A 144,179-nucleotide genomic window follows, 5' to 3' on the forward strand; every position below is an offset into this window, starting at 1 on the left:
AACTTTTATTTCATCTAACTGTTGCCCTACCGGCCTTTTGGCCGTTGTTTGTGACTGTTCCGGTTTCACCCATCGTCCGCAATACCATCTACTGACCGGGAACTTTTCCTCTCCCCGCTGTTATTTAGATCTTTATGCATGAAATATACGGCTGCCGAACTTCTTCAACTGCGAGGTTCTCCCGCCTCGCAGGAATGGCCATCTGGGTTATCGAGGCCGGCCTTAACGAGGGTCTTGGGACCCGGAGAGGTGGCATCGAGGAAGAAGAATTTATGGGGTTTTGTACATAGGTTTTTAATAAGGGTTTTTAAAGGGGAGGAAAGTGACGGAGGGAGATCCCGTCGGGAGGGTTGGTTCAGTCCCAGTCCCAGTTCACGGCGTTTTCATCTGGTCCGAGGGAGGGGTGAGGTTCGTTCCAGAATTGGAAGTTGGTTCCATCTGTACGGTAAGTGGGAGGGGCAGATATGGCGGAAGCAAGGGGCCGTGTCGTTCGTTGGGAGCACGTGTTCGCTGTTTAAAAGCGATCGTGTGCTCCGCCCCTAGTCTTTCCCGTTCCCGGAAGGTCAGGATCCTCAGAGCCGGGCCTCCGGTTGATGTTGTGCAATGCCGGTCCGTGGTTAACAAGGCCCCTGATTTGCGATCTTATCCAGGGGAATCCACGGACTTTATGGGCATTACGGAGACCTGGTTGGGTGCAGAAGGGGTGCCCTAGTTGAACTGTGCCCGCCAGGTTTCGAGCATTCCATCAGCCAAGGGCCCAGGGTAGGGGTGGAGGGGTGGCGGTTGTAATGAGAGAGGGTCTAGAGCCGAGAGAGACCACTGTTCCTCAGATAGCCGGCTGTGAATCCCTTCTTGTGAAGTGGGGCCATAAGAATCAGATGGGTTTGTTGATCGCGTACCTGGCTCCTTGCTACGTGACTACAGCCCTGCCTGAGCTACTGGAGGTGCTTGCCAGGGTGGCTGTTGAGATCCCCAGACTTTTGGTCATGGGCGATTTCAATCTGCCATCGGCTGGCTTGTCATCAACAGTGGTTCAGGAGTTCCAGGCTTCCATGACGGCCTTGGACCTGATTCAAGTAACTGATGGCCCTACTCACACGGGGGGATCTGCGCTGGATCTGATTTATATCTCTGGACAGTGGTTTAATGATCTGGTAGTAAGAGATTTAGTGACAATACCGGTGTCATGGTCAGATCATTTTCTCCTCCGCCTAGACTTTCAGACCGCTACTCACCACTGCAGGGAGACGGAGCCAATGCGTTGGTTCCGTCCCAGGCGCCTGATGGACCCTGAGAGGTTCCAGACGGGGCTTGGGCCGTTCCCTGAGGATCTTCCCCATGGCACGACTGAAGACCTAGCCGCGGCCGGGGAACAGGCCGCGGCTGGGGCTTTGGACCGTGTCGTGCCTTTGCGGCCTCTGACCCGGCGCAGATCTCGATTAGCTCCTTGGTTCTCTGAGGAGCTGAGAGAGATGAAACGCCGGAGAAGACGCCTAGAGAGCACCTGGAGGTCCAGCCGCTCCGAAGCTGATCGGACACTAGTTAGGTCTTTTTCAAAGACCTACCTAGTGGCACTGAGGGTGGCGAGGCGCCTCACTTGTGGGGTGCCGCGGGGTCGATTCTCTCGCCTCCTCCCCCATTGCGCCGGCAGATACCCGCCCGGCCGCCCTGTTTCGGGTGACCCGTTCCCTTCTTCACCAGGGGGGACGGGATGACCCCTTACAGGGACGTGCCGAGGAGTTTAGTGGTTATCTATACGATAAAATCGCTCAGCTTCGGGATAGCTTGGACCAAGATTGCGATGATCCAGATGAGATGACTGAGGCTCGTCTTGTTGATGTGGTTTGGGATGAGTTTGATTCTGTGGCTCCCGAGGACATGGACAGGTTGCTGGGGAGGCTGCATGCCACTACATGTTTACTGGACCCGTGCCTCCTGGCTGGTGCTGGCCACTCAGGATGTGACACGAGGCTGGCTCCGGGTATTATAAATGCTTCTTTGATGGAGGGTCTTTCCGCTGCCTTGAAAGAGGCGGTGGTGAGACCCTCCTCAAGAAGCCTTCCTGGACCCAGCTATTTTGGGTAATTATCGTCAGTCTCCAACCTTCGCTTTGTGGCGAAGGTTGTAGAGAGTGTGGTGGCACGGCAGTTCCCTCAGTACCTGGAGGAAGCTGTCTATCTAGACCCGTTCCAGTCCGGCTTCCGGCCCGGTTATAGCACGGAGACAGCTTTGGTCGCGTTGGTGGATGACCTCTGGAGGGCCAGGGATAGGGGTTGTTCCTCTGCCCTGGTCCTGTTGGATCTCTCATCGGCTTTTGATACCATCGACCATGGTATCCTGCTGCGCCGGTTGGAGGGGTTGGGAGTGGGAGGCACCGTTTATCGGTGGTTCTCCTCCTACCTCTCCGACCGGTCGCAGTCGGGGTTGGCAGGGGGGCAGGGGTCGGCCGCGGGCGCCTCACTTGTGGGGTGCCGCAGGGGTCGATTCTCTCGCCTCTCCTGTTCAACATCTACATGAAGCCGTTGGGCGAGGTCATCAGTGGCTTTGGGGTGAGTTATCATCTGTACGCTGATGATACTCAGCTGTACTTTTCCACCCCAGGCCACCCCAGCGAAGCTGTCGAAGTGCTGTCCCGTTGTTTGGAGGCCGTACGGGTCTGGATGGGGAGAAACAGACTCAGACTCAATCCATCCAAGACGGAGTGGCTGTGGATGCCGGCATCCCGGTACAGTCAGCTGCAACCGCGGCTGACTGTTGGGGGCGAGTCACTGGCCCCAACGGAAAGAGTGCGCAACTTGGGCGTTCTCCTGGATGAACGGCTGTCGTTTGAAGATCACTTGACGGCCGTCTCCAGGAGAGCTTTTTACCAGGTTCGCCTGGTCCGCCAGTTGCGCCCCTTTCTTGACCGGGATGCCTTATGCACGGTCACTCATGCTCTCGTCACTTCTCGACTGGATTATTGCAATGCTCTACATGGGGCTACCTTTGAAGTGTACCCGGAGACTGCAGTTAGTCCAGAATGCAGCTGCGCGGGTGATTGAGGGAGCACCGCGTTGCTCCCGGGTAACACCTCTCCTGCGCAGTCTGCACTGGCTACCTGTGGTCTTCCGGGTGCGCTTCAAGGTTTTGGTTACCACCTTCAAAGCGCTCCATGGCTTAGGGCCCGGGTACTTACGGGACCGCCTGCTGTTTCCACATGCCTCCCACCGACCCGTACGCCTCACAGAGAGGGTCTTCTCAGGTGCCGTCCGCCAAGCAGTGTCGGCTGGCGGCCCCAGGGAAGGTCCTTCTCTGTGGGAGCACCTACTCTGGAACGAACTTCCCCGGTTTACGCCAATTGCCTGACCTTCGGACCTTCCGCCGGGAACTGAAAACTTATTTATTTATACAAGCAGGACTGGCCTGACTTTTTAAATTCTAAATTTAAATTTTAAACTTTTAATGGTAATTTTATTGGGTATTTTTATGGTCATCGACGGTTTTAATCTGGCCTTTCATTGAATAAGCTTTTTAATGGTTATTTTAATATGTATATTTATTGTTTTAAATGAAGGCTGTACACCGCCCTGAGTCCTTCGGGAGAAGGGCGGTATAGAAGTTTGATAAATAAAATAAAATAAATAATAAATAAATGAAGGAATGGTCCCTTTAAAAATGGAGTCATCTAGAGAACTCTTCAGTTCTGTGGAGCCCTGGACCTGGTCACATAACTGGGTACTGAGGGCTTGTCAGAATATCAAAAGGGAAGGGGCCAAACTAATTTTGGCCAGAAGGATGTTCCATAAGGCAGATGTCAAAGCAGAGAAGCACATCTCCAGGGACCCACTAAATGTAGACCCCTAGCTGTTAGTACCCAGGCAAGCGTGCCTTCTCTGCACAAGCTGATGGAGTAGTAGGCTGATGTAAATGGGGAGAAGCATTCCCTATGGCAGCCTCAGTATATACTATAGCTCAAAACAATTATTTGTATTTTCTACTCAAAGGATGACTTTTATCCACAGGGCCATGGGGGCCCAATCATGCATGTTATTTTCTCTCAGTGAGCAGACATTAGATAGCCAACTGCGATAGGAGTGAGGAGGTTCTCTGGCTTATTTTTCCAATGTTATTTTGTTCTGTTTCTTTAGCTAGCTCTTGAGACCATCAGTCCTTGGAGTTGAATGGGCAGACTCAAATGTATGCATGCATTGGAAGGAGCCTTCTCAAGTCCTAATCATCCCCAAGTGTAAAGCACTGTATAGTTAGGAAGCAAGGTCAGCAAAGGTTAAGAGGATTCATGGAGAAAAGTGCCTTTCATGAAGAATTGCAAATGTTTATTTAAAAAAAAAAGTCTTTAGAAAGTCAAGATCTTGAAAGAAGCCCTATGCTCAAATTTTGAAACCAATTAGTCTGCCTCATCCACATATGTGCCATGGACGTATGCCCTCTTGTCTTTGTTAAAGGCAGAAAGTCAAGCACTAATGCTCCATTGTGTACTTGAATAGAGCTGAAATATGCAAGGCAAGAGAATGAAATGATTTGGGGGTTATCTAGGAAATGCATGCTTCAAAGGAACCTGTATGGCAGAAGAAAAATAAGAAAAAGATGACTAACCAACTATTTAAAATATGTCATTATGTTTGTATAGTAGAATAGCACAGTATCATAATTAGTCAGGCTATATGGTTTGTTTTAAATTATATAGGTTAATGATATTGCTGTGGGTGCTAATTTTCCCAATTTCTCAAAGCTGGATAAATAGACAAATGAATGGTTAGATGGATGGACAGATAGATATTCAGGTAAGGGAAGTCATATGCAAGGTAGCATTTTAGGTCCCACACTTTTTTTGCTCTATATCAGTGGTAGTCAACCTGGTCCCTACCGCCCACTAGTGGGCGTTCCAGCTTTCATGGTGGGCGGTAGGGGTTTTGTCCGATACTGAAGCACTTTCCTTTTTTTTAATTTAATTGACTTTTAAAAAAAAATTCATAGCATTATTTAAAAACATTTTTATTAGGTTTTCATAAAATTCCCCATGACAATTTAAATTTCTGAAAATATACTATTTGTATTACCCGCGCATAAGTTTAGTTCACGTTACGTAAGTGAAACTAAATGGCGCTATAGTGCGACCGCAAACAAAAGAGCCTCGTCTCAGAATAGCTCGCGCATCTCCCCCCACACCACCCAGCTGTAACAGACAAGCAGAGCTGGTAGCTGGTGCCCCCCCCAACCCAATCCACGATGCATGAGAGGCATGCGCAGACAACGATACACAGCGCATTACTGTGGAACCGGTGGGCGGTTAGAAAATTTTACTACTAACAGAGATACAAAAGTGGGTGGTAGGTATAAAAAGGTTGACTACCCCTGCTCTATATCAATGATTTATGTGATCAACTTAAAAGCAGTTGTGTTCTTTTTTCTGATGACATCAAATTATTCAATTCTACAAATAATTCTGTTGTTTTGCAAAATGATCTCAACTATGTGTCTGAATGGTCATCTATTTGGCAACTTCAAATTTCGATTAATAAATGCTCTGTCTTACATATTGGTAAACTTAATCAGAATGTCAAGTATAAGCTAGGTGGCATTGATCTAGCAGATGACCCTCACTTTGTTAAGGACCTAAGTGTACTTAACTCTGACGATTTATGCTCACTGTAACAGCGTTACTAAAAAGCATTAAGAGTTGTAAACTTAATTTTGCGAAGTTTTTTTTTCTGGAAACATTGCATTGCTAATTAGAGCTTATAAAACTTATGCTAGACCAATTTTAGAGTATTGTTCAACTGTTTGGAATCCCCACCCCTGACATCAGTACAATCGAGTAGGTTCAGTAGTACTTCACAGGAAAAGTCTTGCACTCTTCTGTATGTAATAAAATTCCTTATGCTACTATGCTCGAAAATCTTGGTTTGGATAACTTAGAACTGTGTCACTTGCAGTCAGACCTGGGTATTGCATATAAAATTATCCGTAGTAATGTTTTACCTGTAAATGACTTTTTCTGTTCTAATTGCAATAATACTTGAGTTTAAAACCACTTTAAACTCAATGTAGATCATTCTAAACTTGACTGTAAAAAATATGATTTTTATAATAGAGTTGTCAAAGTCTGGAATGCCCTATCTGATTCAGCTGTCTCAGCTACAAATTTTCAGTTTCAGTCACAAATTGACTTCCGTGGACCTCACTTCATACTTAAGTGGTCAGTAGAGGGGGCGTGCATAAGTTCGCTAACATGCCTATCATCCCTGTAGGAATAGTGTGTGCATATGTAGATGATGTACATGTAGATGTAGATGTACTGTAGATATGTATGTATATATGTATGTACAACTAGACACAAGAACAGTTTTTTCCCGAAGGCCATCACTCTGCTAAACAATTAATTCCCTCAACATTGTCAAACTATTTACTAAATCTGCACTACTATTAATCTTCTCATCGTTCCCATCACCAATCTCTTTCCACTTATGACTGTATGACTGTAACTTTGTTGCTGGCAGTCCTTATGATTTATATTGATATATTGACCATCAATTGTGTTGTAAATGTTGTACCTTGATGGACGTATCTTTTGTTTTATGTACACTGAGAGCATATGCACCAAGACAAATTCCTTGTGTGTCCAATCACACTTGGCCAATAAAAAATTCTATTCTATTCTATTCTATTCTATTCTATTCTATTCTATTCTATTCTATTCTATTCTATTCTATTCTATGTCTGTCTGTCTGTCTGTCTGTCTGTCTGTCTGTCTGTCTGTCTATCTATCTATCTATCTATATATCTATCTATCTATCTATCTATCTATCTATCTATCTATCTATCCCTCTGCAGGAATATTTTTGTCTATAATTTATTCAGGATTGTGATAAAGAGTTCAACTGAGACATGGCCTTGTTTCTTAGCTGTTGTTACTCCAAGCATTGGTCACAGTTGATCATGGAGACCCTACTCTTCTTGCAATAAACCTTTATAGGAGGCTAAACAAAAAGACAATTACCCATCAAAGACCACCCACAGAGTCAAAGCTGGGCAGAGATTATGAAATAAATCTCCATGGCTCATGTTCAGCAGCAAATCTATGCAAAAAAAAATCTCACTTTCTTGAATAGAAAGGCTACCCTGAATTTTTGTCAGTGAAATGTTTTCAGGGTAAAAAAAATAGAGTGAAGAAGAGGACTTTTGTAGAAGAAAACAAAATTCAAAATTGCATGCTTTTTTCATATGCTATTTGCTCTGCCTCTTTTTTCTTGATTTACAGTACTAAAAACATTTTTAAAAAGATAAAAAGAAACTTTTTTAAGAGTTTATTGCTTTTAACTTTTTTTTAAAGGCAGTTCTAGCCATCGTAATTCTCATGTGGGCTCTGTAACTGGCAGCACACCTTCATAGTGATCACAACAGTTATTTAATCATTTATTAGATTTCTATATTGCCTTTTTCCAGGAACACAAGAGGTCATACACAGTAAGCTACTTCCTCCTCCAATTTTTTCTCTGCAACTTCAACCCTCTGAGGAAAGTTGGACTAAGAAAAAATAACAAGCCCAAAGCCAAGTCAGCATTCAGGATTGAGCCTGGAGCGGATTTAAACCTGGATCTGACCAGTTAGAGGCCATGCAACAAGAGAGAGCTAATGTTTATTGCCCTCCCTCTGAATAATGATTGTTGCTATAATTTTCCTAAATAAGTAATAGAATAATTTTTGGGGAGATGACTTCTAGGAAACCTTTTTTTTTTTCACCAAAGCATTCTCTTTTTGGGGGGAAATTTGGTGATCTCTGAGCTTGGTTGTTATCTTGCGCATATTTCATTAACAACTAGGGCCGTGATGTGTATACAGTACTTTCCCCAGGTTTTTTGCTGTAACTTTTTGTTGTGAATGCTTTCCTTCCCCAGACTTTCTTTCCCCAGACTTCCTTTCCTATTTTCCATTTCCTCCTTTGCCTGTTCATATATCTGGTAATCTTACTTTTGTATACTAACTAGCAGTCAAAAGACTTCATGAAAAGACTTTATACTGAAAGGAGGGAAGGAGAGTTATTAAGTTTGAATTCCTGATTCTTTTGAAGACAGAATGGCAGCTAAACCTTTAAAGCCTTCTGGAAGAAGGGGATCTGAACCAAGTCTTGAGGAAATATTGAAAGAACAATTAAAACTTTCTGAAGATAGGCAAAAAGAGATGATGGAGAATTTTAATGCAAAAATAAGAGAAGATATTCTTATGGCAGTTCAAGGACTGAGTAAAAAAATTGAAGGATTGGAAGTGGAAATGCAACAGATCTCTCAGTCAAATAAGCATTTAGAAGACAAAATGAAAGGTGTTCAGAAAAAGTGGATCAAAATGAAGATCAGGTTGTGATATTACAATATAAACTTATGGAAGGAGCTCTTAGAATTCGTGGTATGCAAGAAGAGCGTGAGAAGACTTAAGAAAAATTATATCAGAAGCATTGGCTGAATTTATTGAAGTGGACCCCCAAGAGGTAGCTTACCAAATTGATAAAATATATAGAGTTAATTCTTGGATTGCAAGACAGAGAAAGCTTCCTTGGGACATTGTGATTTATTTTGTGAAAAGGACTATGAGAAATCAAATTCTGCAAGTTTCATATCAGACAACTTTAAAAATTGGAGAACAGGAGTTGAAGGTGTTGAAAGAGATTCCTTCAAAGATGTTAAGAGACAGGAAGGAATTTGCTTTTTTTACACAAGAACTTAAAAAACATCAGATTCAATTCAGATGGGAGGTGCCAGTTGGACTGACACTATTCTATCAAGGAAGGAGATATAGAATTGACACTGTTTTAAAGGCAAAGGATTTTCTTTCTACAGTTTTGAAAGTCGAAATAGAAGTGATAGAAAAACTTCAAGAGACTCAAGAAGGCGTGGTGATCCAAGAGCCTTTATTGCTGCCAGTATTAGAGGAACCACAAGAGCAAAGGGTGACAAGAGGAGCCCTTAAGCGTAAAGAAGAGCAACAGTCTCAAAGTAAAAGTCAGGATCCCATTATGGAAGCTGTGGGAGGAGCTAGACGGAAGATACCGGAGGAGGAGCTTCCGTTGTCTGCTTCAAAGCTTCAGGAGGCCAGTAATGGCAAATAGAATCTTGTCATGGAATGTTAATGGCTTGAATTCAGCTCAGAAAAGAAGGAAAATATTTCACTACTTGAAACAATTTAAAAATGATGTGATTTGTTTGCAAGAGACACATATAAAATTATCAGACCAAAAATATTTAATTAATTCAAAATTGGGTAACCATTTTGTTGCATCAGCTTTGGAAAAGAAGCATGGAATTGTTGTATATATCAGGAAGGATATACCAGCTAAGCTAATTGAGGCAGATATTCAAGGAAGATTTATTGCTATTGAACTGGTGATAGATGCAAAAAAGACTTTGTTGATAGGTATTTATGCACCTAATCAGCAACAAGAAAAGTTTTACAAAATGTTACATGAGAGGTTGACCCTCTGGGATTATAGTTCGTTTATTTTATTAGGAGACTGGAATGGAGTAATTGATACAAGAAGGATAAGAGAACCTCCTCCAAGAAGATACCTATACATGCAAAATTACCAAAATCCTTTTTTGAAATGATGGAAGACTTTGAGTTTAGAGATATATGGAGGTTACGGAATCCAGATGAGAGAGATTTTACTTTTTTTTCTGATAGGCATCAATCTTTTTCACGCATTGATTTTATTTTAATTTCTAATGACTTGCTTTCTAGGGTGAAGAAAACGAAGATATTTCCGAGGTGTTTAACTGACCATAGCCCAGTATGGATGGAATTATTACAAGGGAAAAAAGGTGGTAGAACATGGAGGTTGAATGAAAATCTGTTTAGATATGAGGATAATGTAACTTATTGTAAGAAACAGTTAAAAGAATTTTTTGATTTTAATATGTACAAAGGGACACCTATAGGAACTGTGTGGGAAGCGAGCAAAGCGTTTATTAGAGGGATATTGATTTACTTGGACAATAGGCAAAGGAACAATAAACAAAGGCAGCGTAGATATTTGGAAGAAGAAATTCAAAGGAAGCAACAGTTATTAATTCAAAACCCACAAGATCACAAACTTAAAGAGGCTATAAAAATATTACAGAGTCAATTTAATATGTTAATGGCAGACCAGGTGGCAACGAATATACAATATGCTAAACATAATACCTTTTGTAATGCAAATAAACCTGGGAGATGGTTGGCATATAATTTAAGGAAGAAACAGAAAGCACGTGTCATACAAAAAATAGAATATAAAGGTAAAGAGATATACCAACAGGATAAAATTAAAAGGCATTCTCAGAATTTTATACTGCACTATATGCAAAAGACAAAATATTGAATAGGGACATTTATGATTATTTGAAAGATTATAAGGTTAATATTCTAACATTAGAACAGAGGAGGAGCTGAATCGGCCGATAGCTACTGGAGAAATAGTGGAGGCAATTAAACAATTAAAATGGGAAAACCCTGGTACAGATGGTCTTACAGCAACTTATTATAAAAACACAGGATGAAATATTAGGCCCACTTAAAGAATTATTTAATCAGATACAATTAGGGTGGAATACCCCGTCATGGAAAACATCTTTTATTTCACTGATACCAAAGAGGAGCAAGACTGCTCTAAACCTGGTAACTATAGGCCGATTTCACTTTTAAATAATGATTATAAGATTTTTGTAAAAATAATAGCAAATAGATTAATGTTAGTTTTACAACAAAGAATTCATACTGATCAATCTGGTTTTATAAAAGGGAGGCAGATGAGGAATAATGTTAGACAGATTATTAATATATTGGAATATTTGGAAAAGAAGAATACTTCAGCGGCACTTATTTTTTTGGATGCAGAGAAAGCCTTTGATCGATTGCATTGGGATTTTTTATTTAAATTAATAGAGAAAATGCAATTTGGAGACTGTTTTATTAGAATAATTAAAGCGATTTATGGAGAGCAAACAGCACAGATTATAGTAAATGGTAGTTTGACAGAAGTTATTAAGATTGCGAAAGGAACAAGACAGGGATGTCCCTTATCACCATTATTGTTTGTTTTGACTCTGGAACCATTATTAGATAAAATACGAGAATTAATGAAAATAGAGGAATTAAGATTAGACAATATGAGTACAAAGTTAGAGCTTTTGCAGATGATGTAGTGGTTACGTTAACTAATCCTATAAATTCAAGTAGATTTTTGTTGGAAGTAATTGATAAATATGGAAAGGTATCAGGATTTAAAATAAATCAGAATAAAACAAAAGTGATAATTAAAAATATGTCTATACAACAGAAACAAAAACTAGAGGAAATGACAGGATTTGAGGTAGTAAAAAGGTTAATATTTAGGGTCTATATTAGCTCATCGAACAAGAAACTTTATAAGAATAATTATGACTTGCTATGGCAAAAGTTCAGAATGATATGAATGGCTGGAAGAAATTGCAGTTATCCCTATTGGGAAGGATTGCTATTAAAATGAATGTGTTACCTAGATTTTTGTTTCTGTTCCAGATGATACCAATAATTAAAAAGGATAAAAATTTGGAAGATTGGCAGATTGGGATTAATAAATTTATATGGCAGGGTAAAAGGCGAGGTTAAAATGAAAATAATACAGGACTCACGGGAAAGAGGTGGTTTAAGAATGCCTAACTTTAAACTATATTATGAAGCAGTAGCCCTTTCAGTAATAAGTGACTGGTTTAACTTAACAGAGGAAAGAATTTTGAATATAGAAGGTTATGACTTGTTATATGGATGGCATGCGTACTTATTTTATGAAAAAAGTGGATAGGGCTTTTAAGAATCATGTGTTGAGAAGTGCTCTTTTGGTCTGGAAAAATATTCCTATAAATTAGAATACAAGATTCCTATATGGGCGAGCCCTAGACATGCAATAGAGAATATAAATATAGAACAGAAACAGGAAATGATTACTTATAAAGAACTTTTGTATGCTGAAGGAGGTAGATTGCAATTAAAATCATTACAGGTATTAAATGAAGAAGGGAGGAATTATACTTGGTTTCAATATGGGCAAATAAGTGCTAGATGGAAAGAAGATCAAAAAATTGGTATAATGCAAAGGGAGGAAAATTTAATAAAGCAAATTAGAAATCAGACCCAGGAGCATATAAAGAGATTGTATAATGTGTTGCTTGAAATAGATTCGGAAAAGGATTTGGTAAAGGATTGTATGATAAAATGGGCACAGAATATTCAGGAACCAATAATGTTGGAAACATGGGAGAAAATTTGGGTTAGAAATGTTAAGTTTACACAAGCACAGAATTTAAGGAAAATTTTTATAAGATGTTTTATAGATGGCACTTAGATCCCAAAAAATTATCATGTATGTATCCTAATATCCAAGCGAAATGTTGGAGGTGTGATTGTGATGATGCTACATATTTTCATATTTGGTGGACTTGCAAGAAAATTAAGGTCTTTTGGATAAGAATTTGGTGGATTATTCAAAATGTACTGAAGAAGAAGATAAAGTTCCTGCCACAATTTTTCCTTTTGGGAATTATAACGGATTGTACAGGGATTGAGACTAAATTGATTCTGAATTTAATAACAGCAGCAAGACTGTTGATTGGACAATACTGGAAGAAAGAAGAGATACCTACAATAGAAGAATGGATATTGAAAGTTATTAATTTGGCTGAGATGGCTAAAATCTCAGCGCTTTTAAAAGACAATACGCAGGAAAGATATTTAATTGAATGGAAAAAATGGATTGATTATCTACAAAACAGATATCAGATTAAGAAATATCAGATTGCCTTTGAATAATTAGAAAGTTATTTTATGTAATGGGGAGGGGGTTGGGAGACGAAAAGCTTTGGATGTGGTTATTTGGATTGGAAGGGAAAATTTTATTCTATGTTTGGTTTATGTATAACTTTACCTTGTGATTGACCCGGGAAGCCGGGGGGTGGGGGAGGGAGGGGGGTGTTTTGTTTTTTTTTTGGGAGGGAGGGGGAAAAAAGGGGGAAAAATGTTTTTGTTTTTTTTAAAACTCTTTCAATAAAAAAAAAAAAAAAAAGACTTCATGAAAACTTTTTAATGGCATAACATGCAGACAAATTTAACCATAGTTTCAACTAGGAAATTGTTAACATCCTAGATCCAACTAGGTCCAAAAATGCTAGAGAATTCTTGGCACCCTGGCATTCAGATAAATCAGTCAGATAAATCAGTCATCAGCAGGCACACAGAGATAAACAACATTTACATGCCATCAAAAGAGACAGCTGAAAAGCTAAAAGACCAAAACACCTTCAAAACTTCATTCTAGGCAATACATTTATTTTTATCATGGAAATTCTCCTCAACAATAATTGCAATTTCTCGGATCCTAGCATATCCTTGAAATCAGAGATAAACTATTGTAAATTTACACTTTACACTCCTGCTATCCAATTAGAAAACTTAATGTAAAAAACTTTTTGTGTAAATGCATTACTTGAAGAACACAAGTGTGGGAATAAAAATACAGCAATCTTGCTACTCCCAAATTCCCTTGTTCCCATCACAATCTGCAAGGTGAATGCAAGGAACTACAGATCATTTTTGCTGCAATACTCACAAATGTGTCATGCAATGCATGATGAGTAAAAATGCCATTTTTCTCTCAAATTAACACCTTACTCTTGATCTGAATGTGCCACACATCCATGTAAAAATTTTGTACCAGTCATTTATGTTTCATTAGATCCCTCTAAATATGTTTTGTTCTGGAGGTAGCTCTGGGTTCAAGAACCTTTTGTGGGTCCATGACTGTCTTCTAGGGAAGCTATTGGTGCATATGAATTGTGAACTCAGAGGAGCAAACATTCTATAAGACCGTGATGGCAAACCTATGGCATGCGTGCCACAGGTGGCACACATAAGCCTCTCTGCAGGCACGCGAGCCCTCGCCCCAGCTGAGCTGTATATACATCCAACAGAAATAGGAAGTGCCTCACAGGAGCAGAGAGAGGTATTTATTTATTTATTTTATTAGATTTTTATACCGCCCTTCTCCCGAAGGACTCAGGGCGGTATACAGCCAAATAATAAAACCACACAATATACACATTAAAACAGAAACTTAAAACCAAGCATATTACATAAATGGCCGAAATTTAAAACAATCAATTTAAAACCCTAAAATTCATAAATAACCCCAATAAAATTTAATAAAACTTTTAAGCCAGTCCCGCTTGAATAAATAAATGCGTTTTTCAGCTCACGGCGAAAGGTCCGAAGATCAGGCAATTGGCGTAAACCAGGTAAATCCTAGAGAGGCAGGAAATGCATCACTGAACAATGGAGGTGAATGCTAGAGAGGAATAAAGCTGCATACAAGGCAGACATAACACCTGTAAAAGCGTAGGCATTCAGGGGGAGGGAGGAGCACGGGGGGTGCAGTGCACCCCATCCCCTGTTTTTGATCCCAGGAGGCTTCAGGGAGGGGCGCAGGAGGATCATGCGCGCATGCAGGGGTGCGGGAGGAGCTGGCATGGGGATGGCGTGCACATGCGCAGGGGGGTGTCATGCACGCATTGTATTATGGGTGTGGGCACACACACGCACGCTGTCATGCATACGCATGCAATTTCGGCATGCAAGGATAAAAAAGTTAGCCATCACTGCTATAGGATAACTAACCAGAGCTTCAGTAGTGCATTAAAGCTGGAATTTGAGACCAGAAACAAAGAAACCACAAGCCTGTGTGTCCCGAATTAGTATCCAGAGGACAAAGAGAGATAAAAGACACAAAGAAATGGGGTCAACACTGCTATGGATATCCTTTTTTTCCCTATTATTTTGAAAAACATGTTACCTCAAGAAGAACCCAGGCAGGCAGGAACATGGATATTTGTATTGTTAACTTTTAAAGAATGTTATTCTTTTCTGTTAAAATAAATGGATGGTAAGTTTAACATCAGGGCAGAAGAAACAAGTTATAGTTTATTCTTGTGGTCATGGTAGCATAGTGATTTAAATATATCTATATATTTGCCTTCACCCTTTCCAAAGAGGGAGAGAGGTGATGAATACATTTGTGTTAGTTTGTTTTTATATAATATAATAGGAATACATCTATAAAGGAGGGTTAATGGAGGAAAGCTAAATGCTATTGTATACACAAGTTTGTGTAAATGGTCCCCCCCGCAACTGTAAAACCATTAACTCCATAATCTCTAGCATCATCATTGGAACCATGGAGTGGATTATATATTTACAGGAGGGGGGGGGGACAATGCTAAAAAGGGAGGTGTCAATAATTCATTGCTTAAAAAGAGAATGGACTGATTTCCCAACATAATTCGTTCATTCTTCAGTTTACAGTACTGTCTTTTTCTAAAACGGGTGAGAGTCGTGCCCTTTATAAAATGCTTCAGTTGGGGTTTAATTTCTGGTTAAACATTTGTTGCTTTCTCTTTCTTCTTCTTTAATATAAGCCGTGACATCTTAGACAGCAGCACTAAGCTTGTTGGCTTATTCTAAATGTGCCTGAGGCAGAAATTTGTCAGCTGTTTCAGAAGCATCATGGAAATCAATACACCCTGGAATAAATGGGGTTGACGCCTCTTCTTGAAGCCTTATTGGCGGTTGGTGAATGTAAATAAGTCTTGATTTCGCAAAACTGTAAAATAATCATCCTGCAAATAAGCACTGTTGGAGTTGATAGAAGAATAAGCTCCGACCATTGATAGTTTACCCACAAAGGGAGAGTTCAAAGCCAGTCTCAAGAACCTATTTGTGTTGAGCTGACTGCTGGTTTTAAGTATGTGTTTGCTCTTTTCTTTTTTCTTTTTCCCCTGCAGACCAAAACATACCTGATGTCTGAGAAGGCTATGCTTGCTTTTGCTGATTAAAGTTAACGAGAAGCTACATATGCACATGGTTAGGTCTAATAAGATTGATTTATGTGGTGCCTCTCTTTGTCCTGATCAAGGTTGGTCATCAAAATAAAAATGCTTATGACATTGCCTCTGTCAAGTAGTTTTGCCTGAATTTTAAATAATTTTTAAAGTCAAGAAATTGTTTTTTGGTTTGTTTTTTTTTAAAAGGCAGAGTCACACATTTTACCACTCTATCCCAAACAGCTTTGCTGAAATGCTGAAGTCAGACATTACCCCTGTTGCAGGGATGCAACAAGGGTGGGTTCCAAATCCCATCACTACCGGTTTGCTCATACGCGCACGTGTGCTCATGCACACTCACAGCACTTCTGTGCATGCGCAGAAGCATTCCAGGCAGGTGGTCGGAGCCTCCCGCTGCTGCTGCTACCGGTTCGCCTAATCCAGTGTGAACCGATAGCAACCCACCACTGGGGGTGTGTGTGTAGCAAGTAGCTTCCCAAAGTAGCTTACACTTCATTTTCTGTTCTTCTTAGTGTTTTTCATGGGTCAGCTGGCAAGTAGAGCCAGAGGCAATGGACTCCTTCCACTCCTGTCAACCTGCTCCCGTGATCAATGACCTCTCTTTTACTGAGTTTGCATACATGGTTTCGGGAGCTCCCTCTCTCCAGCCGTCATAGACAAGAAGCTGAACATTTAGGGATGCTTACATGCATGCATACTTTTGTGTCGTTCTAAAGGTGAAAAATGTGAAACCCCAACAAAGTATGAGCCAGACCAACAGGCTTTGCCTGCCTTGAAAGTCTGACCTGCCGACATGCAGACATTCCTCTAGATTATGTTCTATTTCCAGGTAGCAAATTGTTTTGGATCATTGTCATGCGTAGAAATGCTCAGAAGGGTTGTTTGTGTTTTGTCTAGGATTGTGGGATGATGGATGTCAGTACTCTGCTTTTAGCAACCACAGCCATTCTTTACCCCCTAGATTTAATTGTCTTAATGCTCCCTCCTTTATTTGCCCTGTTGAACCACACAGCTACTATGGTTTCTTCTTGCCCTTTACTGCTCCCTGTTCTATGATTCGTTTTGCATCACTGTTGTATACTGCTGCAGTCTTGTTCCTTCAGACATTTTGATTTGTCCCTTCATTGGCTCTAATGGTTGAGCGTTGTAGTCCAAAATATTTGGGTTGAGACAAAACAACCAGCACCAAAACAAAAATCCTGACTATGAGGAAAACTCTTCTGCCGGTGTAGGCTTATATTTGGAATTCCTGTATACATAATACTTATGAATGGAAGAGTATAAAATAGAGCCAAACACAGTTAATTGGAGAAAAAGCATCATTTTCTATTTTTGTGGGGGAAAGGATGGTATCTATTTAAAAGGAAAACCATCCAATACATCTCTATAACCCTTCCTGCGCCTTTTACCTGTTTCTTTGGGGGCCCTCTAATCTGTCAACCACAAATCTCAGCCTTTAGCTCATCATTGCACCTTTAGCTCAAGTTTCTTTTTTTAAACTCCTGGTGGCTGCCTGGTCTAGTCCCTTCAGTCTTCTTTTTTCAGAAGTGGTTTGCCCTTGCCTCCTTCCCTCTTTCTCCTTAGGCATGAAAGCTGGCTTTATGCCTAAGACATGACAAGAACTGACATTCTCTTAAATGTTTAGCTTGGTGCCTTAAGCACCACACCAACCAGCTCTCCATAATTATATAGCTATGGTTTAATCTGGAGCAAACATATTGTAGATATAGGTATGGAAATTGGCAGCTGATGCAAAATTAAAAGGAGTCCCTAGGAATGAAACCCTAAGGGTAGATGCAGAATCACAAATCACTCTTCAAATCTCTATTAACTCCCATCTTCCTTGTGGTTAATTCCTTGGTGTTGCAATTAGCAGGCTGCCATGTTAAGAAAACACAAAGTTGGGGAAGGGGAGATGTGGCCAATCTATAAGGTCTGTATACTTCAGCCCTTCATTAGCCAAATGTATGAGTCTCTTCCTTATCCAAATGGGCCCCCAATTTGATTTTATGTAGCCAATGTGCACAATAGCCAGATGGAGTAGAAGGTACAGTTAGCATTTCCCAAAGCCTTTTCAAATAAAAAGCTAACATTCCTGCATCTTTGTTTCCATAATGCATTCTCTCCCTCCCACCCACCCCCAATCCATAAATCAGCTGATAATTGGGGTCTGTGAATGCATTAATATTCATAGTCAGGCCTGAGCCTTCTCTGGAGACCATCATCATTAACAACCAGAAGCAAGCAACTGGTGAAGTTCTGACAGGTAATATTGGTCACAAGAAGAAACATCTGTGCCATTTTTAATTTGCTTGACAGAGTTCCCTTGGAACTAGCTCCTGAATGTTTTCTAAGCCAAGCGGCTCTCATTTCAAACCTTAAGTATACCATCTTCCTCCTTCCCTCCCATGGCACGATGTGGAAAAAAATAATAATTATAAATACTTCCTGGTGAATATACATAAACAAATGCACGTGCAGCACTGAAGAAAGAAAAATACACACTGAATTAATATACATTATGTGACTGTAATAACCTAGGACTCAATCAACTATCAATAAGACCGAGTTATTTTTATTACTGACCATCATTTCTTCTTTCCAATGTTTGCGTCCTCTATCTTTCTCTATTTTTCTAGGGTTTTTTCCCCCCAGCTCCTCCTTCTTCCACTGTCATGAGAATCAAATATAGCTATCCAATTTGTTCTAGAGAACGGTTGCCCAATCTCAGAATCAGCAGTTTCATAGCTGGGGTGGGGATGGGTTTTCTTCTGGGTCCAATTTTGTTATCTGCAGGCTAAGAAGCTTTGATGATACAGCGTGCCTTTCAGATGAACCTTTTAGACTGATTCACAAACTGCAACCTCTGCAGACCGAGGTTGTTAGCTTCCTCATTAGATTACTGCAGTGTGCTTTATTAGTGGAGCTGCCTTTGAAGATGGTTCAGAAAATGACATTTGTGCAGAAGAAAAGGTTCTTGCTGGGCTTTATAGTCATCTAAATCATGTCTTGGTTGCCTCTGGAAGACTTTCATTTGCAGTTCTATCCATTCTGAATCCATGTTGGGAGAGGGGGGAAGCACTTAAACTGGACCAACAGGGCTCTTGAAGTTGCCCATCATTAAGTGAGAGTAGAACAGACACATTGCCCAGTTGATCATAGTCTTCCTCCTATGGAGAGATGTATTATCTATCTCTTTCATTATAGTTGGCACTAGGCTCACCTTTTTGTGAAATTATGCATTCTTCTTCTGAGAGAAGTTTGCATTTACCTTAATTACAAATCATTTGAACTTGGCTTTTTTTGGGGGGGGGAGGGGAATAAGTCTGCCAGTTTGAGAGAAATGTCCATGGGATATTTCTTTGTGGGACAATTCACCACAGGGTTTTATCAGCCTGGCTGAACGTTGCTGGACACAGAGCAGAATAGTGCAAGTTCAGAGATATTTGATTTTGCAGATGTACTATAAAGAACAGAGTGACAGGCAAAGGTGCCAGCATGAACTTGCTGAGGCTATGTCATGGGGATCCATGAGAATGACTTAATTTTGTCACTGGCCTTTTAAAAATGAGGATTGATACACTACTCGACAGGAAAGATTGCCCCCCACTCATAGTCCTGAGTTACTAGTGTATTTTCAGCTATCTTATAACAAGCTAATGATTTACTAAACCAATTGTGGCATGCTGCTCTCATTGAGCCCCTAAGACAGGGGTCTCCAACCTTGGCAACTTTAAGACTTGTGGACTTCAACTCCCAGAATTCCTCAGCCAGTAAAGCTGCTGCTCTAAGATATCTTCCCTTCAACAGGAACCTGGTTTTCTAGTAACAGCTAGGAAAGTAATACCTAGCAAAGGTCAGGCCTACAGCCTTTAATTGGCAGAGCTGGTTGAGTGGATTTTCACAGGTTCTGACATGGCATGAAGACAACTTCCTTTGAGCCTTCCTTGAAAGAATAAGCACTATTCTTTCCTATCCAAGGATAAAAACAAGAAGTGAATTAATTGGTTGGATAACATGTTTCAGCTTTATTCTTTGATCAAACTTAAATTGTACAATTTGTGGTTGTTAATATCGCCCCACCAATACAATCTCATTTTATTTGGAAGAACTTATCCCTCTCCATGCATTTGCTTGAATGCCTGAGGACTTGACATTAGATAGATCTCAGTGTCCAATTAGCAAATCCAAAATAAGGAAACACCCCCGGGAGAATTGAATTCCAAAAAGTAAAACTTTATTGGATACACCATGTTGGTCCTGAAGAAACAAAACCAGCTTTGGCTTCCTGCACAAATACTTGCCCTGTTAAACAATATTTTCTCCTTCTCCCCATTCCTGGTTGATCACATTGTCCAATTATGAGATGGTCTTTTGTTATGAGAACAGTCCATTTCTTTCTCAAGTGCCTGCAGTGAATGACCTTGCTGGCTCCATGCTCTCACAATCTCTGCTTACATTCTCCGTGTTTCCCTCCCTCCATTTCATTGGCAAGCTGAAAAACATTAGGTTTGAAAGAAGCAAAACAGTTCAGTCTTGACACCCAGGGCTTCACATGTTGGTCCTATACATAGATGGTCGTATCCAGTGGTGGGTTTCAATTTTTTTTACTACTGGTGGGTATGGCTTGATAGGCATGGCAGGGGAAGGATACTGTAAAATCTCCATTCCCACCCCAATCCAGGAGAAGGTTACTGCAAAATCTCCATTTCCTCCTGATCATTTGGGATATGGGAGGCAGAAAATAGATGGGGGTGGGGCCAGTCAGAATTTTTACTACTGGTAATTCAAACTAGTTAAAATTTTCACTACCGGTTCTCCAGAACTGGTCAGAATCTACTGAAACCAATCTCTGGTGTTATCTCCATATCATTGGATCTTGTGCACTCTGTCCTTCCCCAACCTTATAGAGAAATTAGAAGGAGAACTATGCTTGTCCTATTTTCCTGAAGTCAAGCACAATTCATCGTTCTGGTCTTCCCTGGAATGTTCTGCCATACTTTGGGAAAATGAAAGAACATATATATAATCAGAAACGGTTAAAGAAGGATCCAGAACGCTCTATACAGTGCATGACTTAACGTCTATTAGGTTAAGGTTCGGAGTCAGAGTCTCCCTGTGATGCTGCTAGCCTCTCACTTCAAACATCTAATGAAAAGCCCATCATTTCTGAAAGTTGCATTGTGGAACTGCTGAAGAATTCAAGGTTGTGTGTAAAACTCTTCTTACTATTAGGAGTGTTGTGATTTGGAAATTATACTTTATTGACACAAAATTATAGCCATATGACTCTGCTACCATATATTCAGTTTTCGCAATTATTATTAACATCTCGTTCATTTGATTAGCTGATACATGTTTACATTACCTATTTCTGGTCTGGGTAACATTTTCTTCCTAATTCAATATCAGCTTCAGCATAAACTATTCCCTTCTGTATTTTTCTTTTCCTATCTTCTAGTGCAGTGCAGTGTTTTCAAATTTGGCATGTTGCTGAGGAATTCTGGGTGTTAAAGCCCACACATCTTAAATAGCCAATGTTGAAAAACATTGTCCTAGAGTCTAGGAAAAAAGTGCTGTTAGTTTAGGAAGCCCAATCAGGAACCTTCCCTGAATAATACTATTGGCTCAAGGTTGACTCAACCTTCCATCCTTCCGAGGTCAGTAAAATGAGGACCCAGATTGTTGGGGGCAATCTGCTGACTCTGTAAACCGCTTAGAGAGGGCTATAAAGCACTGTGAAGCAGTATATAAGTCTAAGTGCTATTGCTATTGAAAAATCAGCAACTTCATTAAAACACTGAAAAGTTTATTTTGTGATGTTCTAATCCTTGGAGGTCATAAATGAGCTCAAGGGTTTCAAACCAGTTAAGCCTTTCCCCTAATCTGAATAATGTGTGGTGTTTTAACAGTAAAGAAGCTGGGCATTTTCTGATATTTCAGCTCTTCCTCCTCATGAGATTAACTCAAGGGTTTCATTAAAATGCAGTCCAGATATATTCCAATTAAATGGAAAAGAGGGAAATGAAACAGTGAATCTCTGAAGCATTAGGAATCTAACTCAACAAATAGTTAACAATGCCTTCAATGATTTATGTTGTTGTTACAGTTAAACATTAAAATTATTTTTAACTTCTATCTCTTGGAAGATTTTGATTGGAATGGATGAAATATTAGAAGTCCTGGATACACTTCTACGACCAAACCTCATTATAGGCTGACAATGCTAACTCTAGAAACAGTGGTAGGCAATTTGTGGGCTACAGGCTGGAGAACCTGCATTTCCTAACCCCATAAAATCATTTTGTAGAAGTCCACCGAATTTGCAACACTGAAAGCAGCATCTGCAAGGAAGAATCAAAATCAGCAAGTTGATGGTTGGAGGGTCACCATGGACTCCCACTGTAATATGTATTGACATATGTACAAAAGGCTGATACCACAACAACTCTCTTGTCAATTTTAACTCCTCATCCCCTGCAACACCATTGACCTGCAATTATTTGGACATTTTTCTGATGAAATGAAGGTTAATGTAAAAACTATTCTTTCTTTTTCAAAAAACAACAACAAACATTAACCAATAAACACATATGCCTATACACATCAAAGTTCCAAGTAACACCCCCAACGAAAGAAGACTCCGAGGCTAGAATTTCCTCAAAGTTCCATTTTATCAGAGATGTTGTATTGGCACATCTGGGAAAACCCAAATCTGAAAGTTTCCAGGTTTTCCCCACCCAAAAGAAAGTACAAGTCCCTTCCCCTGCACCCACATGTCCATCACACGGTCCAATCAATGCACTATCCCAACTGGAGATGCCTCCCAGTCACACCACTCCAGGTACAGGGCTGAATGTCCTTGACTCTCAGAGAAAAGAATGTTATTATGGCTAGATATCTCCCCAACTCCATACAATCCGCCCTCCCAGTTTCCCACAACACTAAATGTGGCAGCCCTGAAGATCCAAAGTAAAAGATGGCTTCCAAGTTTCAGGACTGACAATACAAAGTACTGGTGCAACAACATCACCCCCATGCCTTCTGCAGTCCTCAGGGGCCAAAAATAATTAGGTAGAAAAAATGTGCAGCCCATAATAAGAAAACCCTTCCTACTCTTGTTCACTCAGTTGATAACAATAATCTCTAATGCAAAATTGTCCTTCTTGTATTGTTCATCTGAATTAAAAAGTAATTCATCTTACTTTTTAAAATATATTTGCAGTACAGTGCTTACTGCTAAATGAGATAAATTTTTGCAGACCTATATTTGTTAGGTTTTATCAACTTGTAGGAAAAAATATAACATTTTTGAGTTTTTCCCTTTCTTTTACATACTAGTAAATATAATTACTTTAATTATTTTTCTGAATTGTTTGTTTGTTTTTATTTCCAAAGAAGCTGGAGTTTGAGGACATTTTTGTATTTCATTTTTCTTTCTATCTTTATATGTGTCTGCCCTGGCAAAGACATCCTATTTCCAAGTGGTATTCTGATCCATAATCCTCTTTAGAATCAGTGCCCGGCATTCCAAATAATGGAACAAATGAGTCATAAAGAAAGGCTAACATTTCTTAAAGCAAACAAAAGTGCTACACAGTATATTCCTCCCTTCCACCCTCCCTCACAGGTGAATCACTCTCTAGAGAAATACCTACCACTCTTTGTGATGAACATACACATAGCTGTTCTCATCCTCCATTCCGTTTCTTGGCCCTTGCCAGTTGGATCATCTTCACAATATTGTCTGTGGAAGAAACAGAGAGGTGGAAACAAAATTTGCCTAAAAAGATAATTAGGGGCCTGGAGGCTAAAACATATAAAGAACGGTTGCAGGAACTGGGTATGCCTAGTTTAATGAAAAGAAGGGCTAGGGGAGACATGATAGCAGTGTTCCAATATCTCAGGGGTTGCCACAAAGAAGAGGGAGTCAAACTATTCTCCAAAGCACCTGAGGGTAGAACAAGAAGCAATGGATGGAATCAAGGAGAGAAGCAACTTAGAACTAAGGAGAAATTTCCTGACAAAACAATTAATTAGTTCTGTCTCAACAATTAATGCTGGAGCATCCACAACTTGCCTCTAGAAGTTGTGGATGCTCCAACACTGGAAGTTTTTAAGAAGAGATTGGACAACCATCTGTCTGAAATGGTATAGGGTTTCCTGCCCTAAGCAGGGGGTTGGATTAGAAGACTTCTAAGGTCCCTTTCAACTCTGCTATTCTATTCTATTCTATTCTATTCTATTCTATTCTATTCTATTCTATTCTATTCTATTCTATTCTATTTTACTGGAATTGTGTGTGCTGATATACAAGAGAGGTGATGCACTTTCCAGAATGGATAGCCAGGTCAATCTGTTGCACCCAACTCAATGCAAGAAGCTAGGAATCTTTATGCATTATGGCTCATATTCTCATGGACCAACAGTTTGCTTCCAGAAGAAATCACTTTCTCTATTCTTACGGGGTATTTTGCGTGAAGGTAGACAGTCTAGGGCTCTGCAAAACTACGTATCACCCATCTAAAACAGCTTCAAGCACTGTACCAGGGATGTCTCCGCGGGATGATTAAAACATCAGGATGGAAGCTGTGATAGTGAGATCAAAAGTCTTCCTGTTTTTTATCTGCACCTTGATTTTGTTTTGGGTGTTTTTTTTAAAATCATCCCTTGCAGACACTCTTGCACTGCACAATCCTTACCTTTGAAGAGCAATGTGAAACTGCTGCATTGTTTTGCTTGCTCTTCTGACTCCCTCTGGCCCATCCAGCAGAGAGAGAGAGAGGGTGGGGGGGAGAAAGCTTCTGCACAGCAACTGAAAAGGCACACAAGCATTTTCTGGGGCTTCTAGAAAACACTTTGAACTACATTTGAACACATTCCCAAACCTAAATCCCACCCAACTATCCCCTTTTATAGGATCCTTTAAATTGCTTTCAAGTATGGACTTTCACAATTGTTGCCTTACAAATGAGCTGGATTATAACTCCTATCATCCACAGGTAGCAGTAACAAATAGTATTCTTTTAAAGCCCTTCATGGTTTGGGGCTAGCTTATTTGAATTACAAGTTAACGTAATACATTTGAATTAATTGCATCTACCTGACCCACCAGATTGGACAGGCAGGGTATGTTACAGATCCCCTTTATCAAGGAGATTCATCTACTGCAGTGATGGCTAACCTTTTCCGAACCGAGTGCCCAAAGCGCGTGCACACACGGTCAAATGCGTGTGCATGTGCCAGAACCCCCAAAATACAATGTGCACGTGGCCCCTGGGCATGGGCCTTGCCCCTGTGCATACGCATGCACCCTCACACGCGCCCCACTCCCACACATGCACACCCACATGAACCCCACCCCCACGCATGAACCTTGCCCCTGTGGCCCCCACACATGCCCCACCCCCGCACATGTGTGGCAGAGACCCAAAGACCATCTGGCCGGTGGGAGGTGTGCACACATGTGCGGCGGAGCTGAATTGGGGTGATGGCTCGCATGAATCCATAGGTTCTCCATCATGGATCTAGTGGGACTAGGAAGGGCCTTTTCTGTGGTGGCTCCTTCCCTGTGGGCCATCATCTCCATGGATATAAGACTGGGCCTCATCTTGCGACTCTTCCAAAGATCCTGAAGATATGGTTTTGCCAATGTAGTAGGTCTGGGGAGCCCAGGTTGATATGGAGCCAATCAAGTAGTTTGTTTGAATGTTGTCACTAGTAGAGTAGGGATCTACTGGGTTTAGTATTGGGGGTTTTATTACTGCCAGCCTCCCAGAGTCATCATGGCTGAGTTGGGTGGTCATGTATTTTCTTTAATAAATAAAATTAAAAAATCCCAACTCATTTGGGAACCGTGAGGCTAGGGAGAGGAACAATTAACTTCAGCAAGTTTGTGCCATTTGGCACCCATTGCCAAATTTATCAGTTTTGGAATGGGGTGCAGTGGTTAGTATGCAGTACTGCAGGTTACTTCTGCTAACTGCCAGCTGTCTGCAGTTTGGCAGTTCGAATCTCACCAGGCTCAAGGTTGACTCAGCCTTCCATCCTTCCGAGGTTGGTAAAATGAGGACCCAGATTGTCGGGAGCAATGTGCTGACTCTGTAAACCGCTTAGAGAGGGCTGTAAAGCACTGTGAAGAGGTATATAAATCTAAGTGCTATTGCTATTCACCATTAGTGATGTGATATGTGCAGGGGATACAATTTGGAGTCTTAAATGTAGGAGAGAGGGCAGTGAATCTCTTTCAGAATGGGTAAATCCCTTCTGCGATATTCCATTCTTACCACAGACAGTCTATGAATATTATCTGATTGGTCTGTGCGAAGCATTTGATGGAAGCCGAGTACTTAACCTTTGCACAGTTAGGTTGTTATATAAGAATAGAATGCAGGTATAGGAACTGATAGTTTAATTCATGAGGGTTCAAATTTTAAATATAAAATGACTCTTCTCGTGTTTCCATGAGCAGTTAGAAATTTATGGCTTGCTTGGCAGATATTACACATGGGTCTACCGAATGCTGCTCAAGGCTTATCAATTTAACCCTAAACTAATCTATTAATAATGATTATATTCTGTGATTTGAACAAGCAGAAGAAGCCTTTATCCTGCATTCAGACAACATTATTGTTGCCAAACTATGAGTGGCTGGTAAAAGTCACATCTATCCAGATGTTTATGGTGGCATAAAGAGCATTTTCACTTCACTTTTATCATTTAATCATCTTTAAAATTGGATTTGTGAGCAAATTCAGTTGCTGTACTTTGAAAAAAAATAACACCTTTCCTCCTCATTTTTAACTGGTATCTTCCAGTTTAGGAAAATGAGCTCAGACAGAAGTAGTCAGAAGTACTCAAACACTACCTAATCTATAACCTAAACCACAAATATCTGCCAACCAACCAAACAACGTAGCCATACTCGTAAAAGATACCATCGAGAGAGAACAAAAACATCAAAATGCTATATTATTTGGATTAGATAACACCAGTGAACCAGATATCACTAAGGTTCATAACATCATTAAAAATTATAATTCACCCACCATCTCCCCTGATGAAATAATCGAAGTCTCCAGAGATGGACCAGAATACAAAAACAGTGATAGCTCAGTGGCGCCTAGATTCTGTAGAGTCATCTGCATAAATGGGACCAGCAAACAAAACTTCATTTATGCTATAAACTCAATTGCCAGAATCAACCCCATTCACAGCAAACTTCGATCATGGCCTGATCTATCATTTCTGCAACGGATCCGCTCCCGCGAACTCCGCACAGAACTCAAACAACAGCAAGACAAAGGTGAATCCAACTTATACATTGACTACCGTGCTGACTCCATTAAAAGAAAAACCTATAATCAATTGCCCAACACCCAACCACCCATCACCCAAAACATCCAACCATCCATCGTACAGAACTTTCAACCAGCCGTCATCCAAAACTAGATATGCACAGCCCTTATTTCCTCTATACCAGCCACTACAGAACTTAAATGCAAACTAATAAATGCAAGAAGAATTGTAAACAAAATGCCTGAATTTCTCCTCTTGTTAAATACTGGTATATTCAACATTATATTTGTATGCGAAACATGGCTGAACTCATCCCTCCCAGATTCCATCATTTCAGACAGAGAATATCATGTTTTCCAGTCCGATCGCAAAACCCGCAGAGGAGGTGGAGTGGCTATCTTTTACAAAAAGTCACTGAATCTAAAAAATATTCAAGTTGCCCATAAACTCACTCTTCCAGAAACTATTGTCTGTGAACTGTCCCTTAACATCACACTTTGCTTCTTGCTATGCTACAGAGCCCCCGACTACAACATTGCACATTTGAATATGTTAACCACACTACTAACATGGGCTGCTTCTTGCCCTTATCCTCTCATCTTCCTGGGTGACCTCAACCTTCCTCTTCTTAATTGGATAACAAACGAATGTACAACTGAACCCATCCATACTACCCTGTACAATACTGTTACAAATCTAGGTCTTGATCAACTAGTAACTAACAATACAAGACTCAACAACTGCCTTGACTTAATCTTCTGCAATAACGCAAACTCAATTTATGGACTACAAATAAAATAGAATAGAATAGATTTTTTTTTTATTGGCCAAGTGTGATTGGACACACAAGGAATTTGTCTTGGTGCATATGCTCTCAGTGTACATAAAAGAAAAGATACGTTCATCAAAGTACAACATTTACAACACAATTGATGGTCAATATATCAATATAAATCATAAGGATTGCCAGCAACAAGTTATAGTCATACAGTCATAAGTGGAAAGAGATTGGTGATGGGAACTATGAGACGATTAATAGTAGTGCAGATTCAGTAAATAGTTTGACAGTGTTGATGGAATTATTTGTTTAGCAGAATGATGGCCTTCGGGAAAAAACTGTTCTTGTATCTAGTTGTTCTGGTGTGCAGTGCTCTATAGCGTCGTTTTGAGGGTAGTAGTTGAAACAGTTTATGTCCAGGATGCAAGGGGTCTGTAAATATTTTCACGGCCCTCTTCTTGATTCGTGCAGTATACAGGTCCTCAATGGAAGGCAGGTTGGTAGCAATTATTTTTTCTGCAGTTCTAATTATCCTCTGAAGTCTGTATTTTTCTTGTTGGGTTGCAGAACCGAACCAGACAGTTATAGAGGTGCAAATGACAGACTCAATAATTCCTCTTTTCCAACAGTGACCCTTTTCCAACAGTGACCACAGCATGATAGACTTTTGTCTCAATATACGCCCTTACAATAATCTCCATAATAATGGTTTAGCAAACTACAATTTCAAAAAAGCCAACTATGATCTTATAGACACCGACCTCTCATCTCTTGACTGGCAAATTCTATTCTCTAACTGTATCACTCTGAAGACCACTATAGCGTTTTCCTACTTGAAGTCAATAGAGTCATTAAATTATACGTACCACAAGCCACCACCAAAATCAGGAAAAACAAATTACCCATTTCAATAAAAAAGCTCCAATCCAAAAAAAAATCTTTCTGGCAAAAAAACAAAACTGGCTATGTAGCCAACTTTAAAAACCGCTACAAAAATATATGCCACCAAATAGACTGAATGCACTAATTACCACATCAAACAAGAAGAAGACCTTCTGCGCACAAAATCCAATCGCGCTTTCTATAATTTTGTAAACAACAAACTTAAAGACTCGAGATCCATCCCACCCCTAAAAGGATCTAACGGTAAAGAATGTAATGATGAAACAGTTAAAGCAAACCTCTTTAACAAATTCTTCGGCTCAGTCTTTGTTAACAGTAATGGCTCATACCCAATATTCCCCAGTCGTACCAACAATGAGTATGACGATCTAACACAAATTGATTTCACAGAAGATAATGTTGAAAAGGCCCTTCGCAGACTGAAACCATCTCTATCTATTGGACCTGATGGTCTATGTGCATACTTCTTAAAAAAGCTTTCCACTGTTATAGCAAAACCCCTAAGCATAATCTTTGAAAAATCTTTCAGGACCAGCTCCCTTCCCAAACTATGGTCACTAGCCACGGTCATCCCTGTCTTCAAAAAAGGAGACCCCAGCCTAGTTGAAAATTACAGACCAATTTCTTTATGCTGTGTCACTTGCAAAGTAATGAAATCAATCATCAACCAATCCATCACCCTCCACCTTGAAACAAACAACCTACTCTCTAATAAACAATTTGGTTTCAGAAAAAAATTATCCTGTAATTTACAACTTCTTCACTGCAAAAACATATGGACTCCAAATCTTGATCAAGGCAAAGCAATAGATGCAATTTACATAGACTTCTGTAAAGCTTTAGACTCAGTGGTACATGACAAACTTCTTCTAAAAGTAAAATCCTATGGCATCTCCGGACCCCTCCATAATTGGATAACAGCGTTCCTGTCAAACAGACAACAGGTAGTCAAAATAGGCAGTGTCCTATCAAATCCCGCTCCTGTCAATAGCGGTGTCCCCCAAGGCAGCGTTCTAGGACCAACACTCTTCATATTATACATTAACGACCTCTGTGACCATATTATAAGTAATTGTGTTCTCTTCGCCGATGATATTAAACTATTTAACACTACCAACAATACGGCTACCCTTCAAAATGACCTTGACTTTGTGTCGGAATGGTCAAAAATTTGGCAACTCCAAATCTCAACCAGCAAATGCTCTGTCTTACACATTGGAAAAAAGAATCAGAATACTAAATACAAGCTTGATGGACATTACCTTGTAGATGACCCTCACCCCGTCAAAGACCTTGGAGTTTTCATATCAAACGATCTAAGTGCCAAAGCCCACTGCAACTACATCACCAAAAAGGCTTTAAGAGTTGTAAACTTAATCTTGCATAGCTTCTTCTCCAGAAAGATTACACTACTAACCAGAGCATACAAAACATTTGCTAGACCAATTCTCTATTACAGCTAGCCTGTCTGGAACCCACACCTCATTTCGGACATTAATACAATTGAGCGTGTCCAGAAATATTTTACAAGAAGAGTTCTCCACTCCTCTGATCACAACAAAATACCCAGACTTGAAATTCTGGGTTTAGAAAATTTAGAACTCCGTTGCCTTTGGCATGACCTGAGTATAATTCATAAAATCATCTGCTACAATGTCCTTCCTGTTGAAGATTATTTCAGCTTCAATCGCAACAATACACAAGTACACAATAGATTTAAACTTAATGTGAACCGCTTCAATCTTGATTGTAGAAAATATGACTTCAGTAACAGAGTTGTTAATGCCTGGAATGCACTGCCAGCCTCTGTGGTATCTTCCCAAAATCCCCAAAGCTTTAATCAAAGACTATCTACTATTGACCTTACCCCATTCCTAAGAGGTCTGTAAGAGGCGTGCATAAGAGCACCAGCATGCCTACCGTTCTTGTCCTGATGTTCCCTTTGATTGTATCCAATTCATATGGTTATTTCATGCTTATACTTATATATACTGTTGTGTTTGACAAATAAATAAATAAACAAACAAACAAACAAACAAACAAACAAATAGTAAAATAGTAGGATAACAGATACATGTAGAATTATGCCTCAGTGAGTTTAATGGAACTTCCTTCCAAATAAGCAGATGTTGTACTTCAAATTGAGGAGTTTTATAAAAAGAATATCTGCTTTATTAGAATTATTATTATAACTAATTATAACTATTATTAGTCAAATGTGTTTCTCACGAAATGGTATTATTGCTATTTTTGTTAATGACATCAATCAGGTGGTGGATTTGCATAATGCAACCTGTCATTTATTTCAAGTAGAGTTCTGCCTATTAGAAAGCAAAGGCATATGATTTCATAATGAAGTCAAATAATTTCAAACAATTTAAATAATAAAGTCAAATGGAACATAATTATGTATAATCAAACAGGATGAAAAGAGGAGCCAGATGGAAACTGGTATCTGGGCTGCAACTTGACTTCAGGAGAGAAGGAAGGGAAGAGGCCGAGATGACATCTGTAATTGCCACCACTGCCGATCTGAAAGGCAATTTCGCAGGGTCAAAGGACACTTTGTTTCCCTCGGACCTTTTGGAAATAAAGCCGAACAGTCTGGCCAGGCACACTGACAGGGGTGTAATCCATTTGTTTTCCCCATAGGGCAATCATTCAATCAAGACTTCATGAAGCCAGACTCAGCCATAATATTAGCCCCTCACCCTTATTTGTAGATAACATCTGATGGGAACCTGGCTGCCATAGTAACTAAGGGAATACAAATTAAATATGGTCTTATCAGAGCTTTTCCTTTTCCTAACAATGTCTTAAATGATTATGTTTTGCACTGATGTCTTCTCTCTCATTTCACAGTAGGATAAGTGGCCAGGTTTGTACCACTGGATTTCTACCTTCAGTAAAATTAAGCTCTTTGTGTCCTAGACCATCCGTCTGGTCAACTCACAAGATTCGGTTTTCCCACCATGTACATGTATACATCCAAAGTGGACCGCGTTGTTTTTCTGTGTCACATAATATATGTGGGTATATACATAATTTTGTATTTATTTATTTATTTTGTTATGTTCATGTAGTGTATATTGGAGCTGGTGATCCTTTGAGAGCTGTATGCAACAAAATTTCATTTTAATGTATGCTGCTTAGTGTACCTTCAAAGTGACAATAAAGTTATTGTTCCCTTCCCTTCCACTCCATTCCACTCCACTCCACTCCACTCCACTCCACTCCACTCCACTCCATTCCATTCCATTCCATTCCATTCCATTCCATTCCATTCCTACAATTCTATTCTGTTTGTGATATATACTGTATGTTTGTTTGGTTGTTTGGCTTGATACTTTTCAGTAAAACAGTCAGACAATTCAGTGTCAGAAGTTGATCTTCCGAATACAACAAGTGAAACAATTCCTTTAGTTATTTATTTGAATAACAACAACAACAACTTGAATCTGGTGAACAAAGCCTGAACTGCCATATACAAAATTGCTGTACCACACCAATATTCTACAGATAGTATTTATTTAATACCCACTCATTCCATGAATGTTGAAAGCCACCATGTTGCTGAACAAGGGGTACATATGATGAGTCCTCCTAGTTATAGCAATTGTAATGTCCCTGTAATCATATAATCACAATTCAGACTCTTGGCAACCAATTTACAATTATGATATCGCAGTAGTGATATGATTGACATTTGCAACCCTCACTGCCAGCTTCCGACTAGCAGAGTCATTGGGGAAGCCGGCGGGAGGTTGCAAATGGTGATGCAGATGGGATTTGCTTAATGGAGGCAGCTGGGACTTCTGGAGCTTCAATTATAAATTGGCAGTCATGTTCATACCTTACAGCTGCCTCGCTTAGCAATGGAATTCTCTGTCCCAATTACTATCGGTAAGCAAGGACTACCTGCATTATCATGTTTCTTCAGACATGGCTTAAATAAAGAACAACGTTCTTCTTGACATTCTCAAATCCAGATTCTACATTCCACAATCAAGACACATTAAAATCCAAATGATTTCTGTCATGAAAGAAAAAGTTGTATGCACATAAACACACATACGCATAAAAAGGAAATATATGTCTAACACTTTGTTCCATTTTTTGGGGAAAAGATGAAACATACAATCTTTTAAAAAGATATAGATTGATCAAATGTATCTTGAGAATGTACAGCTTAATATTATGTCTGATTATTCATTTATTGCAAGAGGAGGGGGAGGAGGTAGTTTCCATTTCCAGCAAATAGAGAACAGTATTTCTTATTGCTTATTGCAAAATTTCTCAATGAGTATCACAGAATGAATGTGTGGCTTTTGTTAAAAGAATATAATTAAATGGTTTAACTACAATAGGAAATTGGCCAAATATTTGTAATATAGATTTATTTTAAAAAAGAATCAATTCAGCAGTAGAACACATACATGGTATAGAAAAGTTTCCAAGATCAAGTACACCTCAGAAAATATTCAGTCTGAAGTCTTGGAAAATCACTGCCATTGAGCACAAATGAGGATCCAACTCATGGATGATGCCCATCAAGGGTTACAGATGTTGCAAGTGATATAGAGACAAGATGTTGGTGCCATTTCTGAACAGGAGAAGAAAGTTCCAGGGGTTTTGAATCTGCCTATTTAGTTCAATAAACTAAAACCAAGCCTATTGCAGAGCAGATGATGGCTTTTTATATAAATCACCACAAGTGATTTATAGCATTTGCTTATAAGGAGAGTTTTATCTGAAGGAAATGGCCAGAGTTGCTACAATACCTGAAACGTACTTACCATGAACCAAAAAAAAAGAACCTGATCATTGTGAGCTAGTATTTCATTCCATGGAAATGGTTTTTATTGTTGATTTACATCTTGTTTGTTCAGTAAATATGAGCAAAGACAAAAGGAGTATATTGCCAAACATGGAGGTTCTATAATCTTTTCATTTCATTAGAAATAAAGAAAAGAGACAAGAAAATAGAATGTAAATAGAACACAGTGAAGTATGAAGTGATCAGGTTAATGCAAACAGTGTTTCCACATTTAAAATTGACACACGCCACTGATTAAAACTAAAAATTCATTTCTAAACCTATTTACTTGGAATCCAACCCAATTAATTTTAATACTGCTTCCTTCAGAGCATATAAAACCATAATCTAACACACCCTCATCTTAAAAAAAAAATAAAGTTAAAGTTGCACTACGTAATATAATGCTTCTCAATACATCAAAATGGATTGAAAAGTTTCATATTTATGTCGGGCATCTCAATTTGAACAATATATTTCAAAATGGGATATGCAGCAGCTACTCATACTGACCAGATCAGGAAATAAGCATGTTTTAACCCAAATTAAGCAGTTCTGATTCTGACTGATTCTATCTCCATGGAACAGTACTCTATAGGTAGTCATGGACTTACATTCACAATTGAGCACAAAATTTATGTTGCTAAGTGAGAAATTTGTTAAGTGAGTTTTGCCCCATTTTACGGTTTTTCTTGGCACATTGTTTACTGAATCACTGCAGTTGTTAAATCAGTAATACTAACGGTTGGTTTCCCCATTGAGTTTGTTTGTCAGAAAGTTGAAAAAGCTGATAACATGAACCCGGGAAGGTGGAACCGTCATAAATGTGAGTCAGTTGTCAAACATCTGAATCTAAATCATGTGACCATGGGAACATTGCAACAGTCATAAGTGTGGAAAATGATCACAGGTAACTTTTTCCAGTGTCTCATTGTAACTTTGCACGGTCACTAAATGAATTATTGTAAGTCAATTACTTGCACTAATACAGTTCACAAATGACTTCAGTCTCTGGCTATCTTCAGCGATATTGACTAAAAATCCAAAATCAATAATAACTTTTAATTTACTTTAATAATGTAAATTCAGAACAAACACAACTGTCTACTGTATTATTCAGGCATGCTGAATTCATTGGAAATTGAATGGAAATTCCTCCTGTAGCAATCAAGCCTCAGCCATTCTATTACATGAAAATGACATTACTCATGGAGCCTGTGGGTTAGATTTAGAGGGCGACACTATTCTATTAATGCCCTAAGATAGTTAATGAAGAATTCATTAGAGGACTATAACCTTGAGGCCTTTTTCATTAAAGAAGATGGAGGTTTTCCAATCAATTATATTTTGCTAATTAGTATTGTATCTGAAAAATGGCTATGTTTATGGGCCTAATGCAGTAAATCCCACAGGCCGGCAATTTGCAAATTGAGAATAAACAGCAGCATTTTCTTCTTTATTATACTTTCAGTATTTTTGCTTCAAAAACATCCGCCTCTGCAACATACCAAAATAATGCCAAAATTATAGTACAGCCACTAGGATTTCATAATGCGAGCTGTGCAGTTGCCTATTTGTTGTCTGATGAAAATCATAAATCACAGCATTTGCATGATGTCATCCTTACACACTGCTTATCATTTGCTCCCCACCCCAAATTTACTGACTGATGGAAATCTATGTTACAGACAGTGTTGTAACCTTAAGAAACATGCTCACTGAAGTACCTCATAACAACAAAATTGTTGGAAGAAATTTAAAAGCAAATGATTAGATGGAATCTCTGAGAAAGATTCAAGTAATTCAAAGCAGGTTATAACTGATCAGTGATAAATCACTGAATCACTAGTTAGTGAGGAGTTGATCAGGCTAGTTTTCCTAAGTTCTGTTAAAAAAAAAAAAGAATAACAGAACCAAAGATCCAACATTAAGCACCCAAAAGAAAAAGCAACACCTCCTATAAATTCTGAGAATAAGCATAGTTTCATATAGCACATGACAATATAATAAGATATACAACAGAAGCCAAATATACACCCATTGACTAAGACACTCTTTCCAACTTGGGTGCTTTCCAGATACATTGAAGCTGAACTTGCAGAATTCCCACTCATCATGGCCTTTTGTGTTGCTGAAGGTGGAAGGGACTACAAAGATCATCTGCAGCAACTTTCTGCAATGTGCATAAAAAATCAGTCAACTATCCTTGAAGGGTGGTTAACATACTAACAGAGTTGAAAATGAGTTAGTTGTCCCATCTATTCTTAAAAACCTCAGAAATGGAGAACCCACATCCTCTACAAATGGCATATCTTTGGGCAAGGCCTCATAGTGAAAACCTGGACTATGGAATAATATACATTAATATCCTGTAGGAAGTTAGCACCCACCCCTCTCCTAGAAGAATGAAATATTTTAGGAAATATTAAAAAGGCAGAATATATCTCCCTGGATGAGAAATGGAGAAACATGTTTTAAAGACAAAGCAGCTCCCACCTTCCTGCCTCCCCCCCCTCTACCTTTGTCAATGGGCCAGAGGCAGAAACCCAATCCCCCCCCACCTTTGCCAATGGACCATCATCTGCAACACAATAGGACCCATCTAGCAACAGAAACTCTCCACATGGCACCTAGGAAGATTACATCAGCCAGCAAGGCTAGCCAAGATCCCCACCCCCTGGGAGTCTGACAACCAATCAGGGTACTCTTCCTGCGCCCCAGGAAGTTCAGAGCTCAGAGAGGGCATAAAACCAAATCACACTCAGCCTCTCTCCCTCTTTTCTGTTCGGAACTCAAACCATGTGATCCTGACCCCCATTAAACCATCTTTCCAAGTAGTCTCCATGTTTTTTTGTCTTTTTCCCCACTTGGAACTGAACCCGGATGGACATTTCTTCCAACAGGCCAAACTAAATTTTGTGGACAGTCTTCAAGGATCCAATTATTACAACTTGGAATGGATTAGATGCTCTCAGATCATGTGTTATTGTTGACAACGATGATGATTAAGTGGATTGAATCAGAGCATGAAGTGGAGAACTTCATTTTTTAAAAAGCTCAAACCCAGAGAATGAATTTATGAGCCATCTGGAGAAGGGATGAGGTAACCTCTGTCATAGAAATGAGCACGTCACTATGTTTCAGATGCTTCTGGATTGTTTAAAATGTACACATTTTAATCTTGCATTTTAAATTTTATGTCACATAGTGAATAGTTTGCCTTATTCTAATTGTGATGCTTCTGACACAATTAAACTAATCATTATGGTGTCCCCTTTTTCAACTGTATCTCCCAGAAGAGGAATGGAAAACTATTGCAGAGGTGACAAGATGGTTGAGAACTCTCCCATTGTCTCAAAAGCCAGGGCCAGAAATAATAAAAACACATTGCAGCAACCTAAATTTTGCTTAAATGTAAGGGCAATGTATATAAATATTAATTTACACACAATCTAAGCTACTGTGCCATGCCAGATTTAACAGAGAGACCCGGACAAAATATTGCACATGGTTATCAGTGACTTATGTATCAGGCAGTGTTAGTCCCCTCTGAATGTCTCATAGTGAGAAAGAAAGACTGGTGTGATACAAGGGCATTGGACAAGGTAGGAAATTAAAAAGACAGCAAGTTTCTGCTCTTGTCTGAAGTGCCATCAGTGCCTCAGCTAGGCAGCTGTCCAAAGATGCCAGGAGATGATGTCTACGTTGCTGCCAAGAATGGCTATAAACTCTGTGACTCCTTCAGGCACAATCTACTTGGAACAGGTCCCGTGCCAGCCTCAGTGATGCTCTCACACAACTTTCAAATCAGTTTCCCTGCAGTTCAAAGAAACCTGAATCTCACCAAGCTTGAAATACACTGGCACTGAAGAGTTAGTTATGTTTAAACTCCATAGAATGAGCTGGATCTCAGAAGAAAATTAATTTTGCATAAAATAATCTATGGACACCGTTTTACTTACCATTTCCCTTTAAAGAATTTCCATGCAATTTGCTTTTGTCAAGGCTTCCAGTTTGAGCAGTAAAATATTTTACATATTGAGCTAATAGCTGGTCATTTCATTTCTACTAAACAGATGTGGAAAAGCATTTTCACACCTGGCTGCAATTAACAGGATGCAGAATCCATCATGTTCTTACCAGAAAACATAGTAACTTAAATTCAAATCTATATCAATGCTATATTAAGATTATTAGATAGCCTGATGTCTATGAAGAACTTTCTGGTGCCTACCAGACTGCCTGCTCCTACCTGACTTTTTAGAAGCATTACTTCTTTTTTTTAAGAAAGTAAATCAAAAACTGGCATGCTGCTAAATGAAGCATTAGCCTCTAGCATCATCTATAGAATATCATAGGTCTCTGTAACCCCAAAAGAAAAATTGTGGGTGGTTTCAACTGAGGCTATGTTTGAAAATGTGCCTATTTGCTTAGAGAAAATGAAAAGTATCAGCTGAGTATCAAAGAATATACTTATGAGATATGAAGAGAACAAGCAAAAAGGAACAAGCTTACCTGCTTGCTTTCTGGGTTCCATAATTGGATGCACCCACATAAGTTCATAGCAGATTCACAAGAAAGTCTCCAAATGTTGCCTATATCTATGTATTCTGTGTCACAAAGGCCCAAACATGTCAAGATTCAAGAAAAGTAGGGAAGAAGGAGAAGGGGAAGCTTGGTATAGCACATGCAGAGAAGCTGTGCTAATTGAGCTAGAGTGATAGCCATTAATAAGGCAAAGTATCTCATGGGTGATATGCTCAGACCAGTGGTGAAATTCAGTTTTTTTTACTACCAGTTCTATGGGCGTGGGTTGGTGGGCATGGTGTGGCTTGGAGGGTGTGGCTTGGTTGGCATTGTAGGGGAAGGATACTGCAAAATCTCCATTCCCATCCCACTCTGGAGCCAGAGGTGGCATTTGCCGGTTCTCCGAACTACTCAAAATTTCCACTACCAGTTCTCCAAACTGCTCAAAAATTCCGCTGCTGGTTCTCCAGAACCTGTCAGAACCTGCTGGATTTCACCCAGAGGTGGGTTTCAGCAGGTTCTGACCATTTCGGAGAACCCGTAGTAAAAATTCTGACTGTCCCCATCCCCATCTATTCTTTGCCTCCTGAGTCTCAGGTGATCGGGAGGAAATGGGGATTTTGTAGTAACCTTCTCCTGGATTGGGGAGGGAATGGAGATTTTACAGTATCCTTCCCCTGCCATACCCACCAAGCCACACCCACCAAGCCATGATACGCCCACCAAGCCACACCCACAGAACTGGTAGTAAAAAAAAATTAAAACCCACCACTGACTTCACCCCTGGCTCAGTCCAATTAAATATGGCCAAATGCACCACCTATTGCTTTTTATCTGCTCTAGCAAAAAATATTCATGGCTAAAGCAGAGAAGGTTTAAGAATCCGAAGGAAAACATCACAAACTGAGGGTTGAGTTCCCTGCATCTTTTAGATAATGCTATGATTAAAGTGATTTTAGTGACAACGTGAATCCCCCCCCATATCCTGTGCCATATGATGTCTGCTCTGCATGTCATTCTGGCTCTAGGAACGGAATGAGAACAATGAACCTTTAAGGGAGAAGAAGAAATTACGGAGTTCTATGAAAGTGGAAAACACGAGAAAGAAACTCAAAATAACTCCTATTCCGCTCCCTGGTTTTGTCTGGTAGAAAATGAGACATGGAGAATATCTGGCAAGCTTCCAAGAATCTGTTATTTAGGATTGAAATTCACATTGTGTTGTAATTTACATTAGTATATGACACCAGAGAAAATAGAAAATAGTGAAAATGGAAAACATGTATCAAGACACTTTTAATCAATGCTGGAAATTTGAAGAGCATGAAGGAGCATTTTATCATGTATGGTGGACTTGTGAACAGTGGTGGGATTCAAGTAATTTAACAACTGGTTTTCTGTCCTAATGATTTCTTCCAATAACCAGTTTGCCAAACTGCTCAGAAAGTTAACAACCAGTTCTCCCGAAGTGGTGCGAACTGGCTGAATCCCACCACTGTGGGATTTGTAAAAAAAGCCAAAAACCAAAAACCGAATACACTTATGATAGAAAGATACTGTTCCAGAGGGCAGATCTAGGGACCGAGCAGACATACTCCTGGTTCTAAAAAAGTGGCATTGTTTGATAGATGGGAACTGAAGGATGCTTACTCTGTCAGGTTTTATAGGATCAGCAGATACTACAGGGGGAAAGATGGTCCCTCAAATAACAAGACTCATCTTCTTCTTTAATAAAATATTTTCCAGGTTTGTTTATAATTTTAAAAAAGGCAATGTTGGATAGACTAAGACTCCCACCTCCTTCCCCAAGGCTGGGGAAGCAACTGTTTACATTTTCCCTAAATACAAGTTGTAAACTGACAGCATCACTTCTTCCACTAACCAATGCATTCCGTCTGTGAGATCCATTTTAGATTGACCTTGCACAGAAAGTCACATGACTTTAAAATCTGGTTTAATTTTTGAGTTGCTTCTCCCTCTCTTGGGTTTGTAACATCTTGCCTGCTAAAACATTCTGGAGAATTCAAAATCTCAAACAGACTTTTATGTTATTTTCATGGGTCCCAAATATTATCCACTACTGTATGGATGTTATAAACACTAAGATATTACTTAAGAAATAATTTGGTGCAATGGTTAAAGATACTGAGCCAGCAAACCTGATATTTAATCCTCCTTTATGCATAAAGTCAGTTAGATCAGGGGTTTCCAACCTTGGCAACTTTAAGCCTGGTGGACTTCAACTCACAGAATTCTTGGCAAATATTTCTGAAAAACATTTGCCAAGAAAATTGCAGAGACTTGTCAGTCACCAGGAGTCAAAACTGACTTGTAGGCATACAATTTCATCACTATCATCATCATCTATGCAGAAACAGAAAAGAAACATACAGTACTACTGTTCTAATTATGGCTAATAGGAGTGGATAGAATCTCCCACCTTCTGTAGTTGGCATAACAAATAGCAGTAAATCTTCCCACCTCCTCCACTTTCCACCGTTTCTAATATTTAAAAAAATCAAAAATGTACTGCATGGAATTCATGAAACCTAACATGCAGCATGGCTTTGGGGATATGCAATAAATGCTCTTTAAGGTGACATTAATGTGCTAAAAATTCCTGGAAAAAGTCAGGTTTCAGATATCATCTTATATAGCTCTAATCCATCTGACCTTTGTCCACAATAATTCTTCCTGTCTTTGCTGCATTCCATCTGCTTCCTTCTTGGATTGTCTTTGAAGGCCATGCTGTTAATCATAAGCGTGGAGTTCCACTCCATTTGCATTTAGTAGAAGAAAAAAGCAGATTGGCTGAAAGTAAAAACTAAGAAAGTGGCCCAAAATAAAAATATCATCTTGTGGACAGACCTGTTTCAAGGGTTCAAGAACTTGAGGTCTGGTTGTTGTTTTTTGTTTTTTATATTGTTAAAACAGCGAAATACAAATGAAAAAAGACTATAAGAAGTTACATGGTGCAAGAGGATTGTTTCTGACATCACAATCAAATTTGATTCTAGGCTCAAAAGATTCCCCCCTCCCATCTTTAAAGTTTTGTAAATCCTATTATATGATTAACCATCAGCATAAGTTATTGACAATGTTTCACTTTTGGGACTCTTCTCCCAAAAATTTTGACATGATCCTATATTTATTGAATTAACACACAAGTAAAATGTTCTGTTGATTGATTTTTAAATGTTTTATTACCTCTGTTTGGATGTTGCAAAATTGGTGAGCTATTTCTAACCTAACCTTTTTTAATAATTTGATACCATTCTATTCAAAAATGTCTTAAGAAAATCTGATCAGTAGAATCATAGGCTTGGAAGGGACCTTGGAGATCTTCTAATCCAATCCCCTGCCCAAGGCACAAGAACTTACACCATCCTGGACAAATGGCTATCCAATCTTTTCTTTATAACTTCCAGCGATGGAGCACCCATAACGCTGATAGGCAAGCTGTTCCATTGATGAACTCTTCTCACCCATCAGGAAATTTCTCCTTAGTTCCAAGTTGGATCGCTCTTTAATGAGGTTCCACCCATTTCTGCTTGTGCTACCTTCAAGTATTTTGGAGAATAAGTCGACTCCCTCTTCTCTGTGACAGTCCCTCAAGGCAGCTATCATGTCATCCTTCTCTTTGTTAAGCTAGACATACCTAGTTCCAGGGGTGAAATGCTCCCGGTTCGGACTGGATCGGCTGAGAACCGGTAGCAAAAATCTCTGACACAGACACCTCACCGCCCATGCCCAACCAATCACCCGGTCGCCCGCTTGCTACTTCTTTTAAAAAATGCTTTTAAAAGTAAAAAAAAAAGGCTCTGATGATCGCATGGCTCAGCTGTGATTGTCAGAGCCTTTTTTTTACTTTTAAAAGCATTTTTTATAACCTATTTGGCTGAATAGGTTATTTAAAAAATGCTTTTAAAAGTAAAAAAAAATCACGCACCAAAGCTGATCACACACACCCCGCGCGCTGTTCTACTTATCCCATGCCTCCTTTTGGCATGCACTGCGTGAGTGTGCACACTCCTCACATTTGGTGCGTGGTGCATTTAGTGCATGCGCGCATGCAATGCGCTTGCGCAGTCAGCGAACCGGTAGTAAACCGGTTCAGATTTCACCACTGCCTAGTTCCCTTAATTGGTCATCATATGATTTATCCCACAGATTCCTGATCATCTCTGTTGCTCTTCTCTGCACTCTTTTTAGGGTTTCAGGATCTTTTTTGTATCATGGCAACCAGAACTGGACACAGTATTCCAGGTGTGGCCTCACTAGTTCAGCATGAAATAGTACTATTACTTTTCATGATACTAATGCTATCCTTCTGTTGATGCAGCCTAGAACTGAAGTGGCATTTTTGGCAGCTTATAAAACTATTTTGGCAGCCAGCAGTTATGAATCACTCAATTAAAAGCAATTCCTGTGTTTTCAAATCTGCTTTCTTTAAAAAAAAAACCACACACACACATTATGTCTTGTCAAGCCTAATACTGTTCTGCACATCTGTAACAAAGGAATAATTGAGAGAATAAAGAATGTTGATATTCTACATACACACACACACAAAACAAAAAAACAATGGCCTACCATGATTTGCGGAACAAATGCATCAACTAAAGCCCCTTAGTACCATCAGAAATCTTCCTCAGATGGTGCCTTTATCCAGCTCATGGCCAGGCAATCAGTATGGTCAGATCAAAGTTGATGCATTTTATTTTATTTTATTTTATTTATTATTTTATTTTATTTATTATTTTATTATTTTATTTTATTTTATTTTATTTTGATCAGCATGTCAAAAATGCCTAGTTTCTAAGCATTCCAAAATGTCCAAACAATTAATGCAACTCCGTGAGCTGTAAGTTTGGAATTTGCACAATCTTTTTTTTTAAAGTTTCCTTGTTCAGGGAACATTTTCTTAACGACAGAAGCTAGAGTCAACTGAAATATTCTCTGAGTGGTTTCTGGATATTGCTATTTCTGCTTCCAGATTTGTTTGCTTTTATTTTTGTGCTTTACACACTAGCTCAGGGGTGTCAAACTCGTGTTGTCGTCACGTGACATATCATGACTTTTTTTCCCCCTTTGCTAAACTGGGTGTGGGCATGGCCAGCACATGACACATCCAGCCCACAGGCTGTGAGTTTGACAACCCTTCTGCCGTGTCCCACTCCTCCTCTGATGGCTGGGTCTGGGAAGTCTGTATCAAGCGTGGCCACGAAGCCTCTGCAGCTTTGCCAAATTCCTGTCAGAGTTCTCAGGGCAGGCAGGAATCCAAGGTGTGACTTCAGCAACCAAATGAGACTTTGCCTGACTCAAGGAATGCCAAAAAGCAGATCCTTTATATAGGCCATGGGGTGTGGCTCCATGACTCAGCACTTATCCAGGCCTGCCCCACCCTTCCTTTTGCTGACATCACCTCTCCATTCTCCAGAAGTGGGGATCTGTCCACTTTACATCCTCCTGCTCAGCTGCTGGCAATTCTAGCTTGTGGCTGTCTTCGTGCTCACACACTGTAGGGAGGTTTGTTTACTCAGTCTGTCCGGGCATGGTGCCAGGGCTGGGGGCTGGAGGCATGCCAGGCCATTCTTCTTCACTATCAGTCTCTGGCTCAGATAGCAGGAGATGGGAGGGGCCCGGCTGAGGAGACGAGGGCGGGCGAGGCACAATACCTTCACTAGCTTGTTTATCTTGTGAGGAATGCCAATTCCCACTGTTAGTATGAACTACAGTAGAGCTTTGTATACTTCCAAAAAGATGCATAAGAAGTGCTTTGGACTATGGGTGAACATAGCAGACCTCCCTCACCCCACCCCCATACCTACACTTTTTTTCCCCCCATTCTGGGAAACAGTCACAACTTTTCTTCAGTTTCTCACAACAACCTGAAATTAGAGGCGCTGCTTTAAGAAACAGCACAAAGTACTCTGCTCCTTCGAGGGCTGATACACTTGTTGTGACCCAGGCCCAAGTTAGGTAGTAGGAAACTCAGTCAGTGAAAAAACAAACAAACTTTATTCGAACAGCTGAGAATTACTTCATTCCCAGTGTAGCTCAACTAAATTAAAGCAAATTCCTCCCAACACAAATTCCTCAGTCCTATTGCAAACCTTGGTCCAATTAGTCAAACTGCCAAAGGCCTTTCTTGGCAAACGTTCAGAAGTCACCGATACAACAAAAATGCAAGAAGACAAAGCTACCAATGTTGTTTTCCGGCAAAGCCCAAACACCATTGCTGGTCTGTTTTAAGCCTTATGGGAGGGGCCAATCATCTCTTGGCCCTACTCCCGAGTCGTCCTCTTTGCTTGAGCTGCTCTTGCCTTCTGGCAGCTCTTCTCATGCGTGCATTAGGAACAGGCTCCTCCTGTTCCTCTGCCTCACTACTGTCAGTCTCTGGAGGCTCTGGAGTCTGCACCTCACTCCCCGATGGCCCTGGCCCCACCTCAGCCTCATCGCTGTCTGACTCCATTGCCAGCTCTGCAGGCTGCTGGCTGACCACAACAGCACTTCTTTCAAGTCCTTTTTTGGAACCTGCATAGTCCTAGCATATATCAAAAGATAAAATGGAACAGAAGATGCTGCTGCTAGATTTCCTAAGGTAGTGAAGATATCTTTTACTTACACCTTTGATTTATGCCTGCATTGGGGTCTTTTTCTTTGCTTATCCATGGCTGTTTTACATTACACAACTGTCTTTAAGCAAGGACAGATCTATAATCTAAGACTTCCTTTGAGATGGAAATGGTCTGACACTAGATCATAGATGATACATTGGAGTGTTTTTAGCTAGGAGCTGTTCGTGGCAAGCGGTTGTCTTGTCATTGCCTTTTCAAGGGCTGTTCTGCAGCACATTTCTCCTAAGTATCAGCTTGACCTTATTTAACTCTTTTTTCATGACACTACACTGCCAATTTTAAGACGGGACCTATGTTTGTACCTTACATTTGGAATCTGTGTCCCAGAAGGCAGAGCATAGTTTGTCAACTTTAAGCATGGCTGACTAGGGAATTCTGGGAACTGAACAGTGGTGGTTTCTACCGGTTCACACCGGTTCAGGCAAACCGGTAGTGGGGGTGGCGGAAGGCTCTGCCCACCCACCCAGACATTATCACAGACACTCTGCGCAGAAGGTTCTGCGCATGCACAGAAGCACTGCATGCACGCTCACAGTTCTGAACCAGTAGCAAAGGGAAGTGAAACCCACTACTGGAACTGAAGTCCACAAATTTTAAAGTTGCAAAAGTTGAGAAACATGCTTTAGGGAATAGTGAAGAGATTGGCACAAACAATGGAGTTTGTAGTGTATTCAGCACAGTTCTCAATGGAAAATAGAAGTTTATATCAATATTATATCAAATCTTACCTTCTACGTTTGCAAAATTTGTATCTATGTAAAAGGCTCCCCCCCACTCTGTTTTTTTCAAAGAGAATAGAAGATTTTCATACGGACTTTGGAGCTGCTGGATTGGGAGAAGGGGCAGATAGGTTGTGCTTACATTTTAAAGTGTACAAAATAAACACAGGAACATCCACTGCTCACTTTATTAATACTGAAAATGCCATATACAATTGTGAGCTTCTTCTTTCAGAGGCTTCTGCATCAGCGAGAATTTCTAAAATCCCATGTGAATGTAGGCATTTACATCTTCGACAATACAGGCATAAGGGCATTATTTCCTGGTTTTCATGGCCTAGAAGCCTAGGTGAAGAGCTCTGTTCCATTATGAGTGCCTAGAACACAAATATAGAGGCTTTTAATTAAAATAGCACAATGTTGATTTCTGCCTTGCATCGTTTGGTATTGGTGTCCAAAGTCACAGAATATTAATAGATTATAGTTTAAACATGTTTTTTATAGTTGTTTCACTGAATTATCTATTTTAGAAACCTTCTAAATGTTTTTTATCTTATTGTAGATTAGTTTTTAAATTTGTTGTTTAATCAAGGCAGGATATATACATTTACAAAACATTTTAATTACTTGCACAATGGAGGCCAGAAAATAAATCTGTTGTTGTTTTATTTTTTTATTTTATTTTTTTATTTTATTTTATTTTATTTTGTCACAACAGTATATGCAAGCATAAGCATGAAAATAATTATATAATATATAAACATATATATAAGCATAAGTACGTAATAACTATATTAATTGGATATAATGAAAGGAAACAATAGGACAGGAATGGTTGTGCTCTTATGCACGCCCCTTACAGATCTCTTAGGAATGGGGTGAGGTCAATAGTAGACAGTTTTTGGTTAAAGCTTTGGGGATTTTGAGAAGAGACCACAGAGTCAGGTAGTGTGTTCCAAGCATTAACAACTCTGTTACAGAAGTCATATTTTCTGCAATCAAGATTGAAGCGGTTAACATTAAGTTTAAATCTATTGTTTGCTCTTGTATTGTTGTGATTGAAGCTTAAGTAGTCTTCAACAGGAAGGACATTGTAGCAGATGATTTTATGAATTATACTCAGGTCATGCCAAAGGTGACGTTCTAAATTTTCTAAACCCAAGATTTCAAGTCTGGTGGCATAAGGTATTTTGTTGTATTCAGAGGAGTGGAGAACTCTTCTTGTAAAATATTTCTGGACACGTTCAATTGTATTGATGTCTGAAATGTGGTATGGGTTCCAGACAGGCGAGCTGTATTCAAGAATTGGTCTAGCAAATGTTTTATAAGCTCTGGTTAGTAGTGTAGTGTTTCTGGAGAAGAAGCTACGTAAGATTAGGTTTACAACTCTTAAAGCCTTTTTTGCAATGTAGTTGCAGTGGGCTTTGGCACTTAGATCATTAGATATGAAAACTCCAAGGTCTTTAACAGGGTGGGGGTTATCTGTAAGGTAATGTCCATCGAAATTGTATTTAGTGTTTAGATTTTAAGACAGAGCATTTGCTGGTTGAGATTTGGAGTTGCCAAGTTTTTGACCATTCTGACACAAAGTCAAGGTCTTTTTGAATGGTAGCTGTATTGTGTTAAATAGTTTGACATCGTCAGCAAAAAGAACACAATTACTTTTAATATGGTCACAGAGATCATTAATGTATAATATGAAGAGTGTTGGTCCAACACTGCTTTGGGGAATGCCGCTATTGACAGGAACAGGATTTGATAAGGCACTGTCTATTTTGACCACTTGTTGTATGTTTGACAGGAACGCTGATATTCAATTGTGGAGGGGTCCGGAGATGCCGTAGGATTTTAGTTTTAGAAGAAGTTTGTCATGTACCACTGAGTCAAAAGCTTTACAGAAGCCTATATAAATTGCATCTATTGCTTTGCCCTGATCAAGATTTGTAGTCTATATGTGTTTACAGTGGAGAAGTTGTAAGTTACACGAAAAAAATTTTCTGAAACCAAATTGTTTATTAGAGAGTAGGTTGTTTATTTCTAAGTGGAAGGTAATGGATTGGTTGATGATTGATTCCATTACTTTGCAGGTGACGCAGCATAGAGAAATTGGTCTGTAATTTTCAACTAAGCTGGGGTCTCCTTTTTTGAAGACAGGGATGACTGTGGCTAGTGACCAAAGTTTGGGAAGGTAACTGGTCGTGGAGGCTTTTCCAAAGATTATGCTTAGGGGTTCTGCTATATTAGTGGAAAGCTTTTTAAAGAAGTATGCACATAGTCCATCAGGTCCTATAGATAGGGATGGTTTCAGTTTGCGAAGAGCTTTTTCAACATTTTCTTCATTGAAATCTATATGTGTTAGGTCATTGTTGGTGCAGTTGGGGAATGTCAGGTATGAGCCATTACTGTTAACAAGTAATGTTTATTTAATCTGAGCTAGACTGTGAGATTAAAGCATTAAAGTGCTGATTGAACATCTCAGGTGCCCGATGTTCATGAATCCAAGTGATAAAGATGTCATCCATATACGTGAAATACATGCATATGAAATGACCTTGTGGGGCTGGAACTGAAAACATCATTTTCAGTCACCCATGAAAGTCTTGGCACAACATAAAGCAATATGACTAGTTGCCATTGAACTGAAAACACAAAGGTGAAATAATTACAGATACAATTAAAGTAGCTGTGAGTAATGGCCAGGTAAACGCTATCAATGTTAGAGATGCTATTCTTATCACAGTCTACTTTTGTGTCTTGAAGGACCTCAAGCTTCATGGTAGTAGCACTAAATGCAACTTTGCACCTAATATGCAGAATTGGAAAAATGCAAATAGCATCAGGTAGGGGGCTTGATAATTATCCAATTTTAGGAAGAAAGGTTTTGACCCTTTCCTCTTCTGCTATAGTCCAGAAAGAGGTCATTTTTCTAAAGATGATACTTGCTTCAGTATGTGTTGTGGGGAAGAGGCTTTTTTAGCACCAAATATATTTAATCTCATGTCTAGATTAATTTTTTAAAAAGAAAGAAATATGACACACCCATATACAGATTGAGAAAATAAGGACAGAGAGACAAGTTATAAAATGAAATATAGTATCTGCTAATCCCTCTTTCAAAAATAATAAAATGAACCAAAGCACAACCTCAAAATTATGCAGAATGAAAATGTACACAAGGATCTGTCAGCCAAGTTCAAATTTTCAGTCAGAGCATGCCATCAGCCTCTCCCTGATAGAATAATCAGATCTTAGCTGTTCTCCTGAGTCCCAGAAGGAAAGAAGCAGAGTGATCTCCATGCAGAGGAAATCCAAGATTATAGGAATGGCATTAAAAATGAGCTTCTTGAGCTACCAACAGATGACATTCTCATACAGATGGGACACAGCCCTATTTGACAAGTTGAGATGGGATGATGAGAGAAGGGAGCACCCCAGATAGCCTAATCCCAAGCCATGTGGTGATAACTAGCACTTTGAGTCAGCCAACTATATCACTGTCTAGGCTGCCATATTTTACACCAGCTCTAACTTCCAAATGCTTTCCAAGGGCAGTCCCATGATTAACACATTACAGTATTCCAAGTTGGAGGTGGCAAAGGCATGAGTAACGGGAAGTAGTGCCTCCTGATCCAGGGATAGCTGCACTTGGTACACAATTGTAAGCTGCCTAGAGTCAGTTGATTGTGGATGGGCAGCTATATAAATGTAATAAATAAACAAATGGCTTCCTGGTCACAGTGACTACCTGATAAACAAACAGGATCAGTAAGTTCAAGGGAAATCTCAGCTTGCAAACTACCTCTGAACAGGTAGTTCTTCCAGAGTCAAATGTGGTATTTCTGTGGGATAATTTGGCCCAGCGACTGCCAACCTTTTGGGTGCCAGAAACTGGTTCTGTGCAGGGTGGATTTTCTGTGGACTGGAAGTATGGTTTTGCGTGCTGCCTGGATTCTGTGGATGCGTGTGTTGTGTCTTGTCCGCTCTCACCGCAGCCGGGGCCTTCTTATCTGCTCCCAAACACGGAGGAATGTATGCCTCCCGGCCCCAGTCCTGGCTCCATGCCCAGACAAGCTGAAGAGGAGGGGGCACCTCCCGGTCCCAGCCCTGGCTCCATGCCCAAGCAGGCTGCAGAGGAGAGAGCACCCCCCGGCCCCAGCCCTGGCTCCATGCCCAGGCAAACGGAGCAGCTAGACCCCTCCCCCTCCTCCACAGCATGTGAGCCTGAGGAAAGTTTACTTCCAACAGCTGATTGGAGTGACCCTCGCATTAGAAGATTGGATAGGCGGAGGCAACAGAAGGAAGGGAGGGGCAGGCCTTAATGAGTGCTGAGTCATGGAGCCACACCCCATGGCCTATATAAATGATCTGCTTTCTGGCAGTCTCTGAGTCAGGCAAAGTCAAACTTATCTTGCTGAAGTCACTTACTGGTCTCCTGCCTGCTCTGAGGACTTTGCTAGGACTTTGGGCAGAGCTGCAGAGGCAAGCCTGATTCGGATTTCCCTGACCCGGCCGTCAGCGGAGGAGTGGGACACGACAGCGTGGATGGGGCTTTGCTCGCTTGCACGGCCCAGTTCCTGACAGGCCATGGAACAATGTCAATCCACGGCCCAGGGGTTGGGGACCCGTGATTTGACCCTCAAACTCAAAGCCATCCTGGGCATTTATTTGGAGTCTATCAAATTGTACCTCTAGGCCAGGGGTGAAATGCTACCAGTTCAGACGGGTTCAGGTGAACCGGTAGTAATAAAAGCTAGCAATTCAGGCGAACCAATAGTAAAAAATGCTACTGGTTTGGACAAAATGGTATTTCCGATGATCAGTTGTGCCACGCGATTTATATTCACTAGAAAGCAGGAAATCCTGCTTTCTAGTGAATATAAATCACGCGGCACAGCTGTTTCCCCCCCCTCTCTGTTCTACTTACCTTCTTAAACCTCCTTTTTCAGCACTGCATGGTACTGCCTGTGGTGCACATGCATACAAAGCGTGTGTTTGCCATGCACCACACATGTGCATGCGCAGCAAACCAGTAGCAGGCCTTGGAGGATTTCACCACTGCTCTAGGCCCTGGGTCAGTCGGTACTTCTGCATTGTGTCTTTGGCCCAGGGTCAAGGTATATAGCTAGGAATCATCAGCATATTGATGATATCAGACCCCATTCTGACAGATGATTTCTACTGGTTTCCTACTGTTTTAAAAAGAAATGAAGGCAGCCCTGAGGCTCTCCACAAAGTGATTGGGACAAATTGCCCCTGTTTTCAGATCAGTTTGTATCTGCCCTAATGGGTTTTGGGATATATAGCATATAACAATATTAATATGTGCCTGTTCAGAAGTGTTGGTGAAAAAAAGAGAGATTCTTTAGGTAGCAAACCACCAGGTTTATTTAAAAGTTGATTTGCTAAAATGCAGCCTTGTTGTATATCCTTAGAACCAGGTTTAGCTTTGGATAGGTGATTGTTGGGAGAATTTCTTATTCTGATGTGATTCCATTTAGGCCAGGGGTCTCCAACCTTGGTCCCTTTTAAGACTTGTAATAAAAATTCTATTCTATTCTATTCTATTCTATTCTAATTTTTTTTATTGGCCAAATGTGATTGGCTACACAAGGAATTTGTCTTGGTGCATAAGCTCTCAGTGTACATAAAAGAAAAGATACGTTCATCAAGAATTCTAAGGTACAACACTTAATGATAGTCATAGGGTACAAATAAGCATTCGGGGAAAAATATCAATATAAATCGTAAGGATACAAGCAACAAAGTTACAGTCATATAGTCATAAATGGAAGGAGATGGGTGGTGGGAATGATGAGAAGATTAATAGTAGTGCATATATTTAGAGAGCAGACCAGTAGGATGGAACTATTGCAACCTAGGCCCACCGTCTACTGGGTATCAATCTGAAAAATTTCGTTCAAGGAGACTTCCGGGTGGTTCCACCTCTTCGCTGAGCCCTAATTAAAGGGGCTCCGCACTGAACATCGTAAAGCCAGGAAAAGCCGGCTTTAATCTTTTTCCCTGGATGAAAGGGGAAGATAAGAGCAGCAGGAAATGTTGGTAGACCTCCCCAGAGGCTTTGTTTTAATTAAGCAGAGCTTCGAAGGGTCGACGGGTCCCATAAATATTCCTGCCATAAGCTCCGACTTCAGTGCGCTCCTGCAAAAGCAGGAAAAGAAGAAAGTGTCCATCTCTGCTAATTGTCTTATCTTTATGGATCTCTTTAAGCAGACGGAATGAGTGCCAGCGGACAATTATTGGATTGCAAGTATTTTTGATTTCCTGACTTCTACCTTCTAAAAAAGAGAAATTTTTTTTCCTTTGTTTTAATTGACTCTTAAAGATGGCGCCTGAACGGGAGTGAAAGTGACGAATGGAATTTCAAACAGTCTGTGCAACTAAGAAGATAAGAAATGTTATGTGTGGATTTTAATGAAGTGAACTGAGCTCTCCTATACTTAAAGGGAAAGAGAAGTTTCTAGACTTATATTTTGTGAATTTTAAAACTGAAATGGCTACTAAACCACCTAAGACTGGGGGCAGAAGGGTTCTGAACCAGCTTTAGAAGATCTGATTAAAGAGCAAGGAAAGTGTCTGAAGAAAGGTTTAAGGAGATTATGGATAATAATGAGAAAATAAGAGAAGAAATAAAAGAGAATAATAAAAAATAAGAGAAGATATCTTGATGGCTTTTCAAGGTTTGGCAAAAGACTGGAGGAGGTGGAGGAGGAGGTGCAAGAAATTGTTCAGTCAAATCAACAAATAGAAAATAGAATGGGGAATGCAAATCAAATTGGATAAAATGAAGATCAAGTGGTGGTGATGCAGTATAGAATGATGGAAGGAGCTCTGAGAATTAGAGGTTTGAATGAGGAGAAAGGGGAAGATTTAAAAAAATTTTTATCAGAAGCTCTGGCTGAATTTATTGAACTTGATCCACAAGAGGTTGCTTATCAAATTGACAAAATTTATAGAGTTAATTCTTGGATTGCTAGGCAAAAGAAACTTCCTAGAGACATTGTGGTTTATTTTTTGAAAAGAACAGTGAGGAATCAAATTTTGCAAGTTGCTTTTCAGAAAAACTTGAAAATAGGGGAACAGGAGTTGAAGGTTTTGAAAGAGATTCCTCCCAAGATGTTAAGGGATAGAAAGGACTTTACATTTTTTACTCAAGAACTTAAGAAATACCAGATTCAATTTAGATGGGAGGTTCCAGTTGGCTTGACAGTGTATTATCAAGGAAGGAGATATCGTATTGACACAGTGCTTAAGGCCAAAGATTTTCTTTCTACAGTGCTGAAATTTGAAATAGAAATAATAGAAAAAAGAATTCAAGAGACTCAAATGGGTGTGGAAGCTGAGGTGATTCCAGTGATGTTACCATCAGAGGAACAACCACAAGAACAAAGACTGACGAGGGGAGCCCTTAAGCGTAAAGAAAAGGAGCAACAAACTCAAAGTAAAGTTCAGGATTCTGTTACAGAAGCGGTGGGAAGAGCACGGCCGAAGATACGGGAGGACGATCTTCAGTTGATTGCTCAAAGGCTTCAGCAGCCCAGTAATGGCAAATAAAATCTTGACTTGGAATGTCAATGGTTTGAACTCAGCTCAGAAGAGAAGAAAAATATTTCATTATTTGAAACAATTTAAAAATGATGTTATTTGCTTACAAGAAACGCATATTAAATTATCAGATCAAAAGTACCTAATAAACTCAAAGTTAGGTAAACATTTTGTTGCTTCAGCTTTGGAGAAAAAACATGGCATAGTGGTTTATTTGAGAAAAGATATACCAGCCAAGTTAATAGAGGCAGATATTCATGGAAGATATATTGCTATTGAACTTACAATAGAAACAAAAAGGACTCTCTTGCTTGGTATATATGCACCCAATCAGCAACAAGAAAAATTTTATAGAATGTTATATGATAAGTTGAATCTATGGGATTATAAATCGTGCATTATATTGGGAGATTGGAATGGAGTAATAGATACACGAAAGGACAAGAGAATTTCTTCCAAGAAGATACCTGCACATGCAAAGCTGCCTAAATCCTTTTTTGATATGATAGAAGATTTTGAGTTAAGAGATGTATGGAGACTGCGGAATTTGGAGGAAAGAGACTATACTTTTTCTGATAGGCATCAATCCTTCTCACGTATTGATTTTATTTTAATTTCTAATGATTTGCTTTTTAGGGTGAAGAAAACTAAGATATTTCCAAGATGTTTGTCTGATCATAGTCCTGTTTGGATGGAATTGCAATATGGAAAAGAGGGTAGAAGAACTTGGAGATTAAATGAAAATTTGTTTAGATATCAGGATAATGTAAATCAATGTAAAAAGCAGATGAAAGAATTTTTTGATTATAATTTGAATAATGAAACATCGATAGAAATGGTTTGGGACTCCAGTAAAGCTTTTATGAGAGGTGTGTTAATATATCTTAATAATAGACAGAGAAATAAGCAACAAAGACAGCGTAGGTATTTAGAAGAGGAAATTTATAAGAAACAACAATTATTAATACATAATCCACATGATCAAAAACTTAAAGATGCAATAAAGTTACTACAGAATCAATTTAATATGATAATGGCTGATCAGGTGGCAACAAATATACAATATGCCAAACATAATACTTTTTGTAATGCAAATAGGCCTGGTAGGTGGTTAGCATATACTTTAAGGAAAAGACAAACACAACGTACTATAGAAAAACTAGAATATAAAGATAAAGAGAGATATCAACAGGATAAAATTAAAAAAGCTTTTTTAGAATATTATACAAATTTATATCTTAAAGATAATATATTGAATAGGATATTGATAATTATTTGAAGGAATATAAGGTTAAAATTTAACTTTAGAACAAACGGATGAACTGAATCGGCCTATAACTCGGAAGAAATTATTTTGGTAATTAAACAATTAAAATGGGGAAAACTCCTGGTACGGATGGGCTCACAGTTAGTTATTATAGGAATTTACAGGATGAGATGTTAGGTCCACTTAAGGAATTATTTAATCAGATACAACTAGGAGGGGGAATTCCCCCCTCATGGAGAACCTCTTTTATTTCATTGATACCAAAAGAGGAACAGGATTGTTCTAAACCTGGGAATTATAGGCCAATCTCACTTTTAAATAATGATTATAAGATTTTGTTAAAATAATAGCTAATAGATTAATGTTGATTCTGCAGCTAAGAATTCATAATGATCAATCTGGATTTATAAAAGGGAGACAGATGAGGAATAATGTTAGGCAGATTGTTAATTTACTGGAGTACTTAGAAAAGAAAAATTTTATTCCAGCAGCATTTATTTTTCTCGATGCAGAGAAAGCTTTTGATCGATTGCATTGGGATTTTTTATTTAAATTAATAGAAAAGATGCAATTTGGAGATGGTTTTTAAGAATAATTAGGCAATTTATGGAGAGCAAACAGCACAGATTATAATCAATGGTAGCTTAACAGAACCTTTTAAGATTGCGAAAGGAACAAGACAGGGATGTCCTTTATCACCATTATTGTTTATTTTAACTCTAGAACCATTATTGGATAAAATACGAGAAGTAAAGGAGATAGCGCGAATTAGAGTTAGACAGTATGAATATAAGTTAAGAGCTTCTGCAGATGATTTGGTGATTACTTTAACACACCCTATAACTTCTAGTAAATCTTTGTTGGAACTAATTGATCAAGATGGGAATGTCTCAGGGATTAAGGTAAATCAGAAAAGACAAAAGTGATAATAAAAATATGGCCAGACAACAGAAAGAAAAACTAGAGGAAGTAACAGGATTTGAAATTGTAAAGAAGGTTAAGGGTTTATATTACGTCATCAAATGTGAAATTGTATAAGAATAACTATGAGGTGCTATGGCAAAAAGTTCAGAAGGAGTTGAGTCGTTGGAAAAAATTGCAATTATCTTTGTTGGGGAGAATTGCTGCTAATAAAATGAATGTTTTACCTAGATTTGTATTCCTCTTTCAGATGATACCAATAATTAAGAAAGATAAGAATCTTGAGGAATGGCAGAAGGGAATTAACAAATTTATATGGGAAGGTAAAAAGCTAGGGTTAAAATGAAAATAATTCAAGATTCTCGGAAAGGGAGGTTTAAAATGCCTAATTTTAAATTATATTATGAAGCAGCTGCTCTCTGCAATAAGTGATTGGTTTAATTTAACAGAGGACAGAATTTTGAATATAGAAGGTTATGATTTGTTATATGGATGGCATGCATATTTAATTTATGACAAAAAGTGGATAAGGCCTTTAAAAATCATGTGCTAAGAAATGCCCTTCATGTGTTTGGAAAAATACTCTTATAAACTAAATTATAAGGTTCCTATATGGGCAAGTCCTAGACATACAGTAGAAAATATAAACATAGAAGAGAATCAGGAAATGATTACATATAAAGATCTTTTGTATACTGAAAGAGGTAATTTGCAGTTAAAATCTCTGCAAGTATTAAGAGAGGAAGGAAAAATTATACTTGGTTTCAATATGAGCAACTACGTGCTAGATGGAAGGAGATCAGAAAATTGGTATAGAGCAGAACGAGGGAAATTTGGTAAAGCAAATTAGAAATCAGTCTCAGGAGCATATAAAGAGATTGTATAATGTGTTACTTGAAATAGATTCTGAAAGGGACTTGGTAAAGGACTGTATGATAAAGTGGGCACAAAATTTTCAGGAGCCAATATTATTGGAAACGTGGGAAAAATTTGGGTTAGAAATGTTAAATTCACAGGCACAGAATCTGAGGGAAAATTTTTATAAAATGTTTTATAGATGGCATCTAGATCCTAAAAATTATCGTATGTATCCAGAAATGCAAGCAAAATGTTGGAGATGTAATTGTGATGACGCTACATATTTTCACATTTGGTGGACTTGTAAGGACATAAAGGCCTTTTGGATAAAAATTTGGTGGATTTTACAAAATGTTCTGAAAAGAAGATAAAGTTCCTGCCGTAATTTTTCTTGTTGGGAATTATTACGGATTGTACAGTAATTGAGACTAAATTGATTTTAAATCTAATAACTGCAGCAAGATTACTAATAGGACAATATTGGAAGAAAAAGAAGTACCAACAATAGAAGAATGGATATTGAAAGTTGCCAATTTGGCTGAGATGGCGAAGATATCAGCCTTTTGAAAGACAATACGCAAGAAAGATACTTAAAGGAATGGAAAAATGGATTGACTATATTCAACGTAGATATCAGACTAAGAGTTATCAGACTGTTTTGAATGATTATGATGTATTATTTTGATTGCTTTTGGGGAAGTTAGGAATTGATGATTGTAGGGTACAATTAAGTTGGGATGAAAATTTTTTAGCATATGTTTGTTTTATTTTTAACTATACCTTGTGCTCGTTCCGGGAAGTCGGGGGGGGGAGGGGGGTTGCGAAGGGAGGGGGGAGGAGGGGGGGAAAGGGGAAAAAAAATTTGTAAAACTTTTTGAATAAAAAAAAAAAAAAAGAAAAATTTCGTTCATATGGTAAGGAGGGAAGATGTATCAGTTGAATTTATGAATGCATCGCTCTGCTCATAAACATGCCAGCATTACAAAAAGCAGCAACCTGCTAATTTTGTCACAAAGGAGAGTTTAGGTAGATATACACAATGAAATGCATTTTAATATCAAAATGAATGAAGATGAATGAAGTCTATGATTTAGTCCTTCACCTTTACGCATGCGGTTGTAAACTACTACAGGCTCCTCACAGCTTTCCTTGGTGTGCCATCCCATTTGGTTTTTTTTTCCATCTTGATTTCTCTTTGCACTTTGCAAAAGCCTACAAATCTCAACGTGTGTCATGCTTTACCTTTATGAAGTTAACTGCTTCTGTGAGCAATTTCCAGCACTTGTACTTGCTCCCCTCCCTGTCTCCTGGCAACACCTTTTAGCCTCCTTGACGCCTGATGTGATCTCCACCAATGCAGGCGTCTCTAGGCAACCTCTTTCATGCCTTGCTCTGGACACCTGTGTGAGGTTCCACCACTGTTTTACGTCACTGTGGAAAGTCAGATCAGTTCAACCCTCCAAGCCCTGCCTATCCTTTCTTCCACCTCAGCGTTTTGTCGTCTTGTGCTTGGTTTTGTGAACTTCCCTTTCTCAATGGGTTAATTAGATCTGTTTTAGATTCTGGAACTAATGGCTTTATGGGACCTCCTTTATAAAAACTTTCTTAAAGTCCTCTGCTGATGGAACCGACCTGTGCCTTGTTTGCTTCTCAAACAAGGCACAGGGAGTCTTCAACTTACAACCATTCATTTAATGACTGTTTGAAGTTACAACAGTATTGAAATAAGGGACTTATGGCCGATTTTCATACATACGACCACTGCAGCATCCCCAGGGTCCCATGATCAAAATTCAGGTGATTGGCAACTGGCATCTATTTAGACAGTTGCACTGTCCCAGGGTCATGTGATCGCCCTTTGTAACCTTCCCAGCAGGCTGGGAAAGCAAAGTTAATGGGAAAGCCAGATTTGCATAACACCTGCATGATTCCCTTAACAGCTGCAACGTTTCACTTCAAAATACTGTGGCAAAACAAAGTCATAAAATGAGGCGCAACTCACTTAACAGCCTTGCTTATCAATAGAAATTTTCGGCTGAATTATGGTCATAAATCGAAGACTATCTGTATCCTACTTTGGAAAGGTATCTGGTTGGAAAAATGTATTTTTGTCTCATGCCTTTTTAAAGGAATGTTTTGTTTTGTTTTTATTTACTCAACACTAGATCCTAGACCTGAGATGGCTCCAAATTCCTTTTCCGATTCTTTTTTGAGCCCTCTCTATTATTTTGAGAAAGTAGTGGCATACTTTCCATGAATTTTGAGAACTAGAACATCTACATACCATAGTGAAAACAATAAAGGAGACTTTAAAAAAAAAAAGATAAACAGTAAAATGTCATCTCAAACTCAAAGAAAAACAGTTTAAAAGGCCTTGCTTAGATAAAGGGCTCTTTTCGCTTTCCCTTCTTCCCTCTGTGACAAACCCAAAAAAAGTTAAATGTGGCTTCCAGCCACCAAAATTTGTCCATTGTACAAGCAAAGTGGATGCACAGTGTCTTACTACTCATTATATGTTGAAGTAGGGCATGAGATTATAAATCGGAGTTAAAGGATCAAATTGTTCAGGGATGTGTGGGTAAATTAAATTCTTTTACCTCTGTAGAATGCTATTAAGAAGTTATTTTATGTTCTTTCTTGATTCACCTTCGGTTGGATTGTTACAAAATATTGGAAAATGTCCATTATCTAAATATTAGCTCAATCAAATACTTAAAGTTGACACATTTTTCAGACAATGTGCATTATTCCTCCCTGTTTATATTAGTCTGAACATGCTTGGATTAGCTATATAATTGATCTGATAAAATGTTCACCAGGTTGACAAGAAGGTGGGGCAGATGAATCCTTGTAATTCTCCCTCCCCTCCCTCTCTCTCTCACACACATACCTACATATATACATATGGCTCTCAGTTCACACATAGATGATGACATAAATCAACAATGCATTAATCTTGCTCCCTTTTAGAGCCATTTTTTTTAACTCGTGGGAATTCAGAAAATGTTATGACTTCACCAACGAAAATGATGATAATAGAAAGTTAATACGCACCATCGCTTGTGTCCACCTTTGATACATATGGAATAAACACGTGTCCCATAATGCAGGCTACATTTTCTTAAGTTTGATGACCAGATTACAATTCACATCTACCTGGATTTGAGATTATAAGAGCTCTCGTTCAACACTTCTTGCATTCATCAGTTTTTGATTTGATTTGATTTTTTAAGGAAGAGAAGCTGATAAGCTGGTAAACTACGATATGCTTCCTTTCGTGCTTTATTATAGACTAGGGACCCTTTAATATGACTGTTGGCTTGCAGGTGAGGGTTATGTGAACCCAACCATTATTCTTTATTAAACTTCATTAAAGTTTAATAAGCAGAAGTGCCACAAAACCCTTGGACTAACAGGATAACCCCCTCTGGGAGTGAATTATTCATTCATTCTAATTCATTCTATTTGTGGTTCTGAAATATTCCTACCCAATTTTTTTCAGTCCATTAATTCTCCCACCTGCTCCTGTCAATCGGTTGAGTGATAAATTCCAAATATTCCTTTTGAGTCCATTCAAATAGGAATGTGGAATTTTCAGATGCAAAGTTTGCATCTGCTTCCAGAACCAATGCAAATGAAATTGAGTATCATGGCTTTAGTTTTGTCCTACACTGAGCATGCAAAACTATGTTTCTGTAAGAATTAAAGCATCTTACAGAAGGGCCTGTTTTCTTGTCTTGCTTTGTACAGGCTAAGTTCATATAACCCACAAAATGAAATCTAATATAAATTTAAATAAATAAACAAACAAACAAATAGGGTGGTAGGATAGATTATCATTCAGTATGTTATCAGAACCAATTGCCTTAACACATGTGAGGCTGGTAGACCAGACTAAGAAACCAATGCATATCGACTGATATTATTTTTATCGTAAAGCTATAGTAACAGCATCTTGCAAGTTTGAATGCGCTTCTCCTCTCCCTCCCTTTATCTTCATGTGAACTAGGGAGCAACTTTGTCTGAGATGTTTACTCAAGTTATTTCCTTGGATCAGGTCAGTGCATCTTTAGTCTGATTGTTGAGGAAGGAAAGGAGTCCTGATAAGAACACAGCCATTCTGCTTTATTATTCTGGGTTTATAACTAGCCATGCGTGTGAACCTAATAACCAATATGAATAGATGATTATGGGCACACTTCACAAATAATTTCAGCAGAAAGACTTTGGTCCTTTTATGAGTGGGAGGAGACTTCCCATGAGAAGAAAAGTGCAGCGATTTTCAGAGTGACAGTAATCTTTAATAAAACTGACTCATTAAAGCAGTCATATCTGAAATACTTTGGCCACCTAATGAGAAAGAAGGACTCACTGGAGAAGAGCCTAATGCTGGGAAAGATTGAGGGCAAAAGAAGAAGGGGACGACAGAGAACGAGGTGGCTCGATGGAGTCACTGAAGAAGTAGGCATGAGTTTAAATGGACTCCAGAGGATGGTAGAGGACAGGAAGGCCTGGAGGAATGTTGTCCATGGGGTCGGGATGGGTCGGACACGACTTCGCAACTAACAACAACAATCTTTTTTTTTCTCATTCAGCAGCTTGGAAAAAAAATCTGGCTTTAATGAAACACAGACTGGCATTCGGCATGGATGAGGTTCAAAATAGTTTGCAAAACCTTATTATTTATAAAGCAATATGCTTGGGCAAGAGCTTTCTTACCATTAAAAATAAAATACCAATATTGAAACTACAATCTGATATATCCATTTATTGGGGAGACAGAGATTGCTTTTGAAGAGACATCTTTAAGATTTTTTCTAACAATGTTCTTTGTAGTAGTTATATGAACTTTCATTTAAGTGCAAGATAATTTATATTGCAAATGAAGATGGCCCCTTTACATGATCAAGAATAGTATCAACTTCTTTGAGCTGATTTCGCCTCCTGGCTTGTCCTTCCTTTTGTAAAAATATAGGAAGTTGCTTTTTACTGAAATCAGGCTGTTTGTTGATTCGTATTGTTCAGAGTTCCCTAACTGGATTCTTTCTTGGGTTTTAGAGTAGACTGTTTTAAAGTTGTATTTAGAAATGTCAGAATTAAAATGTAGACCTACAGCATACAACTCAGATCTCTTAGACTGAAAGGCAAAGCAGATGATAATATGCAGAAATTAATCAATTGAGGTTGTTTTCCTACCATTGCTCTATTTCCAGTGGACCAATAGAAATTGGGACAACATTATAATCAGAAGTGGTATTCAGCCAGTTCGCACCAGTTCAGGCGAACCAGTAGCGGCGATCGCAGGTGAAAGGCCGAGCGCATGCTCAGACAGTGCGCACGTGAAATGACCGTGGTAACCAATGGTAAAGGTAAGTTAAACCCACCTGTGATTATAATCATAGAATAGTTGCTTATTTGATTGTAAAGATATAATGCATAGCATAGCATAGCATAGCATAGCATAGCATAGCATGGCATGGCATGGCATGGCATGGCATGGCATGGCATGGCATGGCATGGCATGGCATGGCATAGCATAGCCTTGGAAGCTAAAGTAAAGCCCAATAAATAGATAGAATCTAGAATCATGATTTGTTCATTTAGATCTCTCAAGTTGCACAATCTGATTCACGAGGACTGTATTGATGTTAAAAGTTTTATGGAAATTAGACCAGATCCTACCAAAAGAGCACAATGCTACTTTCTGTATAAGCAGAAGTCATATGCAATCAAACAGAAAGAAGCACATGGAGCTCTTCTGCTGGTCTTGGAACATAATCCCTTTACATCCAAAAGAAATGGAAGAGCTACTTATTTCTCTGCACCACTGTTTTATTTGTATCAATACCTTACAGGTACCACTTCACTTGGTTAAGTATTGATTCCCATGTCTCATGCATATAAAGGAGTTTGATTGCTAATGGAAGAGATATCAATTCACTTAGCTGGGAAGGATTTGCAGTGCTGGGAGAAAGGTCCCTAAAGGAAAACTGTCTAGCTGATAAATCACCTCTCTAGATAGTTAAAGGTTTGTTGCTTTCTCCTCCCACTAAAATAAACCAGAGTATTAATCATACAAAGAGCCCTCTTCTAGTTCAAGCCTAGGCATGTTTGCTCAGCAGCAGCTCCCACCTCAGTAGATCATTCTCTTTTACAAAATAATTATGAAAGAGTTTGAACTTGGCTGAGGGAAAACAAAAAAGGATCTTTTGCTGCCATTCTAGTGGTTGTTCAGATTTTTACAGCCCATCTTATACCCCAGGTACAGTGTATCATTTAATTTTTAGTCATGATTTTTTTTTATGCACTCGGAAATGTTGTAAACTTGGTGTATGAAGCCAAAATGGGATTATATATATTTTTCTTTTTTTTCCTTTTTTTGTAGAAAACCACATAGCTGTCTTTATTTTGTATTTAAATTTTAAAATATAATTTCTGTGCTCAGGATAGCATTATACATTGAAAATTATACACCATAAAGCCAAATCTATTGTAAAAATTCAACCCTGTGCACAAAAAAATACTTTGCTCAAACATTAATCTGAGATTATGATACTCAAAGAATATATGCAGAATCCATCTGAAATCTACTGTTCTAAGACTTATTCATCTTTTTAAAGCTTATTTAAAGTATCTTCCTTAATAGTTTCCTAGTACTACCGGTATTATCTGTTTTTTCCCCAAAACATTATCTATTTTTCATGATGCTCGCCTTCAGACACCTGGACTCTGTGCTCATACAGCATGCATGCTACAAAAAAGCTAAAATCCATTGTTGCTATTTTTGTAAATGTACTTATTTTGCAATCTCATTATGGAGATAAATCATTGATGCTCGAAACTTTTGATTTTTAGGATACCAAAAATATCCCAAAAGGATATCTTTGCAACTTCATGAATGTCCACAGAAGGTCAATGGTTAATACAAATTACCAAATCAGAAGCTTCACTTTTCTAACATGAATGATAATCAGTTTCAACCTATTTACTTGGGCATATAGCTGATCTTCTTCGTTTTTTAATGCTTCCACTGGGATATGTTGATATCTGTTGCCTGTATTTTGTTTTATGAGAATGTGACAATCCTGATTGGACAAGAGTGATTCCTAATATATTGAAAATGTCTCCAGTAAATGATGGGCCTAAGGACAGCCATATAGAAACACATAAATTTATTTCAGCAACAGAATTCAATGAAAGGAAATAAACTCCTGGAAATTAAGATGTGGATATCAATTTGATTTAAGTCCATGTGTGGTGGCTGTCCTCTGTCAAATTTTAGAACTGTTCAACTACATCAAAGCAGTTAAATCCTAATATAATTGCCTGTGATTTAAATATTTGGCTTTCTGACACTTTCTTGTATGATCAGCTAGAGCAGCCATAATTCCTAGATTCCCAGCACAAAAGCAATTGCAGCTGGAACTGAGATACAAGCAAGATGTGAAAAGTCTTGATTGCTTAGTTATAAAACTGTGTGGTTGTGCACTCATAGTTCCATTATCAGCATGCCACTTCATCATATATCATTGTAGTTCCCTGGGCACCTGAAATTTATAGTCTTCAGTCTCTTCCCATTAGCTTATTTCTTGTATCTGTCTGAGAATTCTCATACAATATGGGCCAGATGACCCGAGGGATCTTTTTCCTCATCTTGGAACAGAATAGGGGGCATGGTGAGTTCAGGTGGGTGATGTGATGGTTTATAGCCACACATAAAAAGTCCTTCAAGCTCATTTTCAACTACCATGACATAAACCTCATCTAGAAGCTGGGGCTGTTTGTCATAGTAACAACAATAAGCATGCAATAATGTGATCTGAATCCACAGAAATCAGTACATGTGTGTGAGAGAAACGGCACCATTTTTAGAGGAAGAATGCCCCATCATTGAAAAAATTGTGTCATAGTTTTCAGGGTTTTTTAGGAAGAACAACAACTCAGCAATGAATAGAATGGGTTAATATTTTCCTGATTAAATGCTTTCCTGATATCATTATTTTTTGTTTTATTTTACAGTCTCCCAACATTTTATCTGAAGTTTTTCCCTTTATCTAAATTAGGCAGCAATTAGCTCCAATGATAATTTATAAGTCTGCTCCCATCTTCTCTCTTCTACCCATTGAAGCACAGAAGACCAGCTACAGTAGCTAGCCATTCCATTCCTTATACTACTCTTATCTGAAATCATTGATGCTATAAACTTTTTAGATATTTAATAAAGCCAAAACTACTCCAAGCTGATTAAAGATTATCTTTAATCAAAAACATAATCACATTTCTTTTTCTTTTTGTTTTTTATGCAAAAAGTCCATAGGTTTCCAGTCACCAATAAATAGCGCTAGCAATAGCACTAAGACTTATATACCGCTTCACAGTCCTCACAGTTTACATAGTCAGCATATTGCAACAATCTGGGTCCTCATTTTACCGACCTCGGAAGGATGGAAAGCTGAGTCAACCTTGAGCCTGGTGAGATTCGATCTGCCAAACTGCTAGCAGAAGGTGATCAGCAGAAGTAGCCTGCATTACTGCACTCTAACCACTGCGCCACTGCGTCTCTATGTAAATGTAGATATTATCTTTTCTCTAATCAAAGATGTCAGTTTATCCGTCTCGGCAAGGCCTGTCAATTTACCAGCTTTTCATCATAGTGGGTAGTGCCAAATCTTTCCATCTTTGCACCTATAATAATGTCAATGCAGTATTGTAATCATATATTGAAATAATCTTCTATGACTTTTCTCTTTATGTATCCATCAATTCTATAAGGAAAACTTCTGGCTTAAACTGAATATTAATCTTTAAAATCCTATATATCATTGTATGAATTTGAGTCTAAAATTATTCTGTATTGTACCATTAATATCCATGCCATCCATACCTCAGAGTTTCTAATTCTTGTTTCTCAGCAACATCCATTTAGACCAAACAAAATTTCAACACCCATTTAGACCAAACAAAATTTCATTCCATGTCTTAAAATAATTACTTTGAAACAACATGTAATTCATGTTTATATAGAAACAACCAACCATTTTACTTTCTCAATCTTAACAGTTTTCTTCATCAGTTGTATTTGTTCTATTAGTTTCATATTTCTTATTAACATCTTTGTCTTCTGATTGTCAATCTTAAAACCTGCTAATGTAAAGTCCTTTAATTTTCCCATTAATGTTTCTGCTCCCTCTAGTGGATCTTCCAAAACATCAAATCATCTGTAAATGCCCTTAATTTATAATTTTCTTTTTTTTTAAATGTGAACTCCCATGATTTTCTTGCCTTATCTCTCAATTCAGAACCTCAAGAACGACAATGAACAAAAGTGGAGATAATGGACATCCTTGTCCTATCTTTTGAATCTCACAAGGTTTTGTTAGCTCTCCCTTAACAATTATTACTGCTTTCTATGAAGTATAAATAAATCTTCTCCATTTAATAAAATTATCTGCAAGGTTCTAATGGTCCAGAATTCTAAACAAAGAAATCCAGTTCAAATTATCAAAGGCCTTCTCTGCATCTAAGAATATCAATGCAAGCTGCATTGCTTGCATTTATTATATTGCTCAAAGTTCTCCAGAATATCCAAAACATTTCTAATATTATTTTATAGTTGTCTTTTTAGGTAAAAATTCATATTGGTCTTCATGAAGAAGTCCTGTACAATTATCTTTAATCTTTCACCCAAAATTATGATAAACATTTTGTACTCATTGTTATATATTGTTGGATAATTATTTGTTAATATCAAATCTTGCACCTCCTTAGATATTAAGGCTACATTAGCTTCTATCTAGCTATCAAAAATCTTTCCATTCTGTAGAATAATATTCATTATTTGTTGTCAAGTTGTAAAAGCTTGCCCTCAAAACATTTATTGCAGCCTATCTGCATCAGATTATTTTCTCGTTTTAGTCTTTTTAATGGCTCCATACAATGCCCTATTTTTTAGGTCCATTCAAAAAAAATTTCTCTGATTCTTTGTAATCTTTGGTAAATTCTGTTTCTATAAATATTAATCCAGTTTTTCTGAAGAGATTTTTTTGGTGAAGTTATATCTTGGGGGTTGGAATTTTAATAAGGAGTTGTTTAAGTATCCTTCCTTGTGGTATTATAACAAGACACTACACTCCTATAGTTGAATTCATGGCTTTGGGTTAGAGCTTTTCCTTAAACCTAAACTGAGTCAAGAATCCGTTTTGTAAACTCTTTCTCCCAACCTGACTTTATGTAATGATCATGGAACAAAGAGTAGGAAAATGGATGACAGCAATTCAATTAAAATAATTTTCCATTCAGAACAAGCACTTAAAAATAAAGAGCTCTTGGTGATTGAAGCGTGCAGCAAAAAAGAATAGCAACTGAGTAATTTCATTCTGAGTTACGTTTGCAAAGCCTTCCCATCTCTTCAACTATAATACCTTTTAAATCTAAATTATACATAATCAAAGGAAGACGCAACATGATTCTTCTTGTAGCTGAACATTTCATGGGCTCATTGTACATACCTTCCCATGTACACTGGCTGCTTGCAGAAAGAGTTTTTATATCTGGTAATTACAACTCCTCCCAATTAAAAATGATTTTTGAAACATGAACAAGCTTTCATACTTCCATGAAATGTATCTGATGAAGCAGGCGGGAAACTGATCAGACAGGAGGGGAAATTCAGCAAGACTAGAGAAGAATGAATGGGTCAGTATTTCACCATCTTCAAATTACTGTAATGCCAGGTTTCAAAATCTGGATAGAGCCACTTGTTTTTTAATGAGATCATAGATTTTTTTAAACAGCTCAAGTCAGACTAGTCATTCAGCTAATCTGACAATTCTACCTGTATTACTAGTAATGCTCTAGGACTGTGATGGTGAAACTATGGCATGCGTGCCAGAGGTGGCAGGCAGAACCCTCTCGGTGGGCATGCGTGCTGTCACCCCAGGTCAGCCAGCTGGTTGTCAGGTTTCCTATGTGCGCATGCATGCCGGCCAGCTGGTTGTTGGGTTTCCGAGGCATGCATGAACGCCAGCCAGCTGATTGTTAGGTTTCCAAGGCATGCATGCATGCTGACCAGCTAGTTGTTGGATATTTATGCAACTTTCTCAGGTCATGATGTCATTATGATTTACATGGCTTTGCCCATACTTCTATTCACTAATGATGTCTTCCTAAAAAAAATATTGATTTTCCTATTGAGGAAATATGCCTGGATGGATAAAGAGAGAAAACTCAAATTAGGCATCCCTATAGTAATAATTTCCTGGTTAATAAATTTTTATCCACCAGTTTATTCTATAAGATAATCAGAATAGGAAATAGCAGGAACCTAGTGGGCCAGGCCAGGCCAGACCAGATCAAGCAAGCTGACAGATATTGTATTTTTAAAAGGTAAAGGTTCCCCTTGCACATATGTACTAGTCGTTCCTGACTCTAGGGGGCGGTGCTCATCTCTGTTTCAAAGCCAAAGAGCCAGTGCTGTCTGAAGACATCTCCATGGTCATGTGGTCGGCATGACTAAATGCAAAAGGCACACAGAACACTGTTACCTTCCTATCAAAGGTGATCCCTATTTTTCTACTTGCATTTTTTACTTGCTTTCGAACTGCTAGGTGGGCAGAAGCTGGGACAAGTAATGGGAGCTCACCCCATTACGCGGCACTAGGGATTCGAACCACTGAACTGCCGACCTTTCAACCGACAAGCTCACCGTCTTAGCCACTTAGCCACCACATCCCTTTTATTTTTAGGGAATCTCATATCAGCATAGGAATCGACTTACTCTGGTTGATTTCTTTTTTTAAGATCAGATATGAACCAATAGATAACAAGAAAAGCACACAGTTGTGAAGCCACTAGGAGCTGAGTTTGATTAGAAGTGACTTCTATTACTTTCATACTCATACTGAATTATGGGTAATAGATCTGGGCTAAAGAAATCTGGATGGCCACTAAAAGGTGGCAAAGGGATACAAGAGACTTTTCCCTTTGCAGTGTCTAGTGGGGTTTTTAAGATTTTTGCAGCTCATATCTAGTAGCTCTGACTAAATAGACAATATCACATTTGAAAGAGATTTTAGGGGATAATTAAGTAAGATCTATGATATTCTAATCCTCCCTGCACTTCGGGTGTTAATGCTGATGTTCCCAAATCAAAGTGGGCTTTTCCAAATCATACATAATAACTCTCCCACACAGAAACATATCCCCAAAATAACACAGAAATATTACCACTTTTGAATCTACAACTTGGTTTATACATCACATTAAGAGGAATAGAAAGATAATGATAATTAAACAAACCACTATTGGCTGGCTGCTGCACTGTGATGTTTGGTTCACTCTGGATGTTAAGTCAGAACTAATCCTGAAATGATGTGTTGATCTGCTAATTAATTATATTAATTTATTAAAAAGTTAAAAATGGTGAAAGTTAGACATTGTCTGGAGCAGTGGTGAAATCCAAATAAATTTACTACCGGTTCTGTAGGTGTGGCTTGGTACTGCAAAATCTCCATTCCCACCCCACTCCAGGGGAAGGATATTGCAAAATCTCCATTCCCACCCCACTCTGGGGCCAGCCAGAGGTGGCATTTGCCGGTTATTTATTTATTATTATTTATTAATCATATTTATATACCGCCCTATCTCCCGAAGGACTCAGGGCGGTTTACAGGCACTTAAAAAAACACATAGATACATAAATACACTATAAAAACAATTAGAAAACTTATTCTATAAGCCCGTATTTTAAAATATAAAAAATAAAACCCAGTTAAAACCCATAAATTTAAAATCTAGCTCAGTCCTGCACAGTTAAATAGGTATGTTTTGAGCCCGCGGCGGAAGGTCCGAAGGTCCGAAAGCTGACGAAGGCTGGGGGGTAGTTCGTTCCAGAGGGTGGGAGCCCCCACAGAGAAGGCCCTTCCCCTGGGCGTTGCCAGGCGACATTGTCGCTGACGGCACCCTGAGGAGACCCTCTCTATGAGAGCGTACGGGCCGGTGAGAGGCATTCGGTAGCAGTAGGCGGTCCCGTAAATAACCCGGCCCAATGCCATGAAGCGCTTTAAAGGTGGTCACCAAAACCGGTTCTCTGAACTACTCAAAATTTCCGCTACCGGTTCTCCAGAACCTGTCAGAACCTGCTGGATTTCACCCCTGATCTTGAGGGACATTCTCTATAATAAAAAAAAATGTGTCTCAGAGCTATTATTGAAGTTCTCTGCATTTTATATAAAACACATGTTCATACAACCAGAGAGAGAAAAATTCATACCCTAGCCCAGAATATGACCTCTAGTGAGGAAAGATATTATAACTATATAAAATCCACACACATAATTAAAATGTTGCTCTTTGGTCACCTTTGAGAGACACGGAATTGGTGCTTATCAACATATTAGAGATCATCATCACCGGATTCAGTCCATGTCAATATAAAATGCATTTTACTTAGATTATAATGGTAGGGAAATCCATTTAGGCACAGCAAGTGAATGCCAGATACCCATCTCAAGTAGTTTAGTTTCCTGCCATGGATTTTTAAATATCCTGTTTCAAAAGATAAACAGAAAGCGTTTATTGAAGAGGCTTTGAATCAGGGGTGAAATCCAGCAGGTTCTGACAGGTTCTGGAGAACCGGTAGTGGAAATTTGAGTAGTTCAGAGAACCAGTAGTGGAAATTTTGAGTAGCTCAGAGAACCAGTAGCAGAAATTTTGAGTAGCTCAGAGAACCGGTAGCAGAAATTTTTAGTAGTTCAAAGAACCGGTAGCGGAAATTTTGAATAGTTCAGAGAACCGGCAAATACCACCTCTGGCTGGCCCCAGAGTGGGGTGGGAATGGAGATTTTGCAGTATCCTTCCTCTGCCATGCCCACCAAGCTATGCCCACAGAACTGGTAGTAAAAAAAAATTGGATTTTACCACTGCTTTGAGTGCAAGTTTCTGGTCTTTCGCAGCCCCTTTGATTTGTAAAAGTGAATAAACACAGCCAGGCAGAAAAGGGGTTTTGTCACATTTAACCCAACAAACCCAGTAATCAGAGCAATAAGTAATATCTACCATTTATCACAGATTTTTATATTCACAGAGCTATGCATGCAGTAACAAGTTCTCACAATGCCCAGGCTAGGTGCCTTAATGCTCTTGTCATTGCTTTACAGATAGAGGAACTCAGGCAAAGATACAGAAAACTAACAATCAGAGTTGTGTTGATATATTTTTGCAGGCGTGTTGCAATAATAATAATTTTAAAAACTCATGAACTATGGTTAAGTACTTATCCAGAGGTGAACTCTACCATATTTGGTAAGAATTATAAGGAATTACAAGGAACACTATTGAAGCATGGGTGTGTTTCTTGTTTTTTCATCACCAGCCTATGATAATTCCCACATTCGAGTCCGGACCGTTCAGGACCACAAGAAAAGAAAAGGAACACATTCTATCACGTCAGGAATAGAAACACAATCTGACATCATTCAAAAATGGTTTGCCTGCTGAAGATGCAGGTGCTCCATTGTTGGAAGTTTTCAAGAAGAGATTGGACAGCCGTTTGTCCAGAAATGTATAGGGTCTCCTGCTTAAGCAGAAGACCTCCAAGGTCCCTCACACACCCTATGATTTTAAGATTTCATAAGAAATTACAAATAGGATCACAGCTGCAAAATCTGATACTGGGAAGAACAATAACAATAAGCGTTCTACTTTTTCCACTTGGTAGTCAAATAAAGATTGTATTTTACGGTGTAAGTAGGATTCGTTCTGGTCTTGTAAATTCTTCATTTGGCCAAAATGCATATATTGATCCCTCATCAAATACTGAATTAAGTTAGCCATCTTTGGAAAAAAAATCTGTATCGATTGCTAGTTAAAGTTATTTTTTTAAAGCAGAGTTTTCACAATGGAGTTATATTAGAGAGATTTCCAAAAGATGAAAATTTAGGCCAGTGCTTTTCAATAAATGATCTACTTCCTTATATTTCTTAACAGTGTTAAACCATTTAAGTCAGGGGTGTCAAACTCACAGCCCGCAGGCCAGATGGGTCATGTGCTGGCCACACCCACCCCTGGTTTAGCAAAGGGGGAATTGCAATATATCACTTGAGGACGTGATGACGTGAGTTTGACACCCCTGATTTAGGTAGTTAAAACAAAAGTGATAATGATAGGCAGTCTTTAAAGAACTGTGGTGGTGCAGTGGCTAGAATGTTGCATTGTAGGCTAATTCTGCTCACTGCCAACAATTTGATTCTCACTGGTTCAAGGTTGACTCAGCCTTCCAGCCTTCCAAGATCAATAAAATGAGGACCCAGATTGTTGGGGACAATATGCTGATTCTGTAAACCATTTAGAGAGGGCTGTAAAGCACTGGGAAGTGGTATATAAGTCTAAGTGCCATTGCTAGTACTATTGCACTATTGCGATTAAGCGAAAGGAGAGGACATTAAAATAATAAATGTAGCTCAGCATAAGCAAGGGGGTGTGGTATCTCAGCGGTTAAAGAAGCTGAACTTGTCAGCCTAAGTTTGACACCCAAGCGCCATGGGATGAGCTTCTGTTACTTGCCCCAGCTCTGCCCACCTAGCATTCTGAAAGCATGCAAATGCAAGTAGATAAATAGGTACCACTTTGGTGGGAAGGTAACAGTGTTCCATGTTCCTTTAGTGTATAGTCATGCTGGCTACAACACACAAGTGTCTTCCGACAACAGTCCCTCCCTCAGCTAAGAAACAGAGATAAGCACTGCCCCCTAGACACAGACACAACTGGAAAGGGGAAAACCTTTACCTTTAGCATAAGCAAAAGTCAATGATACACCTTGGAGCAAAAATAATTTCTAATTCTAGCTGTAGATTGATATGGATTGAACTTATAACAACATGAATGAGAAAATGATTTTGTGGTGGTGGAGAGTCTGCCTGTGGAAGGAGTGAAGAAGGCAAATCCTGTGTTGGAATCACAAGGAAAGGGATTAAAAATAAAACTATACTGTAGTTGTATAAATCAGTCCCATGCTGGCAGAGTTTTGTAATACTCTACCATCAGTGTTTCACAATCTCCATGACTTTAAGATGTGTGGATTTAAACATCCAGAATTCCCCAGACAGCATGCTGCACTGCAGAGTCTTAGTCACAATCCTACAGACGGAAAAACAAGCGGGAAAATGCTGAAATTCTGAAAGGAGCTGGAGTAACTCTTCTATGAGTTCAAGTTCAAGGGGGAAAAAAATTAGGTAAGGACCAATATGATAACAGCGTTAAAACGTCTCTGAGGAAATGGATAAGAAGACATTTCCTTCCTCTGTCATAAAACTAAATCTACAGTGAGTCAATAAGAGACTCTGGATGCATAAAAGGAAGGATTTTTTTCTTCAGGGAGGACATCTATCATCAGGTGATAAAGACAGCTGCCAACTTGAACAGCTTTAAAAGAGGATTCCACTAATTGAGGGAGGATGAAACTACTAGTTAATTCCAGGAAGAGAAGCAACCTCTGATTACCAGTTGAGCTGTCTCCGCTCTTGTGCTGCTGTTCATTTGTTGGCTTCAATGAGAAACACAGTGCTGAACATTATATCTTGTCCGTTTTTTGTATAGTGGCCCAGTGTCTAAACCCAATCTATAGTGCGCTTTGATTGATTTAGCATGTTGCATTTATCTGGCCATAGCGCAGTGGTGAAATCCAATTTTTTTTTACTACCAGTTCTGTGGGCGTGGCTTGATGGGCATGGCAGGTGAAAGATATTGCAAAATCTCCATTCCCACCTCACTCTGGGGCCAGCCAGAGATAGTATTTGCCGGTTCTCTGAACTTCTCAAAATTTCCACTACCCATTCTCCGAACTGCTCAAAATTTCCGCTACCGGTTCTCCAGAACCTGTCAGAACCTGCTGTATTTCACCCCTGCCATAGTGGTCTGTAAACTATTTTATTTATGCCATATTCACACCACATTTTGATAAGAACACAAGAGATAAAAATATTAAATATTAAACCTAAAAAATTATAAATGTATCTTACAGATATTTATTTATTTGCAATTTTTGCTTTATGGATCAAAAAACACTGTATGTACATGATGGAAGCAAAGATTGTTTAAGGATAGAAAGGTATGTAGAGGTATTATGAAGAGAGCTGGCATACATTTACCTGTTTTCTTTTTGTTCTCTTATATCTTAATTTTGTACCCTTTTTATGCTCTGCATAATGTTGCTTATAGAAAAAGATAATAACGTGAATATAAATGCATGTAATCTTTGTTTATAGCACAGTACGAACTCAGTCAATTATGGCTTAGTCAATAAGTGGCACATTGAAATAAATCATGGTTTAAAATAAATCTCCCAAATTCTGATTCTACCATACATGTATCTTGGTATTTAAGGTTCATGTTGCCCTTATAATGAAAATGAAAGCTTTCCACAACACACATGACAGCTTGTGGTTTCATGACCTTGTCTATATTTCATTTCTCGCCCAGTTTTAGCTTTATGCTTTAATTGCTGAAAACATAGTCATTTTAAACGTTTAAAATGTATGGCCTATTGTTTTTGCCATGTTGTTGAATGGTGAATGAGGTAGTATTTTTTTTTAAAAAAAAATAACTTCATCTGAAGAGACATTTTGCTTAGAGCAGCATTCCTCAAGCTGGGCCCTTCTAAATGTTTTGGGAGTTGATTTTAGTTCACGTGGAAGACACCAGATCAGAAAAGACTATTGTCTGTTGATGAATGAGAGCAGGGAAAACTCATTTCTTCACACACTCTTGGAGTTCTTGTTGAGTGACACCAGTGAGTCACCATACTGCTGTTAGGATAATACTTTCTCGTTTAAATAAGCACCTCCTCCCCTCCTAAAGGCATGTTACTCTATAACATCCCAACTCACTTGGAAGCCTTTGCAACTGCTGAAAGGCTCCCATGGAAGAGTCATGCTACGCTCATGGAAATGGGCACTTCAGTTATATTGATGTCATGGATGTCCTGTCCCAGTCTGGAGGCTGTTGGGGTTTGGATGGGCTTCCCAATGGGCTTCCACTTAACCCGAGCAAGACTGAGTGACTGAAAGTATTTGGGCCTTTTCTTTGGTTCTGGATGAGGTAGCATTGGCCCAAATGGATCCAGTGTGCAACCAGGGAGTCCTAGTTTGTTTGTTTTTTCTTCCAATAAAGCTCTGTTTGATGAACAAGCATCTTATACATTTGGGTCGGAAAGATGTATATTTCATTTTATGGCAACCTGTTTTGAGACATTCAAGCAAAGGTAGAAACCCCAACCACATTCATTTCATCCTGCACAGAACTATCAGTTAATTTTTCCCATTTATTTTCACTGAGATGATCGCTGATGCTTTCACTTCCCGTATTAGCTTTGCTTTTCTGTAACAGCCCAAAGAAAAATGCTTCCTATCCTTCAAGACAGAAACAGTATAATTGTCTTGAGACATTTCAGGTCACAGGCCCTTTCCTTGGGTATATCGGGTGAAATTAGTTCTTGCTTATGAAGCTTCTGTCACCACTAAATTAGTCAGTTTAGGCAGCTGTAGCATTTTAGGGAACAAAACTATAGGATTTTAATTATTTTACCCACAACAGACATGAAAAAGAGAGGAGGGGAAGGGAGGGAACATTTTTAGTATAAAGAAATGGAAGCCACTTTTAGCTCAGAGTGTCATTAGCCATACTGTCTGAAATATTTTCCCTCTCAGGGGAATATTATAATTAGTACTTACATAAAGTTTTAAATTAAATCTGTCATCAAGGGGGAGCTACTATCCATTTGCACATTTGTGAATTAGAAGATATGAGGAGGCAATGTTTTGATTTCCCTGTCATGTTCCTGTCAGCTTTTTCATTTCAATGAGTTGTCTCAACATGCCTACAAAATGTCTTCTTTGAAGGGTTCCTTAGATTTGGGACTTTTCCATATCCTGGTTAACCTATTAAATGACTGCCCTCACTAAGCTCTATGGAGACATTTCAGATTGGGTTTAAGGCTCTTGCATTGAATTAGATACAGCAGAGTCTTTAACAGAAAAGGACGTATTCTAACAATTTACTGTAACACCAGGAGAAATTATCAACCAGATTCATTGAAAATTCTCCTCTGGTTCAAAGGAAACGTATTCTGCATAGCATGGCTACTATTAAGGTGACCAATCGTCCTCCTTTAGGGAGGACAGTCCTTCTTTTGTAAGTTCTGTCCTCTCTCGAAAAGTGTTCTCTTACATGTCCTCCTTTTCAATATTTGAAGACTAATCTGTAAATCTCTGTATTTGATCGATGCCGATCCGATCCGTTGCATGTGATGTATTTGTATTTGACATGATAATTCTCAAGGCTCGATACAGTGCAGCGAGACATGATTATGAGACACATGCGCTCCACACAGGAGAATTGTTTTGAGAGAGTGCGCTGCGTGCCAGAGTGTGCCGCACGCAAGTGGCTTTATTTATTTCTTACCAAAACACGACACAGCACACATGGACGCATTAGACTTATTTCTTTCTCAGTGAATATTCAGTCATACACAGGTGAGCACAATAATTCACATTTTATTAATTCATTATCTATTTAATAATTTCCAAATATGTATAATTTTATTTACAAGTTTATTCGCTTATGTTATTGTTTCAGTTTTAATAATTAATTTTATTTATTCATAATGAATGTGCTTGCATTGTACGTGTAGCTCTATATTTTATTTTTAATTTTAAATTTCATTTAGGGATGGAAAAGTCAAAAAAGAGGAAATGCCATTTCAATGATAAATTGAATAAGGCATTTCCATTCCTCATATCAAAGAAGGATAACATTGTTTTCTGCAATATTTGCAGCGGAGAATTTTGTATTGCAGTTGGGGGCAGAGCAGCTATTACGAAACACTTGACCACCAAGAGTACTCGTTTAAATAATAATTAATAGGCATGTAAGCATAATTACAATATAAAATGTTATTGTTACAAATGTTTTTTATTATGCATTTATCATATTATAGTGTATTCTGTATTATTGTTGCAATGAATAAAATGTTTCTTTTATTTAAGATATTTTTTTTCTTCAATTTATTTGTGTCCTCCTCATTGTAAAAAAGTTGCTCACCTTCTACTATCATCTTATGATTCCCCTACTCCCCACATAATTCTGGTGACATCTAACCCCTCAAAAAAGGTAGGGCCAGATTCTAAAGTCATTTATCAAAATAGTAAGTGCAATCAGCATAAAGTATATGTGCAGGTTACTGAGGAGAAATATTGCCTGTGTATAATTAGATCATGACAGACAACCAAGCTTCTTTTTCCAGTAAATGATTGCATCTTAGAGGAAACACCATTTTGGACCACCAGAGTATAACAGTGTTATATGCTTTAAGAAACCCAGAGCCTTGCCCACGTATCACAGCAGTGTGCAAATTAGAGATGAACAGATTTGTCAGTGTCCCAATACATTTTCTCTTTATAGCTCTCTTATTGCAAGTAATGGAGACAAATAGTTTATACCCACGTTTGGACTAAGTTGTTTTTTTTTTCCTCCTGGATCAGGGTGTGGAGAAAGATTTAAGAGGGCCTTGAATTCTTCAGATCTATGCTACAACTTGCAATTATCTTTGTTTTTCCTTCTCCCAACACTGGAGCTCTGAAATGCAGGGGAGGGTCCAATCTTATATTCCAAACTTCCAAGACTGGAACTCTCTTTCTAATGGGAGAAGGCAATGTTAACTATTTTATAGATCAAGGGACACTGCTGTAACCAAAATGATATAGAAGACAACAGGTTATAAAAATATTTAGGCCCTTGGTTTGGAATAATCACAGTGATATCTATGAGCGGATGTTTAAAATCAGGAGTCTGCAAACTTGGCTCTTTTAAGACTTGTGGATTTCAACTCCCAGAGTTCCTCAGCCAGCAGAGTTCCTTAAGTCCACAAGTCTTAAAAGAGCCAAGTTTGCAGACCCCTGTTTAAAATGAACAGAAACTCTGACAAAACTAATATATCAATCCAGTGGTGAAATACAATTTTTTTTACTACCGGTTCTGTGATCGTGGCTTGGTGGGCATAGTGTGGCTAAATGGGAATGGCTTGGTGGGCATGGCAGGGGAAGGATATTGCAACATCTTCATTCCCACCCCACTCTGGGGTCAGCCAGAGGTGGTATTTGCTGGCTCTCCAAAGTACTCAAAATTTCCGCTACCGGTTCTCCAGAACCTGTCAGAACCTGCTGGATTTCACCCCGTATCAATCTATTATTAAGGCTGACAATAAGCATTATGACAATACAAATATAACAGCAAATCTGTTTAATTGGCAAGAGTGAAGGATATGCTTATAGTAGATAAGAAATGGTGGAGAAACTGAATATTTAAAGAACATCTCTGAAAGATGTATTTTATTTCTTAATTATTTTTGTTCATTTATATATTTCTATGGCTGCCTCCTACTCGAGGAGGAATAGCAAACAAGGGTTAAGAAACAACTAAGGAAATTGTACAAATGATATTTTTAGGGAAGTAAATTGAAGTAGAAAATGTACTAGGGCATACTGACAAATTAAAATTGAATAAATTCCTGGGTTCTAAGGATTTTTATCCAAAAATTATTTAAGAATTCTGATCTGAATGCAGATCTTCATAAAAGTCTCTGTGCCAGCAAATTGAATGGTATCCAAGCCCCTTTCCCCTCACCATTCACTTATAAAAATGAATCCAGGATATTGCAAGCTAGTTAGCTTAACACCTGTTCCGATAGTAGTAAATTGTTGGTAATTTGAGGAATGCACATAACTTAAATACTTCCATTCAAAGGCAGAACAGGTGTTAAATATTAGTTCTGTCCAATACACAAAGAAGTTTATACACACAAAGTGTATAAATTTTGATGGATTTTATTTTCTTCCATTGTGATATATTTCAGACATACAGGTATCATTATGTCATCATACAACCATTATTATGTATTATCCCCCCATCTGATAAACAGTAACAGTACCGATATTAACATCTGATATCAGACCATCTGGTGGTGCACGTTTTCCCCAATATGGAGTTCTGAATTTGACAGTTAAAGAAAGAAAGAAAGTTGGTAGTATTTGGTACTTGATGTCAGAGCTAATTATAAAAGTTAAAAATGGAGCATTGGTAGGAGAGTGGATTGCAGGTGGGATAAATATTCTGTTTCCAAAATAGCTTATGAAAACTGATTCTCATAGCTTTCATATTTTCTTTTCTAAAGAGGAACCCACATCAACAAGGGTGGGCTTCAGAGCTTTTAGCAACGGGTTTGCTGCCCCATTGCTAGTTGGGTGTGGCCATGGTGGGTTTGGCCTAGTCGGCCACCTGCACCATGGCAGGGGAGTGTTTTTTGCCCTCCCCAGGCCTTGAAGTCTTTCCTCACGCTTCCGGGAGGGCGGAAGCTGCTTCCCCCAGGGTCCAGAGGCCCTTCGGAGGCCAGAAACAGGCCTGTTTCCAGACTTCATGAACCTCCGTAGGCCCGTTTTTTGCCCACCCAGATCCTCCGCGCAGCCCCTGCACTTACCTGGAATGATAGCCTGATGACCTGGCTGCGTGGAGACTCCTGGGAGGGGTGGGGTGGGTGTGACCAGCCAGGAGTGGTATTTGGGGGTTCGCTGAACCCTGGCGATCCTTGGCTAGAGGGTTGCCCAAACCCTGCTGAACCCCAGGAGCCCGCCCCTGTTCATAAACCTCATGTGTCATTAATATGATCATGTTTGCTTTTTATATTCAAGGCAGCTGTTTAAGAGAGTTCTACTTATTCATTAATCTAATCTGAGGAGTCAATTGTCCTGCATATTGAAGAAAGAGTGAGTACAAACATTACAACAATTTCTTGATCCATCTCCATGATGCAATTCAGTTTCAGTATAGAAAGAAAAAGAAGTTATAATTGAGGAGCCAGTAAGAAAGCCAGTAAGTAAGAAAATGTATTCTGTATAGTAGAAAAGCAAGAACATCTTTTCATCTTTCCGGAATAGTGGACTATTTTATTGTGTGGAAGAGGTTGCATAACGGGAATGAGGCTAAGATGACTTTGATGACCTTGGGCCAGTCATTTTCTCTCATCCCAATTTCTTTATTGTGGGGAAAATAGGAAGAGGAAGGTGTGTTGGATATTTTTGCTGCCTTGAATTATTTAGAAAAATAATAAAGGCAGAATACAAATAAATAGGGAAGGGAAGGGAAGAGAAGAGAAAAGAGAAAAAGAAAGAAAGAAAAAGAAAGAAGGGAGGGAGGGAGGGAGTGGGGGAGGGAGGGAGAAGGAAGGAAGGAAGGAAGGAAGGAAGGAAGGAAGGAAGGAAGGAAGGAAGAAGGAAGGAAGATTAAGTAGTGGGCATCATCAAGTCAAAATGAAATAAATGTATTTGGATAGAATAATAGGATACTAGGTTGGAGGGCATCTTAGAAAATCTAGACCAATCTGCTCAGTTCATGAACCCATTAAATCATTCCCAATATGTGGCCATCCAGTCTCCATATGAAACTTTTGGAGGGGGGAAGAGTCTACACTGATGTAGGCAGTCAGCATAACTGCTTATCTTCTCTCTTCATCAGGAAATTCCTTCTAATATTCAAATTGAATCTTCTTTCTTTAAATTCCAACCGTTGATCCTCAATCCTGTTCTCAATTTCAACAGAAAACAAATGTACCTACTCTTGCTTTTCAGATATCTTTTCAGATTTTTGTAGACCACGATAATAACTTTACTTAATCTTCTCTTACGCAAACTAAATGCACCTCATTTCTTTAGGTGTTCTTCATGAACTTTGTTATTGCACTTTGTTATTAACTTTTTTTGACTGCTGCTGCCAAACACTGTTGGCTCATGTTTTTTTTCTTTTTTAAACAATTTTTAATTTGTTTTTAAACACACAAACATACATTTTTCTGAATAGAATATTGACCGAGTAAAAATTCATACAGCTTATTTCTTCCAAATTTACTATATATATTTCAATTTCTGCCAGTGTATTCTACTTTCCCCTTTTATCTCTAATTTATATTTGCTATATAATATATAATCAATATTGCCATCCAACCTAACCTCCTTATCTTAGCCTATTTCATATTATTCTCTTATTTCTCCCTTTATAATATAATATATAATATAACAACAGAGTTGGAAGGGACCTTGGAGGCCTTCTAGTCCAATCCCCTGCCCAGGCAGGAAACCCTACACCATCTCAGTCAGATGGTTATCCAACATTTTCTTAAAAATTTCCAGTGTTGGAGCATTCACAACTTCTGCAGGCAAGTCGTTCCACTTATTAATTGTTCTAACTGTCAGGAAATTTCTCCTTAGTTCTAAGTTGCTTCTTTCCTTGATCAGTTTCCACCCATTGCTTCTTGTTCTACCCTCAGGTGCTTTGGAGAACAGCCCGACTCCCTCTTCTTTGTGACAACCCCTGAGATATTGGAACACTGCTATCATGTCTCCCCTAGTCCTTCTTTTTATTAAACTAGACATACCCAGTTCCTGCAACCATTCTTCATATGTTTTAGCCTCCAGTCCCCTAATCATCTTTGTTGCTCTTCTCTGCACTCTTTCTAGAGTCTCAACATCTTTTTTACATCGTGGCGACCAAAACTGGATGCAATATTCCAAGTGTGGGTTTACCAAGGCATTATAAAGTGGCACTAATACTTCACATGATCTTGATTCTATCCCTCTGTTTATGCAGCCCAGAACTGTGTTGGCTTTTTTAGCAGCTGCTGCACACTGCTGGCTCATATCTAAATGGTTATCCACTAGGACTCCAAGATCCCTCTCACAGGTACTACTATTGAGCAAGGTACCACATATACGGTACCTGTGCATTTTGGTTTTTTTGCCTAAATGTAGAACCTTACTTTTTTCACTGTTAAATTTCATTTTGTTAGATAGCGCCCAATCACATATTTATCACATATAATATCACATATATCACATATATTTTTCAAGAAATTTTAATCTATTGAAACTCTTTGATTTCCATGAATTGGTCCAATCCTTTTTTGAAGCCAGTGAAGCTGGTAGCTAGTACCACATCTCATTCTGTTTCACAATAGGCATTTTACTAAAATGTGCCAGACTTGCTGGCTACAATCCAGAACACTGGGAAGGTTTTAAAAAAGTTTTATCTTTGATAAGGAAGAGGCCACAGGAGCAAAACTTGGAAAAGTACCCAGCTACATAAATACAGTCATAATCAGATGGATTTTTATAGGAAACATTGCTAGTCAAGATTGCCGGTACATGCTACTATACTAAAAGCTCTAATTTGTCTCCCTGCCTACAATGCGTATTTCAACTGTTAGTAGCTTGAGTTAACATTCCCCTTTAATTCCTAATGTGCTAATCAAATTTTCAAAACCTGCAGTTATATCTTTCATTCAAGGCCACTCACAATTCCCCTGAGTAATACTTGTTAACATATGCTCATTACTTAGCCATCCTGTAGATTTCAAACCCAAAGACTAATGAGATTACATCTGGTTCCTTCAAGAAACTAATTCAGGTCTGATTAGAAGAACTGAAGCTTTACAAAGAAATGAAAAATTAATATTAATAATCAATATCTAAATATGTGAGAGAAAGGTTTAAATAAAACCACATTAACTAATCTTATTTCTGATAATTCCCTTGAATGTGAAATGTTATCAAATAAATGACAATAAATATGTATTGTTGATCTAACTTTTAGGGAAGGTTTTAATAGTTTTCCTAATCAAATCTACCCCAAGCACTTTCTGGAGCTCTCATACATAAATAGTTTATTTTATTTTTATATGAGTAAAAGACAAAAAAGACAAAAGAGAAACAACTCTCCTCCCCAAAACAGTATATCTCCCTTAATCAAAACATTTCAGCCAGATTACTTAACAAAGGGGAAAAGCATACACACATGTGCTAGGATGTTTAAATTCCGAATTGTTTTCTAGCTATCAAAACTAGTACAAATTGTATAGAGCAGTTTTCTCAAAGTTGTCTGGCTGGGGAATTCTGGGAGTTGGAATCCATACAACTTGCTAAGATTGAGACGTAGAGAGAAGTTCATATTTTATGGAAAATATTCTAATGAAAAAGAAATAATATATAGTTTGCACTGAATCCAATTGTGGTTGTATTTAAAATAGATCTATCAAAACCAGTGGGCCTTAAATTAGAACAGAATAAAATAACAAAGTTGGAAGGGACCTTGGAGGTCTTTTAGTCCAACCCCCTGCTCAGGCAGGAAACCCTACACCACTTCAGACAAATAGTTGTCCAATCGCTTCTTAAAAACTTCCAGTGTTGGATCAACTTCTGGAGGCAAGTTGTTCCACTGATTAATTGTTCGAACTGTCAGGAAATTTCTCCTTAGTTCTAGATTGCTTCTCTCCTTGATTAGTTTCCATCCATTGCTTTTGTTCTGCCTTCAGGTGCTTTGGAGAATAGCTTGACTCCCTCTTCTTTGTGGCAGCCTTGAGATATTGGAACATTGCTATCATGTCATCTCAGTCCTTCTTTTCATTAAACTAGATATACCCAATTCCAGCAACTGCTCTTTATATGTTTTAGCCTCCAGTTCCCTAATCACCTTTGTTGCTCTTCTCTGTACTTTTTCTAGAGTCTCAACATCTTTTTTTATATTGCGGCGACCAAAACTGGGTTCAACATTCCAAGTGTGGCCTTACCAAGGCATTATAAAGTAGTAATAACACATCACGTGATCTTGATTCTATCTCTCTGTTAACGCAGCCTAAAACTATGTTGGCATTTTTGTCAGCTGCAACACACTGCTGGCTCATATCTAAATGGTTATCCACTAGGACTCCAAGATCCCTCTCCAGGTACTACTATTGAGCAAGGTACCACATATATGGTACCTGTGCATTTTGGGTTTTTTGCCTAAATGTAGAACCTTACTTTTTTCACTGTTGAATTTCATTTTGTTAGATAGCGCCCAATCACATATTTATCACATATAATATCACATATATCACATATAGTGATTGTCCACTAGGACTCAAGATACCTCTCACACTTACTACTATTGAGCCAGGTATCACTTATACCAGTGATGGCTAACTTCTTTGCCATCTCATGGCAGAAGCAGGGGAGTGCAGGGGGGGTTGTGCGTGTGCATGTCCACACCAATAATTCTATGCACTCCACCCCTATGCATGCATGTGTGACCCCCCCTCCCCTTGCTCCTGGCATGTGATGGCCTAGTCGTCCCATTTTTCTCTCTCCCCAGGCTCCAGAGCCTTTCTAGGAATCTGGGGAGGGCAAAAATGGCCTTCCCCCCCTGAGGCTCTCTGGAGGCCAGAAACGGCCCATTTGCCAACTTCTGGTGGGACCGGAAGTTGGCAAACGGGCTGTTTCTGGCCTCCAGAGAGCCTCTGGTGGGGGGGGAGGCTGTTTTTGCCCTCCCCAGGTTCCTAGAAAGTCTCTGGCCACCCCCTGAGGCCCTCCAGAGGTAGGAAACAGCCTGTTTCCCTACTTCTGGTGGGCCCAGAAGACCCAAAAATCAGATGGCCAGCCTGCACATGTCCGCCGGAGCTGAGCTCGCGTGCCTATTGATATGGCTACACTGGTGGCACATGTGCCATTGGTTCGCCATCAGGGGCCTATACTATACCTTTGCATTTGGTTTTTCTTACCTAAATGTAGAACCTTACTTTTTTCACCATTGGATTTCATTTTGTTACATAGTGCTCAATGTTCAAGGCTGTCAAGAGCCTTCTGTGTCTTAAGCCTATCTTCTGGAGTGGCAGCTATTGCTGCCAGCTTGGTGTCTGCAAATTTGATGAATTCCCCATCTATCCTCTCATCCAAATCATTGATGAAGATGTTGAAAAATACTGGGCCTAAAACAGAGGCTTGGGATACCCCACTGCATACTTCCCTCCATATAGATGCAGTTCCATTGAGAACTACACATTGAATACAGTTGGTCAGCCAGTTACAAATCCATCTGGTGGTGAAGCTGTCTAACCCACTTATCAATTAGTAGGTTGTAGTCTACTTTATCAAATGCCTTACTGAAATCCAAATGAATTATAGCCACAGTATTCCTTTGGTCCACTAATTTTATTACTTTGTCAAAGAATGCAACAAGATTTGTCTGGCATGATCTGTTTTTGGCAAACCCATGTTGGCTTTTGGTTATGATTTTGTTTTTGTCTAGGTTTTGCTGATTCATTGCTTGATTGTCTTTTCCAGAATCTTCCCAGGTATTGAGGTCAGGTTGATACATCTGTAGTTTCCTGGATCTATTTTTTGTTCCTTTTTTTGAAGATGGGAACTATATCAGTTCTTTTCCAGTCTTCTGCTAGTTCCCCGGTGCTCCAGGATCTTTGAAATTAGCCCTGACTGACTTAAGAGTCACTGGTTTTTTTATGGGTCTATTTTAAATGTAGTTGAATCTTTGTATAGATTCAAATAGTTGAATCTTTGTATAGATTCAAATAGATTTAGCAAAGTTTGCATATACACAAGTCCCTTTGATTTCAACAGAATGACGGTGTTATGATAAAATTCAACTTAAATCAAAGATCCAAGTGTCTCATAAAAACTTGGGGAGTAAACACATAATAAACATGTGGTCAAACAAATGGCAGATTTATTTATTTGTCAGGAGGTATGTACAAACTCAGAAGGGCAGGAAGGGCAAAAAACCTGAGAATAATCCTTTTCTCTGCCTTGTTTCATATATCATTGTAACACAGCTGTTATTCAAATACAAAGGCAGAATTTACAATATTTTTCTAGAAACTATTCTGTAACATATGTGATGTAAAAACATAGTTCTATGGGATAATCTCAATGTCTATCATGTTCAGCATTTTATATTGGAGAGCAGCCAAGCACAAGCATACAATTAATTCACAAACCTGGACAGGAGGCTAATAGCCTTCTTCCATTCTTACTCCCCTGCCTCCCATATTTAAATTCTGCTGCTTATAATTCCACAGGAGTTTCCATTTGACCACCTGCCCAGACACCAAATCTTCCCACTACATAGGAAATGGGAAGAAAAATAAATAGACCAAGAGATAGCCACTAATTCCTTACAGAGGGAAGAAAGAGATCAAACAGAAGCAGAAGTATTCATTCTGTGAGGCATATATAGTACGTTTCCTTGGTATCCCCTTGTCACTTATAGTAAGAGTTTTCTTCCAGTACATATTGAATTCATACCAAAAACAGATAAGTGATACAAAACAGAGTTCTTACATATTTTACAAACTCTCTTATGCTGCTTCAGTCGAAATTAATCTAAAAATAGGACATGCAGAGTCCAAAAATGGGGAACGCAGAGACCAAAAATGGGGTGCATGGAGGTGGCAATAGGTGGTAGCAGCAATGGGTGGCAATGGCGGCAATGGGCGGTGGCGATCTCTGCAGCCTGGAACAGCTGATAGGTGCTATTCCAGGAGGCCGATCCAACTGCCAATCAGCTACTTTTGCTAAATCAATCTGTGCTGAAGCTGACCAGGCTGTTTGCTATTGGCTGCAAAAAGGTAAATTGCTGGGAGGCAGAGGTTGAAGCAGTGGTGAAATCCAAATATTTTTACTACTGGTTCTGTAGGTGTGGCTTGGTGGGCGTGGCAGGGCTTAGTGGGCATGGCAGAGCTTGGTGGGCATGGCTTGGTGGGCGTGGCAGGGGAAGGATACTGCAAAATCTCCATTCCCACCCCACTCCAGGGGAAGGATATTGCAAAATCTCCATTCCCACCCCATTCTGGGGCCAGCCAGAGGTGGTATTTGTTGGTTCTCCAAACTATTCAAAATTTCCGCTACCAGTTCTCCAGAACCTGTCAGAACCTGCTGGATTTCACCCCTGGGCTGAAGGGTGGAGGATGGTGGATGGGCAGAGCTTTGGCAACATTTACTGTATAAGATGCACAGACATTTCCACCCACTTTTTTTGTGGAGGGAGTGTGTCTTATACACCAAAAAAATACTGTATATTACTAATTGTGTCATTGATCTGAATGCATTTAATGCATTCGTGCATTTTCCCACCAATGCCAACCCAGCCGTTACCAAAATTATTGTTTTTTTTATATGTCAACATAAATGATTACATAAAGCTAAACACATTGAAGCCAAGAAATCCCAGAAGGACTTGCTCTTACCTAGATTGTCCTGTCTTGGTGCATGCATATAAATCAAACAACAAGAGGTTGATTAAAGAATTTCAGATCTTGGCAACTGCATGATTTTTGCAAACTGGCATTGTCAGATACAGACTCTGTGCTCCAAATTCATCATCTGCCATTGATTTAATAATTCACTATCTCCAGGGAAGGATACTGCAAAATCTCCGTTCCCTCCCCACTCCTGGGGGAAGGATATTGCAAAATCTCCATTCCCACCCCACTCCAGGGAAGGATACTGCAAAATCTCCATTCCCTCCCCACTCCTTGGGGAAGGATACTGCAAAATCTTCATTCCCACCCCACTCCAGAGGAAGAATACTGCAAAATCACCATTCCCATCCCACTCCAGGGGAAGGGTACTGAAAAATCCCAATTCCCACCCCACTCCAGGGGAAGGATATTACAAAATCTCCATTCCCATCCCAGTCTGGGGCCAGCCAGAAGTGGTATTTTCCTGTTCTCTGAATTACTCAAAATTTCCGCTATCGGTTCTCCAAGCTGCTCAAAATTTCAAAACCTGTCAGAACCTGCTGGATTTCACCCCTGGGCTGAAGGGTGGAGGATGGTGGATGGGCAGAGCTTGGTGGGCATGGCTTGGTGGGCGTGGCAGGGAAGGATATTGCAAAATCTCCATTCCCACCCCATTCTGGGGCCAGCCAGAGGTGGTATTTGTTGGTTCTCCAAACTATTCAAAATTTCGGCTACCAGTTCTCCAGAACCTGTCAGAACCTGCTGGATTTCACCCCTGGGCTGAAGGGTGGAGGATGGTGGATGGGCAGAGCTTGGTGGGCGTGGCAGGGCTTAGTGGGCATGGCAGAGCTTGGTGGGCATGGCTTGGTGGGCATGGCTTGGTGGGCGTGGCAGGGCTTAGTGGGCATGGCTTGGTGGGCGTGGCAGGGCTTAGTGGGCATGGCAGAGCTTGGTGGGCATGGCAGAGCTTGGTGGGCATGGCAGAGCTTGGTGGGCATGGCAGAGCTTGGTGGGCATGGCTTGGTGGGCATGGCAGAGCTTGGTGGGCATGGCAGAGCTTGGTGGGCATGGCTTGGTGGGCATGGCAGAGCTTGGTGGGCATGGCAGAGCTTGGTGGGCATGGCAGAGCTTGGTGGGCATGGCAGAGCTTGGTGGGCATGGCTTGGTGGGCATGGCTTGGTGGGCATGGCTTGGTGGGCGTGATGGGAAGGTTACTGAAAAATCTCCATTCCCTTCCCACTCCAGGGGAAGGATACTGTAAAATCCCCATTCCCTCCCCATTCTGGGGCCAGCCAGAGGTGGTATTTGTTGGTTCTCCAAACTATTCAAAATTTCCGCTACCAGTTCTCCAGAACCTGTCAGAACCTGCTGGATTTCACCCCTGGGCTGAAGGGTGGAGGATGGTGGATGGGCAGAGCTTGGTGGGCGTGGCAGGGAAGGATATTGCAAAATCTCCATTGCCACCCCATTCCTGGGGGAAGGATATTGCAAAATCTCCATTCCCACCCCCACTCCAGGGAAGGATACTGCAAAATCTCCATTCCCACCCCCACTCCAGGGAAGGATACTGCAAAATCTCCATTCCCACCCCACTCCAGGGAAGGATATTGCAAAATCTCCATTCCCTCCCCACTCCAGGGAAGGATACTGCAAAATCTCCATTCCCACCCCACTCCAGGGAAGGATACTGCAAAATCTCCATTCCCACCCCATTCTGGGGCCAGCCAGAGGTGGTATTTGTTGGTTCTCCAAACTATTCAAAATTTCCGCTACCAGTTCTCCAGAACCTGTCAGAACCTGCTGGATTTCACCCCTGGGCTGAAGGGTGGAGGATGGTGGATGGGCAGAGCTTGGTGGGCATGGCAGAGCTTGGTGGGCGTGGCAGGGAAGGGCCTTCTCTGTGGGGCTCCACCCTCTGGAACGAACTCCCCAGGACTCCGTCAACTTCCGGACCTCCGAACCTTCCGTCATGAGCTCAAGACGATTTATTCATCTGTGCAGGACTGGCTTAGATTTTAAATTTATAGGGTTTTAAATTTATAGGGTTTTAAATTTGGTTTAAGATTGATATTTATATTTTTAATATTTGGCATTAGAATAAGTTTTTAATAGTTATTTTAATTGTATATACATGTACATCATACTTAAGTCATAAGATGGGAATGCAAACAGTGAATCCACCCATTAGGACCAACTCTTAGCAGGTGCAGCCAATGTCTGCTCCTAGCTCAGTTAATAAAGTTCAGTATGAATTGTAAAGATGGAATTCCAGCTTTATCTACTTAAAAGGGAAATCAGAGTATGAAGTCTGTCAAGGTACCGACGAATGCCCTAATTTTTCTGGTCAGTCCAGAGTTCGAACAGTCTCTGACCCCCTTCCAGCAGGTGGCGCCAGATTAGCAGTGCCCATCTCATCACGGAAACCTCTTTTTCCCATGTGGCCCATTGCCTCTCTCTGTCCGTGAGTTTCCAAGAGGTATAGGCACAGGGCTGTAGGTTTCCTTGGCTATTTCTTTGGAGTAGCACTGCTCCCACTGCCACGTCGCTGGCGTCTGCTTCGATAATGAAGGGTTGTTCAGGATGCTTCAGCACTGGTTCCTTTGCAAACAGTTCTTTTAGTGTTTCAATGACTTTTGGCAGGTTAGGTTCCACTATAGGGTGGGGTTTTGTCCCTGGGCCCCCTATCTTTAGGAGGGTTCTGTCATGGGTTTGACAATTTTCGCAAAGAAAGGGATGAATTGCCTGTAGAAATTTGAGAACCCTAGGAAGCTTGAACCTAGGAAGTTGACAAAATCATTTTTCTCCATCTTCCAACTAGACAGTGCCAAAATCAGACTATAGCATGTTACACTAGCTTGCCAATGATCAAGCAGCAAGTAAACATGGTTTATGATTTATAATGACATGCAAACTGGTCCACAGTTTTAAAATGGAATGTGAAAGGCTATCAAAATTCAAATCTAAAAGTCCATACAAATTTTCCATTATGAAAAATGTACAAAAAATTTAGACAACTCTAAAACATGACCTATTGATAATAGAGCAGCAGTTGCTTTGAGATTTTTTTATATGTTGAGATACAATTTTGGCAGCAGAGCAATAGCTATAGGATTACGTTTCCATACCATAAGAGTCATTCTAAGAATCTGGCTTGAAAAAGAGCAATCATAAAATCAGTAAAATAATTGTATAAATTAAACCTGGATGGTATAGTTTTAGTTATTTGCTACTTGTAGACATAGTTGATTTGCAAATGAAAATCCTTCCAAAATAACTATACCCCAGAATTAGAAGGGGGTATTAAGTCCATCAAGTCCCATCAGCCATATTCAGGGATCTACTTTATACCATTTCTGACAAACCACTGTTCATTTTTGCCTCCATAGTTACAGTGACAGAAAATTTACTACCATGTTGTGCAATTAGTTTTCTTACAAAAAGTTCTTTTTGTTGGAAAATGTTCAAATGAACTTTGCTTTCTGTTCTTCTACGACAGTATACGTACAGGTGATAGCCCTTTCGGGTGACATTTTATAATTGCACGAAAAATGTGATTATCTTTGTTGCTGATTTTTTTTTAATCTGTTGCGGTTTGAAGGATTCAGAGAGAATGAAACAGGTGCAAAGAAAGGCAGGGAAAAGGATCAAGGAACTGGGAACTAACTGTTACAAGGGAGGTTTGAAGAATATAGGTTCATTTAATTCGGAGAAAAATCACTGAGGAGATAAAGAAGCCTTATACACAAAAAACAGGCATTGATCTGTCCTAGCTCATTCACAGGTATAGAGCAGGGAAAATTTTATTTATTTATTTATTTATTTGTCAAACATGTACAAGGCAGCAAGTATAAGTATGGACATAAACATGAACAAAGGAAGCAAATACAGATGAATGGGGACAGTAAGACAGGGATGGTAGGCATGCTGGTGCGCTTATGCACGCCCCCTTTATGGACCTCTTAGGAATGGGGTGAGGTCCACGGTAGACAGTTTAAGGTTGAAGCTGTGAGGGTTTGAAGCTGTTACAACGGCATCGGGTAGAGCATTCCAGCATTGACCACTCTGTTGCTGAAGTTGTATTTTCTGCAATTGAGTTTGGAGTGGTTTACCTTGAATTTGTATCGATTTTTACCCGTGTATTATTGAGGTTGGAGCTGAAAAAAATCACTGACGGGTAAGACGTTGAAGCAGACAATTTTGTGTACTATGCTTAGACCAGACACCACAATAGCAGATTGTCCAAGCCCAAAATTTCAAGCCTGGTGGCATAAAGGATTCTATTGTGAGTAGAGGAGTGGAGTATTCTTCTCATGAAATATCTCTGGACCTGCTCAATCGTATTAATGTCCAGTATACAGTGTGGGATGCGGTGGCTCAGGGGCTAGGACGTTGAGCTTGTCAATTGAAAGGTCAGCAGCTCAGCAGTTTGAATCCCTAGTGCTGCCGTTTAACAGGGTGAGCTCCCGTTACTTGTCCCAGCTTCTGCCAACCTAGCAGTTTCGAAAGCACGTAAAAATGCAAGTAGAAAAAATAGGGACCACCTTTGGTGGGAAGGTAACAGCATTCCGTGCGCCTTTGGCATTGAGTCATGCTGGCCACATGACCACGGAGACGTCTTCGGATAGCGCTGGCTCTTCGGCTTTGAAACGGAGATGAGCACCGCCCCCTAGAGTCGGCAACAACTAGCACGTATGTGCGAGGGGAACCTTTACCTTTTATCTTATACAGTGTGGATTCCATAATGCTCTTGCAGGTAGCTAAAGAACAGTTAAGGTAAAGGTAAAGGTTCCCCTCGCACATACGTGCTAGTCGTTGCCGACTCTAGGGGGCGGTGCTCATCTCTGTTTCAAAGCCGAAGAGCCAGCACTGTCCGAAGACGTCTCCTTGGTCATGTGGCCGGCATGACTTAACACCAAAGGCGTTAAGAAGAACAGTTACAGGAAACTAAAGAACAGTTCAATATTATGGAAAATGTCTTAACTGGAGCAGCAATTCAAATATGAAGCTAATGATTGAGAGGGATCTTGTGTTTTTCTTTACTGGAAATGTTCAGGCAGCAACTGGATTCCTGCACTAATCAAGTGATCCTTCTACACCAGGGCTGTCAAACTTCCGGCCTGCGGGGTGGGTGTATCACGCGCTGGCCATGCACATAGCCAGTTTAGCAAAGGGGAAAAGGTCCCAATATGTCACGTGACACCACCATGATGACGTGAGTTTGACACCCCTGTTCTACACCATCTAAATAACCTCTTTCATACGTGAGATTCTGTGATTGGTGTCTTCATTCAGTCTTTTCTTTCTGTACCTACTACTCAATTTCTTGAGAAATTCTTGAGAAAAAGATAATTTTTCTTTCAAAAATCTCTCAGTGTAATTCATCTTTGAATCTATTCAGATGTATCTGAATCTTTTCTTATATGCAAGCTTAGGGTACACAGGGTACATCTCAGGGGTGAAATCCAGCAGGTTCTGGAGAACCAGTAGTGGAAATTTTGAGCAATTCGAAGAACCAACAAATACCACCTCTGGCTGGCCCCAGAGTGGGGTGGGAATGGAGATTTTGCAATATCCTTCCCTCAGGAGTGGGGAGAGAATGGGGATTTTGCAGCATCCTTCCCATGGAGTGGGGTGGGAATGGAGATTTTGCAGTATCCTGCCCACCAAGCCACACCATGCCCACCAAGCCATGCCCATTGAACCAGTAGTAAAAAAAATTGGATTTCACCACTGGTACATCTGTACATAAAATAAAAAGGAACTATGATTGCTGTGATCTACAACTAATTCTATTGATGCAGGCGAAATTTACATTTGTCTTTTTTTTTCCAGGTACAATGCGCATTCAGGTTTTATTTTAAAGATCCTTTTCAAAAGTTGCATCTAGTCAAAAAAACGATAACAACCTGCAAGATGTAGCAAAAGAGGGCCAGAATTCCTGTAAATCTTCAATGCTTTTAAAAAGAATAAAATTACTCAAGGATAGATTTTACAGTTCCGCAATTTCATTGGCAGCACAATTAGAAAATGCCTTCTGACTCTCTAATATAATACAGAAGTTCTAATTAACACTGTTTGCTCCAATGGTTTGTAGAATTTCTAAATTATTGTTTTTATCAGTAAGTTAAATGACAGCCAAGAAACGTGGAGCTGCATATGCAATTAGCTTACTGTGTGTATATCAGGGAGCTGGTAAGAAGGACTGCCTCATGCGGTGAACTCAATCGTGAACTCTCTTACTCATTCAAGAGCAATGTGGTTGCTTTGAGTCACCACCACCACATATCTAGACATATCCAAATGAATCTAAAATATATCAGTTTCCATGCTGTTGCTTTTCCTTTTCAAAGAGAGAAAGAGAGGTAAGATCACTCTTTGAGGTTTAATTGCCTTTTATGTAACCTTTCCACCTCTAATAGGTGTGTTCACTCATTTAAAATTGAATTCTTTAGTCATTCATCCGGTTGACTTCCATTTCTCACTTCTTCTAATGAGGTTAAAACTGGTTAAAAACAAAACATTTTAAGAGTCCTACTGGTTTACTGCAGCTATCCCAATATTGTCCATTAATTGGCTTTAAATAAGCATTTCTAATTAGAGCATGTTTATTAAAGAGATGCATTTTGTTTACATTTTGCTTTAATTTATCAAGACTATTATAGTAATTGTCACACACCATCTTTACTTGAAAGCCTTATGTAAGAAAAAAATGGTTAATTGCAGTTTTTAAAAACAAACAACAGAAAAATGGAGCAAAATATTCAGAAGGGAAAGTACCCATCCTTAGTTTTGAATAGTTGTGGGAGGTTTGTTCTAGATTTTAGGACTCCTTAATATAAAGATCTCTGTCACCTTCTCTCTCTCATTCTTCCTTTTTCTGTCTTTTAACTGATAAACAAGACTAAAAGTACCAATATTTATTTAGTTTTGGAAACTGCTTGAAACTGGAAAAAAAAGACATTTTATTTTAGGTTTTGATGATTAGACAGATGTTATTATTATAGAAATGACTTGGAATGTTGAGGTTGTAATTTTTTTTGTGTATGTATTTTACTACAGCAGAAAAAGTCAGGAGTCACTTCTTCTCTCTCCTTTGCACTTCTCTCTTTCTTTCACTTTGTTCTCTAACTTTGTCTTTTTCTGCATTTTTATCTTATAATGAAACTGAATAAAATGTGTTTGAAAAAAGAAAAAAAGATACCAATGAAACTGTTTGTAGTGTGTCCATGTATCTATTATAGAGTCTGGGATGGGACATCTGATACGAGAATATTACTCTTGTATGCACATGATTACAAACCATCACATAAAACAGTAGAAATAGAACAATAGTGCACTTAAAATCTTTTTTGAAGGACAGTTCAAATAATCCAGATTTAGATGGAATTTGTATCAAGAGGCAATATATGAGAGACCAAATTGGGCTGTATTGGTGTTTAAACCACATGGCAGCTGCACGTTTCATTTTGCAATCCCTTATTATCATAGGAAGAAATGTTGGCCCTTAATAAAAACTGGGGCCAAAAGCATTAGTCCATATACTTTATTTTAGAGGTACAGCTGCCCAGTGGCACATGTGTTCCTATTCTATATTGGCTTGTTTTATGGCTTAAAAATAAATTAAGGGATGCGATGGCTTAGTGGGTAAGTCGCTGAGCTTGTCAATCGAAAGGTTGGAAATTCAGCACTTCGAATCCCTAGTGCCGCGTAACAGGGTGAGCTCCCGTTACTTGTCCCAGCTTCTGCCAACCTAGCAGTTTGAAAGCACGTAAAAAATGCAAGTAGAAAAAATAGGGACCACCTTTGGTGGGAAGGTAACAGCGTTCTGTGTGCCTTTGGCATTTAGTCATGCCAGCCACATGACTACGGAGATGTCTTCTGACAGCGCTGGCTCTTCGGCTTTGAAACGGAGATGAGCACCACCCCTTAGAGTCAGGAACGACTAGCACATATGTGCGAGGGGAACCTTTACCTTTACTTTATGGCTGAACAGTCTGAATCTAATTTTCCCCCTTCCTATTCTGATTCTCCAATTGATGCAATAAGTATCTTTTTTATTGCAACCAGACAAAATGCAACTGATGATGAAGATGGATGATGATGATATGATCGTCACAAGGAGGCTCTTAGGAATGCTGATAAGTTCAGCAGGAGACCAATTAACAGCTATGCAAATACCCAGGCCTGGTCATCCCCATCTGTGAAAACTGCCTATTGTAACGCTAATTGATTCAAAAGCCCTGGAACCTGTATTGCTTTTTCCCTCTTATCTATTTTTTTTGGGGGGGGTGCAATGCAAACACCATTAAGCGCTAATGTCATCAACTCTGCCTTGTATGGCAAGGGAAGCTTTGACCCCTTAAGCTTCATAATCCCCTAGAAGCAGGGGGTAGCCACCTGCACCAGCTGCAAAAGCTCCCTTTCAGTTAACTTCAATTAAAGTGAAATTTTCATTTTCTGGAACTTCAGCTTCTTTAATGCCCTCATACAAAGGGTAGAGATTGGCTCACTTTTTAAAATTTGTTCCTGGTAAATTAATAATTTCACCGGGTGATCACTGAGTATGTGGCATTCAGATTTGCAACATATTCACAGATGGGTCAAGGAATCTATTCATGGAATCAAATGTCAATTTAAGCACTTCTTTGGTTTGTGCAAGAATCCAAAATAAAAATCCAAAGAATCTTAAGTACAAATATATATTTTTTCTGAAAATGACTTCTTTCTTATCGGATAAGGAAACTCCGCTTGCAGATAGCCCCCAAAGGAGTGTAACGTTCTCACGATTTGGTTATGACTGTTGCATGACTGTCCATGGTGGCTCTATTACTCTTGATGCATAGAGTTTTCATAGTTCAATAATCTATGCTTTTAAAAATGACTAAGAAGAAATGCAAACATTTTTTAAAAAAATAATAATATACCTTTTCAGAATATTTATTTAGATATTAAAAAAATAACTTGTTCAGGAAATCATTGCTGATATAACTAATAAATGATTGCTAGGTCTGAATAAGTTTATTATAGGGATTTTCAAAGTTCTTGTGTCAAGTTTTCAGTCAAAATTATTTCCCATAATTAATTCTGGTTCAATGAAAGACACATTTTCCTTTTCCAAAGTTTTCTTGGAACAAACTTGACAGCTAAAAGCAGGTAATACCAAGACTATAGGGGAGCCTAGGAAGTTGAAGAAATGTCATGAAGAAGTCAAGGATGAAAGAAGTTAAGGTCCATAGAAAACAAGAACCATTTTTTATTCTATTTATTTTATTCTATTCTATTCTATTCTATTTCAGTAAACAGATTAACAGAGTTGGAAGAGACCTTGCAGGTCATCTAGTCCAATCCCCTGTCTAAGCAGGAGACTCTACATCTGCCTCTACCCAGGATCGAACTCACAACCTCCTGATTGTGAGGCAAGAGCTCCACCTCTAGGCCACCAGGTCTTGTCAATTTCTGTACATGGTCAGGAAAATAATATAGATATGTCTGTGACATCATCATGAGTCAAGATTTGTTGAAAATGCACTTGTTCAAGGTGCACAAAGAGATGGAGTACTCCATAAACATGGATCTCAAGGAATTATATTTGAGCTTTTTCATTATTGCACAGAACTGGATGTTTACTAGGGAATGTGCAGAAGCTGAAATTTAGACTGTCTCCTTAATAATCAAAATATGCTAGGGAACCTCCATTTCTCCTTTTGTCCATGCAAATTGTATATGCTTCACTTGTGAACTTGGAATAGATGGAGCTTGTGATATGATAGGTGGGGAAGACAAAGAGCACATATTATTGAGATAGATCGATGCTGACCTTTGACTCAATGCCAGAAATCTACTAAGGTCCAGAAATTAAAATAAATGATTAATATGACATTCATCCATCATAAAGCATTATCTGTCCATCAATATCATATTCACTCAAATTCTTTACGACAGCTCGATAATAAAGCATGCACTATCCATGTGCAAAGACCTCTAGATGTCAAAGAATTTTAACTCTAAATGTAGATTTAATCCAGTGAAAGGAGAAGTGGCGTAGTAGTTAATGAGCCATACTATGGAGCCATACTATGGCTAGTATGGCCATACTAGCCATACTGTGTTCAAATCTATTCTTAACTAAGGAAAGTAACTGAATGAGTTTAGACCAGAGGTCTTCAAACTTGGCAGCTTCAAGACTTGTGGACTTCATAGCTTCATAGCATAGCTGCAGAGAGTGACAGTGAGAGAATGCATATGTGCATGCTCTTCTCTTCCCGGTCTGTAACCTGTGTGTGTGTGTGTGTGTGTGTGTGTGTGTGTGTGTGTGTGTGCGCGCACGCATGCATGTCTTTGTCTTTCTCTGAATTCTGTTAAGCCTCTTTGGCTTAGGAAAGAATAAATATGCTTTAAATAAATAGATGCGGTTCAGTGGAAAACATGTGCCAATCTGCTCCTTATACTTTGGTTTTAGTCTCACAAGTTAGCTTCCTGATCGATCCTGGGGGGGTGGGGAAATGGCAAAATGATCTGGACTACAGTTCCCATAATATCATACCCCTGTGGGAGCTGCAGACTCCAACATACGGCAAGGACCAGACTGCATATACAGTCGCTTATTGGCACCACTTTTTTAAACCCCAAGTTGATTCAGATAAATGTTATTTGGATAGAGAATTTCCTTCCTTCTTGCAAGCAGGGAAGGATTTGCTTTTAAGACTATTAACATAAAACTGCTATTATAAAAAAAAAAAAGACAACCCTTATTTAGTTTTCAAATTGATTTCTAAAAACTTCCATATGCTATTCTGATGGAAAACACTCACACATCCCTTGTATGCACTTTTCTAGCACAAGAAGTAAAGAAGTCTGAAGGGATTATACACGCAGATCCTGCAACCTCGGGATAACAAATAACTTCTAAATTGGCTAGAACTTGAGTCTTTGGAGCTGCCAATTTCCTGCCAAATCAATTAAGAGACTGTAACTATAAAAAATCAAATGTGTACAACATCAAATGAACGTGAAGGAATTGGCTAAGGAGGAAAACAGCTTTCATTATTTACAACTTTGCTTCACATGTTTTATAGTCACAGATGGTTTACCATTCATAATACGCAGAACCACCATCATATTCTGGAATAAGCAACGTATTGATGAAGGATCTTGGAGTCTGCTTCATATAGATGAATTTCAGAACAGATTGCAAGCACCCTTGCAGCCTATATTGAGTCTGAAATGAATTCAAACTAGATACAGCTACCAATTGCTATTGGTCTTCATATCCATATATTACCTCCAGAACTAGAACCAGAGGCAATATATCTCTCTATGTGAATCACTGGGAACATGAATCCTAACCCATGGGCTTTCATAAGTATCTGCCTGGCCACAATGGGGATAAAGAATGCTATATAAGATTGGCTTTGTCCTAAAGTATTATGTTCTTAGTCCAGATCTTAGTCCTGGACCAGGGGTCAGCAACCTATAGCTCTAGAGCCACATGTGGCTCTTTCAACCCTCTGCTGCAGCTCCCTGTCACCCAAAATATGCATCACAACCACCAATGTGCAACAACTAGCACATGATTTATTGAGCTTTTCAACCCCTGGTAGGCCAACTATGGATAAATCCAAGAAAAGAAAAGTTTCAGAAGAAAACAGAATATTCAATTCAATTACATATGCTAGTTTTGTGGCTGCTGGAGAAAGGCAAGGGAAGGGTTTTATGGTCCCAGTGTTTTCTTTTCTGTGAGAAACGGGTCTTTAAGTGTTTAAGGTTGCAGACCCCTGTCCTGGACAATATAAGACTTCCTAAGCTAATATTTATTATAGCATTTATTGTTGCCAACCTATAGCAGGTTACTGAAGTCTGCAGGGTGGAAGACTGAGGGCCCCAAAAACCTCTCTCTCCCAAAAGCTATGTGGAACAGATCTTCATATCCTAGTTTCATTTCCTTCTTTGTGATAATAATTTGCTGATTCCTGCAAACTAAATACAGTTTGTGAGGCTATCATGCCTCATGCTGATCCTCTGGCAACTATAGGGTAAAAATGATTTACCTTTTAAAAATAATGTCACTTTCCTGACCATGTAGAGCACAGAGACATGGTAGCTAGAAAATCTAGCCACTGAATTTAATTCCAATCCTTATTCTAATAATGTATTTTTGCTAACAAAAAGCCAACAACCTCATTCAGAGATTGCCCAACCAACTTTTTAGAATGAATCTACAGCCTACATCATGAGAACATAGTAATATATCAAATTTTTCCAAAAAATATCTCCAATCTTCATGCCTATTCAATACGGTAGACTGTGTTTCAGGAAAATGAAAGCATTAAAAAATAATAATTAATAACTTCCTAAATAACATGAAACATAAAAAACTGAATGGACACTCAGTTGTCCAGAATGGTATAGGACCGTGATGGAGAACATATGGCACGCGTGCCGGAAGTGGCATGCAGAGCATCTCTCCAGGCACCTGAGCTGTCGCCCATTGTTCCGGCATGCCAGCCAGCCAGCTAGTCTTCACAAGTGCAGGAAACTGGAAGAGCAGCCGCCCTGTGTGCATGCACGTGCCAGGAAGATGATCTTCCAGTTTCCAGCATGCGCATGTGCTGGTCTTCACGCACACATGCATGCCAGAAACCGGAAGACTATGTTGGCCAGTGCACATGCATGTGCCGGAAACCGGAATATCATCTTCCCAGCACATGCATTCACATCAGGCAGCTTCTTTTCTGGTTTCCGGCACATGTGCAGGCACATGCTCCCATTTCGGCACTCAGTGCAAAAAGGTTCGCCAACACTGGTATAGAGTCTTCTACCTGAGCAGAGGGTTGGATTAGAAGACCTCCAAAATTCCTTCCAACCCTATTAATCTACATGAGGGAGGGAGGGAGGAAGCTTATTTAAGGATCTCTTAAAGACCAAAAGCTTTAGTTTTCTTTGTTTTAAAAAAGCAATTGATGAGGAGCAAACCAGTATGGTTCTATCAGGAGAAAATGGATATGCACACAGAGAATTTAGATCTACTATCAAAAGCTTTTTTTTTAAAGGAATTCTTACCTCTCAGCTGACTTGGAAGGATTGGAACACTCTTGTTTATAAATCAGGGAGAGGAGCAAAAAACCATCCAGAAAATTGGACAGAATATTAACACTGTAAATACACAGATACATGCTAGATCATTCAGAGCAGAGCCCCCTGGCTATAAATCAAGAGGAATGCCATGAAAACCAATTTGCTTTCTCCTCAGAAGCAGAAAATCCCAGAGCACCGAGTATGAGCAGCAGTGACTTGCAATCTATAACATATACCCAGTCCAAATACGTACAGGAATTGTGTTTGCTTCTTAATTCTTCATGAAGAAGAGTTTACTGATATACATACTTTAGTGTGGAAGAGATTTTATAATCTCTTTTATAATCTTAAAAAAAAACACCTGGCAGCACAAATCTAGTTGGTCCAAGGAAATTAAATATACTAGTTAATTATGCTTTCTTTTTCCATTCGTGATCCCTAAAGCCTATCTACCTCACCTCAAATCCTGATGTGCTGCCTCATTTTGGTGGGGGAAGTTTCTCCTGAGAAAGATAAGCAAGGGATGCTGAGAGTGTTATATCAACAATGTATAATCCCAAAGGTCACCCAAAGCTTGAACATCTCCCAAGTTGCCCAATCAAAGCCAGCAGGTGTCTCTATTGGGCAACAGTGATATAGGAAGATGACTTAAGATCACTTAATCGCAAAGGCATCATTTCATACTGTGTGGGAGAAGACAATGGTAAACCTCTTCTGTATTTTACCCTTAAAACCACATGGGTAGAAAGTATAAAATGGTGGACAGTATTGTGTCAGGTGAGCGAACCCCTCAGATCAGGGGTGAAATGCAGCAGGTTCTGACAGGTTCTGGAGAACCGGTAGCAGAAATTTTGAGTAGTTCGGAGAATCAGCAAATACCACCCCAGAGTGGGGTGGGAATGGAGATTTTGCAATATTCCTCCCCTGCCATGCCCACCATACCACACCACGCCCACCAAGCCACACCACACCCACCAAGCCATGCCTACAGAACTGCTTGAGCAGCTGCTATTAGTTTCCCACTCAGCTGTTGCATTTGTTTGGAGTTGACTTTTTTTTTTAAAGGGGAATGGCTGTTTTAGGTTTTCTGCATTGTTTTAGTGGTTCCTGGCATTGTCCTTTTGGGGTGTACTTCCCTCACTCTTTTTGAAAGCCTCTAGTGATGGAGCACCCACAACTTCTGAAGGCAAGCTATTCCATTGGTTGATTGGCCTCACCCTTAGGAAATTTCTCCTTAGTCCTATGTTGTTTCTTTCTTTGGTTAGTTTCCATCCATTGTTTCTTGTTGTGACTTTTGGTGCTATGAAAAATCGATTGACTCCCTCATTTTTGTAGGAGTTTCTCAAATTTCCTGGCAGAACAATTAATCAGTGGAACAACTTGCCTCCATAAAACTTGCTCCAACACTGGAAGTTTTTAAGGAGAAATTGGATAATCATTTGTCTGAAGTGGTGTAGGGTTTCCTGCATAAGTAGGGGATTGGACTAGAAGTCCTCCAGGGTCCTTTCCAACTCTGTTAATCTATTCTATTCTAAATATTGGAACAGTGCTATTTAATTGTGAGTTGGACTAAAGAGAAATTTCCTAAGGGTGAGACCAATCAAGTTGACCATGCCCACCCAGTCACATGACCCATTTCCCACAGAAAACACTGGGAGCCACAAAATCTGGGCAAGTGTGGCTGGGGGGGTGTCATGTGACTGTGTGGGAGTGACATTGAGTTGGCCATGCCTGCCCACCCACCCAATCATATGACCATTAAGCCACATCCACCCAGTCACATGCCCACCAAGCCATGCCCACAGAATGGGTAGGGAAAAATTTTGAATTTCACCCCTGGCCCCAACCACTTGATGAAAAAAAGATGAGGTGGATGAGTTTGATTGACAGAACATGCAGGCAAGATGTACTGCTTAGGGATAGAGACTGGAATGCCAAAGTTGGAAATTAAGGAGAAAAATGCATTTGGAAAGCCTAGGAAATTGAAATGAAACAGGAGAATAATGTACTATTTTCTGCCCAATGATTTTTTTCATTGCTTACATAGTCTTTAAACAACCAAAGCAACATATGTATATATGGATATTACCAGAGACTAGAGAAAAATCAAATTGGCCACAAAATTGATACAAAGAGAGGGGAAAAACTCAGTTATAACAGCAAAGACATGGCTAGGAGATTACTCTGGAAGAGATCACAAACTGCTTATGTGCAAATTCCATAGTAAGTTAAAATAGAAGAAGAAAGCCAACTAGTTTCTACTCACCACTTTCAAGAAGAACATCCAGAGTTGCTTTGAAGTCCTTGGGAGGGAGGTGAGCAGTTAAGAAATATGATTTATAAATCAATCAATCAGTCCACATCTGACTATCCCAGGTCTTCTGAAACGACTCAATGGGTAGACAAAAATGCCAAACCCAGTCTGAACATCTGGCTGACTGTGCGACAAACTTAAATAGATAGATAGATAGATAAAGAGAGAGGGGGTGGGAGAGGGAGAGGGAGAGGAAGAAGGAGTGTCAGGGTTCCAAGTAATATGTCCATAGCAGGAGTGAAATCCATCAGGTTCTGACAGGTTCTGGAGAACCGGTAGCGGAAATTTTGAGTAGTTTGGAGAACCAGCAAATACCACCTCTGGCTGGCCCCAGAGTGGAGAGGGAATGGGGATTTTGAAGTATCTGTCCCCTGGAGTGGGGTGGGAATGGAGATTTTGCATGATCCTTCCCCTGCCACACCCAGCAAGCCATGCCCACCAAGCACACCACACCACACTCACCAAGCCACACCCACAGAACCTGCAGTAAAAAAAAATGGATTTCACCACTGGTCCATAGGAAACAAATCTCCGAGGCAGGCAGATTCCTCAAAAAATAATTTTATTGGAAATATCATATTGGCACAACTTGATGAAAACCAACTCTGAAAGTTCCTGCAGTTTTCACCTAATTAAAAGTAAAAGTTTTCCCCCCTTTCCCAAACTATCAGTCACATGGTCCAATCAAGGTGCTCTCCGGTTGCCTGGTAACATCACTCCTCCTCTCTCTGGCCACCTATGGAAATGTCCTTGGTTCCCAGGAGAAAATATTTTGTTTTTGCTACAAAACCCCAGCTATTTCTATTCCCCCCTCCCTGTCCCTCAGCTCTAGTGTGGCATCACTGGAGCTTCAAAATGGCTTTGGCTTTGGCTTCATGGTTGACAGGAGAGGGAGAGAGATATAGCAGGCCAGTGGATTCAAAGAAATTCAGTATAAAGGTGGAATGACTATACTGGAATTCTATACAATAGAAATGTCCATGATGTCTTAGAAGTTATTTCCTGCTTACAAGAACCTTACTTGTAAGAATATTAGAAGAATGATCTGCAAGCTCTAGTAATGGAAGACAAAGAGCATAGTGAAAAAAGGGAGTCTAAGATTAAATATAATGGTAGATAGCTTCGGCTTTTCAGGATGAACAGTAAAGGAATTAGAATCAAGAAATATGCTTGGGAGAGTAGCCAACTGAAAGCCTTTGAAAAGACACTCAGATACCATAATGTGTTTATATTATACGTAGGTAATGCTTTTCCCTGCAACAGTCTATGGTAGTAAAAGTTGGACTTTAAGAAAGCAGAACAGAAAAAGCATTAATTTTTTTTGAACTCTTGTTATTGGAGCAAACTATTGAGAATACCATGGCCAGCCAAGAAAACAAACACACAAGCCATTGCACAAACCAATCCAGAATTCTCATTTGAGACACAAATGACCAGGGTTAAATTATTATACAAATAAGCCAACTAGTTTCTACTCAGAAAGAACTAGCTTTCTGTAGACATCAATTATGCTAGGAAATATAGAAGGATAAACAAGAAGACAAGAGCCAGTAGCAAAGTGGATGGACTCAATTGCAGCAGCAGTAGGTGCATCATTGGAAGACCTGAAGGACTGGGTTGGGTCAGATCCTCTAGGAGACAATCTATCTACATGGTCAATTTAGCATTAACATGAACTTGATGGTACATAATCAAACATAATTAATCCTGATACCCTAAGACAGGGGTCACCAACCTCTTGGACTTCAGGGACCACTAAATTCATAATTTTAAATTCTGCAGACCACTAATATGATCTGCCTAATGACTAGCTGGATGGGTGTGGCTAGGTGGTCATGTGGGCATGGCTAAGTCGATGTCACACATGTCAAGGGGTGCTTCATCAGCCTCTACTCACCCCTCCCCTCCCACCCACTCATTGCCTGCCCACCCGGGCTCCTTAGGGCCCCAATAGGAAGCCGTTGTTGGAGCTAAGCAGCCACCATGAGAAAGAGTTGGCAAAACAGCTCAGTTCAAATTGGATCTGACCAAGAAGGAGGCTCAGCAGAAGCACCTCACTGAGCATAGGCTTTCCAAGCAGAGGGAAGGCCTGCGGGAGTGCAAGGCCAGGTACCGGCGTCTGGAGACACAGTGGGCTGAGATGGTCAACCAGTTCCAGGCCATGATGCAGTCCCACTGGAACAAGGCCCTCCAGGTCTTCACCACCAGCGGCACTTCCCTCCAGCCTTCGCCCAAAACCCCACACCAGGAGGCTGAAGCAGACCCCAAGTCAGAATTTCTCCCTCCTCCAACCCACACAAAAAGACCCCAAAGTGGGAGTCTCTCTGCAGCAACACAAACGTTCATTGCACATATCCGGTCCAGGGGCCTTAGTCTGAGGACCCCTAATTTAGTGCAATATAAAATATGCAAATATTTTTTCTGTGGACTACCAAAATTTTCTCACAGACCACCAGTGGTCCACGGACCACCAGTTGGTGATCACTGCCCTAAGAAGAAAATTGTTTGCTGTTGCAGATAGGCCCAAATTCCATCACAGGTTATCAGTGGAAGGAGTTGATCGATGTATAAAAATATGTAATCAAAATATCTGGCTTACTGCACAGCCAACATTTATATGCTACCTGACTTCTAGTGACTGTAGCAAATGTACTAACACATACCACTCTATTTTTCACATAAACAACACAGCTTCATCTTTTCTTAGAGAAGGAAGTGGAACTATAGGGAATTGCAGTATAATTACAGAGCTGTCCAAATAAGACAATTTCCAGAGCGAAAATCATTCTGATAAGCTGATTTCTAGGCAAGATGTGGGAGACAGCTTTTTGATTTATACACCGGAATGGAATATGTCTATTCTCATTATTGATTGTTGAACATTTCCTCTTCCTGCAAAGATGCATTGTCAAGAATAAAGTCAAAACAAAATCATCCTACAATTATTGGTAACATAATTCATCTAGCCCAGCAATATTGTGATAATTGCAACATTTCAGCCATTTATTTTCCATTAAAGAAAAGGGGCCTTTTTAGTCAAGTTTAGAAAACCACATGTGATTTGATTAGCACTAAGAAAAGTCAGAGTGGAGGAAATAGAAATGTCACTGACAAATTCATTTACTTGGCTGCTGTTGCTGCTAGAATTGCTCCCATTGTGATAGCAATTTTCCCTCCCCCAATTTCCAAGGACATCTTCTTTGGAGCCATTCAGTAAGCACTTACTACCTTCATAGACATCATCTATATCAGGGGTGAAATGCTTCTGGATTGAACCGGATTGTGCGATCCGGTAGCGATCATGGCCGGTAATTCGGCGATCAGGTAGCAATGGCAGAGTGAAGCTCTGTCAACCCATCCAGGGTTGTTTACCTTCTGTGCATGTACAAAAGGCTTTGCGCATGCACAGAAGGTCTGCTCGTACATGTGATGCATGCATGGCACATGCACTTCTGAACTGGTAAGGAAGGTAAAGTAGATTTCACCCCTAATCCTGCAAATTTGATTCCTAAAGCAGCAAGCTTTGTTGTTTACTTAGAAGTAGATTTCCTGTAGCCTATCTTTCTACTGTAATTGCAAATCATTATACTTGCCAAAAAACTGAATTATTTACCAGTAAGCTTCATAGCTTGCTTCAGTGTGTAGGCTTACCTTGTAAAAAGGAGTAGCTCCATTTTTTTAATTAACCAGAATATCTGGGGTACCAAATGCACACATCCAAACATTCTCAGAAAAACATTTTGGGAATTAGTTCTTTGGAGGAAAAAAAAATCAATTGATGGTACATTCAGTACAAAACAGACCTTACTTGGCTTTAAGTGGCTTCCTGATCAATCTAAAATACATCTTCCATATACGTTGAAATATAGTCTCAGTCTGTATGGCTATCGAGCTTCAATTATTCCTTCAGGTTTCTTATCTTTTACCCTTAAAATGTGTTTTCTTACATTCCTTCATGGGTGTTTTGAGACAAGATACTTGTTTTCTCCTTTGAGTGCACTTTCTCCAACTTCATAATTTATCTTTTTTACTTTTTCTTTAAGCTTGTTATAGACTGCAGATCTGGATTGTGAATAATTTTCACTGCACTCAATGCAAATGATGTTTGAGTAAATATCCAGTGGTGCTAGATTATAAAATAGGTTTTATATGCTTTTATTGAATTGTATTTGAATTGTTGTATTAGGATTCTATATAAACTCTATAAAAATAAAATTATAATGTATTAGGCCTAGTTATTGCTTGTTACAGCCAGACAGTGACTGACCGGTTAACTGCAAAATTTAAGGCAGAATAGAATCAGTAAATTTGGTTCTGTTTTATGGTAACTTCAGCACTCTGTCTCTTGGTTAGGTTACTGCTATCATTTGCACAGCAGAACAATTTAGGTGTATTTTTGACATGGCTCTGAAAAACGTCGCCCTAAGATCTGCCTTGAATGCCAAGATTGGGTGGAGGTGAGACAAAAAGAAAAGAAGAAACAAGCTGGAAAGTATGTGAAATATTCAGGCACAAATGTTCTCCTCGTCATAAACTGTGTATGAAATAATAGAGCATTTATAGCATTATTAATATCAGCAAAATGCCTCTCCCTGAAGGAGGAGTTGCTGAATTGAGCTGGTGTAATGCCATCATCTCAACAGCTGGCTCAGCATTGATCTGAGGCCCAGCAGGAGGAAAATTCCACCAGTGGGGTTTTTTTGTTTTTTTTAATTGGTCCCTCTCATTTTCTGAAAGAATATAGGAGAGTGTGGGCACAGGAAAAGAGGCCTGAGAGAGAAGATGTTTCTAGAAACAGTTTCCCTAAAGAGAGGAGTGTCCTCATGTTCTTTCATGAGGACATGTGCATGACCGTTGACTTCTTTGTGGGCTCTACCACATCTGAGCTACCAGTTTCCATACTGCTTTCTTCTCTATCTGCTTTTGCTGACCCTGATCTTCCCTTCACAAATCTACTGACCATTTATCTGGCACCCCTTTCTTTCTTTCCCAAGTGGTGGCAGGAAACAGATCTCTATTTTTCATTGCTAAAACTTTGCTAAGATGTACATCCTGCACTGCAAAGGATATGCATTTGATATTTTCCCTGAATAGTGTTCACTCTCAATATGAGGCCAAGCAGAGGTGGTATTCAGCCGGTTCTTACTGGTTCAGGCAAACCAGTAGCGGTGACTGCGGGTAGGCCTGCCACCCACCTGGTGTAATTCCATTCCATTTAGAATAGAATAGAATAGAATAGAATAGAATAGAATAGAATAGAATAGAATAGAATAGAATAGAATTTTTTTATTGGCCAAGTGTGATTGGACACACAAGGAATTTGTCTTGGTGCATATGCTCTCAGTGTACATAAAAGAAAAGATACGTTCATCAAGAATCCTAAGGTACATCACTTAATGATAGCCATATTTTTGAGGCTGGGTGCATGCACAGAAGGTGCATGTGTGAGCAAAGCGCATGCGCAGAAGACACGCTTGCATGTGGCGAACCAGTGGCAAGAATATGTGAAACGGACCGCTGTGGCCAAGGTATCACTCTGAGCAGGCTGGAATTTCAGCAAGAGTTCTTTCTGTGATGTAGATGGGCAGTTCTTTTTTTTTTTCCTTAAAGATAAATAAATATAAAAGAGAGAGGTTATGCTGGGAGGAGGAGGAGGTTGTTTCTCTGGGGCTTGACTCCATGCCTGCTTCCTAACACCATCTTCTCTGTCCCCAGGGCAGTGGCTTGGGGAAATTATGAGCCCTGGGTATGTATCCATAGGCCACTGCTAACAGAATATGAAAACATATTTGTTTGTTCGCGCAGGGCTTTCTTAAATTGGGGAGATTTTAAATTTAATTTTTTAGTTTTAAATTGGGGTTTTTTAGATTATATATTTTAATTTATCGGCCTAACTGTATAATAAGTTTTTTAATCTATTTTTAATTGTATATTGTTTATTTTTATCTTGGCTGTACACCGCCTGAGTCCTTCGGGAGAAGGGCGGTCTAGAAATCTAATAAAATAAATAAATAAAAAATAAATAAAATAAAGCATTAGGCTTCCTCTCCCACATGCCAATGAAGGGAAATGTAGATTCCATCATGTTTTATTCTTGTTAACAGAAAGGAGAGCCACCAAAATAGAAAAGAATGGGTATAGCTAGGGACTATGACTATAAATAAATAGTTTATATATAGTTTATAAATTTATATATTATAATAAATTTATATATTATAATAGTTTATAATAAGGGACACGGTGGCTCACTTGGCTAAGACGCTGAGCTTGTCGATTGAAAGGTCAGCAGTTCGGCGGTTTGAATCCCTAGTGCTACGTAACAGGGTGAGCTCCCATTACTTGTCCCAGTTTCTGCCAACCTAGCAGTTCGAAAGCATGTAGAAAATGCAAGTAGAAAAAATAAGGACCACCTAGGTGGGAAGGTAACTGCACTCCGTGCACCTTTGGCGTTTAGTCATGCTGGCCACATGACCATGGAGACGTCTTTGAACAGCGCTGGCTCTTCGGCTTTGAAACGGAGATGAGCACCACCCCTAGAATTAAGAACGACTAGCACATATGTGCAAGGGAAACTTTTACCTTTTATGACTATCAAGCATTTAGTTTTCTCAAAAGATCCAAGGCTGTTTCTGTATGTTTAGCTACCACAGGCTTCCTCAACCTAGTGCCCTTGACATATTAGGATTACAATCCATATTATTAGAAGTTATTGCTCAACCCATTTGGATTGCGGTACGCTGTTACTCAAGCAATTTTCCCAAGTTATGATTGCCGCCTCAGTTTCTCTCCTGAAAGGAGAAACAAGGAGAATTCCAGAATGTTTCAGCTCTATGGATCCAGTTTATTATCTTGGCTCACTCCTAGATCATTTGGATGGTATGTTCACACTTCAGTATCAGTTCCAGAGCCATGCGTTCTCACACTGTGTTCAGCAGCTGAGCCAGTTACTTTTAGTTAACTGTAGTTAACTAAAACTGCAGGGGAAAAAAGCAATATTTTGTGTGTTTTTTTTATTATGAAACCCTGATGAGTTTGTGGGTGATCTGCTTTCTATTGTTCGGAGATTTTGCCTCACCCCTTCTCTCATTCCTTTGGTTTCAGCTGGCATAGCACATCCTTAAAAGGAAAAAGGTGCTTTTACAGTTCCCCTGGTCTTCCTTTATAGTGCTCAGGTTTTGTATTGCATTTGGTTTGGCAAGTACATGCCATCCTATTGATTCCACTTGTATCTTGTCCTTTTATGTACACTGTGAGCATATGCACCAAAGACAAATTCCTTGTGTGTCCAATCACACTTGGCCAATAAAGAATTCTATTCTATTCCTATTCTATTGAACATATAGTTGGAAGTGATGTGGATGTTTTCATTATTATTATTATTTTCAGTCAATCTTTCCAACTGTTACTATATGCATTGAAATCAGTAGTGAAATATAAAATTTGATACTACCAGTTCTGTGGGCATGGCTTAATGAGGGGGTTATGTGACTGGGGGGGGGGGGCAACTTTTTTTTTTACTTTTAAAAGCATTTTTTACAACCTCTTTGGCCAAAGAGGTTGTAGAAAAAATGCTTTTAAAAGGCTCTGACGATCCTAGCTGAGCCGTGCGATCATCAGAGGCTTTTTTTAACTTTTAAAAGCATTTTTTTCAGCCGAAGAAAAAGTGCTTTTAAAAGTAAAAAAAACAACCTTTGGTGACGTGCGGCTCAGCTGGGCATGGGTGTGGGCAGGGATTTTTGCTACTGGTTCTCCGAACCACCCGCCACCATCGCTACTGGATGAGGTGATCCGGTCCAAACTGGAAGCATTTCACCCCTGGTTGAAACGCAAACAAAAAAATTCAGGTGACATTGGCAAGATTCTGCTTTTTTTTCCCCTTATAACATGAGGTGATCAATTGCAAAACACCAGGACACATCCTGTCTTCTCCCACAAAGGGAGTGTTTGGTGGGTCAGAGGATATGCTAGCTATTTCTTTCACTTTTTTGTTAGAGACGATTTTGTTGCTTGTCTCTCTCTTTCTGCTTCCTAAGAGGATGTCACCATCAGCATCTTGTCCACAGTGCATGTCCATTAAACATGTATCCCTCCTTCTTCTCCACTCCATCTATGATATTGTTGAAGGGCTAGCTTTTCATCATCATCCCTAGAAAGTTTTTAAATATAATGGAGGTATGATGACTTGGCAGGTTTGCAGCTGTTTTATGTTAGCTGCTCAGATATTTTTTTTGGCAAAAAATATGCAGACAAATGGATAATATAATTTGGACATGTGGAAAAGAGGCTAGCAGTTTATGGTCATTCTTTCTTTCTTTCTTTCTTTCTTTCTATGCAGCAGAGGGAGATGAAGAAATTTTTGTTGCTTTAGAATCTGCAGAAATCTGGAGAAAGACGTAGAATGAATGACATTTTTGCAATACTATTGCCCATTCGGTAGAAATTAATCAATGGTTCTTTGGTGTATCTTGTGAATTCCCAGAAATCTAAGACCTGAAGCTGTGAAGATAATTGCACAGCAAGCTTCCGAATGATTTGGAGGGAGTGGAAATATCGCCATGTGGAAGTGCTTTATGTGTCTTTGTGGAATTGGGAATTCTAGCCAGCCAGAGCTAATCAGTTTATGACTGTTTGTTTATCTGAAAATCCTTAAATCTTGCCAGTTCCCCCAATGCATTCCTTGAGAACACATAAACAGATCAATTGTTTATAGCATTAACCACTATTTGTCCTTGTGGCCATCTTCACTCACACACAAAAAGTGTTTTGGAAGGTAACACTATTTAGGTGACAGTCATATCCTGATTTATTTATTTTTTACTTCTTCCCATAGAAAGAAGCTTTTATTCTGCCTTTGAAATTAGCATGTTTTAATTATTATTATTATTATTATTCTGCACATCATTCAGCATTCAGGGCATGGATAATTCGATGCATTTTTTTTCAACTACAGTGAACTGTTGCCTATAGATAGGGCCTTTTGCATTTGCAACTTGCTATAACATCTCCTAACAACAGCTTCATTATACCAAGTCCTCATGAAGTTATCCCCAACCCCGTGTGTCAGATGGCCTTAGGTGTTGGTTAGCTGCATTGGTTTTACAGTAGGGTTTTGTTGTTTTAGGTGATCTGCTCGATTTCCCTGGCAGTGATACAATTAGGTGACCTATGTTGATGAGGTCATTTTGATCCCTACTGGCCACTTCAAATTAATTTGGATACAGCCATTCCTCTCTGGTTTTGGGAGAGCTCTTGGCTGCTATCCCTTTGTTTTTCCTTCCTCCCAGTAAAAACAGACAAGCAGGGTTATGGTGCTCGTAAAGAGGCCATCTCTTCAGAGAGCCTGAGACTCTTAGAAACCCACCACTCCAGCAATCACCTGATTCTTTTATTTATTTATTTATTTTGTCAATCATATATAAGATAACAGGTAAAAGTATAAACATAATTTGGATACATGAAAACAGTAACTAAAAAGGAATATTAAGATAGGTGCACTTATGCACGCCCCTTATTTTATTTTTTTAAAACCTGGCTAATATTTCCTCAGCCCTACAGGCTGCTAAATACGAATTGAAAATGCTGGCGAGATACTTAGAACGTCGGCAGAATGAAGCTGGGAAAGTCAGGAAATGAGCCTCAGTGTGGCTTCCGAAGAGTGGCCCGAAGGGGAGAATTCCCTCACTTGCACAAATTAAGAATTGCACAAGAGTTCTAGGAATGTTGGGCAGAATCCCCCGTTGCCCACAAACGGCCATATTTCAGTGTGCTTGTGCAACAGTAAATGAGAGCTATAAATCTCGACTGCGGGGGAATCTGGATGATTTAAGAATTTTCCATACATATTTGTTGCCATCTAGTGGTCATTTGGATTTTTCAGCTGAGAGTTGGCAGTCTGAAAACAGGATAGATTCTCTATTTAAAAGGCTGGGCAAATGCATCAAGCTTAAGCCCTGACCCAGTTTTACATGCTCTGGACTGGTAGACACTTCCCAGCAGCTGGTGAAATCTGGAAGAGGAGAAAGCCTCTTGAGAAAAACACCAATCACATAAAAGACAATGAGCAAGCAACACCCACGAAATCAGCACACTGCCATTTATCCCCAAGAAAATGAAAACAGATTGGCAGTGAGGACACAAATTTTCCTGCTGTGTAGTTTTTGGTGACCATGAAATGAATGGATGAGTTGGAGAGAGGCCCTATTTTCCAACTCCTTAACAGCCAGCTCTATTGGTAGAAACCCACAAAGCAGTGGTGAAATCCATTATTTTTTTTTTACTATCGGTTCTCTGGGCGTGGCTTGGTGGGCGTGGCAGGAGAAGGATACTGCAAAATCCCCATTACCCTCCCCACTCCTGGGGGAAGGATATTGCAAAATCTCCATTCCCACCCCACTCTGGGGCCAGCCAGAGGTGGCATTTGCCAGATCTCCAAACTACTCAAAATTTCTGCTACCGGTTCTCCAGAACCTGTCAGGATTTCACCCCTGCCACAAAACTCCCTTTTAGAAGGCCAAAATATTTGTTCACGGTCCAATACTGGTAAAGGGTATATTTTATGTAATTTGGTGCCTTTAGATGTTTTAAAGCGACAGTGCCAAGGACTCGGCATTGAACTTTCAACTTGCAGATTACATATCTTATGTTTGTTGTCTGGTCTTGTCTAAACTACAAATTCCGGGCACTCTGTTGCAATGTGCATCCTGTTAAATGTATTTATGTATGCAACTGAGGACCAAAAAGTCATCTAAGGAGGGAGGGGTCTTCTCTGGTCTTGCTTGTTTTCTTGCAGAAGTTTTATTACCCAAACTAGGTAATGTTATCTGTTAAGTTTGGGCAATAACGAGGCAGGAGACCACACGAGTGACAACAGCTCTTTAGTTTATTGTGACCCAGCAAAAGACCAACAGCAAAAACCCCTCTTTAAATACTATTTTGGCTGATTGGCATCAGCCAATCAGCAACGTGCTTGTTCCCGCCCAAACTTCCCTCCTAAAGTTTAAATACATAACATTATCAGTGCTAGAACTAAAGGCAACCAAGCCCAGAGTGTACTAAGGAACACCCCCACTCCCTTAGATGACTTTTGGTCCTCAGTCACATGCATAAATATATTTAACAGGATGCAAATTGCAACAGAGTGCTTGGAGTTTAGACAAGAAGACCAAACTACAAACATAAGATTTGTAATCTGCAAGTTGAAAGGTCAATGCTCCCCTCATTTCAACCCTGAACGGCAAATATTCTCCTTTATTGGTAGAAGTCATCTAGGAAATGACGGTCGGAATCCTGATGGAGGCTTTTTCCTTGTTCATGGATTCTACATAAATAACTGAATTTAATAAACTATGCTGAGTTCTTTAATAACGTAAAAGCCCTCCAATTAAAGCAGATGAACCAATATAATAATTTGAGAATAGTAAACGTAACAGTAATGCACATAGGTAGTCCTCAACTTATGGCTACACAATTGAGCCCAAAATTTCTCTTACTAAACAGTTGTCAATTGAGTTTTGCCCCATTTTATGATCTCTTTTTGCCACAGTTGTGAGGCAAATCACGGCAGTTGTTAAATGAATCATGCGGCCATTAAACAAATCTGGCTTTCCCCCATTGACTTTGCTTGTCAGGAGCTGGCTGGGAAGGTGACAAATGGTCACATGACTCCGGGACAGTGCAACTGTCATAAATACATGCCAGTTGCCAAGTGCCCTAATTTTGATCATGTTAATCATGGGGATGCTGCAATGGTCATAAATCATCTAACCGGTCATAACTCACTTTTTCAGTGGTGTTGTAACTTTGTACAAACTAATGATTGTAAGTTGAGGACTACCTGTAATATACTTTTTCTTCCCTGAAATCAATATTGAGTGACCAGGGACCAATATTCAGTACTGTGTTTAAAAAGAACTCTGCCTAGAGTCTCTTCTCCATTTGGGTCAGCAAAGAATTAGTTTGAACCAAAACTTTCTTAAACAAGACCAGGTGTTGTTGTTTTTTCTCAAAGAACAGGTAGATCTGAACCTTCAAAAGCAGAAGCATCAAAAGATTCATCCCTAAACTTACCACATCTGGGCTGCAAATATCTGAGCCACCAAAATGTTCTGTACCACTTTGCTGCCATCCAGGATCATCTAGGCTTCCACGACCCAAATCTTATGACCTTGGTTAGTTGGCCTATCAGTATTTTCAGTATTTTTCTTGGGCAGGACATGGAGCTATGAAACAGATCAGTGATGAGTTTCAAAATTTTTTACTACCGGTTCTGTGGGTGTGGCTTGGTGGGCGTGGCAGGGGAAGGTTACTGCAAAATCCCCATTTCCTCCCGATCAGCTGGGACTTGGGAGGCAGGGAATAGATGGGGGCGGGGCCAGTCAGAATTTTTACTGCCGGTTCTCCGAACTGCTCAAAATTTCCGCTACCGGTTCTCCAGAACTGGTCAGAACCTGCTGAAACCCACCTCTGAACCAGATCCAGTTTCTAGGCAAGATGGCCTCCACCCTGTTTTATTCTCTTTATAGTTATTTAATTCAGTTGGAATGAGCGCACAAACATTGTATGTATACATCCTAATCTCCTTTTGGCTACTTTCCTTCTTGTTCCAAGACTTCTAACAATCCCTGCAAAGGGACAAGGGCTTTCCCAGGAACTTTGTTATTATTTTTTTTCTAACTCTTGTTGTCAGAAAAATGGTTATGGTTTCCTGCTGTTTTAATGTTTCTACATGGAAAAGAATCTCTTTGTTGTTAGCTCTTTTGAGTATTTTAGGAGGAAGGTAAGATACAGAACAGGAGGTTAGACTAGAAGACCTCCAAGGTCCCTTCCGACTTATTCTGGTGTCAGCTTTATTTATTTATTTTTGTCTTTTAATGACACTGTAATCCCTTACATCATGATGGAGTCGGGGCAACTGAATGGAGCAGGGTGTTTACTGGCTGGATGCCCTTCCTGTCACCAATGCAGAGTTCGGAGCAAATAGTTACTCACTGTGTCCAGAGAGAGAAATATCTGCCACTACCTAGGATCGAACTCACAGCCTCCTGATTGTAAGGCGAGAGCTCCACCTCTAGGCTACTGCACCACTCATTCTGTTGTCAGATGCTGAATTGAATTTGACAATCCAGGGCCAAAATCTTCCCAACACAGCTCTTGACCCCTGAGAGGTTTAGCACGTCTGTGCTTTGAAAGAAAGAAAGAAAGAAAGAAAGAAAGAAAGAAAGAAAGAAAGAAAGAAAGAAAGAAAGAAAGAAAGAAAGAAAGAAAGAAAGAAAGAAAGAAAAGGAGGGAGAGAGATCAAGTGAAGATTAGATCCGATTTTATTTCTCCTAAGTTAAATTTAAAGATTTTTTTTTTCTTCAGTTCAAACATGCCCAATTCTTGGAGGCTGCCTGGACAAGTTCCGGCAATTTTCTTGGCAAGGTTTTTCAGAAGTGGTTTGCCATTGTCCCCTTCCTAGGGTTAAAATTTCTGACTAGACCAAGGTCATCCAATGTCAGATCCAAAACCAAGAATGACACATGGTCAATCTTTCAAGCTGAGTTAAACAATACCTTATTGTTTAACACCTATAAACTAAATCTTGCCAGATTGAGGACTCTACTATTGGCATCTATAATATCCTCTGTGAACTGTTAGGTTGGGGCTGTCTTCACCTTTTTTCTCTCACACATTATACCTGGACTGATTTGCCTTTTATTACTCTGGAGTAAATCCAGCTCCTGACTACATTCCATCACACCCAGTTGGCTGTGAGCCCAAGGTAGGGCTAGAACTCACCATCTATCCATCTCACCATTGTGATAGGGGCCGTGATAGCTCAGGCTGTTAGAAGCCTGTTATTAGAACACAGCAGCCTGCAATTACTGCAGGTTCAAGCCCAGCCCAAGGTTGACTCAGCCTTCCATCCTTTATAAGGTAGGTAAAATGAGGACCCAGATTGTTGGGGGGGCAATAAGTTGACTTTGTAAAATATACAAATAGAATGAGACTATTGCCTTATACACTGTAAGCCGCCCTGAGTCTTCGGAGAAGGGCGGGATATAAATGTAAATAAAAAAAATAAAAAAAATTGTATCCTTATGATTTATACTGATATTGTTTCCTGATCGCTTATTTGTACCCTATGACTATCATTAAGTGTTGTAAGTGTTGTACCTTGATGAACGTATCTTTTCTTTTATGTACACTGAGAGCATATGCACCAAGACAAATTCCTTGTGTGTCCAATCACACTTGGCCAATAAAAAATTCTATTCTATTCTATTCTATTCTATTCTATTCTATTCTATTCTATTCTATTCTATTCTATTCTATCTCCCAGTTTCTACCCTGATACTTTAACAAACTGGCTCTTTTAAATTAAAGTTAAATATCACTAATATAATCATTATCTAGATGAATGTGTATAGCAATAGCAATAGCATTTAGACTTATATACTGCTCCACAGCACTTTTACAGCCCTCTCTAAGCAATTTACAGAGTCAGCCTATTTCCCCCAACAATTTGGGTCCCCATTTTACCCATCTCAGAAGGATGGAAGGCTGAGTCAACCTTGAGTGGGAGAGACTCAAACTGCCAAACTGCAGGCAGCCGGCAGGCAGCAGAAGTAGCATGCAGTACTTGCATTCTAATCACTGTGCCACCATGGCTCTTAAGTGTATATTAAGTATATTCCTTCTGTCACATTAATTTGGAGGGTCTCTGGGGAAAGGATTGCAGCCAAAATTTCAAGAGTAAGGATAGTTCTGGGACCTCAGCTTGGGCACCTCTCCTCTAGAACACAACCTGAGAGACATGATTGCACACTTTTTGCTCTCCAAGCGTGCTGTGTTGCAGTTCCAGTAATGGCTGGAATTAATGGAGTTTGTGTAGCAGATGACCAGGCAAAGCCTGAGGGATGGGACAAACACATCATCCGTCTCAAGTCCTTTCACGCACACAAGAAATCTAAGTGCAGCCCACCATGAATTCTACTGACTCTTATCTACCACCAATTTGCTTTGACCGTTAGTAGTTCAGATTCTTGTAGAGAGCTTTAGCATACAATAAACCAATACATTCGTCTGACTGCCTGGACTCCACATTTCCTGCACTTGACAAGTTATATCCTAACCCAACTGGAGATTACCCAAACCAGTTAAAGGTAGGTTGAGAAGATAGGATGCTATTCTGAATCACAGCACAGTCCTGCCACCTTTTGGTAGACTGTGGCACTTTCTTCAAACTGGTTGCATAAATGAGAGACTACTCATAAAATAAAACCTGTTAGTAACAATTGTAAAGAACCTCCACTGAATAAAAGATGCATTTTTGACTATTGCTTTCTGTTTTCTATCCTGTGTTAGTGCTGTATGAGGCTCAGAAGATGGATAGATGGATGATTGGAGGATGGGTTGCGGGATCTTTTCTTCATCTCAGGCAGTGTGAATTCTTCTTCAGAAGAAGATCCGCTTAGAGTTTTTTATCTACTAAATCGATATGCCATCTGACTGCAAGTCAGGTTGTCTTGATAAAAGGAACACTGTAGAATCCTCACAGGCTTTCTAGTCAAAAAGCCAGACTAGCAATTCCAAAAAAACAACATCAAGAGAAAAATGGTGATTTGTCTCCCCTATGTACAAAAAAACCCCCAAAACAATACCTATTATTGCTGCTGTGACAATGGTGTTTCAATAAGCCTACCAACCTGTAGTTCAATCCATTCATAAAACAACATAACTATATCAAAGGGTTCCTTCCTTCTCTGCTTCCCCTCACCCCCACCAATTTATGAGAGTCACTCATACAACTTTACTTTTCCTTATGCTAAAAGGAGAAAGGATAATTAACCTCTTTTAGGTTTACACAAAGCGCAGCACATTTCAGTTGTAAAGAGTCCACACAGTTGGCATCTTTACAAGGGCTCTCTGTGCTGCTTTACAAGTGAATTTTTGTCTGAGGAGTGGTGGCTGTGATCAAACAGATTGCCTGAAGCGGCCAGTTTGGAGATGAGCCCTGGCCTTCGTTTGCAACACACTTCAGGCTTCAGTTCCAACCGAAGAGAGTGACAAGTAGCATAAAGGAGACTGTCTGGTTCCATTTAACTGGCCCTGGAGTGCAAATGATTGCTACACTGAACTTCTTGGGTTGCAGACATGTATTTCCTTGAGAAAAAGACTAGGAGGATCTGAGCCAAAAGAAGCAAGAAAGAATCTCTGTGTGGAATAATGTGGCGCACAGAGAATGTCTCCATTCACAGAGAGAGACCCAGCCTCTTCAGAGAGTAGGTGGATGGCCTTTGAACTCTAACCCTCACCTCAATAGAAGAAAATAGGAATGGATATTTAATTGTGTGATGGCTCCTTGGATTACATGACCATTAATGGCAGAGTATTTTCTTGGCCTTTGATACAAACTACTACTCGGTTAGGCTCCAGTGCATAACCTGTGCTTTCAGGCAAAGCAATTTCAGTTTAGAGCTGTTGAATCTAACTTGAGAGTTAATGTGCAACTCAATCCATTTATTTCTAACCGGAATCAACTCAAGGGCTATTTTCTTCCTGAGCATCACATCCTTTAGAAACAGATTTGCATTCAAAATATAAACCGGAGGTGGGTGGGTGGGTGAGAATTGCTTGTTTTTCTTTCGAAATAGGAAGAAGCTTGCCAAGATAGACAATTCTCATTGTGTTCATCCACATGCCCTTTTTGATACAATGTGAAAATGCCCCACTATTTGCTAAGGACATATCCTGACAGCAAAACTTCCAGCTCATGGCTGTCAGATGTTGAGGCAGACTAAAGTTGGGGTGTGATGTTCCAGCATGAAACAAGTATTGGCTGTCCTTTGCTGGCAGAAGACCTTCTATGAAGACACTCTAGGTTGCCTGGAGGAGGAACCTTTGGAAGTTAGTAATTTGCTGCCTTCTAATTGTCCGCTGAAGGATTGTTCTTCCCATCCAGCTGACGAGTCCATGACCATGCTGGCTGTAGATGCCAGAAGGATCAGGCACCTCATCTGCATCACCTGTTCCTTCTATTTTTTAAATCTGAAAATGGAAATAATGACCTCATGGAACACCTACTGTGAGCCCTCCAAAAAGTCAATATTCTCTTTAGCGCAAAAAAACAGAAACTCCACAAAACACATCTGGGAGCTCCCTTCCCCCATCCTGCACAAGAACTGACTTTAGTTGAGCCAGTTCTCCTCTTCAATAATTTGGAAATCATGCAGGGGTGGGCTGCTGGGAGTTCACGGGGGTTTGGGAGACCCTCTAGCTAAGATTCTGTGCAGTTCGGAGAAGCCCAAATCCCATTCCTGGCTGGCCCTGCCCACCCCTCCCCACCCCTTCCAGGAGTTCCCCCGCGGCCTATTTTAGGTGCAGGTAAGTGTAGGGTGTGCACAGAGGCTTGGGGAGGGCAAAAATTGGGCCTACTGGAAGTTTGGGAAGCCGGAAATGGGCCTCTGGAGGGCCCCTAGAGCCTGGGGAGGCCGTTTTCACCCTCCCGGAGGCTCAAGAAAAGCCTCCGGAGCCTGGGGAGGGCAAACACACACACACCACCATGGTGCAGGAGGCTGACTAGGCCATGCCCACCATGGCCATGCCCACCCAGCAGCCAGGCAGAGAACCCCTTGCTAAAATTTTTGAAGCCCACCCCTGAAACCATGTGAGGTCTTCCTAAAAGTTCTAACCATAGGAATATCGAAATAGCAATACAGCATTATTTTCAGTGGCTGTGAAGGAACAAATGGCTGCAACTTGGGATGCCAAGGTTCTGGTGCTATGAAATACATGAGGTTCATTGCAAAGGGATTCCTGAGAGTTTCCCAAGTAGCTGCTCCCAAAAATCCCCAAGATTAAAACCAGTTATTGGTGACTCAGTGTGACCCCCATTAAATGATGCTAGGAGGGAGAGAGGCAGAAAAACAGGAAGAATGTAAACAATTGCTGACTTGAAAGCATCCCATGTGTGTATTCCCATTTAGCATGGTAAATTTAGGTTCTGGGGGCAACGCAACCACGTTATCACTGGCATAAGGGAGACCCAGTTCTTAAAACAATATTAATGGTGATACCAACAAACACTTGGTGACCTTCCTTTCCAGCTAGCATTCTGCACTGTTTCTAAATTTCTAGTAGAGCAAAGATTGAGTTAATATTTATGCTGAGCTTAAGAAGTGTTTGTAAAATAATTGTTCCATAACAGGTAGAGGTGTGTGTCGGTTGGTGTCTGTGTGTCTGTAAATGTATACATAGATTGCCCACTGTGTGCCTTACACTTCTCAAGGAAAAGAACACTCTGAACTTACAGTTATCCTCCTGTCAACATGTGTATAAGCCTCTGGGCAAAGGGATGAGAGGGAAACTGGCTACAGTCTAGTTCTTATCCTGGGAACGGGAAGGCTGCCAGCAAAGTCTTTCCAGTCCATCTTCTCCTGACTTCCTTGTCTGCAAATATCTTGAGATATGTTGCCATAGCAATCTGGATGGTGAGAAATAAATGGCAAGGTAAGGGGTGTGTCCTATCCACAGTATTCAGTTTAGCATGGGTGGTTCAGGAGGGAAAAAAGGCCTATTTGCTTTAAACCAATTTACAGCTTTTTCCCATCATCACAAAGCACCTGAGCCTGAAGGTCTGACACACACACACACACACCAAGAATTCAAACCAAAATGAATTCAAACTTCTATTAGCTTTTCCTCGTTTGCCCTTTCCAAAGGAACAAAGTTATCCTGGCCAACTTTTTTTCCCCTTCCCTGGTTTGATGGCACTGCTATCCATGAAGCAGCTTAAAAGTTCATTCTTAGCTGTTGCAGTTCTAAAGTTGTATTTTCTCTCTTATCCCAACCTATGTTTTGCTGTGGAAATGAGCTAGCATACTTCACCAACCAATACTGAAAAATAACTAAATAGATTTGTACTGTATGCCATTTATGGTGTCCTGACATGAAATACCAACCCCAATCATCGGATTCACCTTTATCTTATGCATTGCACTGAATGGTCACCTTTAAAGTGATAAATTCATGGTGTGCAAGGGAAGAGGAGGAGGAGGAGCCACAAACTGGACAACTGTCGTGCAATAGCTACCACTGAAGGAGAAAGGCCATGGGGAGCACCTGGTTTTTGGGAAAATAAATAATAAAATAAAGGAGGGTAAAAGCAGAGGTGAAATGCTCCTGGTTCAGACCGGATCACCCAATCCAGTAACGATGGTGGCGGATGGTTCGGAGAACCTGTAGCAAAAATCCCTGCCCACCCCCATGCCCAGCTGAGCTGCACGATCATCAGAGTTTTGTTTACTTTTTACTTTTAAAAACATTTTTTCTTTGGCTGAAAAAATGCTTTTAAAAGTAAAAAAAAAAAGCCTCTGAAGATTGTGCGGCTCAGCTGGAATCGTCAGAAGAACCCTTTAAAATAATTTTGGGGCGTGGCCATGACCGTGGTGGGGTAAGGACCTTTCCTTCACTTCACAGGGCTTATTAATGAAGATTTATGAGAATTTATGCCGTTTGGAATGCACTGTTATGGATGAAAGTTAATAAATCATGAACTGAAAGTGTTAACAGCCCAGCAGATTGAATTTAAAACTGGTAGGTCATCTGAAACGGCTTGAATTAAGGAGTTTCTACAGCGTGGGTTGACCGAGCCGGCAGACAAGATAAGTTGGAATAAATTGCTGTGTTTTGTTTTTCCAAAATTAACTATCTTGTTCTGTGTTAAAAAAAATTTTTCTATTGCTGAGGCTAAGGAGTGAATATTAAGGACTGAATTTGATAATGAGAAGAATTTTTTTTTTTTTTGAGCCTTCCGGAAGTTCAGCCAAGAAGAATTTAATTGAAGAGAAGAGAAACTGACTTTTTATTGGATTGTTTGGCAGTAAGAGGATTTGTCTTTTGGAAGAAGAGATGAGGAAATATAATTTGTTATCAGAGGAATCTCAGAAGAACCCTTTAAAATAATTTTGGGGCGTGGCCATGACCGTGGTGGGGTAAGGACCTTTCCTTCACTTCACAGGGCTTATTAATGAAGATTTATGAGAATTTATGCCGTTTGGAATGCACTGTTATGGATGAAAGTTAATAAATCATGAACTGAAAGTGTTAACAGCCCAGCAGATTGAATTTAAAACTGGTAGGTCATCTGAAACGGCTTGAATTAAGGAGTTTCTACAGCGTGGGTTGACCGAGCCGGCAGACAAGATAAGTTGGAATAAATTGCTGTGTTTTGTTTTTCCAAAATTAACTATCTTGTTCTGTGTTAAAAAAAAATTTTTCTATTGCTGAGGCTAAGGAGTGAATATTAAGGACTGAATTTGATAATGAGAAGATTTTTTTTTTTTTTGAGCCTTCCGGAAGTTCAGCCAAGAAGAATTTAATTGAAGAGAAGAGAAACTGACTTTTTATTGGATTGTTTGGCAGTAAGAGAATTTTACTGAGCTAATTTTTTCTTTATTTTTTTTTCTCTTGAGAGCAAATTAATAGCTTGTTTATATTACAAAAAAAAAAAAAAAAGGATTTTGCTTCGTTTAAGTTGGTTTGTCTTCCTTTCTGCTTTGCTGACGTGGAGGAAAAATGGCGCTGATTAATGTTAGCTGTGAAGTTTTGTGTTTCTTTGTGGAGTATCCTTGAACTTGAGAGATAACAGTGCAAATAAGCCGCTTCGCTTCAATTAAAAGACAGTCGTCCTTTGATCTTCACTAAGACCCTCTGTAAAATTGGTTTGGAATCCTAGTTTGGGAAATTTTTTGGTTTTTTTCAAAATGACTCAACAACTTTCAGAAACGCAGCAACTTGCTGCAGCTTTAAATAAAATTGGGGGAAAAATAGCAGGACTATCAGAGCGTATAGATAATTTGACATTGAAACTGACATCTGAAATGCAGAATTTAAAGCAAGAGATGAATGAAAACTTTGCAAAACAAAAAGAGGAAATGATAATGATTAAAGATGAAATGGAGCAGATGCATGTGCATGAGGTAAAAGTAGATCGGCAAATTGGTAAAATATTTTATAAAAATGAGCAGCAAGATAAGAGAATTTGTCTTTTGGAAGAAGAGATGAGGAAATATAATTTAGTTATCAGAGGAATCTCAGAAGAAAAGGAGGATAAATTGAAACAGCGGGTTCTGAAATGGATTAATGATTTGGATACGCAACTTACGTTCACAATAGCAGACCTGGCAAGTGTTTTTAGAATTGGATATAGAAGGCAAAATGGTTCTAACAGGAATGTGCTTGTCAGGTTCGCAAATCTTGGTGATAAGTTGGAAGTTATGGCCAAGGTGAGAGAGTTGGGAGATGCTTTGAGTTTGAAGGAAGACTATTCAAGTCTTCCCGGATATATCAAGAGAAGAAAGGGCATGGAGATTTTTTTTAAAACCAATCACAAAAGTTTTGAGGGATAATGGAATTAAATACAATTGGAGGCCACCACAACAATTGAAATTTTTTTATAAAGGAAGGATGCGTACAATCACCCCAGATATAGATGGATTATTATATTTACGGAGCTTGGACTGATTGAGATGGAGGATTTAATGGAGATAAAAGATCAAATGCTTCAGATGGGTGGAACATACGGAAACATCAATCCCAGAAGAAGAAAAAGGGGCTATTGGAGGGCAAGACTCCAAAGGGTTAAAGAGGAAATAAATATCACCTGTGTTGGTTGAACAGAAGAAGAGTCGTGAGGATACAGTAAGAGAAGAAGCAGATAAGAGTCTTGGAAAATATGAAGCTGAATGCGGGTCATCGCTATCTTTTTTTTTGAGTGATGAATTTAAATAGACAGCCCGAAAGAAGTGGCCCGGGCATTGGCACGTCCCCTCTCCCCCATTCTCTTTATAGAGGCGAAATCGATGAGGATGTGGGGGAAGAAGATTGTTTGTATTTTACTGTTTGTTTTGTTTTTTGTTTTTTTTTCTGTTTTCTTATTGTTGTTTATATGTTAAATATGGTAGTTTAATGTTGGGTGGTGGGCACAGAAAGGAAGATGCGGGGATAGGATTAAAAAATTTATATTTTAAATGGGAGTTATAAAAATAATGTCATGGAATGTGAAGGGTACAGGGAATCAGATTAAAAGAAGAAGATTGGAGCTTAAGATTAAAAGGATTTGCCAGACTTTTTATTTTTACAAGAACCCCATCAGAAATCTGAAGATTCAAATAGAATGTATATAAAAGGTATGCAAATATATGAAAAAGCATTTGGAACTTCAAAAGCTAGAGGAGTTGCAACACTGATATCAGATAGGGTGTACTTTGAAAAACATAAGGTAATTTTGGATGAAGATGGAAGATATGTAATAATTGTTGGAAATCTTAATGAGGAAAAAGTGACACTTGTTAATTTATATTTACCGAATGAAAACAAAGAGAATTTCTTGAAAAATAACAAAAATTTTGGAGAATGAAAGTGTAGGAAAGTAATTGTGGCTGGGGATTTTAATTTAATCAGAGATAAAATAGATAGTACTAATCCCACCCGCTGTGGAGGAGCAAATAAAATGGGGATTTTAAATATGTGGATGCTTCAAACGGCGTGGTTGATGTGTGGAGAGAGGTTAAAGGAATTGAGAGAGTATACACTTTTTCTCTAAGATATATAATACATATTCTAGAATTGATTATATTTTTCTTTCTAAAGATTTGTTGAATAATGTGGATAAGGTAGATGTGGGAATTTTAAAGATTCTGATCATGCAGAAGTTATGGTGGACTTAGATTTTAATTTTGAGAAAAAAGAAGCTATTGGAGATATGACGAAATTGTATAAAATGAAAAGGATAAAAATGGATACTTAAAAATTGGAGGAAAGTTGGAGATTAAATGATAACGGGAGGTTAAATTTGAAATTGTTTGGGATGCGATGAAAGCGGTGTTTAGAGGAGAGTATTAAATTATCAAGTAGGAAATATAAAAATTATAAAATTAAAATGGAAAGAGATAAAATCAGATTAAAGAATTGGAAAATCAATTTTGCTTACTAAAGAAAAAAATTCTTCAGGAGCTTAATATGTTAAGAAATAAAATGATAGAAGAAGATACAGAGTTAGTAAAAGAAATTTGAGATTTTTAAATAGGAATTTTTGAATTTAGTAATAGAAATTCTAAATTATTGGCAAAGATGGCGAAAGATAAAAGAGAGAAGAGAGAAATTGGAGTTTTGATAGATGATAGAGGTATAAGATGTTATAAAATTAGAGAAATGTGAAGTGGTTAGAAATTTTTTCAGAATCTATATTCAAAGAAACCAATTAATCGGGAAAATTGCAAAGCTATTTAGAAAAGTATGTGGTGAAAATTGATCAAACATATAAGGAATTGATGGAAGAAGATATAACACAAGATGAGATTAATGGAATAATACAAAAATTAAAATTGAGGAAAGCTCCAGGTGAGGATGGATTACCTGTTGAGTTTTATAAAGAATTTAAAGAATTAATAATACCAAGATTGCAAAAATTATTCAATGGAATATTACATGGTGGGAAGTACCTTCGTCATGGAATAGAACGGTGATATCCTAATTCCTAAACCAGATAAAGATTTAGAAAGGATTGAGTCCTATCGGCCCATTTCTTTAATTAATCAGGATGCAAAGATATTTACTGCTATTATAAGTAATAGATTAAATAGATTTATAGATAGATATATAAGTTATAATCAAGTAGGTTTTGTGAAGGGTAGATACATGAGTGATATTGTTAGAAGAGTATTAAATATTATAGATGTAGCTGAATATAATGGTGATAAAATTGGTATAGTATCATTGGATATTTTTAAAGCTTTTGATTCTGTACAATGGGAAACAATTAAAGTAATTGTGGAGGCTTTAGGCTTTGGTAATAAGTTTATACATGTTATTTCAAAATTGTACCAAAAGAGCAGTGCAAGAGTGAAGGTGAATGGAATATTAACTGAAGAGATAAAATTAGAAGCTGGTACGAGACAAGGATGTCCCTGTCCCCAACATTATTTTTATTGGCTATGGAAATATTGACAAAATGATAGAAAAGATGAAGAATTAGAAGGATATAAGGGTATAAGATAAATTTGTATGCGGATGATACTTTAATTATTTTGAAAATGTAGAGAAAGATCTGAAAAGATATATAAGCATTTGATAGAATTTGAGGAAATGACAGGATTGAAAGTAAATTGGTCAAAGTCAGAATTATTGATGGATAGTAATGGTAATGAGTCTGAGAATATGCAAGAGCAATTTGGGATAAGGATTAAAACACATTGAAATATTTGGGTATAGTGCTTTCACTTAAGGTTAAAGAATTGAAAAAACTTAATTATGATGTGGTGATTAACGAAATTGAGAAGAAGATAGATAAATATAAAATTTTAAAGTTGTCTTGGTTTGGTAGAATTGCAATGTGTAAGATGATGTTGCTGCCCAAGTTCAACTTTTTATTCGAGATGCTACCACTAAATTTGACAGAGAAAGATATTGAAGGATATCAGAAAAAACTGGATAAATTTTGCAATGGTGGCAAAAGACCTAGATTAGTGAAGAAAATGTGGTATCAAAATCAAAAGGAAGGTGGATTAGGAATCCCCAAATTATTTAATTATTACTGTGCGTATGGTATCCGGATAGTGGTAAAAATACTTAAAGGTGAAGATAACTATTGGAGAGATTTAGAGTTAAGGGATATAGAAATTTGGATCAAGGTGGTTTTAGATAAAGCAAATTTAAAATGTGTAAGTAGAAGTTATTGGTTAAAGGGATTAAGTAAAAATGTGGAACAAATTTGTTAAAATTTTAATTCCGGATATAATCTTTTTGGGGGAGACAACTGGAATTTGGCCGATTAAAAATAATATAAAACGTAATGAAGTGATTAAAGAGGAAAATATAGAAATTATTAGAGATTGGATAAAAGTTATGGGAAATGAAAGGAGGAATAAAGAAATTATTGAAAAATTAGGGTTAAGTTGGTTTGAAAAATACAGATAGAAAATGGACAAAAAACTAAAGGAAAATTATTCGATAAATAGATGTGAAACTGAATTTGAATATTTAGTATCTCGGATTATGAAAGATGAAATTGGGCTAAAGGGACTCGTTAGTAGGGTTTATAAGATTATAAATTCTGATGAAAAATTACAAAGAGTGATGAGGACAAATTGGGAAAAAGATCTTAATATTGAAATACCAGAGTCAGATTGGAATGTGAATTGGAAGAGTAGAATTATGAGAACTTTATCTATAAGGATTAAAGAGCACAATTATAAAGTTGTTTGGAAATGGTATTTGACTCCAGTAAGATTGTCACAAATGGATAAAAAAATTAGTAAAAAATGTTGGAGATGTGAGATGGAATTGGGGACTTATGAACATATGTGGTATAATTGTGATAAGGTTAAATAGTTTTGGCAACAATTGGAGAAAATGATATTTGAAATGATGGGGAAAGTAATAACATTGAGAGTGGAAACTATATTATTGTTGGTAATTAAGGAAATAGAATTAACAAAATATGAAAAAGAATTGATTAGAATTATGATTATAATAGGTAGAATTATAATAGCTAGATATTGGAAACTAGATGTGATTTTTAGAATAGAAGAGTGGAATTCTGAAATGTGGAAATTAGCTTTAAATGATAAAATGACATGTGATATTAAAATTAGAAGTGGTGTGTATAAAGAAGATATTTTCTGGAAGACTTGGAAACCATTTGTGGACTTTGCGCTTGGAACATTGGACGCTTCAGTACCTGTACCTCGAGAACGTGGATTTTGGCAATCATGAGGATATATCCGAAGACCCAAATCTTCCTTTTATGTATAGCACAAGGGTGTAATAATGTATTTTTTTTTTGTTTGTTTGTTGTAAAAAAAGTAATAATAAAAAAAAAAAAAAAAAAAAATAATTTTTTTTACAACCTCTTTGGCCAAAGGGGCTGTAAAAAATGTTTTTAAAAGGTTCTGGCGATCAGGCAACTCAGCTGGGATCGCCAGAACCCTTTAAAAGCATTTTTTCTACAACCTCTTCGGCCAAAAAGGTTATAGAAAAAATGCTTTTAAAAGGCTCCTCTGGCAATCCCAGCTGAGTTGCCTGATCATCAGACGCTTTTTTTCTTTTAAAGGCAAAAATAAAATGCTTTTAAAAGAAAAGAAAAGCCTCTGAGTATCAGGCAACTCAACTGGGGTCATCAGAGGAGCCTTTTAAAAGCATTTTTTCTTCGGCCAAAAAGGTTGTAGAAAAAATGCTTTTAAAAGTAAAAAAAAATTGGCCACGCCCACCCAGTCACATTACCCCCCCCCAAGCCACACCCACAGAACCGGTAGTAACAAATTTTACATTTCACCCCTGGGTAAAAGTATTTTAAAATTGCAAGACTGGTGTCACCCCTTCAAGGTAATCGAAACAAACAAGAAGCACAACTCAGGAGTAGGAACACGGTCTTTGTTGTAACAGTAATAGAACCTTGCAAGTCTGAAAGTAAATATGTTTATTATTTTGTCACCAGCAAAAAAAGTAAGGCAATGTACTCACAGGTATCATGGGCATGCTGATGGAGGTGATGAACTGTGAGAGGGATCCAAGAGTCCTAGTGGATTACCACTTAAGTATGGGCCAGCAGTGTGCTGCAGCTGCCAAAAAAGCTAATGCAGTCATAGGCTGCATCAACAGAGGAATAGTATCTAGATTATGTGAAGTATTAATACTGCTATATATTTTATGTAAGACTACATTTGGAACATTGCATCGAATTTTGGTCACTGCAATACAAAATAGAAACTCTAGAAAGAGTGCAGAGAAGAACAACAAAGGTTATTAAGGGATTGGAGGCTAAAACATGTGAAGGAACTGGGTATGTGTGTTCTAACAAAGAGAAGGACTACTGATGACATGGGAGAACTAAGAAGACAGTGAAAACAACCAGTAAAGTGGGTTGCCTCCAGAAGTTGTGGGTACTCCATCACTGGGATTTTAAAGAAGAGATAGGACAGCCATTTGTCTGGTATGGTATAGAGTCCTCTGCTTGAGCAGGGGTTGGACTAGAAGACCTTCAAGTGTTCTGTCCCCTCCCGGCCTCAGCCACACAAGCTGGCTAAACGAGCCAGTAATTGAGTTCACAGCTGCTATCAGTCCTGGCAGAGAATCTGCAGGTGCCTGCCAAAGTCTCCCTTATCTTGGGGTTGCCGGGCAACCAAGAAGTCAGCAATCCAGGCTGAATGTTCAGCTCAATTCTCCACGAGTCAAATAGTTTAGCTCAATTTTTGCTCGTCACGGAGCAGAAGAGCAACCAGGGCTGCTTTTATACTCTGTGGGGTGTGGCTTCGTGACTCAGCACTCTCTAGGCCTGCCCCACCCCTTCCTTTGTTGTAGCCGCCTCTCGTATCTCCGAAACCTGGGATCAAGCCAGGCCTGATTGCCATCAGCCGGGTCTGGAGGTGTGGCCTGGGTGGGGAGAGTCAGGGGACGAAGGCCTCATTATCTCCTCCACCTGACCTGCCTCTGGCTCCTGGAGCTGAGAGGTAAGTTCAGAGGTAAGTCCTGATGGCCCTTCCCCCTCACTTTCTGAGTCACTTTCTGGCAGGGGGCCCGGCTCGGGGGGGGGAGGGCACAGACACAACATTCAAGGTTTCTTCCAACTGCGTTATTCTGTCCTTTCAATGGAAGACTGCTTGTTGCAGGGAGTTATTAAATGATGAGTAGACTGGAAAAAATTCAAAGAATGAGAATATAAAAAATGTTTGTAGCTTATCTGGCACAGCCAGCTGTTGAACCTGAGGTTCCCAGTTGGAAAATGGTGGATCCCAAAATGTCTGCTGAGGAGCACACTGGATTCTCATGGACCAGGCTGCTTTCAGGCTTGGCTAACTTCCAATGGATTTTAGGATTTAAATAGCTGTACATGGGTTCCCATCCTATACATGGGAAAATCTGTGTCCAATAGGCTAGAATAAAGGATCTGAGTGACTCATAGACCAACCAACATTAGATAGCAGAACCAAATATGAAGCCACTCACAACTTCAGGGTGGTCTTCCTATGTACAGTACTTTAAATTAGAACATGTCCCTGATACACATCCATTGCCACTGTCTTTTGGGGGGGGGGCGGAATCTTGGCATAGTCTTTCAAATGAATGAAATTGATTTGTATTTGGCTGACTCCAAGTCAATTGCTGAGAATGATCTCTCTCTTGCTGAAAGTCTTCAGATACCAGCCAAATAGCTATCAGTGGGAATGCTGAAATTCTGGCATGGACTGTTTATTTACTTGGTCATCTCCAGTTCTCTCATCCTTTAGACATCAGCCTTGGGAGACACATTTGGAAAGTGCACAAATGGAGCACTTTCAAAAAAACATTCTCTTGGCAAAATCTTATCTTTACAGTAATGAAGAGAATTATAAATTTGTTACAGGATGAGAAACTAGGATGGTTTCCACTGTGACTTAAGAACAGTTGCTGTGAGAAAGCTTGCAAGAACTTTGTGAACATAGAATCATAGCACTGGAAGGGACCTCAGAGATCTTCTAGTCCAGGGGTCTCCAACCTTGACAACTTTACGACTTGTGGACTTCAACTCCTAGAGTTCCTCAGCCAGCTTTGCTGAATTCTGGAAGTTGAAGTCCACAAGTCTTAACGTTGCCAAGGTTGGAGACCTCTGTTCTAGTCCAATCCTCTGCTCAAGACAGGAAAACTTATCCATTCAGGTCAAATGGTTGTTCAGTCCATTTGGGAAAATCTCCAGTGATAGAGTACCCCACAACTCTGGGAGGCAAGCTATTTCATTGTTTATTTGTTCTCCGCTATCAGAAAACTTTTCCTTACTTCTAGGTTGGATGTCACTTTATCAAAGTGAATGCATTATTTCCTCTCCTGTCCTTTTGTGCTTTGGAGAATAAGTCAACTTCCTCTTCTCTGTGACAGCTCCTCAAGCACAGTCTGCAAGACAGCTGTCATATTACCCCTAGTCCTTCTCTTCTTTAGAGTAGAAATACCGAGCTCCCTCAACTGCCCATTATACGATTTAGCCAATGGGGGGATTCAAAATTTTTACTACCAGTTCTGTGGGTGTGGCATGGTGGGTGTGGCATGGCTTGGTGGGCGTGGCAGGGGAAGGATGTAAAATCCCCATTCCCTCCCAACTCCAGGGGAAGGATACTGTAAAATCCCCATTCCCTCCCCACTCCAAGGGAAGGTTACTATAAAATCCCCATTCCCTCCCCACTCCAGAGGAAGGTTACTGCAAAGTCCCCATTTCCTCCCAATCACCTGGGACTCAGAAGGCAGAGAATAGATGGAAGGCGGGGCCAGTCAGAGGTGGTATTTACTAGCTCTCCGAACTACTCAATATTTCCGCTACCAGTTCTCCTGAACTGGTCGGAACCTGCTGAAACCCACCTCTGGATTTAGCCTTCAGACCCTTTATAATCTTTGTTGTTCTCCTCTGTACACTTTGCAGCATCTCAGCCTCTTTTTTGTATCATGGTGAACAGAACTATATGCAAGTTTGGCCTCACTGGTGCGTAACTCACTTTTTCTCCAAACTCTGCAGTTTTTGAGAAAAAATTTTGAGAAAAAGTTGAATTACCGTTTTACTCACCCAGCCTTAGTCTTTCTCTTGTAGGAACTGGAATGGAAGGAAGAAGAAAGCAGCTGGGAAAACAGTGTCACGGCACCATTCAGGAAGAAGTAGACATGGCCGTGCACTGTGGAGTTTTTTTTTAAAAAACACAGCTGTGTTGCCTGCAGATTTGAAGACAAAAGGGTTATGCTAAGTATGGGTGAAATTTAATCCCCTTGGAATTCTCTGGCCCTTGCTATGGCCCTGTGACCTTTCACCCCTGGGTTTTGTTTTTTTCAGGTCATTCACCCGACATTCTCCATGCACATTCTGATCTTTTCTCTTCACTGTGATGCCAAAAATAATAATTGCACATCTAATTTAAATCTGCTTTAAGAGAAGAAGAAGAAGAAATAGCCTATCATGAAGATTTATGGCACTGCAGCTATTTGTTAGCAATATCACTAATTAACCATGACATGAAGATCAGTTTAAGTTTAGTCATACAGTATGTGTGTGTAAAAAGGCTGAGCAGAAAATAAAAGCCACTAGGTGGCACTGTGGTTTTGCAGAAAATTAAGATTAATCATTTATTTACAACAGTTAGTTTAAATGTTTTTGGGGTTTTTTTAAAAATTTCATTATTGCCTACATTATTCTTTTTTAAAAAATTCAAAATTCTTGGAAAATTAAAATATAGTTAGCCAATCATGCCTTCCCTTTAATGTATCTAGAAACTTTCTCATCCTCCAGATGTATATAGAGTGTCACAACACATATGGAAATCAAATCAACTCTGATATATATATTATCAAATAATCAGAAATTAAATACAGCGTTAAATAGCAAGTGGCATACTATTCCCTGAATTCTGAAAATGTATTCTTCCTTCTTTCTTCAAAATTCTATTTTTTCTTAGTTATTGTGTAAATAATAACAATTATTATTGTTGGATCAATCACATCTAGGTTGATTTCAAACAATTTCCCCACCTCCACTCAGTGGAAGTGAGAATCTCAGCAGAATCTTCCGAGTGGTTTTACTGCATAGTAGACAACTTGTTCCTTGCTGGGTCATTATTTCTTTGCCTAAACCCAGAAAAAGAAAGACCACATGTGGACAAAAAAAGCTGTGGAAAGAAGAGCAACATCTGACTTCTTTCTTTCTTTCTTTCTTTCTTTCTTTCTTTCTTTCTTTCTTTTCTATTAATTAATTAATTAATCCATTAATTAAATGTATATGCTGTCCCTGTCACTAGTAAGGACACTCTGGGTGACTTATGATGGATTTTCCCGTTGACTTTCCTTATAGGAAACTGGCAGGGAATGTTGGAAATTGCAATTATATGATGATGGTTGCCTGTAGAAGTGCAGTAGCACAGCAACGCTGAAGCAGCCACAACTTTGCCACATTTCAATCCCAAAGGAGTCATCGGACCCAGATTTTGAATGCATTCTGCAATTTATCCCATTTTAGGTATGTTGATTCAAAATTGGTTGCCCTATAAAGCACTATTTTGCTCAATAGAAGATTACAAACAATCAAACAGACACGAGAATTTTAGTAGTATATCAATTTTTTTTTAAATTAACCTGACTTCTGTCATGTTTCTTTCTTCTAGATCTCCCAAACCTGAGGACAAACATTGACAAATATATGACAGCCCAGAATGGGCAAAAGCCTGGCAAATTTATGTGATTTCTATTTGTGTTGGGATATTGTTCCTGTTGTTTCATGTGGTCAGTGGTAGCTCAGTAGGCAGAGTAAGCGACAGCTACCAAATAATGCTGGCAGACTGGCAGTTCTCAATAGCAATAATTCTCAATAATTGATGATAGGGTTTCTAGGAGCATACAAATAAACATGGCCATAATCATATAATTTTGACATCAAATACGTCTGCAAACAGACAAAACACTGAGATGTTATCAGAAAGGGGAAGGCAAACTTTGATCCTTGCTTTGGAGAAATTTAAAAATGGGATTTAAAAATTTAATTTTTTTTTTAAAAAATTAAAAAAATCTTTGGAGAAATTTAAAAATGTCAAAAAAATTTTGGCAAGGAAGTGTACTGAATGCATAAACAGTTCAAGACAGCTGGCAGAAAGAGACAATTCTGCATCAGTATTTTGGATTTGAGGAAGTGCTGATGGATGAAAATGTGACAAAGTGGAATAATTCCTTCCTTATTCTCATAGTGCAGTGCTTCCAAATGCTAAAACAAATCAGCCATTTTCCATCAAATTTCTGCAATAAATACAAGATGCTGAAGGTCCTTTATGGGATGTCCTAAGATTTTGTGAACCACTCACCCTCAATAGCTCCATGTTCAAAATGCAGATGCAAAGAAAAATGCGACTACTTAATATACACAATATTTCCATCTGAACTGCTCAGAGTTGGTAAGAGTCAGGAGTGTAAAAATTTAATACGTTATTGTTGTTATGTCAAAGGGGCAGGCTTAAAAATATATCATTTTTCAGAACTCTTGAACTGGAAGAAAAGAAGTTTTTCATTAGTGTGTGTGTATGCAGGCACAGACGTATCAACAACTTTCCTTATCAGTTAATCTGCTCAAGTTGTGATTAACCAAGTTCAAGGGGCAGCGTGAGTCAGTTGTATATTATGTAGAATTTAGATATTACACAGAGGAAGGAATCAGAGAATTTAGCTTTGCCCAACGTAGCAGAAACCAGCATTCAGTGATCACCAGAAGAGTCATGCTAACTGGCTTTCAGTCTGATGACTCACAAACTATGTGGGCTTAACATAATCAAAGGTTTCTTCATTTGTTGTCCAAAGATGAGGAAGCAAAGTAATTGCCCAAAATTTGTGTGAGCTTCATCAGGTAGGAGACATCTTTCAGAATCCATCCCTGCATTGCTAGAATGCTTACATAAATTAGGGGGCTGGAAACTAAAACATATGGGGAATGGTTACAGGAACTGAGCATGGCTAGTCTAGTGAAGAGAAGAACCAGGGGAGACATGATAGCAGTCTTCCAATATTTGTAGGGCTGCCACAGAGAGGAAGGGGTCAAGCTGTTTTCCAAAGCACCTGAAGGTCAGACAAGGAATAATGGATGGAAACTGAACAAGGATAGATTTAACCTGGAAATAAGGATAAATTTTCTGACAGTGAGAACAGTCAACCAGTGGAACAGCTTGCCTTCGGAAGTTGTGGGAGGTTCATCACTTGAGACTTTCAAGAAAAGATTGGACTGCCATTTGTCAGAAATGGTTAGGGTCTCCTGCTTGAGTGGGGGGTGGGGTTGGACTAGATGATTTATAAGGTCCTTCCAACTCTGTTAATCTGTAATCTACAACTCTCCCTCAAAATAGTGAGTTTTTCATAAAAGTTTTCCTTTATGTATTGCTATCAGTCAGGCTTAAGAAGTAAATGTTCTATGCATATTATGGATGGTTTTGTGCCATCCACACATACATCCACACATATCGTATCAAAAACCCAGAAAAAAATGCTTTCAGTCTTAACTGAAAACAAAAAACAGTGACATAATCCCATTTTCCATTGTTTGTAGTAAGGTTACCAGATATGGCTTGCAAAAATCCAAAGCACCATTAGATGGCAGCAAAGATTTTTCTCTGTCCCTTTGCTGTCAACTAGTGGTTTTTGTAAGCCCAGATCTGATAGCCCTACTCTGCAGTTCTAAGCTTAACAAATCCACAACTAACCTTCATGAAAAATCTTATCTCCAAGGGAATAAAACTTTGTTTTGCTTTCCCAAAGAAGGTATGGCCTGATCTTAATTAGCAGAAGTAATAATTTGGGAAAGAACAAACTGTGTAGTTCTTTGGGGAACAGAGGACAGAAACTATAACAAGATCATAGAATGAATCTCAATATCCCTTGACTCCCAACCAGGAAAATACAGATAGATTTGCTGATGCTATCTTTGTACCAAGGTCTGCTATATTCTTCTTGGTACAATGTCTTCTGTATTCTTTTCATTGGCATCCATGCTTCATCATCTACCAGTCCCATTTCTGAATAAAACTATAGGCCCGTGATGGCGAACCTATGACAAGTGTGACTGAAGTGGACACAGAACCATGTCACCTGGTGCGTGTGGCATCACCAGTTCCTCTTTTGGGTTTCTGGTGCACAGGCTCATGCAATGATCAGCTGGCCTTTTTGCATGTGGCAGTACCAGAAACTAGAAAAGCTGGCCTTCCGTTTTCCTGCGCGAGCATGCATGCAGGCCAGCTGATCATCGCATGTGCATGCTCACCTGAAACCCGGAAGAGTAACTGGCTGAAACCGGAAGTTTATTTTCGGGGGTGGGGGGCACATGCACCCTGGACAGCTCCTCTTCCGGGTTGCGGTCCAGACACGCGCTCTCTTCTTGGCACTTGGTACCAAAAAGGTTCACCAACACTGCTATAGGCCAAGAATTATGGACCTTCAGTATTTGCCCCTAAGATTAGAATTACCACATATTTACCTAATGGTTATACTGTCTTCTTCAACCATACTTGCTAAGAATATTGAGAGATGCAGCTCAGCACAAATGGAGAATGCCAGACTGTAGAAGGCTGCTTTAGCAGAATTCATGTTGACAATGCAGAAAAAAAGGTGTTACTGTGACACTTTATTCCTACCTGTATGTAAATTATAAAAAAATCATACCCCCTCTCACTGGAAAAGAAGTCAGTGTTAGTCCTGCACAGTAATTTTATCCTTGGATTGATCAAATTGCTTCACTTTCATCATCAGAGCATATGAAAAATAATGCCAAAATTATTTTTTTAAAAAACATAGAATCTTGAAGCATCTTTAAAATTATATGTTTATTGACTATGTTTTTGTGAAGTGTAATTAATGAAAAAGTGGGCAAGAAATTAGCAATGATCTCTTTTAAGTTGATAAAAAATATTGTCCATAAAACTAGAACTGGGCCTCAGTTCCCAAGTTTTGATGATGCCTTGATTTTTTTTTTTTTTATATTTATATCCCGCCCTTCTCCGAAGACTCAGGGCGGCTTACACTGTGTTAAGCAATAGTCTTCATCCATTTGTATATTATATACAAAGTCACCTTTTATTGCCCCCAACAATCTGGGTCCTCATTTTACCTACCTTATAAGGATGGAACGCTGAGTCAACTTTGGGCCTGGTGGGACTTGAACTTGCAGTAATTGCAAGCAGCTGTTAATAACAGACAGACTTAGTCTGCTGAGCCACCAGAGGCCCTCTAGATTTGCCGATCTATAGGCACATCCAGACATGTAATAGTCGTGTAATTTAACCTAGTCTTCATCATCAGTGATGCATGCATTTGGTTCTGTCCACACTGTTTTAATTCCAGAGGAGTTAGGGAAAGATAGGAGAAAGAACCGTTTTCTGGAAGTAAAAACAATCACCCATTACTCTAGTTATGGGGAAGAAGTGAGTTTTGACAGATGGCTAAGTTGTGACTTTAGCCATCAGGACCTGCTAGAGCAGGAGTGTCAAACTCACAGCATCACATTGTCATCACCAGTGGTGGGTTGCCCCCAGTTCAGACCAGTTCTTGTGAACCAGTAGTAAAACCGAGGGGAGGCTCCACCCACTGACCCTGACATCATCAGGAAGCTGCTGCACATGTGCTCGGTCCCGCTGCACACCGGTAGTAAAGGTAAGTAGAACCGACCCCTGGTCATCACGTGACGTATTGTGACTTTTGCCCCCTTCGCTAAAAACAAGGATGAGCGTGACCAGTGTGTGATGCATCCAGCCCGTGGGCCATGAGTTTGACACCCCTGTGCTAGCGAACCTGGTCCACAAGACTGAGGTAACACAAACTGCCTGGTAAACCATAGGATGCATTTGATCGGCTTCCATTAGGACATCATAACCTTATGATGGATGAGTAAGATAAGGAAGCTAACTTTTCAGCTATTTTATAAATGTATTTTTATAACATCCACTATTAAAAATATAGCCACAATATACTGAGTCAGATATTGGTCTGTCTAGCCTAGTAGTGCCAATAGCGAGTGCTGCAGAATGTTTATGGCACTGTGGGGAGATCTTGGGGGTTTAATTTAGAATTTTGTGCATGCAAAGCATGTACTATATCACTAAGATATAAATTCTCCTCCTAATGTCTGCTACGGAGAAGAATCGCTATCTTAGTAATATAATACACTTTTGTCCAAGTTGTAAAAAAAATATATCAGTTGTTATTTTCTAGTTTTCTATAGCTTTGAAAAGCAATAGTAATTGGGCTAGTTTCATTCCTTTCTAATCATGAGTGAAAAGGACTAAGACTCAAATAAAAGGCCCCTTATTACGTTTGCAAAGGATTCTTGATTTAACTTCACTGAATGCTTGCGTGGGCTTTCGATCTCCTCCCCACCCACCTTGTCTCTGGTTCTGGCAGTCATTTCCCAGCATAAAAGTTTGCTGTTGGTTTATTCTTTCAACTTCCACCTCCCTTTAGCAGAACAAAGTCTCATTGCTTTGTCTCCAAAAACCATCACCGCATTGAACCACTTGACCTAAAAGGTGAGTTGTCTAGGATTTGGCTAGTTTTTATTGACTGACAGACCTTAGCATTGTTTGCATTTGTAGAACAGTTGAATTACTACTATTTATCCTTTCTTTGTTTCTTTAGTGCCAGGATGAGCAACTAAGGATTAAATAAAAGCAGAAGGCTGGAATGAGTTCTTGCTCTTAGTCCTTGGTTTACATTCCCTCTGACCATATCTATCCAAAGAATTACTCTTTGATTTAACACAATACTTTTGTGGCCCTTATCTCAAAACAAATTACCTCAACTGATGAAGATTTCCCTAAGTTCTAAGAGTACATTTTCCATGTCCATGTGGTCATTTATCAAACCATACAGCAGTGTTAAATTGATGAAGTGCCTCTCTCGATTAGTAAGAGTTCACTTATTTCTCACATATCATTTATCCTATGTACCCTATGTAAAGAGTGCAGAGAAGAGCAATAAAGATTATTTGGGGACTGGATGCTAAAACATATAAAGAACAGTTGCTGGAATTAGGTATATCTAGTTTAAAGAAAAGAAGGACTAGGGGTGACATGATAGCAGTGTTCCAATATCTCAGGGTTGCCAAAAAGAAGAGGGAGTCAAGCTATTCCCCCAAAGCACCCGAGGTAGGACAAGAAGCAATAGTTGGAAACTAATCAAGGAGAGAAGCAACTTAGAACTAAAGAGAAATTTCCTGACAGTTAGAACAATCAATCAGTGGAACAACTTGCCTCCAGAAGTTGTGAATGCTCCAGAAGTTGTAAATGCTTTTTAAGGAGAGATTGGACAACCATTTGTCTGAAATGGTATAGGGTTTCCTGCTTGAGAAGGAGGTTGGACTAGAAGACCTCAAAGGTCCCTTCCAACTCTCTTATTCAGTTATTCTGCCCTACAAATGTTAAAGATGGATTCAATCAGTGGTGAAATCCATTTTTTTTTACTACCAGTTCTGTGGGCATGGCTTGGTGGGCGTGGCAGGGGAAGGATACTGCAAAATCTCCATTTCCACCCCAGTCCAGGGGAAGGATACTGCAAAATCCCCATTCCCTCCCCACTCTGGGACCAGCCAGAGGTGGTATTTGCCAGTTCTCTGAACTACTCAAAATTTCTGCTACCGGTTCTCCAGAACCTGTCAGAACCTGCTGGATTTCACCCCTGGATTCAATCCAACTTGAACACAGAGAGAAGCAACCTAGAGAAATTTCCTGACAGTAACAACAATCAACCAATGGAACAACTTACCTTCAGGAGTTATGTGTGTTCCATCACTGAAAGCTTTTAAGAAGAGACTGGACAGCCACTTGTTTGAAATGGTATCCTGCTTGATAGGGTTTTTGACTAGAAGACCTCCAAGGTCCCTTCCAATTCTGTTATCCTATTGAGATAAATCTAGTTGACGTCAGTGAAGAAGCTGCGGTAAATTTTTTCTCTCTAGTAAGGACTGAACAAATGCATGAAACAAAAAGACTTACTACTGTCTAGTGACTGAACAATTATATGCAATGGACACAAATGCAATAAGCAACTTCGAATGACAGTCAATTGGTATAGTGATGCTGGGTTAGAAACCAGGAGACTGTGAGACTCTTAGCTAAGAAAGATGGCTAGGTGACTTTGAGCCAGTCACTCCCTCTCAACCCAACCCATATACAAAGTTGTTTGTGTTTTGGGGAAAATAGGAGACAGAACTATTAGATGTACCTTGATGAAAACATTCCTAACCTTGTATGCTTCCAGTTTTTTCCTCCTTTGACTGCAACTTCTATCATGAATATGAATATACATCCAGATATTCATACATAGAAAAAAATATTCTTTAATATAACATAATAACAGAGTTGGAAGGGACCTTGGAGGTCTTCTAGTCCAACCCCCTGCCCAGGCAGGAAACTCTGCACCATTTCAGACAAATGGCTATCCAAGATTTTCTTAAAAACTTCCAGCATTGGAGCATTCACAACTTCTGGAGGCAGGTTGTTCCACTGATTAATTGTTCTAACTGTCAGGAAATTTCTTCTTAGTTCTAAATTGCTTCTCTCCTTGATTAGTTTCCACCCATTGCTTCTTGACCTGCCCTCAGGTGCTTTGGAGAATAGCTTGACTCCCTCTTCTTTGTGGCAACCCCTGAGATATTGGAACACTGCTATTCTGAAAATAGAATTATTACTTGTGTTGTACTTGTACTACTCAAGGATAAATATTTCAAAAGAACTGGAGCCTTCATTGTGATATTTAACCGTCAACAAGATGATTTTGAGTCTCCAACCCACTACAGATGCTATTTCCACTTTATGTATCTTGGTTCACTGTGTAATCTACTGGGTGTGTAGACTGCTAACAATTTACTCATTTTAAACTGTACAAATCATATTCTGCCTTCAACTACCGGAAGAAAATGAATCCTCCTGTGTGATATTTCCTGACAACAGGCAATAGGACCCGACTTTCTCCCAGGTGGATGGCTTTGCATTTTGGTGGGAGAAACACTGCAAGAGCATTTGTACAGGTGAGCTCTTCGAGGTATATTGCTTCAAGGAGCTCTGAGCCTGTCTTTAACTTCCTGCTAGGTTTTCCCTTTTCTGCTAAGATGTGCTTCGAAGCATCTTGCAACATGTGACTTCTCTGCTGTGATGTTTCTGGACATAATGCCAAGACGTTATTTTGCTTATCGGTCCTGGGAGATTTAAAACAGGAAATTTGCCAGCTGTTTCTGCCAAGTGTTAATTGAAAGGAAGAGCTTGGGACATCTGAAGTTTGTACTGGTGTTAGAAGGCAATTGAAAGGGGGCTGGAGGAGGAAGAAAACTACCAATTGTCACAAAGAGAAGCAATGGCTTTTTGTAGCTTATTTCCAAATTCTCTTTTCATTAGATAACTGACAACATTGTTTCATCTTCATTACTGCCACTACTCTTTATTGTATCAGTGTGGATAATATAAATCTGGGGGTGGGGGGTTCCCTAGTTACTGTCCTCTGAAATAACTCTTTTATATTGTTTTTCCATGGACTTTTAGGCTTTTGCTTTTTTTATGGTAAAGGCACTTCAGAGAAAAGCAAATATTTGTGAAGTGGTTATTCATTTAAGAGTCACAGAGAAATAATTCTTTTTTTAAAAAAAGAGTGACAAAGGGATTCACAACTTCAGCAACAGAGTGGTCAATGCCTGGAATGCATTTAATATGTATATACTTAAACCTGTTTATACTTATATAAATATATATACATTATGTTCATACTTATACTTGTTTTCTCATATATGCTTGACAAACTAACTAACTAAATATTTCTTTAGCATAGCTGGGACAATTCTCTTAGTGGCATTGGGAAAAAAGATTTACAAACACATATTCAGTTTACAGAGCAAAACATGACGACTCTATAAATATGGCCTTTTAGATTAATATGTTTCTGATAATTGGCACAAAAATGTCAGGTGATAAAAGTTCAGGCATTAGACTTGACAACAACATACTGAAGTGGTAGATAGATGATCCTAAAAGGCAGAAACTATCAGCAATAAAAGAACAAGCAGTTAAGAATGCACCAGGTTTAAAGAATAAATTAACCATCTTATTGCACCAATTGTAAACATAAAGGAGCAGCTGTACATCGGTGGATAAGGTTAGGAAGAAGTATCCCACACAACAGAACTTCTCTGCTCTTTGTTTAGGTGGCACAACTTTTTAGGCTTCCAGATAAGCTGAAGAAAGATCCAATTGTTTTTAGGATCTACTCATTCAAGCTAATGCAATTCTTAATGCAATTCTTGCCAATGATTCTTGTTTTAAGGATTTACTCATTCAGGTTAATGCAAGTTAAAACAATTTCCCTTGTAAGGGGAAAGACCCCAGACCAGGAGAATAATACTTCTCCATATTAAGCCATGAAGTTACAAAATTAGCAGGCAGGGGGACCTTTTCCCCATTGAGCTAGAACAGGGGTGTGAAACTCGTGGCCTACCGGCCAGATGTGTCACGTGCTGGCCCTGGCCCTGCCCAGTCTAGCAAAGGGGGGGAAGTCCCGATACGTGATGCCACCATGACGATCCGAGCTTGGCACCCCTGATCTAGACCCTAAATAATAAAGACTTGTTTTTCATCCACTTTTGAAAACAAAAAGTATCTACTTAGGCCTTGTAACAAAGAAGGGAAGGAAGAAGGAATGCTTTATCTTGTCTTTTTATGTACACTGAAAGCACATGCACCAAAGACAAATTCCTTTTGTCTCCAATCATACTTGGCCAATAAAGAATTCTATTCTATTCTATTCTATTCTATTCTATTCTATTCTATTCTATTCTATTCTATTCTTTAGAAGTCAGGTATAGATAAAATGTAGATCAAGAGCTACTGGTACTTCTCTGAGAAATCCACAAGAATCAACATCCAATTGTCTAAATTAAAGTAACAGAATTGTAGATACGATTTATAGTAAGTTTGATATAAATGTATATCTATGGATGAAGGATGCAGGAAGTAAGCGATTCTGCTTTCCTGATGCATCCACAGGGAAAGCAAAACGAGTCAAATTGGAAAAAGCATATTTACTTCCCTAAACATTAATTTATTTAATAAACAGGTCTGTCTCTGTCTTAACAGTTGAGTAGTCACTGTAAAGAAAACACAATGCTATATTAAATGTGCTCATCCTTTCTTAAGTGTATTTGATTCTATTTAAGATTTTAAAAAGAAGAAGAGAAAGTGGCTGTTTATGTAAGATCCTACTGAAGAGTTTTAGAAGGCTGAGGCTGTACTGGCCTCTGACTTTGAAGCTTTGATTCTCTGCTACCCCTTGGGCATGTGTGACTGCACTGCCTCAAGAAGAAAAGCAATCGTGCTGTGTGAGTACATGGAAAATTTATCCCATTATAGCAAGATTTTTGTTATAGATTATCTCTCCATGCTGCATTATTCTGTGGAGCATCGGTTTAGTGAAAGAATAAACAAATAAGCAAACAGATAAATATAAAATGCTAGCAGAAGTCAGGTATGATTTGATTTGCCAAAACTGTGAAGGATCTCTTGAAGCAGTACACAGATGCTGCATTATGCAGTGGTAAATTCAGCCAATTGAGACTTTGGATGCTGTGGTTTTATAATATCCTCAGCATTTGACACTAATGCATATTACTTATCTTATAATATTTAAAAAAAAACAAACCCCTGTCCCTGGGGCATGGCATTTCAGGCCATCCTGTTTATTTTGTTGCGTAGTGGCCTATCTGGTGAGCTGACAAAAGTATAAAAAGAGCTTTTCCATCTCTAAATTATTATAGATCAAACTCAAGAGTGATGAGATATACCGTATTTTTCGATGTATAAGACCCACTTCTCCCCCCCCCAAAAAAGTGGGTGGAAATGTCTGTGCGTCTTATAGAATGAATGTTGCTGAAGCCCTGCCCCCCCGCCAGCCCCCATCCTTCGGCCTCTGCCTCACAGCAATTTGCCTCCTTGCAACAAGCAACAACCTAGTCAGCTTCAGCACAGCCTGATTTAGCATGAGCAGCTGATTGGCTCTTGGAATCCATCTATCAGCTGTTCCAGGCTGTGGGGATCACCATGGCCCATCATTGCCACCTATCGCCACTTCCATGGTGGTGGCAGCAATCCCTGCTGCCTGGAATGGGCCCAAAATGGGACACGCAGAGACCAAAAATGGAGGCAGTGATAGGCAGCAGTGGCGATGGGCAGTGACAGTGGCAATGGGTGGTGGCGATCCCTGCATATTTATTTATCAACACATATTAAACCAGGCTTGCTTTAATCATAGTTTATTTAAGCGACAATTGGTGACTCTTCACATAATGATGGCTCATCAATGTTTATTTAGAAACCACCACTTAGAAACCAAACCACCATTGTGCTAAACAAACATTCTGGAGCAGATCCTCATCATATAAGAAATGAAGCTACTAGGGGACTAAGATAGCCTTGCTACTAATGGAAACAACATTGTTTCCTTTCAAAGTTCCCTGAAAATTATCTATAGCTTTAAAAAAAATATCCACACTATGTGAAAGGAAACACGCTTGGCTGGTGCTAGGAACTTAAGAAACTACCTTATATTAAATAGAACTCTTGCTCAAGTTTGATTTTATCTATTGCATCTGTCTCCCCAGACTGATGTACCGTATCTCAATTCCCAGGATTTCCAGTCAGGATGGGTCTGGATCGCTTTACCTTTGAAACTTCCAGATATAAACACACCTGGGAATGTTGTTAGTTGTAATTCTTCATAGATATGTTGGTTACACTGGCATTTTTCATTTCCTGCAAAGCCTCTGAAGCATGTAACATTCCTACAACTGAACCAAAGGTGGTATTAAAGAAATTTGTTGCCCCCGGCTACTCAAGTTCCAAATTATCTTTCCCAAAGCTCTGGAAAAGTGAGTCCTGCACAAAGTACATTGCTTTTTTGGCAGGTTGAAGAACAAATGGGAGAAAATTGCATTAGTGATATGTCCATTTTTGG

General features: G+C 39.3%; 1 long non-coding RNA gene across 1 annotated transcript; it reads right to left on the reverse strand.

The window, feature by feature from the left end:
- Positions 1–20,271: 20,271 nt before the first annotated feature.
- Positions 20,272–99,428, reverse strand: LOC131188509 (uncharacterized). Its single transcript, XR_009152791.1, has 3 exons — positions 99,353–99,428; positions 23,555–23,643; positions 20,272–20,391 (listed from the first exon to the last, which is right to left on the reverse strand). It is a non-coding gene; the product is annotated as an uncharacterized LOC131188509 (long non-coding RNA).
- Between the last annotated feature and the right edge of the window lie 44,751 nt (positions 99,429–144,179).

This window comes from Ahaetulla prasina, chromosome 1 (assembly GCF_028640845.1).
Source record: "Ahaetulla prasina isolate Xishuangbanna chromosome 1, ASM2864084v1, whole genome shotgun sequence".
Classification (NCBI taxonomy): Eukaryota; Metazoa; Chordata; class Lepidosauria; order Squamata; family Colubridae; genus Ahaetulla; species Ahaetulla prasina.